The sequence below is a fragment of the Trachypithecus francoisi genome, unplaced genomic scaffold (assembly GCF_009764315.1).
Source record: "Trachypithecus francoisi isolate TF-2019V2 unplaced genomic scaffold, Tfra_2.0 Contig00382, whole genome shotgun sequence".
Taxonomy (NCBI): Eukaryota; Metazoa; Chordata; class Mammalia; order Primates; family Cercopithecidae; genus Trachypithecus; species Trachypithecus francoisi.
Window position 1 is genome coordinate 1 of NW_022680605.1, and position 107831 is coordinate 107831.

Below are 107831 nucleotides of genomic sequence, written 5' to 3' on the forward strand. Positions count from 1 at the left end.
TCAACTAAACAGGATTTGCTTTGTTTTTTTAGAAATGAGCAATTGTTGACTCAGTGAGACAGTATCACAATGCCTCAGTATAAGACTTAGAATCCCAGTTTTTCAATTCCCAGTTCAGTGACATGTCATATCCCATCTCATAGAATTCACATCTCAGTCCAAATGATCAGTGGAGTATCAACATTAAGCCCTCCACAGTCACTGAGTAATACAAACCTCAGCTTGACTAGAATGGTGGGTTAGAGTAGGCTTTAGAAAAATGTATTTCTTAACAGCAGTTTGGGGTTTCCAGCAACACTAAGTGGAAAGTATATAATTACCACATGCCTCTTTCCCTGCACCCATACACAGTCTGTCTCACAATTAAGAACTCTCATAGGTTACAATCAATGAACCAACATTGACACATCATCATCATCCAAAGCTCATAGGTTATGTGGGGTTCATTCTTTGTGTTGTACATTCTATGGCATTTGACTAATGCATAATGACATGTATCCACCATTGTAGTATCATATAAAACAGCTTTACTGACCTTAAAACCCTCTGTACTCTACCTGTTCACCCTCTCTTCCTTGTGAGCCCTAGCAACAAATAATCTTTGCAGTGTCAGCATAGTTTTGCCTTTTCCAGAATGTCATGCGTTTGGAATCATACAGTATGTAGCCTTTTAAGATTTAACTTACTAATATGTATAAAGTTTCTCCACATCTTTTCAAGTCTTGATAGTTCATTTCTTTTTAACACTAAATAACATTCATTGTATAGGTTTACCACGTTGTTTATTCATTTATCTATTGAAGAACATCTTGGCGATTTCTAATTTTTGACAATGATGAATAAAACTGCTATAAATATCCATGTGCAGATTTTTGTGTGGAAATATATTTTCAATTCATTTGGCAAATGCCAAGGAGCACAACTACTAGATAACATAGTAAACATATTTTAGTTTTATTAGACACTGCCCAACTGTCTCCTGAAGTGTCTGTACCATTTTGCATTTCCACCAGCAATGACTAATAGTTCTCATTGCTGCACATCCTTGTCAGCATTTGGTTCTTTCAGTGTTTCGAATTTTAGCCATTGTATAAGTGTGTAATAGTATCTCATTGGGGTTTTAGTTTGCAGGTCCCTAATGACATTTAATGATGAGAACTTTTCATATCTTTATTTGCCACCTGTATGTCTTCTTGGGTGAGGTATCTGTTCAGATCAGTTGCCCATTTTTTTAAACAAGGTGTCTGATTTCTAATCATTGAGTTTTAAAAAATTTTAGATAGCTGTCATTTATCAGATATATCTTTTGAAAATATTTGTTCCAATCTGTGTCTTGTCATCTCATCCCCTTGATAAGTGTCTTTTGTGGAGCAGAAATTTTAAATTTTAATAAAGGTCAGCTTAGTTATTCTTTATTTCATGGATTGTACCTTCATTGTAGTATTTTAAAAACTATTGTCAGATCAAGGTCATCTTTATTTTCTCCTACCTTATGTTATCAGAGTTTCATAGTTTTACATTTTATATTTAGAAGTTAACTTTCATTAAAGATGTAAGGTTTATTTCCAAATTCATTTTTCTGTATGTGACTCTCCAGTTACTCCATTAGTCTTTGTGGAAAAGACTATTTTTTCCCATTGAATTGCCTTTGCTTTTTTTTCAAAGATCACTTGACTGTATTTCTGATTATCTATTTCAGGCTCTTTACTCATTTGCATTAATCTATTTGACTATTTTTTCACCAATGGCACACTCTATTGATTGCTATAGCTTCAAAATAAGTCTTGAATTTGAATTGGGTAAGGTTAATCATTTGACTTTGTTCTCCCTACCATTGGCTGTTCTGGGTTTTTTGGCCTCTCCATATAAACTTTACAATCAGACTGTTGATATCTAAAGATAAAAAATAATAAAAATAGAGGCCCCTCAATTCCAGAATGGCTAAATAGGAGCAGGGTGATCGATGCAGAACATGGGTGATTTCTGTGTTTCCAACTGAGGTACTTGGTTCATCTAATTGGGACTGGTTGGACAGTGGGTGCAGCCCATGTAAGGCAAGCCAAAACAGGGCAGGGCATCACCTCACCTAGGAAGAACAAGGGGTTGGGGGATTTCCCTTTTCTAGCCAAGGGAAGCCATGAGAGACTGTACCCAGAAAATTGGGGAAATACTGCCCAAATACTGCACTTCTCCAATGGTCTTAGCAAATGGCACATCAGGAGATTATATCCTGTGCCTCGTTAAGCAGGTCCCATGCCCATGGAGCCTTGCTCACTGCTAGCACAGCAGTCCAAGATCAAACTGCAAGGTGGAAGCCTGGCTGGGGGAAGGGCATCCCCCATTGTTGAGGCTTGAGTAAGTAAACAAAGCATCCAGGAAGCTCGAACTGGGTGGAACCCACCACAGCTCAACGAGGCCTGCCTGCCTCTGTAGACTCCACCTTTGGGGGCAGGGCAATGCTAAACAAATGGCAACAGAATCTTCTGCAGACTTAAATGTCCCTGTCTGACAGTTTGAAGACAGCAGTGATTTTCCCAGCACAGTGTTTGAGCTCTGAAAACAGACAGATTGCTTCCTCAAGTGGGTCCCTGAATCTAATGTAGCCTAACTGGGAGACACCTCCCAGTAGGGGCCAATTGACACCTCATACAGCCAGGTGCCCCTCTGAGACGAAGCTTCTAGAGGAAGGATCAGGCAGCAATATTTGCTGTTCTGCAAAATTTGCTGTTCTGCAGCCTCCACTGGTGATAACCAGGCAAACGGGTTCTGGAGTGGACCTCCAGCAAACTCCAACAGACCTGCAGCTGAGGGACCTGACTGTTAGAAGGAAAACTAACAAACAGAAAGAAATAGCATCAATATCTACCAAAAGGACATACACATCAAAACCCCACCTGTAGTTCACCATTGTCAAAGACCAAAGGTAGATAAAACCACAAAGATGGGGAGAAACCAGAGCAGAAAAGTTGAAAATTCTAAAAATCAGACCGCCTCTTCTCCAAAGGATCATAGCTCCTCACCAGCAATGGAACAAAGCTGAATGGAGAATGACTTTAATGAGTTGACAGATGCATGCTTCAGAAGGTCGGTAATGACAAACTTCTTCGAGCTAAAGGAGGATGTTTGAACCCATGGTAAGGAAGCTAAAAACCTTGAAAAAAGAACAGTAAAATGGATAACTAGAATAAACAAAGTTGAGAAGACCTTAAATGACCTGATGGAGCTGAAAACCATGGCACATGAACTACATGATGCATGCACAAGCTTCAGAAGCTGATTCAATCAAGTGGAAGAAAGGGTATTAGTGATTGAAGATCAAACTAATGAAATGAAGCAAGAAGAGGAGATTAGAGAAAAAAGAGTAAAAAGAAATAAACAAAGCCTCCAGGAGATATGGGACTATGTGAAAAGACCAAATCTACCTTTCATTAGTGTACCTGAAAGTGACAGGGAGAAAGGAACCAAACTGGAAAACACTCTTCAGGATATTATCTAGGAGAACTTCCCAACCTAGCAAGGCAGGCCAACAGTCACATTCAGGAAATACAGAGAACACCACAAAAATACTCCTCGAGAAGACCAACCCCAAGACAAATAATTGTCAGATTCACCAAGGTTGAAATAAAGGAAAAAATGTTAAGGGCAGTCAGAGAGAAAGGATGGGTTACACACAAAGCAAAGCCCATCAGACTAACAGCAGATCTCTCGGCAGAAACTCCACAAGCCAGAAGAGAGTGGGGGCCAATATTCAACATTCTTAAAGGAAAGAATTTTCAACCCAAAATTTCATATCCAGCCAAAATAAGCTTCATAAGGGAAGGAGAAATAAAATCCTTTACAGACAAGCAAATGTTGAGAGATTTTCTCACCACTAGGCCTGCCTTACAAGAGATCCTGAAGAAAGCACTAAACATGGAAAGGAACAACCAGTACCAGCCACTGCAAAAGCATGCCAAATTGTAAAGACCATCAATGCGAGGAAGAAACTGCATCAACTAACGGGCAAAATAACCAGCTAACATCATAATGGCAGGATCAAATTCACACATAACAATATTAACCTTAAATGTAAATAGGCTAAATGCTCCAATTAAAAGACACAGACTGGCACTTTGGATAAAGAGTCAAGACCCATCAGTGTGCTGTATTCAGGAGCCTCATCTCACATGAAAAGACACACATAGGCTCAAAATAAAGGGATGGAGGAAGATCTACAAAGTAAATGGAAAGCAAAAAAAAGCAGAGGTTGCAATCCTAATCTTGGATAAAACAGACTTTAAACCAACAAAGATTAAAAGAGACAAAGAAGGCCATTACGTAACGGTAAAGGGATCAATTCAACAAGAAGAGCTAACTATCCTAAATATATATGCACCCAATACAGGAGCACCCAGTTTCATAAAGCAAGTCCTTAGAGACCTACAAAGAGACTTAGACTCCCACTCAATAATGGGAGATTTTAACACCCCACTGTCAATGTTAGACAGATCAATGAGACAGAAGGTTAACAAAGATATCCAGGATTTGAACTCAGCTCTGCACCAAGTGAACCTAATAGTCATCTACAGAACTTTCCACCCCAAATCAACAGAATATACATTCTTCTCAGCACCACATCACACTTATTCCAAAACTGACCACATAGTTGGAAGTAAAGCATTCCTCAGCAAATGTACAAGAACAGAAATTACAACAAACTGTCTCTTAGACCACAGTGCAATCAAACTAGAAGTCAGGATCAAACTTACTCAAAACTGCACAACCACATGGAAACAGAGCAACCTGCTCCTGAATCACTACTGCTTAAATAACAAAATGAAGGCAGAAATAAAGATGTTCTTTGAAACCAATGAGAACAAAAACACAACATAGCAGAATCTCTGAGACACATTTAAAGAAGTATGTGGAGGGAAATTTATAGCACTAAATGTCCACAAGAGAAACCAGGAAAGATCTAAAATCGACACCCTAACATCACAATTAAAAGAACTAGAGAAGCAAGAACAAACACATTCAAAAGCTAGCAGAAGGCAAGAAATAAGTAGGATCAGAACAGAACTGAAAGAGATAGACACACACACACACACACACACACACACACAAAAGAAAAAAAAATCAAAAAATCAATGAATCCAGGAGTTGGTTTTTTGAAAAGATCAACAAAATTGATAGACCACTGGCAAGACTAATAAATAAGAAAAAAGAGAAGAATAAAATAGATGCAATAAAAAATTATAAAGGGGATATCACCACCGATCCCACAGAAATACAAACTACCATCACAGAATACTATAGAGGTACACAGAGGAGCTGGTACCATTCCTTCTGAAACTATTCCAATCAACAGAAAAAGAGAGAATCATCCCTAACTCATTTTATGAGGTCAGCATCATCCTGACACCAAAGCCTGGGGGAGACACAACAAAAAAAGAGAATTTCAGGCCAATATCCCTAATGAACATTAATGCAAAAATCCTCAATAAAATACTGGCAAACTGAATCCAGCAGCATATCAAAAAGCTTATCCACCAAGATCAAGTTGGCTTCATCCCTGGGATGCAAGGTTGGTTCAGCATAAGCAAATCAGTAAACGTAATCCATCCCATAAACAGAACCAAAGACAAAAACCACATGATTATCTCAATAAATGCAGGAAAGGCCTTCAACAAAATTCAACAGCCCTTCATGTTCTTTTTGTTGCTGTTGTTTGTTGCTGTTTTTCTCCCTTCCTCTCCTGATTTTCTCTTCATAAAATGTGGGACTTTACCACCTGCTAAAAATAAGTTTTCCTAGTAATATGGGACCTATCCATCTAGGAGTAAATTGTTCTAACCATGAGAGATCAGACAAAACCTGAAACCAGAGACTCGTTTTATTGAGAAATGCTTTTTCCAAAAGATTGAAAAAAAAAATGCTGGAAAATGTGAAAGGAAAATAAATCTCAGGGTCTCAAAATCACTAAGCCAAAGGGAAAAGTCAAGCTGGGAACTGTGTTGGACAAACCTGCCTCTCATTCTATTCCTAAATAAGATAGCTACAAAGAGTTTAAAAAGCTACCAACCTCCCTCACAATTTGCCCACAAGAAAATTACTTGTGGACAAGGGACAGACAGAACTCAAAGTCATCTCTCTGTTTATGTGAGACAAATATCTGATTGCTTCCTCTGCCTTATTGTTTTACTAACTCAGACTAAGGAATAAGTGACTACTGCTGTAAATTGTGTAGTCAGTGAAAGGCTAATCAGAAACCCAAAATAATGCAATCATTTGTCTTTTATCTACCTGTATCCTGAACCCCACTCCCCACTTTGAGTTGTCCCATCTTTCCAGACGAGATGAATTAAAATCTTACGTATATTTACTGATGTCTCGTGTCTCCCTAAAATGTATAAAACTAAGCTGTTTCCTGACCACTTTGACCACATGTTAACAGGATGGTCCTGAGGTTGTTTCATGGGTGTGTCCTTAATCTTGGCAAAATGAGCTTCCTAAATTGACTGAGACTTGTCTCAGGTATTTTGAATTCACAAACTAAGATATGATAAAGGTTAAACAAAAGAGGTATGAACAAAATATAAAAATATAAATATTAATAAGGAGATAAAAATCTAAAATTAAACCAAAAAGAAATTCTGGAGCTTAAGAGTATAATAACTGAGATTAAAAATTCACTAGAGGGATTCGAAAGCAGATTTGAGCCAGCAGAAGAATCAGAGATCATGAAGATAGATAGGTCAGTGGAAAGTATCAAGCCTGATGAACAGACTGAAAAAAAGATTAAAGAAAATTAATAGAGCCTAAGGGATCTGTAGGACCCCATGAAGCAGACCAAGATATGCATTATGGAAATCCAAGGAGGAAAAGAGATAAAGAGACAGAATATTTGAAGAAACAATGGCTTAAAACAACCCAAATTTGATGACAGTCATGAATATAAACATTAAGGAAGCTCAAGAAACTCCAATCAATATATCCTCAGAGACTCACATCAAGACACATTATAACTTAATTTTCAAAAGACAGTGACAGAGATTCTGAAAGCAACTAAAGAGAATTTTCACCACTTTATCATTAAACTTGTTCCAAAGCACTAGAAGGCAAAGAATAATTTTTTTTATTTTTCAAATGGGGAAAGGGAGATATATCTAGTGTCACATATCTCATTGTGTGGCAGAACTTGGATTTGAATGGAGATCTTATGATTTGCATTATGGTACATTATTGCTTATACCATGGCTGCCTCAAGAGCAATTTTAGCAAAACAAAACAAACCCCAAAAGCATTAGTTTCCCTGAATGTATACTCTAGTAACTCTGTTCCTTCATCAAAAAAGTCATGACATCAAATAGAAGGCTGTTATTTCACTCCAAGGAGACAAAGGTCATAGGTTTTCGAGAGAATGGAAAAAATATAGGGTTCTCCTCTCCCCATTACTGTAGAAGTAATACGTGCTCAGAATAACCAATGGAAGAGCTAATGTCAGAGAATTTAGTAGAGAAAACTTGAGAAATTATGCTTCTCCCACCACTTACTCACCTCCAGACATAGCTGTATCTTTAATTTTTTTGCCCTATCATTGTCAGAAATAATAAAATAATGCACACCAAGAAAGGAAGCTGATAGAACAGCAAAAAAAAAATGTGTTTCAGTGATATATGGGAGGTAGATATATTATTAAACAGACACACAGTGAAGAATGACCACAATGTACAAAACTGGATGAAAACCTACATTTCTGGTTATGAGGATGACCAGGCATATCTTGAAGATATTGTGTGTTCAATTCCAGACCACCACAATAATGAAAATATTTCAATAGAGCAGGACACATGAATTTTTTGGCTTCCCAGTATGTATAAAAGTTATGTTTACACTATACGGTAGGTTAAGTGTACAATAGCATTACATCTAAAAAGTGTGCATAACTTAATTTTAAAATACTTTATGGTTATAATCATTAGAGTCTTCAGCAAGTCATAATCTTGTTGCTAGTGGAGAGTGTTAGCTCAGTGTTGATGGCTGCTGACTGATCATGGTAGTGCTTGCTGAATCTTTGAGTGGCTGTAAAAATTTCTTTAAATGAGACAACAATGAAGTCTACCACATTGACTCTTCCCTTCATAAAAGACTTTTCTATAGCATGTGATGCTGTTTGATAACATTTCATCCACAGTAAAACTTCTTCCAAAATTGGAATTAATCCTCTGAAATCCTGCTACTTCTTCCCCAACAAAATTTATATAATATTTTAAATCCTTTCTTTTGTCATGTTAACAATGTTCAACACTAGTAGATTCATTGTCAAGGAAACAATGTCATTGCTCATCTGTAAGAAGGAACTCCTCATCCATTACAGTTTGATCATAATATTGCAGCAATTTAGTCACATTTTCAAGCTCCACTTCTAATTCTCTTGCTATTTCCACCACATCTGCATTTACTTTCTTTACTGAAGTCTTGAACCTCCAAGTCATCTATGAGGGTTGGAATCAATTTCTTCTAACTCATGTTAATATTGATAGTTTGAATCCTCCCATGAATTACCAATGTTCTTAACCATTTTGAAAAGGTTTTTAATTTACTTTGCCCTCATTAATCAGAGGAATGACTATCTCTAGCAGGTATCACCTTCTGAACTGTACATATCAAATCATAAGACTTACAATTTGAAATTACTACTTGATTCATGACTGCAAAATAAAAGTTGTGTTGTCAGTAATGAAAAGAACTCTCCTGATACACCTCCATCAGAGCTCATGGGTGCCATGATTAGGTGCGTGGTCAAGGAGCAGTAGTATTTTCAAAAGAACTTTTTTCTGAGTGGTAGATCTCAAAAGTGGTCTTAAGATATTCAGCAAATTATCATGCACACTGATGTGCTGTCATCTAGACTTTGCTGCTCTTTTTTCTTGAAAATTTTTGAAGTATTCCCTCAAATGCATTTTCCATTTTGTTTACTTTATCTTCTCTCTCAAGAATGCCAATAATTCATAGGTTTGGTTGCTAGACATGATCATGTATTTCTCAAAGGCTTTCTTCATTTTTAAAAACTATTTTTCTTTATTTCTATCTGACTGGTTTAGTTTAAAAGACTGGTCTTCAGACCCTGAAATTCTTTCTTTGGCTTGGTCTAGTCTATTTATAAATCTTTCCATTGTATTCTGAAATTCTTTAAGCGAATTTTTCAATTCCAGAATTCTGATTGATTTTTTAAAGATGTCTATCTTTTTCTTCATTTCCCAGATTGCTTTGGTAGTTTTTTGTGTTAATTTTCAATTTTGTCTTGAATTTCATTGATCTTCTTTGCAATCTATATTTTGAATCCTTTATATGTCATTTCTGAGTTCCCATTTTGCTTAGAGTTCATTTCTGGGGAGCTAGCATGATCCTTTGGTGGTTTACAATGTTCAGATATTTCATGGTGTCAGAATTCTTATGATGGTTCCTTCTCATTTGGAGAGGCTGCCACTTTTAATTTTTGAAACTATTTTTCTGTGGATAGAATTTTTTCTTTTCTTATTTTTTTCTTTTCCTTTATCCTTCTCTCCCTTCCTATGGGGTGTGACTGTAGAGTATATTGGGTAAGGTCTTTTGGCTTTTCTTCTACAGCCCTATGCCCTTTGTCAACAGATTTTATATTAAACTGTCTGATTCAACTTACAAGCAAGTAGATGGCACTTACAGGTAAGAACCAGCTGTGTCGGCCGGGTGCGGTGGCTCAAGCCTGTAATCCCAGCACTTTGGGAGGCCGGGACGGGCGGATCACGAGGTCAGGAGATCGAGACCATCCTGGCTAACACGGTGAAACCCCGTCTCTACTAAAAAATACAAAAAACTAGCCAGGCGAGGTGGCGGGCGCCTGTAGTCCCAGCTACTCAGGAGGCTGAGGCAGGAGAATGGCGTAAACCCGGGAGGCAGAGCTTGCAGTGAGCTGAGATCCGGCCACTGCACTCCAGCCTGGGTGACAGAGCGAGACTCTGTCTCAAAAAAAAAAAAAAAAAAGAACCAGCTGTGTCACAAGCAGATGGGTATGTAGTGGATCTTTGTTTACTGTGAGATGTTCTCTGTTGTTTCAAGTGATAGGCTGGACATTGGAGTACCCAGTTCCCTGAGCTTCCTGTTCTGTGGGGATGCAGAGCCACAGCTGGGCAAAGCTGGCTTGCCCATAAATAACTCAGTGATGAGCATAGGCATGGGGTTTGATGAGTACGGCTGACAGGAGCTCCTGATAAGATTCATTGATGCCTCTGTAAAGGGTGAGTGGGCTGCACCAGCTCCATGTCCTAGATAGGAAGAAACGTAATGTTTCCCTCTCACACGCATACAAAAATATTGAAATAATATCAAGCATCTTCTCTGACTACAATGGAATAAAACTAGAAATCAGCCAGGTGCAGTGTCTCATGCCTGTAACCCCAGCACTTTGGGAGGCCGAGGTGAGCAGATCAATTGAGGTCGGCAGTTTGTGTCCAGTCCGACCAACAGGAAGAAACTCAATAGCTCCTAAAAATACAAAAATTAGGCAGGTGTGGTAGTGCATGCCCATAATCCCAGCTACTTGGGAGGCTGAGGCAGGAGAATCACTTGAACTCAGGAGGCACAGGTTGTGGTAAGCCGAGATCATGCCATTGCACTACAGCCTGGGCACAAAGAGCAAAACTCCATCTCAAAAAGAAAAAAAATTAATAAAAAATAAAAAACCTAGAAATTAATAACAAGAAATTTTGGAAACTATACAAATACATGAAAATTAAACAACACACTCCTGAAAGACCAGCAGGTCAATAAAGAATTAAGAAGGAAATTGAAAAAATTTGTGACAAAAAAATGGAAACATAACATACAAAAACCTATGGAATGCAGCAAAAGGAGGACAAAGAGGGAGTTCACAGCTATAACTGCTTGCATCGCAAACAGGAAAAACTGTAGAAAAGAAATCTAATAATGCATCTTAAAAAATAAGTAGGGGGCACGCCCAAGATGGCCGAATAGGAACAGCTCCAGCCTCCAGCTCTCAGCGTGAGTGACACAGAAGATGGGTGATTTCTGCATTTTCAACTGAGGTACCGGGTTCATCTCACTGGGGCATGTCAGACAGTTGGTGCTGGTCCACGGGGGCAGCCCGACCAGCGAGACCTGAAGCAGGGTGAGGCACCGCCTCACCTAGGAAGTGCAAGGGGGAAGGGATTCCTTTTCCTAGCCAAAGGAAATTGAGACACACTACAGCTGGAAAATCGGGTAACTCTCACCCTAATACTGCACTTTACCAAGGGTCTTAGCAAAGGGCACACCAGGAGATTATATCTCACACCTGGCCCAGAGGGTCCCACACACACAGAGCCTCCCTCATTGCTAGCACAGCAGTCTGAGATCTAACTGGAAGGAGGCAGCGAGGTTAGGAGAGGGGCGCTTGCCATTGCTGAGGCTTAAGTAGGGAAAAAAAGCTGCCAGGAAGCTCAAACTGGGTGGAACCCACCGCAGCTCAAGGAGGCCTGCCTGTCTCTGTAGACTCTACCTCTGGGGACAGGGCATAACTAAACAAAAAGCAGCAGAAACCTTGGCAGAGGTAAATGTTCCTGTCTGACAGCTTTGAAGAGAGCAGTGGATCTCCCAGCACGGAGGTTCAGATCTGAGAATGGACAGACTGCCTGCTCAAGTGGCTCTGTGATCCCTGAGTAGCCTAACTGGGAGACATCCCCCACTAGGTGCAGACTGATACCTCACACCTCACACCTCACATGGCTGGGTACACCCCTGAGACAAAGCTTCCAGAGCAAGAATCAGACAGCAAAACTCGCTGTTCAGCAATATTCTATCTTCTGAAGCCTCCGCTGCTAATACCCAGGCAAACAGGGTCTGAAGTGGACCTCAAGCAAACTCCAACAGACCTGCAGCTGAGAATCCTGACTGTTAGAAGGAAACCTAACAAACAGAAAAGACACCCACACCAAAACCCCATCAGTACATCACCATCGTCAAAGACCAAAGGCAGATAAAATCACAAAGATGGGGAAAAAGCAGTGCAGAAAAGCCGGAAATTCAAAAAATTAGAGCGCATCTCCCCCTCCAAAGGAATGCAACTTATTGCCAGCAATGGAACAAAGCTGGACGGAGAATGACTTTGATGAGTTGAGAGAAGAAGGCTTCAGTCAATCAAACTTCTCAGAGCTAAAGGAGGAACTACATACCCAGCAAAAAGAAACTAAAAACCTTGAAAAAAGATTTGACGAATGGCTAATGAGAATAACCAATGTAGAAAAGTCCTTAAAAGAACAGATAGAGATGAAAACCATAACACAAGAACTACGTGACAAATGCACAAGCTTCAGTAACCGACTCGATCAACTGGAAGGGAGAGTATCAGCGATTGAAGATCAAATGAATAAAAAGAAGTGAGAAGAGAAGTATAGAGAAACAAGAGTAAAAAGAAATGAACAAAGCCTCCAAGAAATATGGGACTATGTGAAAAGACCAAATCTACGTCTGATTGGTGTGCCTGAAAGTGACGGGGAAAATGGAACCCAGTTGGAAAACACTCTGCAGGATATCATCGAGGAGAACTTCCCCAACCTAGTAAGGCAGACCAACATTCAAGTTCAGGAAATACAGATAACACCACAAAGATACTCCTCAAGAAGAGCAACTCTAAGACACATAATTGTCAGATTCACCAAAGTTGAAATGAAGGAAAAAACGTTAAGGGCAGCCAGAGAGAAAGGCGGGTTACCCACAAAGGGAAGCCCATCAGACTAACAGCACATCTCTTGGCAGAAACTCTCCAAGCCAGAAGGGGGGGGGGGGGCAATATTCAACATTTTTAAAGAAAAGAACTTTCAACCCAGAATTTCATATCCAGCCAAACTAAGTTTCATAAGTGAAGGAGAAATAAAATTCTTTACAGACAAGCAAATGCTTAGAGATTTTGTCACCACCAGGCCTGCCCTACAAGAGATCCTGAAGGAAGCACTAAACATGGAAAGGAACAACAGCTACCAGCCATTGCAAAATCATGTCAACATTCAAAGTCCATTGATGCTAGGAAGAGACTACATCAACTAATGAGCAAAATAACCAGCTAATATCATAATGACAGGATCAAGTTCACCCATAACAATATTAACTTTAAATGTAAATGGACTAAATGGCCCAGTTAGAAGACACAGAGTGGCAAATTGGATAAAGAGTCAAGACCCATCAGTTTGCTGTACTGAAGAGACCCATCTCACACACAGAGACACACATAGGCTCAAAATAAAGGGATGGAGGAAGATATACCAAGCAAATGGAAAACAAAAAAAAAGCAGGTGTTGCAATCCTAGTCTCTGATAAAACAGACTTTAAACCATCAAAGATCAAAAGAGACAAAGAAGGCCATTACATAATGGTAAAGGGATCAATTCAACAGGAAGAGCTAACTCTCCTAAATATATATGCACCCAATACAGGAGCACCCAGATTCATAAAGCAAGTCCTTAGAGACTTACAAACAGACTCACATACAATAATAATGGGAGACTTTAACACCCCACTGTCAACATTAGACAGATCAATGAGACAGAAAGTTAACAAGGATATCCAGGAATTTAACTCAACTCTGCACCAAGCAGACCTAATAGACATCTACAGAACTCTCCACCCCAAATCAACAGAATATATGTTCTTCTCAGCACCACATCATACGTATTCCAAAATTGACCACATACTTGGAAGTAAAGCACTCCTCAACAAATGTAAAAGAACAGAAATCACAACAAACTGTCTCTCAGACCGCAGCGCAATCAAACTAGAACTCAGGACTAAGATACTCAATCAAAACCACTCAACTACATGGAAACTGAACAACCTGCTCCTGAATGACTACTGGATACATAATGAAATTAAAGCAGAAATAAAGATATTCTTTGAAACCAATGAGAACAAAGATACAACATACCAGAATCTCTGGGACACATTTAAAGCAGTGTATTGAGGGGAATTTATAGCACTAAATGCTCACAAAAGCAGGGAAGATCTAAAATTGACACTCTAACATCACAATTAAAAGAACTAGAGAAGCAACAGCAAACGCATTCAAAAGCTAGCAGAAGGCAAGAAATAACTAAGATGAGAGCAGACAAAAAACCCTCCAAAAAACATTGAATCCAGGAGCTGGTTTTTTGAAAGGAGCAACAAAATTGATAGACCACTAGCAAGACTAATAAAGAAGGAAAGAGAGAAGAATGAAATAGATGCAATAAAAAATGATAAAGGGGATATCACCACCGACTCCACAGAAATACAAACTACCATCAGAGAATACTATAAACACCTCTATGCAAATAAACTAGAAAACCTAGAAGAAATGGATAATTTCCCGGACACTTACATACTCCCAAGACTAAACTAGGAAGAAGTTGAATCCCTGAATAGACCAATAGCAGGCTCTAAAATTGAGGCAATAATTAATAGCCTACCATCCAAAAAAAGTCCAGGACCAGACGGATTCACAGCCAAATTCTAGCAGAGGTACAAGGAAGAGTTGGTACCATTCCTTCTGAAGGTATTCCAAACAATAGAAAAAGAGGGAATCCTCCCTAACTCATTTTATGATGCCAACATCATCCTGATACCAAAGCCTGACAGAGATACAACAAAAAAAGAGAATTTTAGACCAATATCCCTGATGAACATTGATGCAAAAATCCTCAATAAAACATTGGCAAAATGAATCCAGAAGCACATCAAAAAGCTTATCCACCATCATCAAGTGGGCTTCATCCCTGGGATGCAAGGCTGGTTCAACATACGTATATCAATAAACATAATCCAGCATATAAACAGAGCCAAAGACAAAAACTACATGATTATCTCAATAGACGCAGAAAAGGCCTTTGACAAAATTCAACAGCCCTTCATGCTAATAACTCTCAATAAATTCGGTATTGATGGAACGTATCTCAAAATAATAACAGCTATTTATGACAAACCCACAGCCAATATCATACTGAATGGGCAAAAACTGGAAAAATTCCCTTTGAAAACTGGCACAAGACAGGGATGCCCTCTCTCACCACTCCTATTCAACATAGTGGTGGAAGTTCTGGTTAGGGCAATCAGGCAAGAGAAAGAAATAAAGGGTATTCAGTTAGGAAAAGAAGAAGTCAAATTGTCCCTGTTTGCAGATGACAAGATTGTATATTTAGAAAACCTCATTGTCTCAGCCCAAAATCTCCTTAAGCTGATAAGCAACTTCAGCAAAGTCTCAAGATACAAAATCAATTTGCAAAAATCACAAGCTTTCTTATACATCAGTAACAGACAAACAGAGAGCCAAATCTTGAATGAACTCCCATTCACAATAGCTTCAAAGAGAATAAAGTACCTAGGAATCCAACTTGAAAGGGATGTAAAGGACCTCTTCAAGGAGAACTACAAACCACTGCTCAGTGAAATTAAAGAGGACACAAACAAATGGAAGGACACACCATGATCATGGAGAGGAAGAATCAATATTGTGAAAATGGCCATACTGCCCAAGATACTTTATAGATTGAATGCCATCCCTTTAAGCTACCAATGACTTTCTTCACAGAATTGGAAAAAACTGCTTTAAAGTTCATATGGAACCAAAAAAGAGCCCACATTGCCAAGACAATCCTAAACCAAAAGAACAAAGCGGGAGGCATCAAGCTACCTGATTTCAAACTATACTACAAGGCTACAGTAACCAAAACAGCATGGTACTGATACTAAAGCAGAGATATAGACCAATGGAACCGAACAGAGCTCTCAGAAATAATACCACACATTTACAGCCATCTGACAAGCCTGACAAAAACAAGAAATGGGGAAACGATTTCCTATTTAATAAATGGTGCTGGGAAAATTGGCTAGCCATAAGTAGAAAGCTGAAACTGGATCCTTTCCTTACTCCTTATACGAAAATCAATTCAAGATGGATTAGAGACTTAAATGTTAGACCTAAAACCATAAAAGCCCTAGAAGAAAATCTAGGTAATATCATTCAGGACATAGGCCTGGGCAAGGACTTCATGTCTAAAACACCAAAAGCAATGGCAACAAAAGCCAAAATTGACAAATGGGATCTAATTAAACTAAAGAGCTTCTGCACAGCAAAAGAAACTACCATCAGAGTGAACAGGCAGCCTACAGAATGGGAGAAAATTTTTACAATCTACTCATCTGACAAAGGGCTAATATCCAGAAGCTATAAAGAACTCAATCAAATTTAGAAGAAAAATACAAACCCATCAAAAAGTGAGCAAAGGATATGAACAGGCACTTCTCAAAAGAAGACATTCATACAGCCAACAGACACATGAAAAAATGCTCATCATCACTCACCATCAGAGAAATGCAAATCAAAACCACAATGAGATATCATCTCACACCAGTTAGAATGGCAATCATTAAAAAAATCAGGAAACAACACGTGCTGGAGAGGATGTGGAGAAGTAGGAACACTTTTACACTGTTGGTGGGACTGTAAACTGTTCAACCATTGTGGAAAACAGTGTGGCGATTTCTCAAGGATCTACAACTAGAAATATCATTTGACCCAGCCATCCCATTACTGGGGATATACCCAAAGGATTATAAATCATGCTGCTATAAAGACACATGCACACGTATGTTTATTGTGGCACTATTCACAATAGCAAAGACTTGGAATCAACCCAAATGTTCATCAGTGACAGACTGGATTAAGAAAATGTGGTACATATACACCATGCAATACTCTGCAGCCATAAAAAAGGATGAGTTCGTGTCCTTTGTAGAGACATGGATGCAGTTGGAAACCTTCATTCTCAGCAAACTATCGCAAGAACAGAAAACCGCACACCGCATGTTCTCACTCAAAGATGGGAATTGAACAACGAGATCACTTGGACACAGGAAGGGGAACATCACACACCAAGTCCTATTGTAGGCAGGGGGTAAGGGGGAGGAATAGCATTAGGAGACATACCTAATGTAAATAATGAGTTAATGGGTGCAGCAAACCAACATGGCACATGTATACATATGTAACAAACCTGCACATTGTGCACATGTACTCTAGAGCTTAAAGTATAATAAAAATAAATAAATAAATAAAGCAAGAGCAAACCCACCCAACATTAATAGAAAAAAAGAAATCATAAAGATCAGAGCAGAAATAAATAAAATTGAAATTTAAAAGCAATACAAAAGACGAATGCAACAAGACATTTGTTTTTTGAAAAGTTAAACAAAATTGATAAACCTTTTGCCAGATTCAGAAAAAAGGAGAGAAAATACAAATAAATAAAATTAGAGATGAAAAAGGAGACATTACAACGGATACTGCAGAAATTCAAAGGATCATTAGTGGCTACTATGAGCAACGACATGCCAATAAATTGGAAAATATAGAAGAAACTGACAATTTTCTAGACACATACAAGCTACCAAGATTGAACCATGAAGAAAACCAAAACCTGAGCAGAATAGTAACAAAGAACAAGACCAAAGCCTTAAGAAAAAATCTCTCAGTTAAGATAAACCCAGAACCTAATGGCTTCACTGCTGAATTCTACCAAACATTTAAAGAAGAATAATACCAATCCTACTTAAACTAATCTGAAAAACAGAGGAGGAGGAGGAGGAGGAGGAGGAAATACTTCCAAACTCATTCTACAAGGGCAGTATTACCCTGACACCAAAACCAGACAAAAAAAGAAAACTACAGGCTAACATCTCTGATAAATATTGATGCAAATATCCTCAACAAAATACTAGCAAACCAAAATCAACGATACATTAGAAGGATGATGCATAATGACTAAGTGGGATTTATCACTGGGATGCAAGGATGGTTTAATATACACAAATTAGTCAATGTGACATACCAATAGAATGAAGGATAAGAGTGATATGATTATTTCAATTTATGCTGAAAAAACATTTGATACATTTCAACATCACTTCATGACAAAAGCCCTAAAAAACCTGGGGATAGAGGGAACATACCTCAACATAATAAAAGCCATATATGATAGACCCACTGTTAGTATAATACTGAATGAGAAAAACTGAAAGCCTTTCCTCTATGACCTGGAACATGACAAAGATGCCCACTGTCACCACCGTTATTCAACATGGTACTGGAAGTCCTAGCTGGAGCAGTCAGACAACAGAAAGATATAAAGGGCATCCAAAATGGAAAGGAAGAAGTCAAATTACTCTTGTTTGCAGAAGATATAATCTCATAATTGGAAAAGTCTAAAAACTTCCCAAGAAAACTATTAGAACTGACAAATTCAGTAAAGTTGCAGCATACAAAATCAACATCCAAAAATCAGTAGCATTTCTATGTGCCAACAGTGAACAATCAAAAATAAATAAAAGAAGTAATCCCATTACAATAGTTACACACAAAATAAAATATCTAGGAATAATTTGACCAAAGATCTCTACAATAAAAACTATAAAACGTTGATAAAAGAAATGGAAAAGTACACAAAAAATGGAAAGATACTCCATGTTGATGGACTGGAATAATTAATACTTTTAAAATGTCCATACTATCCTAAGCACTCCACATATTCAATACAATCCCTATCAAAACAGTAATGACATTCTTCACAGAAATAGAAAAAAAATTCTATAATGTATAGGGAACCACAAAAGACCCAGAATAGCCAAAGCTATCCAAAGAAAAAAAAAAAAAAACTGAAGAAATCACATTACCTGACTTCAAATTATACTACAGAGCTATAGCAATCAGAACAGCATGGTACTGGCATTAAAACAGATACACAGACCAATGAAACAGAATGGAGAACCCAGAAATAAATCCACACACCTACCATGAACTCATTTTTCACAAAAGTGCCAAGAACATAAACTGGAGGAAGGATATTTTCTTCAATAAATGGTACTGGGGAAACTGGACATCTATATGCAGAAAAAAATGAAACTAGACCCCTATCTCTCACCATATACAAAAATCAAATTAAAATAAATTGAAGACTTAAATCTAAGACCTCAAACTATGAAATTACTAAAAGAAAGTATCCGGGAAACTCTCCAGGACATTGGTCTTGGCGCAGATTTCTTGAGTAATATCTCAAAAGCACAGACAACCAAAGCAAAAATGGACAAATGGGATATATCAAGTTTAAAAAGATTCTGCGAAGCAAACATTCAACAAAGTGAAGCAACAACACACAGAATTAGAGAAAATATTTACACACTATCCATCTAACAAAGGATTAATAACAAGAATATGTAAGGAACTCAGACAACTCAATATGAAAAAAATCAAATAATTCTGTTTTTTAAATGGGTCAAAGATTTGAATAGAAATTTCTCAAAAGAAGACATACAAATGGCAAAGAGATATATGAAAAATACTCAACATCATTAATCATCACAGAAATGCAAATCAAAACTACAATGAGACATCACCTAGCAAGGATGTGGATAAAGGAGAACACTTGGCCGGGCGCGGTGGCTCAAGCCTGTAATCCCAGCACTTTGGGAGGCCGAGACGGGCGGATCACGAGGTCAGGAGATCGAGACCATCCTGGCTAACACGGTGAAACCCCGTCTCTACTAAAAAATACAAAAAACTAGCCGGGTGAGGTGGCGGGCGCCTGTAGTCCCAGCTACTCGGGAGGCTGAGGCAGGAGAATGGCGGGAACCCGGGAGGCGGAGCTTGCAGTGAGCTGAGATCCGGCCACTGCACTCCAGCCTGGGCGACAGAGCGAGACTCTGTCTCAAAAAAATAAAAATAAAAAAAAAAAAGGAGAACACTTGTATATTGTTAGTGGGCATGGAAATTAGTACAATCTCTATGGAAAACATTTCAGCAACCTAGTATGGAGGTTCCTCAAAAACTAAAAATAGAACTACTGTATTATCCAGCAATCCGACTGCTAGATATATACTCAAAAGAAAAAAAATCAGTACAGCAAAGTGATACCTGCATTCCCACGTTTATTGCAACACTATACATAATGTCCAAGATTGGGAGTGTGTTCAACAGATAAATAGATAAAAAGAATGTGGTACATTTACACAAAAGAATATTATTCAGTCATAAAAAAGAATGACATCCTGTCATTTGCAACAACATGGACATAATTGGAAGATACTATGTTAAATGAAATAAGCCAGGCACAGAAAGACAAATACATGTTCACTCATACGTGGGGGCTAAAAATCAAAAGAATTAAATTCATGGAGATAGAGAGTAGAATGATGATGACCAGAGGCTGAGAAGGGTAGCAGAAATTGGGGGATAAAGTGGGGATACTTAATGAGTGTAAAAATATAGTTATATATAATGAATAAGATCTAGTATTTGATAGCACAGTAGGGTGACTACAATCAATGATAATTTATTGTATATTTGAAAATAACTAAAAGAGTAGAATTGGAATGTACCTACAACAAAAAAATGATAAATGCTTGGCTTGACCCCAATTACCCTGATGTGATTATTACACACTGCATACCTGTATCAAAACATTAAATGCACCCCATAAATATAAGTACCTACAACATACCCACAAAAATTAAAATTAAAAAAATCAATATGCAGTTACACAATGTTTTATGAGTCATGTTTACAGGGATTCTGACAATTAATATAGATTTTCACACCCATCATACTCCTCTTTATTCTCTCAATTACTTTTGCCTAAGGTAAAAGTACTCTTATTTTAGGGATGAGGAAGCTGGGCCTCAGAAATTCAATACCTTAACCAAGGACATGGTGTCTGCAGGTGCTATGGAACCCATAACCTCTGAGTCTTGCACCCTTTCTCCCAAATAAAACATTCAGTTCAACTGGGTTTGCTAACATTGACTGATTGTGTGCTGTGTTTTGATATTTCATGGATGAGCCTAGTGAGTGACTTGCAAAGTAAATATTAATTTAGTTAATAATTACAGTGCAAATCGATTAAAATGGGGGTCAGAGAGTGTAGTTTTATACGCCTTTAGTAACTTGAGTGAGTCTAGATCTTAGTTAATTCCGTACCGATGGTAAAGAGTTACTGCCTAACTCCCATACCTACAAATTCTAGAAGAACCACAACTACACCACCTTATTTTGGATAAAATAAGCTCAACTGCTCCCTTTACAGCAATTATTTTATTCCTTAGGAGGTGAGTATCCCTGATTTGATGAACTGAGTCTCCTGCCTGGGCCTTTTATAGAATGAAAGAATCATAGATAAGTTAAAGATAGAAGGGGCCTTTAATTTTGATTCATTTTTAAGGAATGAGCATTTGGTGACTCAATGAGATAAAGTGCCACCAATGCAAAAGTGTGTGAGAATTTCAGTTTTTTAACTCCCAATTTAATGATATTGCACATCCCATCCTTTAAAACACACATCTCAGTTAAATGATCAGGAGAGTATCAGTATTAAGCCCTTCACAGTCACAGAATAATGCAAACCTCAGCTTGGCTAGAATTGTGGATTACAGTGGGGATTTTTTAATTAGAATTTATTTTTTAGGATTGGTTTGGGTTCCCAGCAAAACTAACTGGAAAATACACAGCTCCCACATACTCCCTCTTCTCACCCACAGGTAACCTCCCCAACAATTAGTTACTCTCACCAGTGAGGTTTCATAGCTACAATCAATAGACCAATATTGACACATCACCATCAACAAAGTCCAGCTTATATAGGGTTCACTCTTTGTGTTGTACATTCGATGGGCTTTGGATAATGTGTGACAGTATCCAGCATGTTAATATAATACAGAATAGTTTCAATCCCATAAAAGTCCTCTGTGCTCTGCCTATTCACTACGCTCCTTCCTCAAGCCCTTGGTTAAAAATATGATATTTTAGTGTCACCAGAGTTTTGCCTTTTCCAGAATGTCATGTAGATGGAATCATACAGTATAGAGCCTTTTCAGGTTAGTTTACTTCAGTTACTGGTATACATATGTTTCCCCCATGTCTTTTCATGGCTTGACAGCTCATTTTTTTAACAATAAGCAATATTCCATTGTATGGATTTACTACTTTTGTATTCACCTATTGAAAGACATGTTGGTTGCTTCCAGTATTGGCAATGGCAAATAAAAAGTTATTAAAATCATTCATGTGCAGGTTTGTGTGTAGAAATAAGTTTTCAACTCATTTAGATAAATACTGAGGTCTCGTGGTGCTGAGAAGAAGCATTCTCTATTTGATTTGGACTGGTCCCTTCCAATGTGGTCCCTTCCACATTGGAAGGAAGTGATCGGTGACTAGCAGTCACTGCCAAAACCCTTTTAGCCACATCTGAGCAACAAGGAAGATTCAGAAAAGTGGTCCCCAGGCTGTTAAGTTAATTTTGTCTGTTCTGTAGGTAATGGCTATAATCTCAAAGTGCTGGACCAGCATTCTTCTGTTCAGAATTGCACTTCTGCAGAAATTTAACAAGTTACAGGTAAAACCACAAGAAAAAACAAGCTACAGTGTGTAGAAACCTGGCTTCTAGGGCTCCCCCATTTTACAGTGATTGCATAAAAACTCTCTTCTTGGAAGGCTCAAGCAAATTAATAGTAGCATGATAATCTCAGTTTGCAAAATAGTTTTAAGCCAGGAACCTAGGTTTAAAGGCAACCAATTGAAAAATCAAATGACCATAGGGAATTAACAGACTAGTTGTAAGATGAAAGATGAAATGATCATTTTAAGAAACAAACTAGCACCATGATGGAGCTGAAAAACCACTGCAAGAATATTATAATGCAATAATAAGTATTAACAGCAGAATAGGCCAAGCTGAGGAATGAATCTCAGAGCTTGAAGACCAGTTCTCCAAAATAACTCATTCAGACAAAAATAAAGAAGAAAGATAAAAGAAGAATGAACAAAACCACCAAAAAAAGAGATTATGTAAAGACACTGTATTAGTCCATTTTCATACTGCTATGAAGAAATACCTGAGACTGGATAATTTGTAAAGAAGAAAAGGTTTAATGGACTCACAGTTCCACATGCCTAGAGAGGCCTCACAATCATGACAGAAGGTGAGCAAAGGCATGTCTTACATGGTGGCAGGCAAGAGAGCATATGCAGGGGAACAGCCCTTTATAAAACCATCAGATCTCATAAGACTTATTCACTGTCACAAGAACAGCACAGGAAAAACCTGCCCTGCAATTCGATTACCTCCCACGTGGGTCCTTCCCACAACATGTGGGTATTATGAAACCTACAATTCAAGATGAGATTTGTGTGAGGACAGAACCAAACCATATTATTCCACCCCTGGCCCCTCCCAAATCTCATGTCCTTACATTTCAAAACAATTATGCCTTCCCAATAGTCCCCCAGAGCCTTAACTCATTCCAACATTAACCCAAAAGTCCACAGTTCAAAATCTCATCTGAGACAAGGCAAGTCCCTTCTGCCTATGAGCCTGTAAAATCAAAAGCAAATTAGTTACTTCCTTGATACAATGGGGGTATAGGCATTGGGTAAATACACCCATTGCAAATGGGAGAAATTGGTCAAAACAAACGAGGTGCTGGCTCCATGCAAGTCTGAAATCCAGCAGGAAAGTCAAATTTTAAAGCTCAAAAAAGATCTTCTTTGACTCTGTGACTCACATCCAGGTCACACTGATGCAAGAGATAGGTGTCCATGGTCTTGGGCAGCTCCACCCCTGTGGCTTTGCAGGGTACAGCCCCACTCCTGACTACTTTCACAGGCTAGTGTTGAGTATCTGTGACTTTTCCAGGCACACAGTACAAGCCAAACTGTCGGCGGATCTACCATTCTGGGGTCCAGAAGATGGTGGCCCTCTTCTCACAGCTTCACTAGGCAATGCCCCGGTGGGGACTTTGAGTGGGGGTTCCCACCCCACATTTCCCTTCTCTACTCCCCTGGCAGAGGTTCTCCATTAGGGCTCTACCCCTGCAGCAAACTTTGCCTAGACATCCAGGCCGTTCCATACATCCTCTGAAATCTAGATAGAGGTTCCCAAATCTCAATTTTTTTTTTAGATGGCGTCTTGCTCTGTCACCCAGGCTGGAGTGCAGTGGCACAATCTCGGCTCACTGCAAACTCCACCTCCTGCCTCAGCTTCCTGAGTAGCTGGGATTACAGGTGTCCACCACCACACCCGGTTAATTTTTGGTGTGTTTTAGTACAGATAGGGCTTTTCCATGTTGGCCAGGCTGGTCTCAAACTCCCAACTTCAGGTGATCTGCCTGTCTTGGCCTCCCAAACCACTGGGATTACAGTAATGAGCCACCACACCTAGCCTCCAAACTTCAATTCTTGACTTCTGTGCACTCACAGTCTCAACACCACACGGAAGCTACCAAGGATTGGGGCTTGCACCATCTGAAGCCACAGCCTAAGCTGTACCTTGGCCCCTTTTAGACACAGCTGGAGCAGCTGGGATACAGGGCATCAAGTTCCTAAAGTGAACACAACAGGGAGACCCTGGACCCAGCCCAGGAAACCATTTTTTTTTCTCTTAGGCCTCTGGGCCTGTTATGGGAGGGGCTGCCACAAAGGTCTTTGACATGCCCTGGAGATCCTTTCCCCATTGTCTTAGTAATTAACATTTGGCTCTTGTTACTTATGCAAATCTCTACAGCAGGCTTGAATGCCTCCCCGGAAAATGGGATTTTCTTTTCTATTGCATCATCAGGCTGCAAATTTTCCAAACATTTATATTTTGCTTCCTCTTGAACACTTTACCACTTATGAATTTCTTCTGCCAGATACACTAAATCATCTCTCTCAAGTTCAAAGTTCCACAGACCTCTAGGGAAGGGGCAAAATGCCACCAGTCTCTTTGCATGCAAGAGTGGCCTTTACTCCAGTTCCCTAAAAGTTCCTCATCTGTATCTGAGACCACCTCAGCCTGGACCTTATTGTCCATATCTCTATCAGCATTTTGATTAAAGCCATTCAATGAGTCTCTAGGAAGTTTCAGATATTCCCACATTTTTCTATCTTCTTCTGAGCCCTCCAAACTGTTCCAACCTCTGCCTGTTATCCAGTTTCAAAGATACATTCTTGAGTATCTCAATAGCAGTGCTTCACTTCCAGGACCAATTTACTGCATTAGGCAACTTTCATACTGCTGTGAAAAAATACCAAGACTGGGTAATTTATAAAGAAAAAGAGGTTTAATGGACTCACAGTTCCTCGTGGCTGAGGAGGCCACACAATCTTGGCAGAAGGTGAAGGAGGAGCAAAGGCACATCTTATATGACCACAGGCAAGAGAACATATTCAGGGGAACTGTGCTTTATAAAATCATCAGATATCATGAGATTTATGTACTATCATAAGAACAGCATGGGAAAAACCAACCCCCATGATTCAATTACCTCCCACCAGGCCCCTCCCACAATACATGGGGATTATGGGGCTCACAATTCAAGATGAGATTTGGGGTGGGGACATAGCCCAACCATAACAGACATGAAATCGAAGTCTCATTGGTGTCTCTGAAAGAGAGGAAGACAAAGGTAGCAACTTGGAAAACATATTTCAGGATATTGTCCTTGAAAATTCCCCAGTCTCACCTACGGAGGCTGACATTCAAATTCAGCAAATGCAGAGAACCTCTATGAGATACTATACAAGATGACAATCCCCTAGACACACAGATTCTCCAAGGTTGAAATGCAAGAAAAAATATTAAAGGCAGGTCACCTAGAAAGGGAACCCCATCAGGCTAACAGTTGACTTTTTAGCAGAAACCTTACAAGCCAGATTGGGGGCTCATATTCAACATTCTCAAAGAAAAGAAATTCCAACCAAGAATTTCATATCCAGCCAAACTAAGCTTCATAAGTGAAGGAAAAATAAGATCCTGTTATGCCCAGACTGTTTATTCCCCAAAGAAGACCACCAGAGTCCAGAGTCAAAGCCAAGCGGCAAGGATCTTTACTGCAAGTTCGAACTTGGTCCCTCTGCTCCACAGCATACAAGAGGGCCCCGAACGATGCATGTGCTCGCTTTTTATAGCCCGATGTAAACAGGATATGTAAGGTTACAGAGAAACAAGGGAATTCTTTTGGTTACAGCATTACAATTGGTTAACATTTTAAGTTATACATTTAGCAGTTTTTTTTATTGGTTCCTGAGCTTTCAGTAAAACCACTCCACAAACGGTTGTGACCTTATTGGGGACTCTCCAGGTGGTGTTTGTACTGGGCCCAGGAAGTTGAGACAAATGGAGAAATGTTTGTACTGGGCCCAGGAAGTTGAGACAAATGGAGGAATGTTCGTACTGGGCCCAGGAAGTTGAGACAAATGGAGGAATGTTTGTACTGGGCCCAGGAAGTTGAGAAAAATGGAGGAATGTTTGTACTGGGCCCAGGACTGAGATATATGGAGGAATGTGTTTGTACTGGGCCCAGGACTGAGATATATGTTTGATTTCTTACAATCCTTTTCAGACAAGCAAATGCTAGGAGAATTTGTTACAACAAGACCCATCTTACAAGAGGTGCTGAAAGGAGTGCTAAATATGGAAAGAAAAGTGCCATGAAAACACAGATCAGTGACACTATAAAGCAATCACACACACACACACACACACACAAAGGCTGTATAACAAGCAGCTAACAATATGATGAAAGGATCAAACCTGTACATGTGAATATTAACCTTGACTGTAAATGGGCTAAATGCCACAACTGAAAGGCACAGAGTGGCAAGTTGGATAAAAAAGTAAGACTCAACAGTATGCTGTCTTCAAGAGCTCCACCTCACATGCAATGACACCCATAGGCAAAAAGTAAATTTGCAGAGAAAAATCCACCAAGCAAATGGAAAACACACAAAAAAAGCAGAAGATGCTATTCTAATTATAGAAAAAACAACCTTCAACCCAACAAAGATCAAAAAAAGACAAAAAAGACATTACATAATAGTAAAGGGTTCAATTCAACAAGAAGACCTGACTATCTTAAATATTTATTTACCAAATATGGAAGCACCTAGTTCATAAAGCAAGTTCTTAAAGACCTGCAAAGAGACTCAGATAACTACACAATAATAGTGGGAAACTTCAACACCCCACGGACAATGTTAGACAGATCATCAAAGCAGAAACTAGAACCAGAACTCAACACATGACCAAATGGGCCTAGTAGACATCTACAGAATGCTCCACCCCAAAACAACAGAATATATATTCTTATTGCCACATGGCACATACAGTAAGATAGACCACACAACTAACGATGAAACAATTCTCAGCAAATTCAAAAAAATCAAAATCATACCAACCACACTCCTGAACCACAGTGCAATAAAAATATAAATCAATACTAAGAATATCACACAAAACCATACAATTACATGGAAATTAAACAACATGCTCCTGAATGAATTTTGGATAAACAATGAAATTAAGGCAGAAATCAAGAAGCTCTTTGAAACTAATGAGAACAAAGATAAAACATACCAGAATCTCTGGGACACAGTTAAAGCAGTGTTAAGAGGGAAATATTTAGTGCTAAATGTCCACATCAAAAAGTTAAAAGGATCTCCTAGTCAGCAGGGTTATAATTAAAAAGTCAACAGCCAACAGATGCTAACAACATTGTGGAGGAAAAGGAACACTTTTACACCACTGGTGGGAGTGTAAAGTAGTTCAACCATTGTGGAAAACAGTGTGGTGATTGCTCAAAGACCTAGAAGCAGAAATGCCGTTTGACCCAGCAATCTCATTACTGAGCATATACCCAAAAATATATAAATTATTATATTATAGAGATACATCCAGCCAGGTGTGGTGGCTCATGCCTGTAATCCCAACACTTTGGGAGGTGGGTGGATCACTTAAAGTCAGAAATTTGAGACCAGCTTTGCCAACATGGTGAAACTCTGTCTCTACGAAAAAAATGGAAAAATTAGCCAGGCATGGTCATGCAGGCTTGTAATCCCAGCTACTCGGGAGATTGGAGCAGAAGAATCACTGGAACCTGGGAGGTGGAGGTTGCAGTGAGCTGAGATCATGCAACTGTACTCCAGCTGGGCAACAGAGTGAGAGTCTGCCTCAAAAATAAATAAATAAATAAAAGATACATGCACATGTGTGTTTATTGCAGCACTATTCACAGTAGCAAATACATGGAATCAACCTAAATGTTCATCAATGATAGCCTGGATAAAGAAAATATGGTACATATACACCATAGACTACTATGCAGCCATAAAAAGACACAAGATTATGTCCTTTGCAGGGACAGGGATGGAGCTGGAAGCTATTATCTTCAGCAAATTAACACAGGAACATAAAATCAAATACTTTATGTTCTCACTTATAAGTGGGAGGTGAATGATGAGAATACCTGGACACATTAAGGGAAAGACACACACTGGGACCTGTCAGAGGGTTGGGAGTTGGAGGAGGGAAAGCATCAGGAAGAACGGCTAATGGATGTTGGGCTTAAACCTAGTTAATGGGATGATCTGTGCAGCTACTTCACCATGGCAGACGTTTAAGTATGTGACAAGGCTGCATATCCTGCACAAGTACCCCTGAACTTAAGAGTTGGAAATCAAAACAAAATTAGAAAGATCTCAAATTAAGAACCTAACATCACACCTAGAGAAACCAATAAAACAATAAGCAAAACAACCCCAAAGTTAACAGAAGACAAGAAATAACCAAAATCAGAGCTGAACTGAAGGAAGTCAAGACATGAAAAGCCATATAAAAGACCAATGAATCCAGTTTGTTTTCTGAAAGAATAAATAAGATCAATAGATTGCTAGCTACACTAATAAAAGGAGAACATCCAAATAAACACAACAAGAAGTGATAAAGGGGACATTACTATTGGGAAAAGGCACCCCAAAATCTGGCCATAAACTGACCCCAAAACTGGTCATAAACAAAATCTCTGCAGCAGTGTGACATGTTCATGAACTTTTGCTGTACTTCTTATCATTTCTACCATCTGACCATTTTGTTCAGACCATCTGAACATAGTGTAGCCTTGGCACATAGACTGAGAGGTGCAATTCAAGTTAACATCTCCTTAGGGGACCAATTAATAATGATTCCATAGGAATCGCTGTGCAGCACCTCTGCCTGTTCTGCAATGCCATCTTCCTAAACAAGTATGTTCATTATTTCTGACCAGGTTCTATTTTTTTTTTTTTTTTTTTTTTTTTTGAGACGGAGTCTCGCTCTGTCGCCCAGGCTGGGGTACAGTGGCCGGATCTCAGCTCACTGCAAGCTCCGCCTCCCGGGCTTACGCCATTCTCCTGCCTCAGCCTCCCAAGTAGCTGGGACTACAGGCGCCTGCCACCTCGCCCGGCTAGTTTTTTGTATTTTTTAGTAGAGACGGGGTTTCACCATGTTAGCCAGGATGGTCTCGATCTCCTGACGTCGTGATCCGCCCGTCTCGGCCTCCCAAAGTGCTGGGATTACAGGCTTGAGCCACCGCGCCCGGCCTCTATTTTGTTTACAAATAGGTTTTTGATGGCAGTATGCTAGTATGCCTCAATTATAGGAGCAGATGGTCTGAACAAAATGGTCAGATGGTAGAAATGATAAGAAGTATAGCAAAAGTTCCTATTATCTGGAACCATGGCAGTATAGTGGCACCTCAACCTCAAATGATATGGCCCATTGTAGGAGCTAAACATAAGGATTTGTGGCTTAACAAGATCAAAATTTAGGTAAGAATAAAAAAGGATCTAGAAGGACACTCTACAAACTTGTTTTTAGATATTGCAAAATGAAAAGTACAAATACTTAAAGCACCCCAGGCACACCTGACCTTAATGCCAGGCACTGGGGTGCTTGAAGGAGCTGCAGACAAATTAGCAGCATAAAAACACTTGGAAGCTCTGTGGTTTCAATGACGATTGTGCTTTTAATCTGTGTTGTCTGCCTTTGTAGTCTGCAGATGTGGATCCTGAATCCTGAGAGAAGTAGCTCACCGTGACAAAGCTGCCCTTGCTTTTATTGCTTTGCAAATAAAATAAGGGGGACATGTTGGGAACAGGCCCCCCCAGTATCTGGCCATAAACTGACCCCAAAACTGGCCATAAACAAAATCTCTGCAGCACTGTGACATGTTCATGATGGCCATAATGCCCACACTGGAAGGTTGTGGGTTTACCGGAATGACGGCAAGGAACACCTGGCCCACCCCTGGCCCACCCGGGATGGAAAACCACTTAAAGGCATTCTTAAACCATAAACAATAGCATGAGTGATCTGTGCCTTAAGGGCATGTTCCTGCTGCAGATAACTAGCCAGACTCATCCCTTTATTTCGGCCCATTCCTTCACTTCCCATAAGGGATATTTTTAGTTAATCAAATATCTATGGAAACAATGCTAATGACTGGCTTGCTGTTAATAAATACGTGGGTAAATCTCTGTTCAGGACTCTCAGCTCTGAAGGCTGTGAGACCCTTGATTTCCCACTTCACACCTCTATATTTCTGTGCATGTGTCTTTAATTCCTCTACTGCTGCTGGGTTAGGATCTCCCTGACTGAGCTGGTCTTGGCACATTACCACCAAACCCACAAGAATACAAAAGCCATCAGAGACTACCATAAACACTCTATGCACACAAGCTAGAAAACCTAGAAGAAACAGGCAAATTTCTGGAGACATACAACCTCCCAAGATTGAACCAGGAAGAAATCAAATCCTTGAACAAACCAATAATGAGTTCCAAAATTGAATTAGCAATATAAAGCCTACCAACTAGGAAAAAAGCCCAGGACCAGATGGATCAATAGCTGAATTCAACCAGATGTATAAAGAACAGGAACTATTACTATGGAAATGATTCCCAAAAAATGGGTAGCAGGGATACCTCAGTAACCCATTCTTTAAGGCCAACCATCATCCCAATATCAAAACTTGGCACGCACACACACACACACAAATGCACACAAATTCAGGTCAATATCCTTGATAAATATTGATGCAAAAGTCCTCAACAAAATTCCAGCAAACTGAATCCAGCAGCATATTAAACAGTTAATCCACTACAGTCAATTAGGCCTTATCTTTGATATGTAAGATTGGTTTAATGTACACAAATCAGCAAACGTGATTCATCGCATAAACAGAATTAAAAACAAAAACTATGTGATTATCTCAATATATGCAGAAAAGGCCTTTGATAAAATCCTACATCCCTTCATGTCAAAAAACCCTCAACAAAGCAGGCTTTTAAGAAACACGCATCAAAATAGTAAGAGCCATCTTATCTAGTAAACAATAATAATTTTAAAAGAAAGAGAGAAAGACAAAGGAGGAATAAAGAAAGAAAAGAATAAGAGTGATCAAAGACACACCCACAGCCACATATACTGAATGAGCAAAAGCTAGAAGCATTTCCCTTAAAAACGGGACCAAGGCAAGGTTGCCATCTCTTACCACTCCTATTATATATGGTATTGGAAGTCCTAGCCAGAGCAATCAGGCAAGAGAAAGAAATAAAACTCACCCAAATTGGAAGACAGGAAGTCAATCTATCATTGCAAATGATATGATTCTATGCCTAGAAAACCCAAAGTCTGTTCCCAAAAGCTCCTTGATCTGATAAACAATTTCAGCAAAGTTTTGGGATATAAGATTTATCTACAAAAATTCACAGCATTTCTATATACCAACAACATCCAAGCTGACAGCCAAATCAAGAACACAATCCCATTCACAATAGGCACAAAAAGAGTACAATACCTAGGAATACAGCTAAACAGGGAAGTGAAAGAGCTCTATAAAGAAAACTACAAAACATTGATGAAAGAAATCAGAGATGACAGAAGCAAATGGAAAAACATTCCATGCTAATAGATTGGAAGAATCAATGTTATTAAAACGGTCATATCACTCAACACAATTTACAGATTCAATGCTATTTCTATCAAACTATCAATGACATTATTCTCAGAATTAGAAAAAACTATGCTAAATTTATATGAAACCAAAAAAGAATCTGAATAGCCAAGGCAATCCTAAGCAAAAAGAACAAAGATGAAGGCATCACATTACCTCACTTCAAACTATGCTATAAGGCTACAATAACCAAAACAGCATGGTACTGGTACAAAAACAGACACATAGACCAATGGAACAACATACAGAGCCCATAAATAATGCTACACACCTATATCCATCTGATCCTCAACAAAGTCAACAAAAACAAGCAATGGGAAAAGGACTCCCTCTTCAATAAATGGTGCTGAAATAATTGGCAAGCCATATGCAGATGACTGAAAGTAGATCCCTTCCTTACACCATATATAAAAGTCAAGATTAATTAAAGACTTATATGTAAAACCTAAAACTATAAACACCTCGGAGGATAATCTAGGAAATACCATTCTAGACATAAGGCCTGGCAAGGTTTCATGATAAAGATGCCAAAAGTGATTGCAACAAAAGCAAAAATTGACAAACGAGACCTAATTAAACTAAAGAGCTTCTCCACAGCAAAAGAAACTACCAACAAAGTAAAGAGACAACCTGCAGAATGGGAGAAAATATTTGCAAACTATGCATCCAACAAAGGTCTTACATGCAGAACCCATAAGGAACTTAAACAAATTAAAAAGCAAAAAACAATCCAATTAAACAGTGGGCCAAGAACATGAACAGACACTTTTCAAAAGAAGTCGTACATACATACAGCCAACGAACATTTAAAAATGTCCAACATCACTAACCATTAGAGAAGTGCCAATCAAAACCACAATGACATACCATCTCACACCAGTCAGAATGGCTATCATAATAAAAAGTCAAAAAATAACACATGCTAGCAAGGCTGCAGAGCAAAAGGAATGCTTATAGACTCCTGGTGGGAATGTAAATTAGTTCAGCCACTTTGGAAAGCACTTTGGTGATTTATCAAAGAACTTAAAACACAATTACCACTCAACTCAGCAATCCCATTACTGGGTATATACTACCCAAAGGAATATAAATTGTTCTGCCATAAAGACATATGCATACATATGTTCATTGCAGCACTATTCACAATAGCAAGAACATGGAATCAACTTAAATGCACATCAATGGTATACTGAGTAAAGAAAATGTGTACATATACACTGAAGAATACTACACAGCCACGTAAAAGAACAAGATCAGGTCCTTTGCAGGAACATGGATGGAGCTGGAGACCATTATTCTAAGACAACTAACACAGGAACAGAAAACCAAGCAGTGCATGTTCTCACTTATTGAGAACACTCATTGAGAACACATGGGTACAAAGACGGGAACAACAGACATTGGGGCCTACTTGAGAGTGGAGGGTGAAAATTGAAAAACTGCCTATCAAGTACTATGCTTATTATCTGGGTGATGAAATAATAATCTGTATACCAAACTCCTGTGACATGAAATTAAGCTTCACAACAAACCTGCACATGTAACTTGAACCTAAAAGTTAAAAAATAGAAATAAACAATAAATCTGAGATTCCTCTGTGATCAATGTAGAGAAAAAGTATGTTTGTAGAGAAAAGTTAGACCTATTATTGGATTGTAGCCTTGTACATTGTTTTCTAGTTCTTGTTATCTACCTACAGGCTAGACTAGATCCTGAATTCTTCTAGATTTCTCTAATCCCATTTTCTTCTACGAAATTACTAAAACTGGGACCTGATACTGTTCCTGAAGCCCTATAATCTGAAACTAGATTAATTTTAAAGGACGAGTCTCATTCCTGATGTGTGGGGCACACAGAAAATTTACCAAACCTCCCAATGCCCATAACCAGAGACATTCATATTGCAAACCAGGATGAGAAGTCAATGGTTTCATGGTTTCATACTATTGACAGCATTTCCCACAACACTAGAAAAAGACTCCGTATTGTAAGACTCTTATCACTATTAATGCCTATGATTTTCACTTAACTTAGAGAAACTTTAGTCCACCTGGAGGGCAACTTTGGGCAACATTGCTAACACAACCATTGCTCACTCTGTGCTTTAAGCTCAACACAGTCATGGGATAGTAGTGTTGGTGAAAAAGTTGCTCTATATTATCTATCGGTTAAATAAGGAAATGTCTGCTTTATTGCTAATACTACAAGTAATATAGCTTTAATGTATCCTTTTTATTTTTAAGCTATTTTAATACTTTTAATAGCCATTTCCATTTTCTCTTCTGTAATCTGCCCAATGAAATGACTTGCCTATGTTTCTACCACCTTGGAAGTTTTCCTGGCATATTGTTTAGTACAAAACATGTCTTTTGCAGGAAAATTCATGGATCTGGGGCCAGTATCATTAGCAAACTAACAGAAACAGAAAACCAAATACCACATGCTTTCACTTATAAGTGGGCATTAAACGATGAGAACTCATGAACACAAAGAAAGGAACAACAGACACTAGGGACAGTATGAGGGTGGTGGGTGGGAGGAAGGGAGAGGAGCAGAAAAAAAATAACTATTGAGTACTAGGCTTAGTACCCGAGTGATGAAATAAGATGTACAAAAACACCCTGTGACATGAGTTTACCAATATTAACAAACCTGCGTGTGGACCTCCAAACCTAAAATAAAAGAAGTTAAAAAATCCCCAGCAAGTTATATAATATAATGTGTGCAATATAAACCCAGTATATTAAAGAGCTACTATTAATCTCATATATACATGCATGTATATATTATGTGTAAATATACACCTATACAGACATACATGTGTATGTTTATAAAACTATACACATGTGTAATCTTACAAATGCACAATAAGTATAAATGGCTTTCTCTTGGAGATGAGCTGAGAAAAAGTTAATGTGTCACTTCTCATTTCATACACTTCAAGACGGAAGGAAAAAAAGATGACTAGAATTTGATGTCTATCAGTTGTTCACTTGTTTAAGCTTTAGAGTTGACATAAGGCCAATAATTTCAGGATCGTAGCATCTAATTACCATTGCATTTATATTCAGTAAAAAAAAAAAAAAAGGATGCGGTGCAAAATAGAAAAAAATAAAACCTGCTGAGGATTTCTGGAGATTTTGCTCTTGTTTGGAAGAGAAGAATAACAGCCATTAACACATGATTAGCAATACGAAAGCATATATTTAGACATGATCTAAGTTGGAAACACAAAGAAAAAGATTATCCAAATCTTGATCTTGTGTTTACAGTAACACAAAATCAGAGCATGAATTCAAACACTTAATGTTCATTCCTCTTATGGCTGATTGTTCCAGTATCTCCCTATAGGTTACAGCTGCTTCTGGACATAGTTTTTCTGTTCCAAATCCAGACCTCCAGTAATTCTAGGTGACACTCAGCCAAAACAGCTTTCCTACCCTCTTACCTTTCTCCCTTTTTGTGCTTAACATTATGAGGTCCAGCATAGCCTCTTCACATTCTATTTTCTTTCATTTCTCACTTTCATTTTACTCAAAAGCCAGAAATCTAAGAACTGACCCAGCAAATAACAATCCTTTTTATCTAGAACATGCAGAGAATAAATGGCTCTGAATTGTCATTTATTAATCATTTTTCTTTGTTTTATAGTGATAACATATTAACAACTCAGCAGTAGATAAGTATTAGCGTATGTGGTGGTCAATACAAGTGTTACAGAGTGTGGAGAATAGTAGATATACGTATGCAGTGACCCAAGAAACTCTCTTTAATGGGGGTTTGTTCACTGGATCTTGAGGGAATGGGAAGATGTGGGTTGACAAGTCAGAGAAGATATCCCTCATAGTGGGAAGGAAGAGGGTGATGGCCCTGATAAGGGAGAATTCCAGGTGACAGCACAGCAGCAGCCAGACCATCTGCCCTTCTTCAGACAGGAATGAAGCAGAGCTGGTACAAGGGTGGCACACGACCAAATGCATTGGCAATGGGGGTGATGTCAATATCCTTCATGTCAACCTGAGATTTCAGGTTAAAGTTCTGCAAAATGGTGGTCAGGAATAAAAACAGCTCCATGCGGGCCAGGCCCTCTCCCACACACATCCGTTTTCCTGAAAATAACAGACATAGAGGATTTGTTCCCTGAACATTAGGTCATGAACAGTCACAAAAAGTGTGCAGTACCTATTTGATAAATGATTAAATAGATGGATGGATTGAAGGCAGAATGGCTGGAAGGAAGGTTGGATACACAGAAAGAAAAATGGATACATTTCCTATCTACTTAATATCTTATGTTACTAAGTACCCTTCACTCAACAAATATTTATGGAGTATCAGCTCTATGCCATGCACTTCACTAAGTATTCCCACATTATAACTGCTCTTTTGACACTACTAGTTTCCATCAGTCTTTTTCTAGAAATGAACTCACAAGGAAGAAGGGCTGAAAGGAGAAGGCTCATATATTGTGCTCCCCTTTGTACCTCTGGCACAATATTTAGCCAAATATTTTTTCTTCGTGTACTTTCAAAAGTACATGTCTAAACAGGTCACTCTCTCACTTTACAACTTTAAACGACACCCATCTGTCCTATGGGATACGGGCCAAATGGCTTGACCTGACTCTTCACATTCTGTTTCCAGGCTGACATTCTATATCACTCCTTCCATTCTTCATCTCCTCCACTCTCAGCTCTAGGCATATCCATTCTTCAACACACCACAAAGTTTCAAGCGTTATCTCTTGCTGTCCCATCTGTCTAAAAAGCTCTACTCTTACACTTCCTTCAGAATTTATGTCTCATGTCATTTCCTCTTTTTGATTTCTGTGATCCCTAGTCAATAGAACCTCACTCTCTCCAGGTTTCCTCATCATATTCATGCTTCCACTGGAGCGTGAATCACCTGGAATTCTATTATCTGTGTATTTGTTTTTCTATCCTGCTAAAACATGAGATCCTTAAAAGATCTCAGTTCTGGACATTATTAGTGTATACAGTGCCAGATCCAAAGCAGAGATCAAAAGCCAGAGAAAAAAATGAAGGGAACTCTATGTCCACAGACTCACCACACACTTTAGCTGTAGAGACTGAATATCCAAGATGTATGATCGTAAGTGGAGGGAGATCAAGGTACTCTGGAATAATCGCAGACTATCCTTCTATATTCTCAGGGTTTCCTGACCCTGAAATTTGTTGGCAGGTTCTAATCACCTAGATCTACAGAAAATGTCCTGCTACTGGGGTCCATTACCTCTGTAAAAGTTCCCTACCTTCTCTTCTTGTCCGGCTTCCTGCTCCAATGAGGTAGCTTAAGCTTCCTTCCTCTTGGAAGTGGTATGGCCTGTGAATGAGCAGGAAGCAGGCAGCTTCCTCTGCTAAGCTCCCCAACACCCTGTGCTTTCCCCTCTGGCAACTTTCTTCCTATGAGATTACAATGCTCTGTTTACTTGTCTACTTCTCTAAATCAGAAGTGAGCCTCTTAAGAGCCCATTCTCTGCTCTCAGATACTTGTCTCAGATCCAGAGCTCAGTCTAGGGAGCAAAGGACACCACAGGGCAGATTTTCAAAGTCATGGAATTAGATACCTTTCTCATAGCAGATAAGAAATGTCTAAATAAGTTTCACCCAGTAAGAGGAGCTCTTGGGCAGCTCAGTGATGTATCTAGAGGCAGAATTAAATTCACCTACACTCTAGCTTTTTCAGTTTGAAAAACTGGATGAACGCCCCAAAGCCCCACTAATCTGGCTGAATAACGGGGATGTTCATCAGCAGGGAAATTGCGTAGGCATAGGGAACGGTGCTAATGATCTGCAAAGCAATTCAGCCAGACCCCAGAAGAGGCATCAGGTAAGAGTCAACTGATCCCAAAAAGGTGTCATATCACCTGAAGGACAGATGAAAATGAGTATCTATTACCTGCTGAGAAAGGCATGAAGTAGTCACTTTTCTTAAAGTTACCACTCTTATCCAGAAAGTGGCCAGGGCCAAACATCTCTGGGTTGGGGAATTCTTTGTCATCGTGCAGCACAGAAGTCAGTGATGTTATTATGGTCGTACCCTGGAAACAGCAAAACATACAAACTAAGTTATAAAGAAGTCAAAGCGTGGGAAGAAGCGATGGAAATCACCTAGTCCAATTTCTTTGATCAATAGATAAGAAAATTGAGGTCCAAAGAAGTTATATTCCCACCCAGACAGACCTAGTAAGAAGCAGGATGAATTTAAAGCAAGTGGCAGTGACTTTGCTAAAGTCCCCTCCAATTAATTGCATTTGAAGTCCTGAGCATTTGAGTACTTGGGGGCAGCCTTCTGAATGCCCTGTTTATCATCGTGCTTGGACCCTAGTGTACATCCCCACTTGCTGCTGTATTTCATCACTTCAGTTTTCACACATCTCACACATGGATTACCTTTTCGTTGTTGTTTGTTTGCAGGATTGTTACACGTGTATACTGTGTGATGGTGAAGTTTGGGGTACAAATAATTCCATCACCCAAGTAGAGAGCACAGTACCCCATAGGTAGTTTTTCAACCTTCCTTCCCTCCAGCCCCCATCTAGTATCCCCAGTGTCTACTGTTGCCATCTTTATGTCCATGGGTACTGATGTTTAACTCCCCCTTGTAAGTGAGAATGTACAATATTTGGTTTTCTGTTCCTGCGTTAATTCACTCCAACTGCATCTATGTTGCTACAAAAGACAATATTTCATTCATTTTTATGGCTGCATACTGTTTCCTGGTGTATTTGCACCATCTTTCCTTTATCTAGTCCACTGTTGATGGGCATTTAAGTTGATTCCAATCCTTTGCCATTGTGAATAGTATTTTTTGACTTTTTAATCATAGCCATTCTGACTGATGTGAGATGGTATCCCATTTTGGTTTTGATTTGCATTTCTCTGGTTAGTGATGTGAAGCATTTTTTCATATGTTTATTGGCCAATTGTATGTCTTTTGAGAAGTGTCTGCTCATGTTTTTTGCCCACTTTCTAATGGCATTGTTTTTTGTTTGTTCAATTGTTTAATTACCTTACAGGACATTAGACCTTTGTCAGATGCATACTGTGTAAATATTTCTGTATTTACAAAGTATGTAGGTTGTCTGTTTACCTTGTTAATAGTTACTTTTGTTATGCAGAAGCTCTTTAGTTTGTAACTAAATTAATGTATCGATTTTAATTAACATATCTTTTTTTTCATTGTGATTGCTTTTGAGGACTTAGTCATGAATTCTTTCCCAAGGCCAATGTCCAGAATGGTGTTTCCTAGGTATTTCTTTTGCAATTCTTATAGTTTGATGTCTTACATTTAAAACTTTAATCCATCTTGAGTTCATATTTGTATATGGTGAAAGAATGGGGTCCAGTTTCATTCTGCATATGGCCACCCTGCCATCCCAGCATCATTTATTGAATAGGGAGTCCTTTCCCACTGCCTATTTCTTGTCAGCGTTCCTGAAGATCAGATGGCTGTAGGTATGCATCTTTATTTCTGGGTTCTCTATTATGTTTTATTGGTCTGTGTGTCTGTTTTTGTACTAGTACCATACTTTTTTGGTTACTGTGGCCTTATAGCATAGTTTGAAGTCTGGTAGCGTGATGACTCCAGCTTTGCTCTCTTTGCTTAGGTTTGTTTTGGCTATTCAGGCTCTTTTTTGTTTCCATATGAATTTTACAAGAGACACTGGTAGTCTGATAGAAATAGCATTGAATCAGTAGATTGCTTTGGGCAGTATGGCAATTTTAACGGTATTGATTCTTCCAACCCATGAGAATGGAATGATTTTCCATTTGCTTGTGTCATCTACGATTTCTTTCAGTAGTGTTTTGTAGTTTTCCTTAGAGAGATCTTTCACCTCCTTGGTTAGATATATTCCTAGGGATTTAATGTTTTGTGGCTATTGTAAATGGCATTGCATTCTTGATTTGGCTATCAGCTTGAATGTTACTGATATGTAAAAATGCTATTGATTTTTGTACATTTATTTTGTATCCTGAAACTTTACTGAAGTCATTTATCACTTCCAGGGGCCCTTTTGGCACAGTCTTCAGGGTTTTCTAGGTGTACAATCATATCGTCAGTGAAGAGAGATAGTTTGATTTCTTCTTTTCCTATTTGAACACGTTTTCTTTCTTTCTCTTGCCTGATTGCCCTGGCTAGGACTTCCAGATGAAGATTTTTAAATAGAAGCCTCTGCTGGCTCTTAAAGAGTCAGGAGAATTTGGAATCTGTTCATAGAGTTTTTTTAAATCAAGGTCTGATCTATTAAAAATGACTTCTGAGATAATATCAACAAGTACACTAAAATCAATTGAAGGGTTGATCACAGAAATGTTATATGTTTCCTTTCATTAAAATATGTGGGGGAACTCTTCATTATAGAGTAATCCAACCTAAAAAACACAGAAGGAATGATAAAAGTGGAGAAATCATCATTTTTGCGGCCATTCAGGTAGGACCATAGATTCAGGCAAGGATCATCCATTAACTTTAAAACTACTGGGTAAATTAATTGGGAAAGTAATATTCACAAGATCTTAAAGTACCATGCCATCTTTTTATTAACTGCATATGAAAAACAGAACCCCAACAATGGAGAGACTAGCAGACACACCATTACAAAATGTAGACTGCACATGTGATGCAATAGCACATATATAACATCACCTACGTAACTTTCTTGCCAAAAACACATAACTGGAATCTAATTGTCAAAAGAGCATTCAAACAAAACCAGACTGAGCAACATTTTACATAACAAGGGGACAGGATTTTTAAAAACTGTCAGTATATTAAAGTGAAACAAACTAAAAAAACCCGTTAGTGATGAAAGAGGACTAACAAAACAAGATAACCAAATTAAAGGCTTGTTCCTTGACTGGACTACAGGAAGTCCACCAAAAAAAAGCTATAAGAGATATTTTAGTATAACTGGGAAAACATAATTGTAAGATATTAGATAATATTAACCTATTGATAATAATTCATTGAGTGTGAATCTTATTATTATTATTATGTAGGAGAAAGTCCTTGTTTTGGGGAATTATATACCGAAGTACTTAGGTGTTAAATGTGACAGATTAGATTACATAGGTAGATAGATGATAGATAAATGCAGATAAATGTACAGAGTAAAATGTAGATATATACACATTTCCATATATTATACTATATGCCTACACACAAATATATTCATTCTAATAGAAAGATATTATGATACATAATAGTTGCTATAGATTTTCTAATATTCCCAATAATGTGGGAGTGGGGAGATACCAAATAATTGAATACATGATATTTCTTTTCTTTTTTCCTTTTTTTTTTTTTTTTTTGAGACAGGGCCTTGCTCTGTCACCCAGGCTGGAGTGTGGTGTTACGACCATAGCTCACAGCAGCCTCAATCTCTCGGGCTCTAGCAATCCTCCCACTTCAGCCTCCCAAGTAGCTGGGACTACAGGCACATGCCACTACGCCCAGCTAATTTTTTTATTTTCTGTAGAGAATGGGTTTCACTATGTTGCCTGGGCTGGCCTCCAGCTCCTGGGTGCAAATGATCCTTCCACTTTGGCCTCCCAAAGTGCTGGGATTACAAGTGTGAGCCTCCACACCTGGCCTTTTCTTTAGCAAAACATAAATATTTATACAAAGTATGATAAATAAGGAATAAAAATACATTCAATCCATGCAAGTAAAGGTTTAGCCAAATGAAATTGCACCCACCTTAAATTGTTTTTAGCTATTCAGGCTTTTAGTACTGCATAATTGAAAATGAGATATTTCCAACTCTGTATTACAGAAAATTAAAAACTTAGATATGTGTTGTGTAGCATGGTAGCCATGAATAATCCATGGTTATTTGTATTTAAATTTAAAGTAATGAAAACTAAATGAAATGTTAATTCCAGTTCCTCAGTTGCATTCATTACATTTCCGGTGCTCAATAGGTACCTGTGTCTAGTGGATTCCACACGGCACAATACAGACATTCAGAATGCCCTCTTCCCTATAAGATGGCAATAGTGACTTCATCCTTAACAAACTCCAATCCTTTTTCCTCTCAAAGTTAAATTTTTGTGATTTTATTTCTTTATAATGGCAATATGTACTTGCTTCAAGTGGAATGGAGCAACTTGCAGCATAGCAACTAAAAAGTCTCAGTAAACACAGAAGCCATGTGTTAGAAGGCACTGGAAAAGCTGCTGAGACAAAAATTACTCAGGGTTGCAGACATGGGGGAATCTCAGAGAGGTCAGCTGATGGCTACAGTCAATTTCTGACTGTGTTTCATATGTTTATTGTGGCACTATTCACAATAGCAAAGACTTGGAACCAATCCAAATGTCCATCAGTGATAGACTGGATTAAGAAAAGGTGACACATGTACACCATGGAATACTATGCAACCATTAAAAAGATGATTTCATGTCCTTTGCAGGAACATGGATGAAGCTGGAAACGATCATTCTCAGCAAACTATCACAAGATCAGAAAACCAAACACCGCATTTTCTTACTCTTAAGTGGGAGTTGAACAATAAGGACACAGGATGGGAACATCACACACCGGGGCCTGTGGGGGGTGGGGGGGGTAAGGGAGGGATAACATTAGGAGAAATACCTAATGTAGGTGACAGGTTGATGACTGCAGCAAACCACCATGGCACGTGTATACCTAAGTAACAAAACTGCACATTCTGCACATGTATCCCAGAACTTAAAGTATAATAAAAAAATTGAAAAAAAAAATTTTTGACTATGTTCATATCTAATTCTGAATGGAGGTAGAAGGTGTTGCATAATTCTGTCTGCCTAGCACAGGAGGAATGAACCCTTTCTGGAAGAAGATGAACTTCATCTGACGTTCTGCATTTTTTCATATGTCATAACTGGCACTTAACCAAAACTTATGATTCACTCCAAAGACAGAACTAAGTGAGCACGAAAAAAATACAGAAGTGAGAAAAGGTTATAAAAACAATCACAATAGGGAACATGATCTTCCTTATTTTATAAAGCCAACATTTCCTCAATATCAGAAATCTGACAAGAAAATTTTGAGGAAGAAAAATTGCAAACTGATGTCTCTTATAAATATAAGTTCAAACAACCTGAAAAAACGTAGCAAATAAAATCCAGCTGTATATGTCTTTGTGTGTGCATTTGTGTGTATTTTAACTAATATATATATATTATACGTATATGCAGGACAAAATATATGGCCATATCAATTGATGCAGAGACTCCATTTGATCAAATTGTATAAACATTCATGATCAGAAAAAAATCATCAAAAGTAGGAGAAGGCAACCTTCTCTAATCGATTTTTTAATTACAAAAATATACATAAAACATTATTCTCACTGGTGAGATGCTAAACCTCCACTCATCCTGAACATCATATATGAAACAAGGATGCCCACCATCATGAATTATTCAACACTGTCCTGGAAATCCTAACCGTGAAATAAAGCAATAAAGAGAAAATTGAGTTATAAGAATTGAAAAATAAGAAATAAATATTAAAACAGATCACAGGATACATAGAAATTACAAATAAATTTACAAACAAAACATTAGCAAAGCTAAGTAAATTTGCTTGATGTAAGATCATCAAAATAATAAAATCAATTATATTTCCATGTGCTAGAAACAAAGAAATGGAAAAGACATTTTTTTGAGTATATTATTTAAAAGCCAGGTGCAAGGGCATACAACTTTAATCCCAGCTACTCAAGAGGATGAAGTGGAGGATTTCTTGAGCCAGAAGATCAATTGGTGCAACATAGCAAGACTCTGTTTTGAAAATATTTTTTAATATTATATATATTTATTTTATATTATATATATTACATATTTATTATATATTATATACACAACTTATAATTACATCAAAATATCATTTATTTCAGAAAAAAATATAATACATGTGAAAGCCACTGAACTGAAGACAAAACATTACTGACAAAATAGAAGAAAGTCCAAATAAATTAAGAGCATAATCATATCCATGAATTGAAAGATTCAACCTATCAGGATATCAATTCTTTCTAAATTGATCTAAAGATTTAATGTCACCATGATAAAAATCCCAGCACAGTGTTTTGGGAAACTGACAAATTGATACTTTAAACATTCATTTGGAAATGTAAACACCTGAGAATAGCCACAGAAAATTATTACAGAAGCAGAACAAATTTGGAAGACATAAACTGCTAGATACTGAGAACTGTTATAAACCTTCATAGGACCAAACTGGAATGGAAACAGCAGAGTCCAGAAAGCTGCCCCAAGTATGAATTTTCCACTTCTCTCATCATGTATTGTTAGAGGACTGGGATCATACTATGAATCTGGGGACTTCAAGAGCATGGAGTTGTAGTGTAGGAGAAACAAACTTACCTTGGGAATGAGGTAGTTTCTGAATTTAACATCACAGGTCACTGCATGGGGCAGGTTGGTGGGGATAAGGTCAATGTATCTCTGGATCTCGTGCACCACAGCATCTGTGTAGGGCATATGACTCCTGTCCTGCATGCAGGGGCTCCGGTTTCTGCCAACCACACATTCAATCTCTTCCTGGACTTTAGCTGGTAAGACACAAGTAAGAAATGATGGAAAAGGAGAAAAATGGCACATTTGCTGTAGCAATTCAGGTTACAAGAAGCATAATGAAGGGGTCCCAACATCATTATAAACTTAAATTATAGGACTGAAAGTACACCTAGACTTAGAGAAGAAATTACTACATTATAGATACATCTAACTCTCCTACAAGCTAAGTATTAAGATAAATCTGTAATCACCTACATATTAGCATACAGGATAATCAGTACAAATAAAAATGATAAAATGCTTAAAAATATAAATATTTAGTACATTATAAACTCAAGAAATTACTGTTCTTGAAGAAAGAAAAAAATCAAATTAATGTATCAGAATAATATGTAATGTTTTAAAACTTTAATTCTACTAACAGATCTATATGTATGGACGGATTTGTGTATTGTGTGCATATGTTTTTTTGAAACTTGAAATGATATTCTCTCTCATCCTCACACTCCACAAAGGTGGCCATGTTGAAACGTTCTAGAAGTTTCTTCTGAAATTTATATTCATATTTCTAAATAATGACTCTTGATTTTTTAATTTATTTTTAGAAAATTTCTAAAATTTCATGGTAAGAAAGATGAGGACTTTCTCCAGCACCAACCCATAACAAATAGACACACACCCACAAACAGAAACACGCACACACACTCACACTTCCCCCCACTCTAGTTTCCCCAGTGTATTTATATCACATTTGTATTATATTAATACTCATGCTCACATCATTATTATTTCATAAATATTGATCACAAGTGGGGCTGCTGTAATTATATCTCCTTTTTTGTATATTCTTGGACTTAAGTGTGTCTATTTCAATTCTAATTTTATGTCAATTTAGAATTATTGTGAACGCTCAGAAATGTTTCAAACTCTCACTAATAATTCTCTAAATACTAAAAATAATCAAATAATCAATCAACTTCTCTTTGCCCTTAATGTCTTCCCTCACACCTCCATTATCCACCTGGTCCATTCTAAAGCATTTGTTTTCTAGGCTGGGTGTCCAGCAGCCTCCCTGACACTTCCATCCTCCTACATGAAGTCTCCTGAGACCTGCAGTCCATGACTTCCTCTGACTTGGTTTCAGATATTTGGATGGAAAATATTCTCTAGTATCTAAGAAAATAAACACAAAGGATAAAATTTTTTTGCCAACTTGCAGGTCTGAAAATATTCTTTATCTATAAATACACAAGATGACAGCTGCTCTTGAGAATTCTAATGTCATTCTGATTCCTGATCTTTTATAGGTGAACTAATTGATCTCTGAATATTTTTATCACTTTCCCTTTAACTCTGATGTTCTAAAATTTCATGGCTTGGTGTCTTGGATGAATATTTTCCATTTCATTCACTTTGCTGGACATTTGGTAAGAATTTTCTATCTAAATGGTGAAAAATGGAGGTCTTTCCACTGGTGCTACTTATTCTCAGGAGTTTACACCTGGCTGCTGAATTTTAGGAACAAGATGGAGAAAGGCGCTAAAGGCCTCAGAATTCAAGTGGACTCTTACTTAACCCCTCACACTCTTTCCCTGTCTCTGTCTGTTGTTCATGAGTGAGCCTCTTAGGTTCAGTTTCTCTAGAGAGTGAATCTCCCTTTTCTGTGCGGAAAAAACAATTAGTTGACAAGTGGAGTTGTAGAGGGAATCTAGGCAGGGAGAATTTTCTGTTTTCTGCCTCATTCTCCCTCTATGTTATTTGGGTCTTGGTTCTTTTGAATACTCAGCCTTACAGGGACTATAGCAACACAAATTCTTATGACCCTTAGGTTGCAACTTCAATCTCTCTGCCAGGTTGGTTACTATCCTCCTATCTGCTCTCTGTATCTCAGAAGTTTGTTAAAGACTTGATGGTTGTACTCCAACTTTAACAGGAGTAATTCTCATATGTAATAAATTTATCATTATTTCAGTGTGATTCTGACCCCAGAAAAACAAGTGTGTGGCTAATAGGCTATGCAGAGCCAGAATCTGCTCATAGATAAATACAAAATTTGAAGAAAAAAAAAAAAAGTTGCTTGTAAAAGATAAAACTATTGACCCTAAGAAAAAATATTGACAAGTACCATTTTTCTAGGTGCAAATTTTGATAATCATAAAACTCCTCAGGTAGATTTTCTACTAAATAGCATACACCTTTATTATACAGCTATGTGCTTAAAATACTTCCCAGACTACACAGATTTTCTCAGGCTATCTCATCAAATTTCTAGAATATCCACTATACACTTAAATAAATAGTATTTCCCAAAGAATCAAAAATAGAACTATCCTTTGATCCAGCAATCCCACTACTGGGTATCTATCCAAAATAAAAGAAATCATTTTATCAAAAAGACATCTGCATTCATATGTTTACTGCAGCACTATTCACCAAGGCAAATTCATAAAATCAACCTAAGCATCCATCAACAGATGATTGGATTTAAAAAGTTATGTGTGGGGTTTAAAAATCTGCATCTAGTATTCTGTGGTGTGTCACACACACACACACACAAAATCACAGCATGCACTACTACTCAGCCACGCAAAAGAATGCAATCATGTCTTTTGTAGCAACATGGATGGAACTGGAGGCCATTATCCTAAGTGCAAAGACTCAATATAGAAAGTCAAAAACCACATGTTCTCGCTTACAAGTGGAAGCTAAACAATGGGTACACAGAGACATACAGAGTGGAATAATAGACACTGGGGATTCCAAAAGGTGGAAAGGTGGGAGGGAGGTGAGGGATGAAATGCTACCTATTGGAACAATGTACACTATTCAGGTGATGGGTACACTAAAAGGCCATACTTCACCACTAGGGAGTATATTCATGAACACAATTGCACTTGTACCCCTAAGTCTATAAAAATAGAAATTTACCAAAACATTAAAAAATGATATCAAACCAACCATAAAAGAATTGCCAATAATAAAAATCAAAAATAAAAAGAGTCTCTGTCTTTACTGTCCCAGCATTAGAACACTACATTTTCAGAATAAGGGAAGATCTATAAGAGCATACCTGGCTGGGCACAGTGGCACACGCCTGTAATCCCAGCACTTTTGGAGGCTGAGGTGGGCGGATCATTTGAGGTCAGGAGTTCGAGACCAGCCTGACTAACATGGTAAAACCCCGTCTCTACTAAAAATACAAAATAATTAGCCAAGTGTGGTGGGTACACCTGTAATCCCAGCTACTCGGGAGGCTGAGGCAGGAGAATCACTTGAACCCAGGAGGCGGAGGTTGCAGTGAGCCAAGATTGCACCACTGCACTTCAGCCTGGGCGACAGAGCGAGACTCTGTCTCAAAAAAAGAAAGAAAGAGTATATCTATTACTCAAAATGGTCTGTTCTGCTGGAAAATGGAATTTTGTAGACATGGTTTTTAGTGAAATAAAATTTCTACTCATTTCAAAAAAGAAACTGCAACAAAGTAGTCTGTTCTTAAGAAAACCAACATACAATCCTAGGCCAATTCATCATGTCTGTGCCTGCTACAAATCCTCTCCCATGAAATCTAGACACTTTATTCAGAGTATTTAGTCACTTAAATCCAGGGTTTTATTACTTTTGCTACTGATCACACTGTCTTCACCTCTCTCAGTCCCTCTTCCCTGTTGTGCAAATTCATCTCATTCTTACCCCTTCATCGTATTTAGACAACTTAGAGCCAATGGCACAGAAATTTCAATAATGAAGCTTCTCTAAGAGAAACAAGATGGAGGACAATAGCAGCGTCTTCCCAACATCTTTTTGAAAATCACCCTGCTCACCTATGGTATCATCATACCTGTGACCTCTGGGTACTTCAGCAGGAGCAGGAGTCCAAATCTTAGGGTGGTGCTTGTTGTCTCTGTTCCAGCTCCAAACATATCAGTTACAGTGGCTATCAAGCTTTCAATAGTAAATTCAGACTGTAGATTGTGCTTTTCCTAAAAATTATTTCATTTAATTATTTAATAATGTGCCAGCATATGAAATTACAAAAAATCCAAAATGTATCAGGTTGTTCTAAAGATAAGGAAATTTGGAAACTATAGAGTGCAGTATTAAAACTACAACAATTGCACAGTGTGGCAGAGAATGTAAAATAGTTCATTTCCCATTCCTGCTTATCAATTGCTTGCCTAAAAATTCTATTTCCAAGTATAGAATGTTCTCACTTATAAGAGGAAGCTGTGTTGGCCATGAAACATATTTCTTGTCTATGACATATAAGCAGGTACCTGCTGATGGTACTTTCTCTCCTTTTTACTCAAAACACATATATGAAGGTAGAGGTGGTATAGATATCACCTTGGAACATGAGTATTTAAGAATCATAACAAAGCCATCTGTGGTGGCTCATGCCTGTAATCCCAACACTTTGGGATGCCGAGGCAGGAGGATCACTTGAGTCCTGGAGTTGGACACCAGCCTGGGCAACAAGTGAGATTTCCTGGCTCTAAAAAAAAAAAATCAAAAAATTGGCCAGGCATGGTGGCTCATGCCTGTAATCCCAGCACTTTGGGAGGCCAAGACAGGCAGGTTACCTGAGGTCAGGAGTTTGAGACCAGCCTGGGCAACATGGTAAAATATCGTCTCTACTAAAAACACAAAACTTAGCCAGGCATGATGGCATGCGCCTGTAATCTCAGCTACTTGGGAGGCTGAGCCACAAGAATCTCTTGAACCCAGGAGATGGAGGTTGCAGTGAGCCAAGGTTGTAGCACTGCACTCTATCCTGGGTGACAGAGCAAAACTCCTTCTCAAAAAAAAAAAAAAAAAATCAAAAAATTAACCAGGTGAATGGCACATATCTGTGGTCCCAGCTACATGGGAGGCTGATGCAGAGAATCACACGAGCCCAGGAGGTCAAGGCTGCAGTGAAGCATGTTCATGCCACTGCTCTTCAGCTTGGATGGCAAAGAGAGATCCTGTCTCAAAAAAGAAAATAATCAAGATGAAGGTTCATGTTGGAAGTGTGGGGATCAAAAATGGCAGGCACCTGGTTCTAGGATGCTTCAGGGCTACAGTACCAGTTCTGCATTGTCCAACATGACACTCTTTATGTGAAATAAATAAACACATTATTCGTTTAAGCCATGTTAATTGGTTTTTTCTTATTTGTATACACACAATCTTAATTGCTAGAAATAGAAATAAGTAAATTAGAGACATAAATACATTATAAACCAGAATCAAGGGTTTTGCAATTCTCAGTGTCACAACAGTGACATTGCAGAATAGGAGGCTCCAGTCTCTCCTTCCACCCAAGGATACACAAAATAAACATCCATTCACAGATCAATTCCCTCTGAGAAAGTTGGAAACAAGTTGAGAGACTTCTATATACGGGGCAACAAAAAAAATATCCACATAGACTGGGAAGAAAAAGCTACAGCACCAACCTCACCCAGGCACTACACCATACAATTGAGAAGGAATCCCCAACATCCAGCTTCTCCCTGGGGAAAGGAGGGTTTAGCCCACACATTAACACCCTGACTGTAAGCTTCCCCACAGCTATCCACTTACCTTACCAACTCTGGGAGCAGAGAGGACTAAGTATGCAGGAGTCTCTGTCTAGACCACCAGAAAAAGTACCAGTATTATATTGGCAAACAAAGCACTTCCAGAGTTTTAATTCTCTAGGATCAGGGCAGAGAAAGGAATGAAGCTCAAAAGTCCAAGTTCTGCCTAGATGAGACTTGTTAGCATGTTCTGTAAATTGCTGCTCCTGACAGTGGAGCTTCTAACTAGCCTCAACACAAGTCCATACATGACAAGTGCACAGCTAACCTCATATTCAATAGTGGAAAGTTGAAGGATTTTCCTGTAAGATCAGGAAAAAGATATGGATGCCCACTCTCACTACTTCAATTCAACATAGTATGGGAAGTACTAGCCAGAGCAATGAGACAAGAAAAGTAAATGAAAGACATCCAAATAAGAAAAGAAGTAAAATTTTCTCTGCTGATGGTATGATCTTACATACAGAAAATCTTAAACACATCATCAAAAAATCTCTTAAAACTGATAATTAAATTCAGTAAAGTTGCAGTATACAAAATCAACACACAAAAATTGATAGTGTTTCTACACGCTAACAACAAATGATATGAAAAAGAAATTTTAAAAGCAATCCCATTTACAATCACATCAAAGAAATAAAGTATTTAGGAGTAAATTTAACTGAAAAAGTGAAAGTCACTGAAAATATAAAATATTAATTAAAAAATGAAGAAGACACAAATTAAAAAGAGATACCATATACATGGATTGGAAGAGTTGATATTGTTAAAATGTCCATACTATCTAAAGCAATTTACAGTTTCATTGAAATCTCTATCAAAATTCCAATGTTATCTCTCATAGATAAAGGAAAAGGCATTCCAAAAAAATTCATATAGAACCACAAAAATACCCAAATAGCCGAGGCAATCATTAGTAGAAAGAACAAAGCTGGAGGCATCACTTTACCTGATTTCAAGCTACACTACAAATTAATAGTAATTAAAACAGCATGGTGCTGGCATAAAAATTGATACATCAACCAACAGAATACAATAGAGGGCCAGAAAAGAACTCATGCAACTCCAATCGATTTTAGACAAAGGTACCAAGAATATGCAATGGAAAGGGAACAGTCTCTTAAATAAATGGTGAGAAAACTGGATATCCATATGCTAAAGAATAAAATTGAACGCTTATCTCACACCATATACTCAAGCAACTCAACATAGATTAAAGACTTAAATATAACACCAGAAACTGTGAACTACTAGAAGAAAAGATTGAAGAAAAACTACAGGACATTGATCTGGGCGATAATTGCTTAGATTTTACCCCTAAAGCAGAGGCAACAAAAGCAAAGATAGACAAATGGGATTAAGGCAAACTAAAAAGCCTCAGAACAGCAAATGAAAAAACAGAGTGAAGAGACAACTTATGGATTAGGAGAAGTATTTGTAAGCCCTATATCTGATAAGGGATTAATATCCAAAATATATAAGAGGGCTGGGAGCGGTGCCTCACACCTGTAATCCCATCACTTTGGGAGACCAAGGCAGGTGGATCACCCAAGGTCAGGAGTTCGAGACCAGCCTGGCCAACATGGTGAAACCCACATCTTTACTAAAAATTTAAAAATTAGCCAGGTGTAGTGGTGCATGCCTCTAATCCCAGCTACTTGGGAGGCTGAGGCAGGAGAATCTCTTGAACCAAGGAGGCAGAGGCTGCAGTGAGCTGAGATTACACCACTGCACTCCACTCCACCCTGGGCAACAGAGTAAGACTCTGTCTCAAAAAAAAACTATATATATATATACACACACACACGATCATATATATGGAACTTAACTCTATAGAAAGAAAATAAATAATCCAATTAAGAAATGGGCAAATCACCTGAATATTTCTAAAAAGAAGACATATGAATGATTAAGAGATACATGAAAAAGATGCTCAACATCACTAATCATTAGAAAGTTACAAATTAAAAACACAATGAGCTATCACCTCACATCTGTTAGAATGGCGATTACCAAAGAGAAAAAAAACAAGTGTTGGTGAAGATTTGGAAAAAGGGGAACACTTGTGCACTGTTGATGGGAATGTAAGTTAGTGCAACCATTATGGAAAACAGTAAAAGGTTCCTCAAAAAACTAAAAATAGAATTACGCGATCCAGCAATTTGATTTATGGACATTTACTCAAAAGATTTGAAATCAGTATGTCAAAGAGATGTCTGCACTCCCATGTAAACTGCAGCACAATTCCCAATAGCTAATATATAGAATCAGCCTAAGTGTCCATCAATAGATAAATAAAGAAAATGTGGTATATATATATACAATAGAATACTATTCAGTCTTAAAAATGAAGAAATTCTGTTATTTGTGATAACAGAGATGGAACTGGAGAACATTATGCTATGTTAAATAAGTCAGGTCAGGAACAGGAAAACAAATACCATATATTCTCACTCATATGTGGAATCTAAAACAACTGAACTCATAGAAGAGAGTAGAATACTGATTGCCAGATGGCTTGGGGGTTAGGGAAAAGGGGAGATGATAGTCAAAGGCTATAAAGCCTCAGTTAGAATGGAGGAGAAAATCCGATCTCTCTTTTAAAAAATAATAAATTGCACAGCCAGTTGAATATAGGCAATAATAGAGCACAATCCACCTTCCTATTCATGGATCCCACATCCATTGATTCAACCAACCTTAAATCCAAAAAAAAAAAAAAAAAAAAATTGGAAAAAGAGGCCAGGTGAGGTGGCTCATGTCTGTAATCCCAGCACTTTGGGAGGCCAAGATGGGAGGATTGCTTGAGGCCAGAAGTGCAAGACTAGCCTAGGCAACACGGAAAGACCCTGTCTCTACAAAAAAACAAAATTAGCTGGGCATGGTGGCATATACCTGTGGTCCCACATACTCAGGCGGCTGAGGTGGAAGAATTGCTTGAGCCCAGGAGTTCCAGGCTGCAGTGAGCTATGGTCATACCACTGCACAACAGCTTGGGCAACAGGGTAAGATTCCACCTCTAAAACAAAAAAGAATAAAATTCGGAAAATAAAAGTGTTTATATTGTACATGTACAGACTTTTTTCTTGTCATTGTTCCCTAAAAAATATAGTATAACAACCATTTACATGGCATTTACATTGTATTAGGAATTATAAGTAATTTAGACTGGGCACAGTGGCTCATGCCTTAAATCCCAGCACTGTGGGAGGCTGAGGCAGGAGGATTGCTTGAGTTCAGGAGGTCCACTCCAGCCTGGGCAAACACAGTGAGACCCTATCTCTATAAAAACAAATTTTTAATTATCTGGGCATGGTTGTGTGCACCTGCAGTCCCAACTACTGGGGAGGCTGAGGTGGGAGGATGACTTGAGTCCAAGAGGTCAAACTACAGTGAGCTGCAATCATGCCACTGCATTCCAGCCTGGGTGACAGAGCAAAACTCTGTCTGAGGAAAAAAAAAAGAATTTAGTTAGACTCAATATTGCCTACAGACTCATTATGAACTTGGAAATGTGCGAAAGATAACATGGTAGCATATCCAAGATTATGGAGAAAGAGAACAGATTGACAAGACAAGGTGGGGCCAGCCATTATTATATTCCAGATGTGAGGTAATAGTCAACTTGATCCAGTAAACAAGCACAGCAATGAATAAGAAATTGAAGAGACACTACAGACATGAAGACAGAGAGTTTGGACATTAACCACCTATACAGGATGAAGGAGAGAGTAAGGGCAATGGAGATGCTTAGGACAAGGGACTGAATGAATTGAGTTCTTGTATTTGGTTGGTGAAAAAGTAATCGCAGTTTATGCCATTAATAATAAAATGGAGAGCGGAAGAACAAAGCACTTCACAAGGCAACTAAGGCTGGTTTAAGATGAGAGAAATATGTAACACAAAATTGACCATAACAATGGGACAGTTTAAAATATTGATTACAGGGAGTAATTAACATACAAAAAATGATTTCTTCCTATTCAATCCTCTAGAACAGCATTAATTTAATAAGGTTGTTATAATCTCCATGTTCACCTGTGGCATGCCTAATATTATGTAATCAACCACAGCAAGACAAACCGAATCCTCTCAACAGATGTACTTGCTAGACAAAGGTCATCATGCCCATTGGTAACACCAACTTAACACAGTTTTCTAAGCTTATCAACTCAAAATTACACCAAGGCCAGGAAGGAGAGTAGAGCACTTGTAAACCAATAGTAATATTTCCGTCTGCTTAAGTGAATTTGAAAAATCAGTGGTTATGTACAAATAGCTTATCAAAATTAAGCTAGTTGATAAAAAACATTGTTGAAAGAAATTAAAGAAGACCTAGGCCGGGCGCGGTGCTCAAGCCTGTAATCCCAGCACTTTGGGAGGCCGAGATGGGCGGATCACGAGGTCAGGAGATCGAGACCATCTGGTAACACGGTGAAACCCGTCTCTACTAAAAATACAAAAACTAGCCGGGCGAGGTGGCGGGCGCCTGTAGTCTCAGCTACTCGGGAGGCTGAGGCAGGAGAATGGCATGAACCTGGAAGGCGGAGCTTGCAGTGAGCTGAGATCTGGCCACTGCACTCCAGTCCCGGCGACAGAGCGAGACTCCGCCTCAAAAAAAAAAAAAAAAAAAAAAAAAAGAAGACCTAAATAAAAGGAAAGACATCCCGTCTTCATCCATTGGAAGACTTAATATTGTTAAAATGGCATTACTTCTCAAATTGATCTACAGATTCAAAGTGATCCATATCAAAATATTTGCTATCTTTTTAATAGAAATTGACAAGATTACCATAAAATTCACGTGGAACTTTACATAACCAAAATAGCTAAGAACCAAAACAATCTTAGGAAAGAACAAAACTGGAGAACTGACACTTTCCAATTTCAAAACTTACATAAAAGCTACCATCATCTAGGTGCATGGTTCACTTCTGTAATCCCAGCAATCTGGGAGGCCAAGACGGGCAGACTGCTTGAGGCTAGTAGTTGGAGACCAGCCTGGACAAAACAGCAAAACCCTGTCTCTGCTAAAAATACAATAAATTAGCTGGCTGTAGTGGCACATGCCTGTAATCCCAGCTACTCAGGAGGCTGAGGTAGGAGAATCACCTGAGCCCAGGAGGTAGAGGCCAAGATCATACCACTGCACTACAGCCTGAGCAACCAGAGTGAGACCTTGTCTCAAAAAAAAAAAAAAAGTACTGTCATACTGGCATAAAGAAAGCCATATAGATCAATTAAATAGAATTGAGAGTCTAAAAATAAATCCCTGTGTTTGTAGTCAACTGATTTCAACAAATGTACCATGATCACTCAATGGGGAATAAATGTCTTTTCAACAAATGGTACTAGGACAACTGAATATGCACATGCAAAGAATGAAGTTGTACCCGTACCTCACACTATAACCAAAAATTGACTCAGAATGGATCTTAGACCCAAATGTAAAAGTTAAACTTATAAAACCATTAGAAGAAAACTTGGGGTGAATCTTTGTGATATTGGACTAAGTAATCATTTCTTAAACATGACAAGAAAATTGCAAGAAACCAAGCAAATAAATTGGATTTCACAAAAATTAAAAGCTTGTATTTTGAAAGACACTACTAAGAAAGTGAAAGATACTTGACAAAATGGGAGAAAATATCTTTAAATAACATCTGATAAGGGACTTTTATTTAGAATATATAAAAACATTTCCATCTCAATAATTTCAAAAATATAATAACCTAATTTTAAAATGGACAAAAGATCTGAATATATTTTTCTCCAAAGACATGTACAAATGAACAATAACCAAGAGAAAAGATTATTTGGTGTAAGGAAAATGCAAACCAAACCACATGGAACCAACTCACCCCACTGGGATGGCTGGAATCAAAAAGATAAGAAGCATTAGCAAGGTTGTGGAGAAAGTGGAACCCTCAAAACATTGTAGTGAGAATACGAAATGGTGCAGCAAATTTCATGCCTAGGTTTTCTTCTGAGAGTTTTATATTTTTAGCTCTTACATTTAGGTCTTTGATCCAGCCACAGTTTCTCCAAAGATTAAGCATACAGTTGCTGTATGATCCAGCAATTCCACAGCCAAGTATATACCCAAGAGAAATAAAAACTTATCTATACACAAAAACTTGTACACAAATGTCCATACCAACATTATTCATAACAGCCAAAACAGAAACAATCAAAACCATCAACTAATGAATGGAAATATAAAATATGATATAGCCACACCCAAATATTATTTGACCATATAAAGGAATGAGGTACTGATACATGCTACGTCAATGAATCTTGAAAACATTGTGCTAAGTGACAGAAGTCAGACAAAAAAGACCACATACTGTGTAATTTCATGTATATGAAATGTCTAGAATAGCAAATCTATAGAGAAAGAAAGTATATTAGATTGCCTAGAGCCACCCCAATATGGGGTGACTGTTCAGCATATGGTTTTCTTTTCAGGGTGATGGAAATGTTCTGTAATTGATTGTGGTGGTGGCTGCACAGCTCTGTGACAAATACTAAAACTGTTGAATTGTATTTAAAATGTATGAGGGTACAATATGTGAATTAAACTCAATAAAAATGTTATGAAAAATAAAATAAGCTAGATTCTAAATATTATAGTGAGGTCAAAGGAACAACACACTTTTTAAATATAGTAACGAGGACACAGCCACTGGTCACTGAAACACCATAGACCTTACAATTCTCCTTAACTTGGAATTAACGGAGAGGATTCATAGCATTAAGGAAAGCCCTCTAAATGTGTACAAAAATGGAGAACTCATATAGTTTCATTTTTCTGGCAAAGTGTCCATATTTTAATGAGATTCTCAAATTAATTAGACCCCAGAACCATTGAACTAGCAGCAGAGAAGGTGGAGAGTAAGAATAATTTGCTTCTTCCCTTCTCCAGCTTCCTCAAAGTATCTCATCTTCTTCACTTCGCTCTCTCTAGAACACATTATTCGAGCAGTCCTGCTAACATTCCATGGGCAATTTCATGAAAGTCACCTTCATTAGCATCTTTGACTCCATGCCATTTTCACCTACTGGCTGATTCTTCATTTCCACCCAGTGCTGTAAAGTGGTTGAATAAAATAATGGTGACCTCACAGGAAGAATTTTCTTCCCTAGAGTTAACTCTTTTCAGTTTGTTCTGGATTGGGCCGCTTCTCAGTTCAAAGAGTACTTTGCACCTTAGTGTCCTGATGGTATCTATATTACCCTTCTCAGTTTCCATATTGACCCTACCCCTATTATTCATCATTTGGCTCCTATCTGATCCTCTAACTGAAACTAATATCTATAGATTTTTGGCAATATGACAAAATGGACAACTTGATTTTATATCAGAATCTGTGTTTCTGTAGCCCACACTTTCAGCAAGCTGAAATTCAAAGATATGAAAAGTCTTGTAGCAAGTTTTTTACCTCCATTCTCATTGTACATATCCTTCTACACAACTCCTAGGATTATTTTCTCTAATAATTATATGCATTCCACTCTTGTTAGGGCTCACACATACACCTGATCAAATCAAAACTCTCCATCCCAGCATTCAGGTTTGTAGGTTAGATACCTCCAGTTCCATATGTGTCCAGATTTACTTTTGGTTCCATTCAGTTAAGGCCTACCTTCTCCATCTCTTTGCCACCACACACCTCTGAACCTCTCATCACACTGTTCTGCACACCAAAAAATTGACTGCCTCGTTATTCATTGTAAATATTTTAAGATTTACACCAAACATCAGGACATGCAGGAGGCCCATTTAGGTTAAAGCCTTTCACCTAACTCTCCCATATGCTGTGTGATATGATCATGCCCACTTTCAATTTATGACTATATATTTTGCATTTTCTAACTTATTTGTATTTCCCTTTCATCTGAGGCATGTATTCCGTCTTTCATCAGATAAATTATTAGTACCTAAAAATATTGCTCACATATTCTAATTGTTTAACAATTCAAATATAAATTCTCCATGATGCTTCACCCAGATCCATACTCATAATAAGTACTTAAAGTGCTCATGAAGAGTTTCTTGCCTCACCATTTAAGCAATCATTATAGAACTAATCAATGAACCACAAGATGTAGGCAAACAAATAACATTTTACCTGTTCCATTTTGATCAGGAAACAATCAATAAAGTCCCGAGGATTGTCCATGTCCAGGGATTCTTGATGTTCTTTTATTCTCTCCAAAACATAACTTTTAACATAAGCAAAATTTTTAACTACTTTGTTATGACTTCCTGGGAGATAATCGATGAGAGCAGGGAAATTATTGCAGACCTTAAAGATTTTTTAAAATTAATTAAATTAAACACATGTATTGAAGACATATACAATAAGTTAACTGCTGGTTTAAAACTGAAGTAAATTTTTAAAAATTATCTCCCTCTTTAAGAGGAGCATTTGAGTGTATGTACAAAGTAGTCCTCTATACTGATAGAAAGATTGAAGTTAGAAAATTCTCAACAAGCGATCAAAGATGATAATTTCCTACACTCATATATTGTTTTCAGAATATTAAAATATCTTCATGTCAATTATCTCCTTTTTTACATTAATTTTTCTCTATAGCCTTGAAATATAGAATGACATGAATTGCTTTAATTCCCATTTTGCAGATAAGAACAGAGGTTAAGGAAATTTGAATAACATGAAATAGACCACAAAGCTGTTCCCTGCTATTTCTACTCCTAACAGGAAGCCTCAGAAATAGAATCACTCTTTCGTAACTGGGAGGGGTACAAAGATACCATAAAATGTAATTCAGCATTTTACGGATAAGTACCTATACACCAGAGTAGTTAAGATACTTCCGTGAGTAGTTAAGATAATCACACAATTATCTTTTAGACAGAGTTCAGGACATGCTAGCTCAGCACAGGGCAAAACTGTAATTTTTTAATGATTCATACACCCCAAAACCCAATCATTTTGTCATCTTAACCTTAATTGCCTTGCTGAAGCAGCAAACACTCCTATCCTATTCAGAACTTCCTGGTAGCATCTGTGCTCCCAAACATTCTCCCCTTTTGCCAAATAATGTGATGAAGAGGTCTCTAGGTGTAAATTAGAGGAAAAGCCTGTGAGTAATGCCAGCTTTTCAACAAGGGACTTGGATTTCCATTGAGTGTGTGCTTTTGGACAGTCACCAAAGTACTGCCAGAAACTGGATTTGGGGGTTTGGTGGAAAAAAAAAAAAAACACTAGCTAATGGGCTTGAATTCCAGCTCTATATTCAGGCATTTATTTTCTTGTCTGTAAAATAAAGAAATCATCTATCTTTCCCAGATATTAATGCCACAACGCTAAGATATGGACAAGCTGTAGTGTTCAACCACTCACTTCACAGAGTAATAATGCCTACAAAATTGGCACAAAAGACAGTTCCACGGGCCCATCTCTCCAAGAAAACACCCAAAAATTCAAACAAAAAGTCAGAATCAACTTTAACAGAACTCTGGAAATCAGTCAAAGGTTTACAGCAAGCAAGAGAAAGCTGAATAAAGAAAACGGCAACTTAAAAATAGTAGAAAAGCTTTGTGGGTTTATTTTTATTTTTGTTTTAAGTTCCAAGGTACATGTGTTGGATGTGAAGGTTTGTTACATAGATAAATGTGTGCCACGGTAGTTTGCTGCACCTATAAACTCATCACCTAGGTATTAAGCCCTGCACACATTAGCTATTTTTCCTAATGCTCTCCCAACCCCCCAACAGGCCCTAGTGTGTGTTGTTCCCCTCCCTGTGTCCATGTGATCTCATTGTTCAGCTCCCACTTATAAGTGAGAATATGTGGTGTTTGGTTTGCTGCTCCTGCATTAGTTTGCTGATGATAATGGCTTCCAGCTCCACCCATGTCCCTGGAAAGGACATAATCTCATTCCTTTTTATGGCTACATAGTATTCCATGATGTATATGTAAGCTTTGTGGTATGTTTATTTGCTCTTGTCCCACCTCCCTCATCAGCTTGGCAGTGATCTTGTCAAAGGCAGCCCTGTTCCCAGTGGAGGACCCTGGTTCCTGGTTCCAGAGAGACCACAGAAGACCTTACTTGCAAAAAATTATGTTTCTCTTTCTCACCTGTCTGAGGACTACCATGGGCTAACATGAGGCACTCACCTTTGTTTCACCTGATTCAAAATTCACTCAGGATGGAAAAGCAATGGCCATTTCTCAAAAACCTTCTAAGACAAATGAACAACCCAAAGCTACCTGGGGCAAATGATAACAGTTGAGGCACACAGTACAGCACTAAAATCCTGAAAATAAAAGCTGGGAGACAGTTTCTTTCGAAAACTGGGATGCTCAAAAGTGCCTATGTATACTAAGAAATTTAGAAAGTTAACAACATGCCCAGAGCAGGCCAGGCTAATTAGAAAAATGTGAGAAGATCCTGAACTTTCACCTCTGGCTGATATTCAGGCTCAACTTAAGCAGTAAGTGAAGGCTATGACAAGGAGTGCTCCAACCAATCTGAAAGACCGGCCTGCCTCCCTCCCTCCTTCCCTTCCTCCCTCCCTCCCTCCTTTCCTTCCTTCCTTCCTTCGTTTCTTCCCTTACTTCCTTCCATCTTTCTTCTGCTATTTATATATATAAATACATATGATTTTTCCATGTCTCTTTTTTGCCTGTCCACATTTAAGAAAATTTCTGTCAAAACTATCTGAACATAAGCTAAAGAAAAGACTTCAGAAACCACACATGATTTGCAAAAATAGTTTTGAAAAGTCACTAAAGAAAGATATAGCCTTCAGAAGAAGAAGAAGAAGGAAAAAAAAAAAACTATAGCAGGCAACAAAACACCCTAAAGAGAGGAAAGACTCTGATTTCCAGCATTACCACATAAGAGTATCCAAAATTTCCAGTTTTCAAACATTCACTTCACAGCTTGGTACATACAAAGTTTTTGACTGGGATTGGGGCAAGATGGCCAAATAGGAACAGCTCCAGTCTGGAGCTCCCAGCGAGACCAATGCAGGCCAGTGCCTTCTTCTGCATTTCCAGCTGAGGTGCCCGGTTCATCTCATTGGGACTGGTTAGACCGTGGGTGCAGCCCACAGAGGGCAAGCAGAAGCAGGGTAGGGAATTGGCTCACCTAGGAAGCACAACAGGTCAGGGAACTCCCTCCCCTAGCCAAGGGAAGCCGTGAGGGACAGTGCTATCTGGCCCAGATACTACACTTTTCCCATGGTCTTTGCAACACGCAAACTAGGAGATTCCTTCAGGTGCCTACACCACAAGGGCCCTGGATTTCAAGCACAAAACTGAGTGGCTGTTTGGGCAGACACCAAGCTAGATGCAGAAGTCTTTTTTTCATACCCCAATGGTGCCTGAATTCCAGTGAGACAGAACCATTCACACCCCTGGAAATGGGGCTGAAGCCAGGAAACCAAGTTGTCTAGCTCAGAGGATCCCACTCTCATGGGGCCGAACAAGCTAAGATCCAGTGGCTTGAAATTCTCGCTGCCAGCACAGCAGTCTGAAGTCCACCTGGGATGCTCGAGCTTAATGGGAGGGAGGGGTGTCCACCATTACTGAGGTTTGAGTAGGCGGTTTTCCCCTCACAGTGTAAACAAAGCCTCTGGGAAGTTGAGTCTGGGCAGAGCCCACCACAGCACCACAAAGCCCCTGTAGCCAGACTGCCTCTATAGACTTATTTCTGGGCAGGGCGTCTCTGAAAGAAAGGCAGCAGTCCCAGTCAGGGGCCTATAGATAAAACTACCTCTCCCTGGGACAGAGCACCTGGGGGAAGGGGCAGCTGTGGGCACAGCTTCAGCAGACTTAAACGTTTCTGCCTGATGGCTCTGAAGAGAGCAGCAGATCTCCCAGCACAGCACTCAAGCTCTGCCAAGGTACAGACTGCCTCAAGTGGGTCCCTGGCCCCTGAGCCTCCTGACAGGGAGATACCTCTCAGCAGGGGTCAACAGACATGTCATACAGGAGAGTTCTGGGTGGCATCTGGCTGGTGCCCCACTGGGATGAAGCTTCCAGAGGAAGGAGCAGGCAGCAATCTTTGCTATTCTGCAGCCTCCGCTGGTGATACCCAGGCAAACAGTGTCTGGAGTGGACCTCCAGCAAACTCCAGCAGACCTGTAGAAGAGGGCCTGACAGAAGGAAAACTAACAAACAGAAAGCAATACCAACAACATCAACAAAAAGGACGACCACACAAAAACTCCATTCGAAGGTCACCAACAGCAAAGACCAAAAGTAGATAAATCCATGAAGATGAGGAAAAACCAGCACAAAAAGGCTGAAAATTCCAAAAACCAGAATGCCTCTTCTCCTCCAAAGGATCACAACTCCTCGCCAGCAAGGGAACAAAACTGGATGGAGAATGAGTTTGACAAATTGACAGAAGTAGGTTTCAGAAGATGTGTAATAACAAACTCCTCCAAGCTAAAGGATTATGTTCTAACCCAATGCAAGGAAACTAAGGACCTTGATAAAAAGAGGAATTGCTAACTAGAATAACCAGTTTCGAGAAGAACATAAATGACCTGATGGAGCTGAAAAACAAAGCACAAGAACTTCATGAAGCATACACAAGTATCAATAGCCAAATCTATCAAGCAGAAGAAAGGATATCAGAGATTGAAGATCAACTTAATGAAATAAAGTGAGAAGACAAGATTAGAGAAAAAAGAACAAAAAGGAATGAACAAAGTCTCCAAGAAATATGGGACTATGTGAAAAGATCAAACCTATGTTTGATTGGTGTATCTGAAAGTGACAGAAGAATGGAACCAAGTTGGAAAACACACTTCAGGATATTATCCAGGAGAACTTCCCCAACCCAGCAAGACAAGCCAACATTCAAATTCGGGAAATACAGAGAACATCACAAAGATACTCCTGGAGAAGAGCAACCCCAAGACACATAATCATCAGATGCACCAAGGTGAAGTGAAGGAAAAAATGTCAAGGCAGCCAGAGAGAAAGGTCGGGTTACCCACAAAGGGAGCCCATTAGACTAACAGCAGATCTCTGTGCAGAAACCCTACAAGCCAGAAGAGAGTGGGGGCCATATTCAACATTTTTAAAGAAAAGAATTTTCCCGGGCGCGGTGGCTCAAGCCTGTAATCCCAGCACTTTGGGGGCCGAGACGGGCGGATCACGGGTCAGGAGATCGAGACCATAAGGCTAACACAGTGAAACCCCGTCTCTACTAAAAATACAAAACTAGCCGGGCGAGGTGGCGGGCGCCTGTAGTCCCAGCTACTCGGGAGGCTGAGGCAGGAGAATGGCGTAAACCCAGGAGGCGGAGCTTGCAGTGAGCTGAGATCCGGCCACTGCACTCCAGTCCGGGCGACAGAGCGAGACTCCGCTTCAAAAAAAAAAAAAAAAAAAAAAAAGAAAAGAATTTTCAACCCAGAATTTCATATCCAGCCAAACTAAGCTTCATAAGTGAAGGGGAAATAAAATCCTTTACAGACAAGCAGATGCTGAGAGAGTTCACGTCCTTTGCAGGGACATGGATGAAGCTGGAAACCATCATTCTCAGCAAACTAACACAGAAACAGAAAACAAAACACCACATGTTCTCACTCATAAGTGGGAGTTGAACAATGAGAACACTTGGGCACAGGGAGGGGAACATCACACACCAGGGCTTGTTGGGTGGTAGGGGGTAAGGGGAGGGATACCATTAGGAGAAATACCTAATGTAGATGACAGGTTGATGGGTGCAGCAAACCAGCATGGCACATGTATACCTATGTAACAAATCTGCCCATTCTGCACATGTATCCCAGAACTTAAAGTATAATTTTAAAAATTTAAAAAATTTTCGACTGTCTGATATAATAACAAAAATAATATCATAGGAGGAGAAGCTCTTGATCTCACCTGGATCCATGGGGAGCTCAGAATCCTGAGGTTTTCATTGAATTTTTCCATCAAGTTAAGAAATCTCTGATCTTTATAATCAAATCGATTATGGAAAATAACAGAGCAGATCACATTGCAGGGAGCACAGCCCAGGATGAAAGTGGGATCACAGGGTGAGGCTAAAGGATTGGAAATATTTTAAATTACCATTAAAAAATATATATAGATATAGATATAGATATATAAAATACTTTGTCTTGGATAACAGGGAAAAGTAATTTTAGAAACTCTAAACTAATACCTACCTAGAAATTCTCTTATCAACACAAACTACAGTATATTGAAATTTAATACCTCACTTTTTCCTTAAAATTGAATTAATCATTCCATCCTAGCTGTTTAATAATGGTTTTCCAAATACTGCATTTACTTCACTGCCTTTCTTTATACAATTCTGACCCAAGATGCCTGTTATTTTGAAGAGAAAACAAACAAATTTAAAGAGGCCACATGTAAAACCACCTGATAATTCAAGTTATCAGTGCAGAATAACATTTATCTGGAAAGCTAGTAGACAATTGATTGATAGAGGAAGGGAGAAAATAGGAACCTGAAAACCTCTTCTATATAATGAATAGTTGAAGTAACTGTGTGTAGAACCAGCAGAGGGGGAGACTAAAGAGAGAAACAGTATGGGAAAATTCAGATTGATGGAACAAATGTAAAAAAGCAAAAGTCATCTATGTTATACAAGAAAAAAGTTAACACAAATGAACACAAATAAGAAGATAGACTGGTTTGCCTAAAATAAAAGTAAATAAGAAACTTTCATTTCAAACCTAAATTACAAATAGGGCAGACAGAAAAACTTAAATTGATAAATGGAATCCTTTTGTTTCCTTATTTCGATATTGAAAGAAAAAAAAAGAATTTCCAGCTCTAAGAAATTGTGTCTATTATCACTGGGCACTATCTTCAATTTATTTGAACAAAGCCTGACCTCTTATAGAATCCTCGGTTATTGTTACATCTAGCCATCCAAAAAAATACCTTATGTTATTATAAATTTTTTAATTTGATCATCATTTAGGTAATTTCATCATTTCACAAATCAATAAATTATTACAGAGGAAAGTGATTATTTGTGAGAAATTTTTAAATAAAATTGTTATAATCAAATCATCAATGAACTTTACACGTGAGAGTATCATAAATTTAATTAAGAGTGACTTGTACAAAAATGCTGTGTGGTAATGATGTGGAATTAAATAATAGGACTCTGTTTAGTTTACTGCTCCTATGCCAGGCTTTTTTTCAGCTGAAACATGCCAGGGCACTAAGTTTTCAGAAAATATTTTATTCTAGTCTGGAAGGCAGGGGATAATTTGGGATTATTAGTTTGAGATTTCTGTGTGTGTGTGCATGCACGCGCACGTGTGTTTTTACATGCCCGTGCACGTGATATTCACAGTGAAAATCTGGTTTCTGATCTTTCCTTTCACTTCAATTGGGGGAGTATATTAGGCTGTTCTTGAATTGCTATAAAGAAATACCTAAGACTAGGTAATTTATAAGAAAAGAGGTTTAATTGGCTCGCAGTTCTGCAGGCTGTGCAGGAAGCATGATGCAATCATGACAGAAGCAAAGTAGGAGCTTGCACTCACATGGCAAAAGCCAAAGCAAGAGAGGGAGGCGGGAGGTGCTACACACTTTAAAATGACTAGATTTCATGAAAACTCACTTGCTATCATGAGGAAAATACCAAAAGGGATGGTGCTAAACTATTCATGAAAAATCCAACCCCATAATCCAATCACCTCTCACCAGGCCCCACCTCCAGTATGGGGATTACATTTCAATATAAGATTTGAATGGGAACACACATCCATACTATATCAGGCAGATAATAAAAATTAGGATAATTTGTAATCCAAGCTGAAAATCAGACTTATTATGACAAGAACATTATAGGTGAGTCCAACTGGGATGGGGAGAGGATAAATAACTTTTAATCCCAAATCCAATTGTCTTAATATTCACTGAGGATTTTGTTTCTATTTAGATTTGGTGAGGTCAACAGATCAGGTAGCCCCAGAACAGACTGCCCTTGAAAAGACAGTTCATTGCTCGCAGTTCCTAGAGGAGGGGCACTCCACACCATATTGAGGGTGCAGGGAGCCACATGGGGAAGTACCAGGGTTGGTCAGGAGGCAGCAAGAGCAAAAAGAAACCATGGGGCTGAGCCTTCATTGGTGTTTTCACAGGAAGAAATGAGTGAGATAGGGTGGATAGACTGAGTAAGCCTGGGAATAGATAGTTTGAACAATTTCTGTGGGCTCTGGAATTATAGGAGTGGTCCATAGTTGTCCCATAACTGGCTCTGTAATGATTTAAGACAAGGAGAATACAGGCAGCACTCTGTATCCATGGTGTGTCATGAATTCAACTAACCCCAAATCAAAAATATTCAGAGCAAAAACAAGTATCTGTACAGAACATGTACAGACCTTTTTTCTTGTCAATATTCTCTAATATTGGGAAATATTATAAATAATATTGTCAATATTCTCCAAATATATGGCAAATATTATGCCATATTTAAGGGACTTGAGCATATGTGGATTTTGGTATCCAAGAGGAGTTCTAGAACAATGTCTTACTGATAAGGAGGGACAACTATATTGGATTCATGTGTGAGAGTTTGATAAAGAAGGTGGATGGGGCTCTGGCTCTGGAGAGTTTGCTTTGTAAATCAGAGACATGCTGTGGACAAGATATTTGCTATCTCTAGGAACTGTCTGACTTTGGGAGGGGCAGTCCCTTCTAGGACCACAAAATCCCCAAGATGTCAAAGCATCATAAAAAAATAGAAAATAGGCCGGGCGCGGTGGCTCAAACCTGTAATCCCAGCACTTTGGGAGGCCGAGACGGGCGGATCACGAGGTCAGGAGATCGAGACCATCCTGGCTAACATGGTGAAACCCCATCTCCACTAAAAAATACAAAAAAAAAAAAACTAGCTGGGCGAGGTGGCGGGCGCCTATAGTCCCAGCTACTCGGGAGGCTGAGGCAGGAGAATGGCATAAACCTGGGAGGCGGAGCTTGCAGCGAGCTGAGATCCGGCCACTGCACTCCAGCCTGGGCGGCAGAGCCAGACTCTGTCTCAAAAAAAAAAAAAAATATAGAAAATAAAAAACATGATTAATACACAAACAAAGATGAAGGAAAATACAAACAAAGCTGAATACAGAGCTAATGTACAACTAGGGAAGGTAGGATAAAGAGTTATTAATAATACTTAAAATTTATTTAAATAAACATTTTATAATTTGGCATTTTTTTAATTGAAAGACTGTTATAGCATATATTTTCTTAAAATATATAAAACATTACAGTAAATAGTAACATTAAATACTCCAGCTGATCATTTTAATTAGTTCTTAATTAACAGGGAAATTAAAATTGATAAAAGCTACACTAAAGATGCCTAGTCTCTTAAAACCATAGATAAGCATCATTATGGTAGAAATTGTAGATATAGACCTCAGAAGAAACCCCCAGATATGTTAGTGAGGCTGACTGTACAAATATAGACCAACAAAATGAAAGTACACGTCAGTTGTTCCATGCCTAAAAGATGTAAAGAAGTCATTCCCACTATGTCTGTGCCACAAGTATTCCCTGGTGAAATGTTCTAGAATAGATAATCCAGAATTACACTATGGGAAAAACATTGCTCTTTAATAATTTGAAAAAAATGAGACAAAATCTTCTAAATTAATTCTGTAATGATTTGAAAACAAACCAAGCCTGGGACAGAATAGGATTAAATAAGACTTTTATACTCACACTGTATGCACAGTCATTGTGTACAAACATAACAAGCATAGGTGCACAAAAGCTCCCTTGGCTCTCTGCTTCAAACCTCCCCCCTCCATATGAGGACTGACAATCACTGCCTATCATGAGAGATCTAGCCACCCCTAGGAGATTTCCAGGGATGTCATTAGAGAAGATAGCAGTCTGTTAATGTCAGAGTATTGCATATTTCAAGATAGCTAGAACACAGGTCTTGAAATGTTCTCAACATATAGAAATGATAAATGTTCAATGTGAGGCATATCCTAAACACCCTAACTTGATCATTACACATTCTGTACATGTAACAAAATATTACATGTACCCCCATAAATATGTATAAAGGTTATGTATCAATTTTAAAATAAATCAAAATAAATTTTAGAAAACATTTTTCAGGGAAAAAAAAAAGTCACTCACCATTGGTTTTTCTCAATTCCTCCACAAGGCAGAGGGCTTCCTCTTGAACACGGTCCTCGATGCTCCTTTTCCCCATCCCAAAATTCCGCAGAATCATGAGGGAAAAACGCCGGATCTCCTTCCATCTTTTTCCATTGCTGAAAAGGATTCCTAACAGAACAGAAAACAGAAACTAGGAGGGAGATTCCAAACAAGGACAAGAGAGCTGACACTTGGCAGCCACGTGGATGGGTCAAGTTCTGCCTCAGGAGCTCTTCAAGCCTCTGTTTTCCATCCTTCCCATCCCTATAACCACTGCCCAATACATACACATGTACACATACACACAATACATGCACATTTACCGAGTCCTTTATTAACTTTTTCAGCCACTGGAAAACTTCCTCTTCCAGAAAACTTCTCTCCATGATCAATCAGGGCCTCCTTCACTGCTTCATATCCATGCAACACCACAATGGGCTTCAGGCCAAAATACACAGTGAACACAGGGCCATAGACTTTTGAGAACTGAACATAGAAAAGGAGGTTCAAATAGTAGCAAAACTCAGTATTTGGTCTATATATTGTCCATGATTCAGACTGATACTAGCATCATAATGTTGATATGATTATTCTGTCAAATACAGCTTCAAATATTTGTGGATTTTACATAAAGATAATGATTATTGTTTTAGTTGCACATATACAGTGCCTTCAATGTGCCAGGCAGTGGCCCAAGAAATTAGTATGCAGGTTATTACACTTAATCATCACATCAACACTTTGAGCTAGATTTATTTATTTTACAGATAAGACAGATTAATTTTAAAGAATTTCAAATTCATTGTCAGTGTCCCACAACTGATAAACAGAAGGTCCAAATTTGAAGCCTGCTTAGTCAACCTGTGATGCCTGAGCAATTTTTCAGCTCCCAATGTGCATATTTTGATGAATAATCAGGCTCTGGGATGCTGCTTCAGGATCCCCTGCAAAGTTCCTCCCATAGGGATCCTGATGCAGGTGTCCTGTCATCTATACTAAAAAATCTGGGAGTCCTAGTCAGAGCAATTAGACTAAAGATAGAAAATATTCATATAGGAATATTCATATAGGAAAGGGTGAAGTGAAATTGTCTGTTTCCTGATGACATAATCTCATATGTAGAAAATCCTAAAAACTTCAGAACAAAAGTGCTAGAATTGATAAATTCAGTAAACTTTCAGGATACAAAATCAACATGCAAAAATCAGTGGCATTTCTATATACTAACAACAAACTACCTGAAAAAGAAATTAAGAGAACAATCCATTTACAGTAGGATCAAAAAATAAAATACTTAGGAAAAAATTTAACCAAGGAAGAGAAACATCTATATACTGAAAACTACAAATCACTGATGAAAGAAATTGAAGATGACACAGATAAATGCAAAAATATCCCATGTTCATGGATTGGAAAAACTAACAGTGGTAAAATGTCCATACTACCCAAAGCAATATACAGATTCAGTGCAATCCTTATCAAAAGTTTTATCTCATTTTTCACAGAAACAGAAAAAAAATCTCAAAATTTGTATGGAACCACAAAAGACCCCAAATAGCCGAAGCAATATTAACCAAAAAGAATAAAGCTGGAGGCATCACACTATTGAATTGCAAAATATGTTACAAAGCTATAGTAAGCAAAACAGCATACCATTGGCATAAAAACAGACACATTGATTAGAGGAAAAGGATAGAAAACCATGAAATAAGCCCACACATCTATAGTCAATTGATTTTTGACAAAGGTGCCAAGAACATACAATGGGGAAAGCACTCTTCAGCAAAGGGTGTTGGGAAAACTGGATATTCATATGCAAAAGAATAAAACAGAATCCTAATCTCACCCCTTATATAATAATTAACTCAAAATGAATTAAAATCTTAAGTATAAGACCTGAAACTAAAAACTACTAAAAGAAACCATAGAGAAAAACTCCATGTCATTGGTCTAGGCAAAGATTTATTGGATATGATCCTAAAAGCACAGGCAATGAAAGCAAAAGCAGACAAATGAGATTCTGACCACCTAAAAACCTTCTGCACGGCAAAGGAAACAAGTCATAGAGTCAAGAGACAATCCACGGATTGGGAGAAAATATTTGCAACTCAGACATAAGATAAGGGGCTAATATTCAAAATATATAGACACTCAAATTACTCAATAACAAATAATTCTATTTAAAATGAGCAAAAGGGTCAAGTGCAATGGCTCATGCCTGTAATTCCTGCACTTTGAGAGACCAAAGTGGGTGGATTGCTTGAGCCCAAGAGTTCAAGACCAGTCTGAACAACAGAGAGACCACATCTCTACAAAATATTAAAAAATTATCCAGGCATGGTGGCATACACCTGTAGTCCCTGCTACTTGGGGGACTAAGGTGGAAGGATGGCTTGAGCCCAGGAGCTCAAGGCTGCAGCAAACTGTGATCCCATCACTACACTGCAGCCTACAACAGAGCAAAACCCTGTCTCAATTAATTAATTAATTAATTAAATGGGCAAAGGATTTTAGTAGACATTTTCCAAAAGAAGACATACAAATGGCGAACAGATATATTTTTTTAAATACTCAACAAATTTAATCATCAGAGAAATGCAAATTAAAACCACAATGAGATATCTCATCACAACTTATAGATATTATTATTATCAAAAAGATAAAAAGATAACAAGTGTTGACAAAGATGTGGAATAAAGTGAACCTTGGGTATGTAAATTAGCATAGTGATTTGAGAAAACAGTATGGATGTTCCTCAAAAAACTAAAAATAGAACTATCAGATGATCCAGCAATCCCACTACCAGTGTATACCCAAAGGAATTGAAGTCAGTATGTGGAAGAGATGTCTGTACTTCCATGTTTATTGCAGTGCCATTGATAATAGCCAAAATATGGAAACAACCTAAGTGTTCATCAATAAATTAATCGATTTTGTATGTGGCATATATGTACAATGAAATGTTATTTAGCCCTTTAAAAAGGAAAAAATATTCTTATTTATGACAGCATGGATGAATCTAGAGAACATCATATTAATAAAATAAGCCAGGCATAGAGAGACAAATATCATATATGATCTCACTTCTATGTGGAATCTTAAAAAGTTGAATTCATAGAAGTAGAGATTAGAATGGTGGCTACCAGAGGCTGGCAGGTGGAAATGGGCCATATAAGGGAATGCTTTGGTCAACAGGTACAGAGTTACAGTTAGATAGGAGGAATAAGCTTGGGTGTTCTACTGGACAGCAAGGTGACTATTATTAATGTTAATGTACTGTATATTTCAAAACAGCTAAAAAAGAGGATTCTAAATGTCCTCATTACAAAGAAATGACAAATATTTGAGATGACAGATATGCTAATTACCCTGATCAATTCACAATGTATACATGTGTCAAAATGTAATACTGCACCCCATTAATATATTCAATTACCATTTATCACTTTAAAATGAAATAAAACTTTAGGAATCGTGAGGTTAAATACACCTTGTACATTACTAGAGGAGCATAAAGCCTACTTACATTGGTTAAGGATTTGCTCATGTCCTTAACATCTAACTGCAGGATATTTCCAATAATTGGGAGAGGAGTGGGGCCAGACGGGAGCCTCCCTCTTCCAGAGCTCTGTCTCCAGAGTGAAAGGAGAAACAAACAGGAGAGACAGAGCACCAGAGCCACAGCTGGATCCATTGAAGGCTTCTCTTCTTAGTAAGAAAACTGTGGGCTTTCACTTCAAGGCTTTTATAACACTCCCTGTTAATCCACCTGTGATTCTAACTCTGACTGTGACTAGTCAGTAAAAAGCACTTTAATCTCTCTTCTGAATGAACATTGGCTCACTGAAAAAGATAAAAATAAGGTGTTCTTTTTTTCTTGTTCTCATTTCCAATGCCCCACCCTGGAGATTCTGGTTTAACTAGTCTGAAGCAGAGCCCAGGTTTTTGTTTTGTTTTGTTTTGTTTTTCTTTTTTTCTTGAGCTGGAGTTTCGCTCTCGTTGCCCAGGCTGGAGTGTAAGGGCAAGATCTCAGCTCACTGTAGCCTCCACCTCCTGGGTTCGAGCGATTCTGCCTCAGCTTCCGGCGTATCTGGGATTATAGGCATGCACCACTATGCCTGGTTGATTTTGTATTTTTAGCAGAGACAGGGTTTCACCATGTTGGCCAGGTCGGTCTCGAACTCCTGCCCTCAGGTGATCCGCCCGCCTTGGCCTCCCAAAGTGCTGGGATTACAGGCATGAGCCACTGTGCCTGGCCAGGCCTAGGTTTTTTTCAAAACCCCAGGTGGATCCACTGTGCAGCCAAAATTGAGAACCAATGAAATAAATTATTTCATCAAAAAAATATTCAAAATTTTGGATTCTTAGATTGATGAACAGTTGGAAATATGACTTTGAGGGGAATCTGTGTATTATATCCCTCGTATATAAAATAATATTTATCCTATTGAGAGGAGGTAGCCAGCTTGCTTTAGGCAGGCAGTAAGGGAAGGGTCCCCAGAGAACCTCCAACCCTTCCAGGTCATTGCCCAATCCACACAAACCCCAAGCACTTACACTAGATGTTTTGTGCAGATAAGGGAACTTGCACAGAGAGCTTGCCTAAATATGCCCGCAGTGAAAAATTCCTACCTTTAACACATGTGCAGTAAGAGAATTAAATCAATATGGAGTGGCTTACACTAACAGTCCACATGCGCAATGGAAGGAAGGGGTGGAAACACCAGGAATTCACGCCTTATGCAAATAAGGATCCCAGCCTCATCAGCTTTTCTGTAAAAATCCTGGTATTCAACTGTGAAGTAGCAATCCGCAACCTGCTTTCAGGGCCTCTCTCTTTGCTGAGAGTTTTCCTTTCACTTAATAAATTCTACTCCACTCACTCTCCTGTGTCTGTGTGCGTAATTCTTCCTGCATGAGACAACAACTCGGACCTAGCTGAGCTAAGGATCAACAAGACTGCAACACTATAATGCTGTCTCAAACACTAGATCATTTTCCTTGAAAATGGATCCTTTTGAAATATTTCAGTGTAGTACTAACATTACAGCTGCCTAAACATAAAATAGCTGACAATCTCACTCATCTTAAATGGCTAAACAGATTATCAATTAACTAGCTAAGTAAACATACACACCTTTTTCCATTAAACCCCCTGGAAAACACTGGACAGCTGAGAAGATTATTTCATATTTTTCAAATGGGAAAAGGGAGACTCTAGGAGAAGAGATGACCTATTCAGTGTTCCACAGCTCATAAATGCAGGCTGGGATTTGAACTGAGATCTGATGCCCGCTGCAGTATATTATCACTTACACCTGAGCTGACTTGTGAACAGTTTTAGCAAAATAAAATAAATCCTAAAAACATTCATCAGTCTGAATCTACACCACACTGTTCACAAAATAACAGGGCTGTACATTCTCAACAGAAGAAATAAAAGCTAGGGTTTCTCCCCTCTCTGTTACTGAAGAGCTGAAACTTACTCAGTGTAACTGAGGAAAGAGCCAATCTCAGAGAATTAAGTGGGTAAGAGCTCAGAAACTATGGCTTCTCCACCTCCCGCTCGCCTCCAGACACAACTGTTTCTATTGTTTTTTTGGTCTATGTCAGAAATAATGGAATGAAATATTCCACAGCAAGGAAGGGGAACTATAGGCAGAACAACAGGCATGTGCTTCAGTGGTGAATGGGAGGTAGGGAAATCATTAAACAGACCCACAGCACAGAACAAACACAGTTGTGCAGACCTGAACAGAAGATGACATTTAGTGGTCATGAGGCTCTATATATCACTAAAATGATACACACATTTCTGGATCATTAATGGCAATGCTTGTACAAAGGCATATTCTGTAAAGATATCATTGTGGCATTCTAAATGACTAGCACAGTTATTTATTTCTATTGTATGTATTTAAGGTATACAACATTGGTAGACATAAACAGTGGAATGATTACTACAGTTAAACAAGTTTACATATTCGTCAGTTCTACAATTACCTTCTTTTTTGTGGTATAAGCACCTAAAATCTACTCTTTTAGCAGATTTTCAGGATAGTGTATTAACTATAGTGCTCTTGCTGTCTATTAGATCTTTAGAGTTATTCATCCTATCTAACCACAAATTTGGGCTCTTTGATGCACTTTTTTCCATTTTCTCCCCCTCCCACTTTTGGTAACCACCATTCTACTCTCTGTTTCTATGTATTTGACTTTTTAAAGATTTTTCATATAAGTGAAATCATGCAGTCTTTTTTCCTCTGTATCTAGCTCATATCACTTAGCATAATATCCTCCAGGTTCATTCCATGTTGATGCAAAAGGCAATATCTCCTTTTTAAGTTTAAAAAATATTCCACTGAGTATATAAATATGCACTACAATTTCTTCATCCATTTATTTGTCCATGAACACTTAGGTCATTTCCATATCTTGGCTATTGGAAATAATACTGGATTCGTGCAGTTATTTCTAACTGCAATAAGGAAAATTCAAGCTTTGTCAAGATCCCATATCAACAATGATTTATCAAACATGTTTACAGGGATTCTGACAATTCACAGAGAGTTTTTATACCCATCATAACTCTTTTGATTCTCTCAATTACCCTTGCCTATGGTAAAATTATTCCCACTTTAGAGATAAGGAAGCTGGGCCTTAGAGATTCAGTATTTTGTTCAAGGACACAGAGACTGAAGATGACAGGGCCGAGGCTGGAACCCTATCTCCTAACTCTTACATCATTCCCTCCAAACAAGAAATTCAGTCCACCAGAGACACCAACATTTACTTACCATGTACTCTGAGGCAGTATTTCATTACTCAGGATAATCAGTGACTTTCCGATACATATTAACCAACTCAACAGTTGCAACACACGTTGATTACAATTAGGGTGTGGTTTTGTAACCTTTAGAATTTGAGTCAGTCGAGGTTTTGATGAATAATTTATCTGAGACAAAGAGAAACAGTTATTTTACCTCTTGGCTCACGTAGCTCTGAACTCTAAAAGAAGTGCACTACCTTGTTTTAGATAAAATGATCTCAATGGCTTTCTTTAAAACAATCATTTTATTTCTTGAAAAATGGGTCTCTGTTCCTCCTTTCTGCTGAGACTTCTGCCTGGTCCTTTCAAAGAATGAAAGAAATGTAGATAATTAGAGACAGAAGGGGTCTCAGAGATCCACTAGCCTAATCCCTACTGTATTACTAGAAATGAGGAATTGGTGAGTAAGTGGGGTGAAGTGTCTCCAGTGCATCAGTACATAATCTTCGTTTTTGAATCCAGGTTTTAATTCCCAGTTCAGTGCTTCTCACATTGCAGAGATTTCCTATCATTGCCCAAATGGATGGTCAGGAGGGCATCTGGCTGAAGCCCTCCACAGTGACAGAGTAATGCAAACCTCAGCTTGAGTGGAATTGTGAATACAAACAACTTCTTTCTAAATAAACCTTTGCAATGGAGTGTAATATACAAATAGAATGTTAGAAACATCCTAAATGTATATAGCTCAATGAACTATCATGAACTGAATATATCTGTGTAATCAACACACAGGTCAAGAAAAATAATTCTGCCAGGACCCCAGAAGCCCTTTTATGTCTCCTCCTACCTTCCTCTCTCACTATATAACTCCAGTATTATGCCATAGGTTAGTGTTGCCTGTTTGTGAACTTAATATTAATGAAATCATATCATGTAGTTTTTAGTATCTAGTATTTTATTTTTCTGGGTTTTTTGTTGTTGTTGTTGTTGTTGTTGTTGCTGTTTTGAGATGGAGTCTCACTCTTGTTGCCCAGGCTGGAGTGCAATGGTGCAATCTCAGCTCACTGCAACCTCCACCTCTCGGGTTCAAGCGATTCTCCTACCTCAACCTCCCAAGTAGCTGGGATTACAGGCATGCGCCACCATGCCCGGCTAATTTTATATTTTTTGTACAGATGGGGTTTCTCCATGTTGGTCAGGCCGGTCTCGAACTCCCGATGTCAGGTGATCCACCCTCCTCGGCCTCCCAAAGTGCTGGGATTACAGGTGTGAGCCACTCTGCCCGGCCAAGTATCTAGTATTTTCACTTTATTTTGCTTGTGAGATTCATTCATGTTATCACAAATAGCAGTATGTAAGTTAGGGTTACTTTAGAGTGTTTCATTTCATAACAATTTCAAAATTTATCTTTTCATTGTGTTGTTACGGACTTTTGAGTTGATTCTAGTTTGTGGTTATTGTGAATAGTGCTGTTATTACTCTAATATATTGTTATCCCAGTATAAGGATTTCTGTTGATATAATTATGAGCATACTTGCTGGATGTGCATGTGTTCAGTTTTATTAATGACTGCCAAAGAATTATCCAAATGGTTTAATAAATTTACAATTTTATTGAGAGTGCCAACTGCTTCTCTTTCTTGCCAACCCTTAGTATATGTTTTTTTCATTTTAACTGTTTTGATGTGTGTGTAATAATATCTTACTATAGTTTTAATTTGCATTTCTGTGAAGCTTCATGATGCCAAGTGATTTGGCAATATCAAATCTTTTGTGAAGGGCTTGCATAGTTTAGATATGAGTCCATTGTTGACTTTATATATATCATTTATCTATGTATATGCATATCTCTATATATGCATATCTATATATACACATATATATACAAATGCATATATATTTATGTAATTTTAATAACTATAAATGGAACAAAAAGTTGAAAGTACAGAATACTTTCTCTATTTTGAACATTTGAGAGCAATTTCTGACCTAAAGTTCCAAACCTGAAGTATTTTAGTATATAGCTCTTATAAGCAAGGCAATTTGACCATATAACCAAAATAAAACCTTCAAATTCAGGAAATTAATATTGATGCGCTAGGGCCATCTAATCCTCATTTCCATTACTGTTTTCTCAATAAATCCCAATGATATTCATTATATTCATTTCAGAATCCCGTTTAGTATCCCGAATCACATTTTGCAACTAGTTGTCATGTCTCCTTAGTCAACCACAGCCTCACACAGTTCCTCAGTCTTTCCTTAACCTCCTTGACCTTGTCACTTTTGAAAAGCATAGGTTGGCAGGTTTTAAAATGTCTCCCAATGTGGGATTATCTGAGGTTTTCTCATAATCAGATTCTGGTTATGCAGCTTTGGCAGGAATATCACAGAAGATGCTTTGACTTCTTATTGCATCGTATCTGGTGACAAATAATTTCAATCTGTCCATTATGGGTGATGTTTACTTTGATTTTTGATGACAGTGTCTGGTTGTGTCCTCCACCATAATGTCATTCTTCCTGCATTTGTAATTAAGAAACACTTTGTGGGTAGATTCATTGATGCTATATCTACTTGTGGGTCGATTCTTTGCTACTGTGTAAATATACTATATAACTAGATATTCCCTATCAAGTTTGTAATGTATTCATGTATTTATTTATAGCGTTATGGATATTATGGAATAATGATATAAATAAACTAATCATGAATTCAGTTGTGTTCAATGGGTTATAATCCATTATAACATTACTTACTTTGGTGCTCAAATTACCTTCTAATGACTGGATTCTGAGTCCTTTTGTCATGTTCCCCTCAGTTCTTAAGCAATTCCTCACCATATTCCAGGCTCATCTTTTCTTCTTCTTCTTTTTTTTTTTGAGACAGAATCTTGCTCTGTCTCCCAGGCTGGAATGCAGTGGCGAGATCTTGGCTCACTGCAACTTCTGCCTCCTGGGTTCAAGCAACCCTCCTGCCTCAGCTGGGATTACAAGCATCTACTGTAGAGTCTCACTAAAGAGGAAGACTTACACTTGTGACTCCTTGCCTCTGTTCCAACTCACCAGGAAACCTGATGGCCACGGGGGCCCTCAAATGCTTCATAAGAAAAATGACTCTACCCCAATATCGCCTCCTTGCCAGAATGCTGTCTTTGGGCTTCACCTGCTAATGTCATCATTGGCATCTTCCCCAAAAGCTTGAGTGTGGGACTTTGCTGCTTGAGGACAAAGTACAGAAGTAGCTCTGCTCACTGGTCACAGGGGGCTGAAACAGAGTCAAGCATATCCCCAGGGTTGGCATGTGGGAAGGTGTGGGAGAAGAAAGCACAGCTGAGGTCTCAAGAATTTAGGCAACAAGTCCTGGGGCTGAGGCTCAGACCCGTCTTACACTACAAATGACAGATGAGGTTGTGCTGATTCTGAGCCTGGTCCAGAGCCACAAACATTTTCAGCAAAGTAGCTGTCAGAGTCCTCAGCAGAACTGTGTCACAGATCTTGGTGTTAGCCAGATCAAGGTTTGTAATGACACTGTAGAAACTGCAGACTGTTTGACCACCACAGAGTCTCAGGTTTCCTATCTGTATGTGGATCCAACATTAGGAACCACCTGTAGTAGGCATTGCTTGCATTGCTATAAAGAAATAGCTGAATATATCCCTAGTAGGGGGATTGCTGGATAATAGGGTAGTTTTGTTTTTAATATTTTGAGGAAATTTCCTACTCTGTTTCATAATTGCTGTACTAATTTACAATCCTAAAAACCACATGTAAGTGTTCCCTTTTCTCCACATCCTTGCCAATAGTTTTCTTTTTTTTTTTTTTTCATTATTATACTTTAAGTTCTAGGGTACATGTGCACAATGTGCAGGTTTGTTACATATGTATACTTGTGCCATGTTAGTGTGCTGCACCCATCAACTCGTCAGCACCCATCAACTCATCATTTACACCAGGTATAACTCCCAATGCAATCCCTCCCCCCTCTCCCCGCCCCCATAACAGGCCCAGGTGTGTGATGTTCCCCTTCCAGAGTCCAAGTGATCTCATTGCTCAGTTCCCACCTATGAGTGAGAACATGCAGTGTTTGGTTTTCTGTTCTTGCGATAGTTTGCTGAGAATGATGGTTTCCAGCTGCATCCATGTCCCTACAAAGGACACGAACTCATCCTTTTTTATGGCTGCATAGTATTCCATGGTGTATATGTGCCGTGTTGAAAACGTATCTGCACTCCCATGTTTATTGCAGCACTATTTACAATAACTAAGATACGGAATCAAATTAGTGTCCAACAATGGATAAACATATAAAGAAAATGTGGTAAATATACACAATGAAATACTTTTCAGCCATAAAAGAAAATGAAACCCTGTCATTTGGACAACATGGATGAACCTGGAGGATATAATTTTATGTGAAAAAGTCAAACACAGAAAAACAAATAGGAAAGTTGATATTGTAGAAGCAGGAAGTGGAACAGTAATTACCAGAGACTGAGTGGGGAGGGGAGGGAGAAAAGAAAGATGGGGAGAGGTAGGTCAACAGGTACAAAGTTGCAATTAGATAGAAGGAATAAGTTCTAGTGTTCTGTTGCACAACAGGGTGACTATGCTTAACAATAATGTATTGTATAATACAAAATATTTAGAAGAGAGGCTTGTGAATGTTCTCACCACACAAAAAAAAACATAAATACATGAGATGATGGAAATGCTAGCTGCCCTAATTTGATCATTGTATAACATATATGTGTATTGAAACATCAAATTGTATCCCATAAATATGTACAATTATGTGTCAATTAAAACTTTTTTTTTAATATTGGAAAAATAAAGAAATAGCTGAGGTCATGTGAGGTGCCTCACATTTGTAATCTCAGCACTTTGGGAGGCCAAGGCAGGTGGATTGCTTGAGTCCAAGAGTTCAAGACCAGCCTGGGCAAAATTGCAAGACCCCATGTATACTAAAATACAAAAAATTAGCCAGGCATGGTGGCACATGCCTGTGATTCCAGCTCCTTGGGAGCCTGAGGCATGAGAATCACTGGGACCCTGGCAGCAGCGGTTGCAGTGAGCCAAGATCGCACCACTACACTCCAGCCTGAGTGACGAAGTAAGACCTTGTTAAAAAAAAAAAAGAAAAGAAAAAGAAAGAAAGAAAGAAAGAAAGAAAGAAAGAAGAAAGAAAGAAAGAAAGAAAGAAGAAAGAAAGAGAAAGAAAGAAAGAAAGAAAGAAAAAGAGAAAGGAAGGAAGGAAGGAGGGAGGGAGGGAGGGAGGGAGGGAGGGAGGGAGGGAGGGAGGGAGGGAGGGAGGAAGGGACTGGGAATTTATAAAGAAAAGAGGTTTGCTTGGCTCACAGTTCTGCAGGCTGTCCAGGAAGCATGGCACCAGCATCTGCTTGGCTTCTGGGGAGGCCTCAAGAAGCTTTCAATCATGGCAGAGGGCAAAAGGAGGAGCTGGCATCTCACAGGGTGAGAATGAGAACATTCTCCTAATGTAGATGATGGGTTGATGGATACAGCAAACCACCAGGGCATGTGTATATCTATGTAACACAACTGCACGTTCTGCACATGTAACTTAGAACATAAAGCACAATTTTTAAAAAATCAAAATACAACAAATGTTAGTGTGGATGTGGAGAAAAGGGAACACTTACACATTGTTGGTGGGAATATAAATTATTTCAACCTCAGTGGAAAATAATATAGAAATTTCTCAAAGAACTAAAAATAGAACTACTATTCAATCCAGCAATCTCACTACTGGGTATATACCCAAAAGAAAATAAATACTTATATAAAAACACACCTTCATTCATGTTCTTGCAACACTATTCACAATAGCAAAGTCAGGGACCCACTCTAAATGTCCATCAATGGTTGTTCAGATAAAGAAAATGTGGTATATTTACACCATGGAGTACCACATAGTCATAAATGAAATTACGTTTTTTGCAGCAACCTGGAAGTAGTTGGAGGCCATTATGTTATGTGAACTAACTCAGAAACAGAAAATCAAATATCACATGGTCTCACTTATAAGTGGGAGCTAAACAATGGGTACATGTGGACATAAAGATGAAAATCATAGACACTGGGGACTCCAAAAGTGTGGAGGATGGATTGCGGGGCAAGGGTTGGTGAATTACCTATTGGATGTCATGTTCCTCATTTGGGTAATGGGTATACTAGAAGCCCAGTCCCCACCAGTACACAACATACCCATGTAAGAAATATGAGCATGTATACTCTATATAATACAACAAAATTTTTAAAAACTAACCTGTGGGATGATACTGGATACTTTATGAGAGGGTGTGGCAGTAGAAAGAATGAGAATGCCTTAGTAACAAAATTCTTTTTTATGCCTTGTTTGTAGGTTATATAAATATGTTCACTTTATGTTAACGCATTGAGCTGTGCATTTAGAATATGTGCATCTTTTTCTATGTATATTATATTTCAATGAAAAAGCTTATGTAAAAACAAAATGTTCTGGAGAAGTAATATTTGAAGCAGTAATGACTGAGAATTTCCCAAAATTAAGAACAGACAGCAAACCACAGATTCAAGGACCTCAAAGAACACCAAGTAGGTTAGGTACCCAAAAGTCTACACCTAGGCACATCATATTTAAATGAAGAAAATAAAGACTAAGCAAAAGTCTTGAAAGAAGCTGAGGGAAGAAAACATCCTAGCTATCTAGGAATGAGAATAAAAATTACATCAAACATCTCTTAAAAGTTCATCCAAATAAGAAGAGAGTGAAGCAAAATATTTAAAATGTTGGAAAACATTCTCACTCATTTTCTTTTTTTTTTTTTTTGAGACGGAGTCTCGCTCTGTCGCCTGGACTGGAGTGCAGTGGCCAGATCTCAGCTCACTGCAAGCTCTGCCTCCCGGGTTCACGCCATTCTCCTGCCTCAGCCTCCCGAGTAGCTGGGACTACAGGCGCCTGCCACCTCGCCCGGCTAGTTTTTTGTATTTTTTAGTAGAGACGGCGTTTCACAGTGTTAGCCAGGATGGTCTGGATCTCCTGACCTCGTGATCCGCCCGTCTCGGCCTCCCAAAGTGCTGGGATTACAGGCTTGAGCCACCGCGCCCGGCCCTCACTCATTTTCTTTCTGTATCCAGAAAACATCCTTTTTAACTGAAGGAGAAATGAAGACTGTCACTCACAGAACGTTGAGAAAATTTGTCTTTAGTTCCTGCCTTGCAAGAAATGTTAAAAGAATTTCCTCAGAAATGTATATCTCCTAATGCTAAATGACGAGTTAATGGGTGCAGCACACCTACATGGCACATGTATACATATGTAACAAACCTGCATGTTGTGCACATGTACCCTAGAACTTAAAGTATAATAATAATAAAAAAAAGAATTTCCTCAGAAAGAAGAAAATGATAAAAGTCAAATACTGACCCACATAAGGAAAAGAACAACATTAGAGAAGGAGTAATTGATGGCAACATAAAACTTTTATTTTTCTTTTTTTAATTATTCTGACAGTAGTTTGTTCAAAATAATAATGACAACAATATATTTGGTAATTGTACCTTATGGATAGGTGAAATGAATGGTAGTAATGATATAAGTAACTGGAGGGAGGAATTAGGAACACTTTGTTACAGGTAGATGCAGTACTCATGAAGCAGTGTAGTCTTATTAGAAAGTGAACTTGAATTAATTACAAATACAAACTGCAAACTATAGGGAAATTCCTAAAGTAAGTATTGAAATATAATGTGTTAAGAAGAGGAAATTAAATTATATAAAATGCTCATTTAAAACCACAGGAGGCATAACAAGAATTGATGACAGAAACAGAAAAAAGAACAAGGGCAATGAGTAGAAAACAGCAACAAATATGCGGTAGATATAATCCCACTATATCAAAATCACTTTAAACATAACTAAATACACCAACTAAAAGACACAAACTATCAGAGTGGATAAAAAACAAGGTCCAACTGTATGTATGATACCAAAATCTTGTTCTATGAAGATAAATTTAACAAAACTCTAACCAGTTTCACTAAGAGAAAAAAGAGAGAAGACACATTTTAATAATGTCAAAATTAAAACAGGGACCATCACTACTGATACCTTAGACATTAAAAGGATAATAAAGATATATTACAGGCAACTCTCTGCCCACAAACATGGTAATTTCGATGAAATAAATTAATTTCTTAAAGACACAATCTTCCAAAACTCAGGAAAGAGGAAATAGTAATCTGATTAAGTCTTTTCTTTTTTTTTTTTTTTTAACATGCATTTTCTTTTTTTTTTTTAATTCTAAAAATATTTTATTGAGAGTATAAATGATTATATTAAACATCCAGAGTATCTGACTTTTCCCTCCTACCTGTCTTCTTTCAACAGTTAGGATCTACATAGTGAAACTTTTGTTTTTCTTTTTTTTTTTTTTTTTTATCCCTCCCTCCTCCCCCCTCCCCATGATAGGCCCCAGTGTGTGATGTTCCCCTTCCCGAGTCCAAGTGATCTCATTGTTCAGTTCCCACCTATGAGTGAGAACATGTGGTGTTTGGTTTTCTCTTCTTGTGATAGTTTGCTAAGAATGATGGTTTCCAGCTGCATCCATGTCCCTACAAAGGATGCAAACTCATGCTTTTTGATGGCTGCATAGTATTCCATGGTGTATATATGCCACATTTTCTTAATCCAGTCTGTCACAGATGGACATTTGGGTTGATTCCAAGTCTTTGCTATTGTGAATAGTGCCGCAATAAACATACGTGTGCATGTGTCTTTGTAGTAGAGTAATTTATAATCCTTTGGGTATATACCCAGTAGTGGGATGGCTGGGTCGTACGGTACATCTAGTTCTAGATCCTTGAGGAATCGCCATACTGTTTTCCATAACGGTTGAACTAGTTTACAATCCCACCAACAGTGTAAAAGTGTTCCTATTTCTCCACATCCTCTCCAACATCTATTGTTTCCTGACTTCTTAATGATTGCCATTCTAACTGGTGTGAGATGGTATCTCATTGTGGTTTGGATTTGCATTTCTCTGATGGCGAGTGATGACGAGCATTTTTTCATGTGTCTGTTGGCTGTATGGATGTCTTCTTTTGAGAAATGTCTGTTCATATCCTTTCCCCACTTTTTGATGGGGTTGTTTGTTTTTTTCTTGTATATCTGTTTGAGTTCTTTGTAGATTCTGGATATTAGCCCTTTGTCAGATGAGTAGGTTGCAAAAATTTTCTCCCATTCTGTAGGTTCACTGTTCACTCTGATGGTAGTTTCTTTTGCTGTGCAAAAGCTCTTTAGTTTAATTAGATCCCATGTGTCAATTTTTGCTTTTGCTGCCGTTGCTTTTGTTGTTTTAGACATGAAGTCCTTGCCCACGCCTATGTCCTGAATGGTACTACCTAGATTTTTTTCTAGGGTTTTTATGGTATTAGGTCTAACATTTAAGTCTCTAATCCATCTTGAATTAATTTTCGTATAAGGTGTAAGGAAAGGATCCAGTTTCAGCTTTCTACTTATGGCTAGCCAATTTTCCCAGCACCATTTATTAAATAGGGAATCCTTTCCCCATTTCTGTTTTTGTCAGGTTTGTCAAAGATCAGATGGCTGTAGATGTGTGGTATTATTTCTGAGGACTCTGTTCTGTTCCATTGGTCTATTTCTCTGTTGTGGTACCAGTACCATGCTGTTTTGGTTACTGTAGCCTTGTAGTATAGTTTGAAGTCAGGTAGCGTGACGCCTCCAGCTTTGTCCTTTTGACTTAGGATTGTCTTGGCAATGCGGGCTCTTTTTGGTTCCATATGAACTTTAAAGCAGTTTTTTCCAATTCTGTGAAGAAAGTCATTGGTAGCTTGATGGGGATGGCATTGAATCTATAAATAACCTTGGGCAGTATGGCCATTTTCACGATATTGATTCTTCCTATCCATGAGCATGGTATGTTCTTCCATTTGTTTGTGTCCTCTTTGATTTCACTGAGCAGTGGTTTGTAGTTCTCCTTGAAGAGGTCCTTTACATCTCTTCTAAGCTGGATTCCTAGGTATTTTATTCTCTTTGAAGCAATTGTGAATGGAAGTTGATTCCTGATTTGGCTGTCTGCTTGTCTGTTACTGGTGTATAAGAATGCTTGTGATTTTTGCACATTAATTTTGTATCCTGAGACTTTGCTGAAGTTGCTTATCAGCTTAAGGAGATTTTGGGCTGAGACGATGGGGTTTTCTAAATATACAATCATGTCATCTGCAAACAGGGACAATTTGACTTCTTCTTTTCCTAACTGGATACCCTTGATTTCTTTCTCTTGCCTGATTGCCCTCGCCAGAACTTCCAACACTATGTTGAATAGCAGTGGTGAGAGAGGGCATCCCTGTCTTGTGCCAGTTTTCAAAGGGAATTTTTCCAGTTTTTGCCCATTCAGTATGATATTAGCTGTGGGTTTGTCGTAAATAGCTCTTATTATTTTGAGGTACGTTCCATCAATACCGAATTTATTGAGCGTTTTTAGCATGAAGGGCTGTTGAATTTTGTCAAAAGCCTTTTCTGCATCTATTGAGATAATCATGTGGTTCTTGTCTTTGGTTCTGTTTATATGCTGGATTACGTTTATTGATTTGCGAATGTTGAACCAGCCTTGCATCCCAGGGATGAAGCCCACTTGATCATGGTGGATAAGCTTTTTGATGTGCTGCTGAATCCGGTTTGCCAGCATTTTATTGAGAATATTTGCATCGATGTTCATCAGGATATTGGTCTAAAATTCTCTTTTTTTGTTGTGTCTCTGCCAGGCTTTGGTATCAGGATGATGTTGGCCTCATAAAATGAGTTAGGGAGGATTCCCTCTTTTTCTATTGATTGGAATAGTTTCAGAAGGAATGGTACCAGCTCCTCCTTGTACCTCTTGTAGAATTCACCTGTGAATCCATCTGGTCCTGGACTTTTTTTCGTGGGTAGGCTATTAATTGTTGCCTCAATTTCAGAGCCTGTTATTGGTCTATTCAGGGATTCAACTTCTTCCTGGTTCAGTCTTGGGAGAGTGTAAGTGTCCAGGAAATTATCCATTTCTTCTAGATTTTCTAGTCGATTTGCGTAGAGGCATTTATAGTATTCTCTGATGGTTGTTTGTATTTCTGTGGGGTCGGTGGTGATATCCCCTTTATCATTTTTTATTGCGTCTATTTGATTCCTCTCTCTTTTCTTCTTTATTAGTCTTGCTAGCGGTCTGTCAATTTTGTTGATCTTTTCAAAAAACCAACTCCTGGATTCATTGATTTTTTGGAGGGTTTTTTGTGACTCTATCTCCTTCAGTTCTGCTCTGATCTTAGTTATTTCTTGCCTTCTGCTAGCTTTTGAATGTGTTTGCTCTTGCCTCTCTAGTTCTTTTAATTGTGATGTTAGAGTGTCAATTTTAGATCTCTCCTGCTTTCTCTTGTGGGCATTTAGTGCTATAAATTCCCTCTACACACTGCTTTAAATGTGTCCCAGAGATTCTGGTATGTTGTATCTTTGTTCTCATTGGTTTCAAAGAACATCTTTATTTCTGCTTTCATTTCGTTATGTACCCAGTAGGCATTCAGGAGCAGGTTGTTCAGTTTCCATGTAGTTGAGTGGTTTTGATTGAGTTTCTTAGTCCTGAGTTCTAGTTTGATTGCACTGTGGTCTGAGAGACAGTTTGTTATAATTTCTGTTCTTGTACATTTGCTGAGGAGTGCTTTACTTCCAATTATGTGGTCAATTTTGGAATAAGTGCGATGTGGTGCTGAGAAGAATGTATATTCTGTTGATTTGGGGTGGAGAGTTCTATAGATGTCTATTAGGTCCACTTGGTGCAGAGATGAGTTCAATTCCTGGATATCCTTGTTAACTTTCTGTCTCGTTGATCTGTCTAATGTTGACAGTGGAGTGTTGAAATCTCCCATTATTATTGTATGGGAGTCTAAGTCTCTTTGTAGGTCTCTAAGGACTTGCTTTATGAATCTGGGTGCTCCTGTATTGGGTGCATAGATATTTAGGAGAGTTAGCTCTTCCTGTTGAATTGATCCCTTTAGCATTATGTAATGGCCTTCTTTGTCTCTTTTGATCTTTGATGGTTTAAAGTCTGTTTTATCAGAGACTAGGATTGCAACCCCTGCTTTTTTTTGTTCTCCATTTGCTTGGTAGATCTTCCTCCATCCTTTATTTTGAGCCTATGTATGTCTCTGCATGTGAGATGGGTCTCCTGAATACAGCAGACTGATGGGTCTTGACTCTTGATCCAGTTTGCCAGTCTGTGTCTTTTAATTGGAGCATTTAGTCCATTGACATTTAAGGTTAATATTGTTATGTGTGAACTTGATCCTGTCATTATGATATTAACTGGTTATTTTGCTCGTTAGTTGATGCAGTTTCTTCCTAGCCTCGATGGTCTTTACATTTTGGCATGTTTTTGCAATGGCTGGTACCGCTTGTTCCTTTCCATGTTTAGGGCTTCCTTCAGGGTCTCTTGTAAGGCAGGCCTGGTGGTGACAAAATCTCTAAGCATTTGCTTATCTGTAAAGGATTTTATTTCTCCTTCACTGATGAAGCTTAGTTTGGCTGGATATGAAATTCTGGGTTGAAAATTCTTTTCTTTAAGAACGTTGAATATTGGCCCCCACTCTCTTCTGGCTTGTAGAGTTTCTGCCGAGAGACCTGCTGTTAGTCTGATGGGCTTCCCTTTGTGGGTAACCCGACCTTTCTCTCTGGCTGCCCTTAAGATTTTTTCCTTCATTTCCACTTTGGTGAATCTGGCAATTATGTGTCTTGGAGTTGCTCTTCTGGAGGAGTATCTTTGTGGCGTTCTCTGTATTTCCTGAATTTGAATGTTGGCCTGCCCTACTAGGTTGGGGAAGTTCTCCTGGATGATATCCTGAAGAGTGTTTTCCAACTTGGTTCCATTTTCCCCCTCACTTTCAGGCACCCCAATCAGACGTAGACTTGGTCTTTTTACATAATCCCATACTTCTTGCAGGCTTTGTTCATTTCTTTTTCTTCTTTTTTCTTTTGGTTTCTCTTCTCGCTTCATTTCATTCATTTGATCCTCAATCGCTGATACTCTTTCTTCCAGTTGATCGAGTCGGTTACTGAAGCTTGTGCATTTGTCACGTATTTCTCGTGTCATGGTTTTCATCTCTGTCATTTCGTTTATGATCTTCTCTGCATTAATTAGTCTAGCTGTCAATTCTTCCACTCTTTTTTCAAGATTTTTAGTTTCTTTGCGCTGGGTACGTAATTCCTCCTTTAGCTCTGAGAAGTTTGATGGGCTGAAGCCTACTTCTCTCATCTCGTCAAAGTCATTCTCTGACCAGCTTTGATCCGTTGCTGTCGATGGGCTGCGCTCCTTTGCAGGGGGAGATGCGCTCTTATTTTTTGAATTTCCAGCTTTTCTGCCCTGCTTCTTCCCCATCTTTGTGGTTTTATCTGTCTCTGGTCTTTGATGATGGTGACGTACTGATGGGGTTTTGGTAGAGGTGTCCTTCCTGTTTGATAGTTTTCTGTCTGACAGTCAGAAGGACTGTCTGCTGGTCTGTTGGAGATTGCTTGAGGTCCACTCCAGACCCTGTTTGCCTGGGTATCAGCAGCAGAGGTTGCCGAAGATAGAATATTGCTGAGCAGCGAGTGTACCTGTCTGATTCTTCCTTTGGAAGTTTCCTCTCAGGGATGACTCCACCCTGTGAGGTGTGGGGTATCAGACTGCCCCTAGTGGGGGATGTCTCCCAGCTAGGCTACTCAGGGGTCAGGGACCCACCTGAGCAGGCAGTCTGTCCGTTCTCGGATCTCAACCTCCGCGTTGGGAGATCCACGGCTCTCCCCAAAGCTGTCAGACAGAGTCGTTTGCCTCTGCACTGGCCCCCGCTGCTTTCCCTATTGGACCTCAGCTGTGGGCTGTCCCCAGAGGTGGAGTCTACAGAGACAGGCAGGTTTCCTTGAGCTGCTGTGAGCTCCACCCAGTTCGAGCTTCCCAGCTGCTTTGTTTACCTACTTAAGCCTGGGCAATGGCGGGCGCCCCTCCCCCAGCCTCGCTGCTGCCTTGCGGATCGATCCCCGCAGACTGCTGTGTTAGCAGTGAGGGAGTCTCCGTGGGCATGGGACCCTCCCGGTCAGGTGTGGGATATATTCTCCTGGTGTGCCTGTGTCCTTAAAGCGCAGTATTGGGGTGGGAGTTACCCGATTTTCCAGGTGTTGTGTGTCTCAGTTCCCCTGGCTAGGAAAACGGATTTCCTTCCCCCTTGCGCTTCCAGGTGAGGCGATGCCTCGCCCTGCTTCAGCTCACGCTGGTCAGGCTGCAGCAGCTGACCAGCACCGATTGTCCGGCACTCCCTAGTGAGATGACCCCAGTACCTCAGTTGAAAATGCAGAAATCACCGGTCTTCTGTGTCACTCGCGCTGGGAGTTGGAGACTGGAGCTGTTCCTATTCATCCATCTTGCTCCGCCCCCCCGATTAAGTCTTTATTTACTAACTTAATTGAATCAATAATTAATAACTTCCAAAAAAGAAAGTACAAGGCTTAATTATGTTCACTCCTGAATTCATCCAAACATTAAAGGAAAAAATTATACCAATTCTCTTTAATCTCTTCCAGAAAATAGTAGCAGAAAGAAATATTTCTAACTCATTCTATGAGAGCAGCATTAACCTAACAGCAAAACTAGGCAAGGATATTAATAAAAAGGAACACTACTGACAAATATACCTAATGAAAATAGATGCCAAAAATTTCAACGAAATATTAACAAACTGTATTCTGCAATACATAAAATAATTATATTTCTAATCAAGTAGGATTTATTCCAGGTATGCAAGGCTGGTTCAACATTTTAAAATCAACTAATGTGCTCCATCACATGATCTTGCTAAAGAAGATAAATCAACATGATCAAATAACAGTTGTAGAAAAGTCTTTGACAAAATCCAACACTAATACATCATAAATTCTCTCTCGCAAAGTAAAGATAGAAGAGAAACCTTCTCAATTTGATAAAGAGCATCTACAAAAATCTTATAACTAATATTATTATTAATGGTAAGAGACGAAACTTTCTCGCTATGAACAAGAACAAGGTAAAATGTTTCCTCTCACTACTCCTATTCAGCATCATACTAGAAATCCTAACTAATGCAATAAGAAAAAGAAAAAGAAACAAGATACACCAATAGGGAAGGAAGAACTAAAACTGTCGTTGTTTGCAGATCACATGATTATCTATGTAGAAAATACCCCCAAATTAAAAAATCTCAAAAAAATCAAAAGGAAATAAGAAAAACAAAAACTCTTGAGACTAACAGGCAATTATAGTAAGGTTACAGGATGCAAGGTTACTATGCAGCAGTCAATTACTTTCTCATATACTAGCAATGAACAATTGTAAGTTGAAACTAAAAACAAAGTATCATTTATATCAGTGGCAAAATATATGACATAACTAGGCATAAGTCTGTCACAATATGAAGAAGATTACAGAGGAAAGCAACAAAACTCGATGAAAGAAACCAAAATATCTAAATAAATGCAGATATTCTAGGTTCATGAAGTCTCATTATTGTCAGTTGCTGTCTAATCTATAGACACAATGCCATTACAATCAATATCATGCAACTTCTTTTCTAGATATTGACAACCTGATTACAAAGCTTATGTGGTGAGAACACGAATCCAGAATAGCCACTATTGAAGAGCAAAGCCAGAAGATTGACCCTACTTGACCCAACTTAAAAACATTTTTTAATTATGCAAAGCATATTTTATTATTGTTATTATTTTATTTGTATACATTTACAGAATTTATGTGCAGGTTTTTTTTTTTACATATGTAGATTGTTTAGTGGCAAAGTCAGGACTATAGGGTATTCATCATCCAAATAATGTACATTGTACCCATTAATTGATAACTCATTATCCTTCCCCCGTCACTCTTCATCTTTCTGAGTCTCCATTATCTATCATTCTGCTCTCTAAAGTCCATGTGAACACATTTTTAAGCTCCTACATATGAGTGAAAATGCAATATTTGTCTTTCTGTGCCTGGTTTTATTCCACTTACAACTTCCAGTTATATTAAGATCACTGCAAATGACATGATTTCAGGTTTTTTTATGGCTGAATAGTATTTCATTTTGCATATATACCATTTTTTTAATCTGTTCGTGTTGAACACCTGAGTTGATTCCACATATTTGATGTTGTAAATAGTGCTGTTGAAAACATACAAGTGCAGATATCTTATTGAAATACTGATTTTTTTTTTTTCTATTTGTTTAGATACCCAGTAGTGGGATTGCTGGATTGAATTGTAGTCCTATTTTTAATTCTTTGAGAAATTTCTGTACTGTTTTGCTTAGAGGCTGTATACTAATTTACATTCCATCCAACAATATATAAGAGTTTCCTTTGTTGTGCATACCCACCAACACCTGTTATTATTTTCTTTTTAGTAATAGCCATTCTTAGTGGGGTAAGACAATATCTCATTGTGGTTTTGATTTGCATTTCACTGATGATTAGTAATATTAAGCATTTTTTCCTTTTGTTCACTGATCATTATTCTGGATATTCGTCCTCTGTCAGATGAATTTTTCTTCCACTTAACAGGTTGCGTGTTCATTCTATTTATCTTTTTTTTTTTTTTCTGTGTAGAAACTTTTGAGTTTAACTAATTCTTACTTGTCTTTGTTTTTGTTGTCTGTACTTTCAATGTCTTCATCATAAATTCTTTGTCCATACCGATATCTAGAAGACTTTTTCTAGGATTTTTTTCCAGTAGTTTTGTATGTTGCACCTTAGCTTTAAATCTGTAATCCATCTTGAGTTTATTTTAGTATATGGTGAGAGACAGGGGTCCAGCTTCACTTAACTGCATATGGAGTCCAATTTTCTCAGCAATAATTATTGAAGATGGTGTCCTCTCTCCAAATGTATGTTTGTGTTGGCTTTGTCAAAGCTTACTTGGCTGAACCTAAGTGACTTTACTTCTAGGTTCTTCATTATTTTCCATCAGTCTATGCGTCTACTTTTACATCAGTACCATGCTGTTTTTCTTACTATGGCCTTGTACTCTATAATTTGAAGTCAGGTAATACAATGCCTCCAGCTTTGTTATTTTGTTCAGGATTTTATTTTGCTGTTTAGGACCTTTTGTTGTTCCATATGAATTTTAGCATTATTTTTACTAATTCTGTGAAAAAATATGTATTTTTATAAGAATTTCATTGAATCTCTAGATTTCTTTGAGCAATATGGTTATTTTAACAGTCTTGATTCTTCCTATTCATGAGCATAAGATGTTTTTTCATTTGTTTGGGTCATCTACAAGTTTTCTGTCAGTGTTTTGCTGTCTTCCTGTAGAGATATTTTATTTCCTTTGTTAAATAGTTTTCTAGATATTTTACTTTTGTATATACTGCAAATTAGATCGCCTTCTTGATTTCTTTTTCAACTAGATCATTGTTTGTGTATAGAAATGCTACTGATGAGGGGGCGGAGCAAGATGGCCGAATAGGAACAGCTTCAGTCTCCAACTCCCAGCGTGAGTTACACAGAAGACCGGTGATTTCTGCATTTTCAACTGAGGTACTGGGGTCATCTCTCAAGGGAGTGCCGGACAATCGGTGCTGGTCAGCTGCTGCAGCCTGACCAGCATGAGCTGAAGCAGGGCGAGGCATCATCTCACCTGGAAACGCAAGGGGGAAGGGAATCCCTTTTCCTAGCCAGGGGAACTGAGACACACAACACCTGGAAAATCGTGTAACTCCCACCCCAATACTGCGCTTTAAGGACACAGGCACACCAGGAGAATATATCCCACAGCTGGCCGGGAGGGTCCCATGCCCACGGAGCCTCCCTCACTGCTAACACAGCCGTCTGCGGCAATCTATCCGCAAGGCAGCAGCGAGGCTGGGGGAGGGGCGCCCGCCATTGCTGAGGCTTAAGTAGGTAAACAAAGCCGCTGGGAAGCTCGAACTGGGTGGAGCTCACAGCAGCTCAAGGACACCTGCCTGTCTCTGTAGACTCTACCTCTGCGGACAGTGCACAGCTGCAGTCCAATAGGGGAAAGAGCGGTGGCCGGTGCAGACGTGAACGACTCTGTCTGACAGCTTTGAAGAGAGCAGTGGATCTCCCAACACGGAGGTTGAGATCTGAGAACAGACAGACTGCCTGCTCAGGTGGGTCCCTGACCCCTGAGTAGCCTAGCTGGGAGACATCCCCCACTAGGGGCAGTCTGATACCCCACACCTCACAGGGTGGAGTCACCCCTGAGAGGAAACTTCCAAAGGAAGAATCAGACAGGTACACTCGCTGTTCAGCAATATTCTATCTTCGGCAACCTCTGCTGCTGATACCCAGGCAAACAGGGTCTGGAGTGGACCTCAAGCAATCTCCAACAGACCTACAGCTGAGGATCCTGACTGTCAGAAGGAAAACTATCAAACAGGAAGGACACCTATACCAAAACCCCATCAGTACGTCACCATCATCAAAGACCAGAGACAGATAAAACCACAAAGATGGGGAAAAAGCAGGGCAGAAAAGCTGGAAATTCAAAAAATAAGAGCGCATCTCCCCCTACAAAGGAGCGCAGCCCATTGCCAGCAACGGATCAAAGCTGGTCAGAGAATGACTTTGACGAGATGAGAGAAGAAGGCTTCAGTCCATCAAACCTCTCAGAGCTAAAGGAGGAATTACGTACCCAGCGCAAAGAAACTAAAAATCTTGAAAAAAAGTGGAAGAATTGACAGCTAGACTAATTAATGCAGAGAAGATCATAAACGAAATGACAGAGATGAAAACCATGACACGAGAAACACGTGACAAATGCACAAGCTTCAGTAACCGACTCCATCAACTGGAAGAAAGAGTATCAGCGATTGAGGATCAAATGAATGAAATGAAGCGAGAAGAGAAACCAAAAGAAAAAAGAAGAAAAAGAAATGAACAAAGCCTGCAAGAAGTAGGGGATTATGTAAAAAGACCAAATCTACGTCTGATTGGGGTGCCTGAAAGTGAGGGGGAAAATGGAACCAAGTTGGAAAACACTCTTCAGGATATCATCCAGGAGAACTTCCCCAACCTAGTAGGGCAGGCCAACATTCATATTCAGGAAATACAGAGAATGCCACAAAGATACTCCTCCAGAAGAGCAACTCCAAGACACATAATTGCCAGATTCACCAAAGTGGAAATGAAGGAAAAAATCTTAAGGGCAGCCAGAGAGAAAGGTCGGGTTACCCACAAAGGGAAGCCCATCAGAATAACAGCAGACCTCTCGGCAGAAACTCTACAAGCCAGAAGAGAGTGGGGGCCAATATTCAACGTTCTTAAAGAAAAGAATTTTCAACCCAGAATTTCATATCCAGCCAAACTAAGTTTCATCAGTGAAGAAGAAATAAAATCCTTTACAGATAAGCAAATGCTTAAAGATTTTGTCACCACCAGGCCTGCCTTACAAGAGACCCTGAAGGAAGCCCTAAACATGGAAAGGAGCAACCAGTACCAGCCATTGCAAAAACATGCCAAAATGTAAAGACCATCGAGGCTAGGAAGAAACTGCATCAACTAACGAGCAAAATAACCAGTTAATATCATAATGACAGGATCAAGTTCACACATAACAATATTAACCTTAAATGTTAATGGACTAAATGCTCCAATTAAAAGACACAGACTGGCAAACTGGATAAAGAGTCAAGACCCATCAGTCTGCTGTATTCAGGAGACCCATCTCACATGCAGAGATATACATAGGCTCAAAATAAAAGGATGGAGGAAAATCAACCAAGCAAGTGGAGAACAAAAAAAAAGCTGGGGTTGCAATCCTAGTCTCTGATAAAACAGACTTTAAACCATCAAAGATCAAAAGAGACAAAGAAGGCCATTACATAATGGTAAAGGGATCAATTCAACAGGAAGAGCTAACTCTCCTAAATATATATGCACCCAATACAGGAGCACCCAGATTCATAAAGCAAGTCCTTAGAGACCTACAAAGAGACTTAGACTCCCATACAATAATAATGGGAGACTTCAACACTCCACTGTCAACATTAGACAGATCAACGAGACAGAAAGTTAACAAGGATATCCAGGAATTGAACTCATCTCTGCACCAAGCGGACCTAATAGACATCTATAGAACTCTCCACCCCAAATCAACAGAATATACATTCTTCTCAGCACCACATCGCACTTATTCCAAAATTGACCACATAATTGGAAGTAAAGCACTCCTCAGCAAATGTACAAGAACAGAAATTATAACAAACTGTCTCTCAGACCACAGTGCAATCAAACTAGAACTCAGGACTAAGAAACTCAATCAAAACCGCTCAACTACATGGAAACTGAACAACCTGCTCCTGAATGACTACTGGGTACATAACGAAATGAAAGCAGAAATAAAGATGTTCTTTGAAACCAATGAGAACAAAGATACAACATACCAGAATCTCTGGGACACATTTAAAGCAGTGTGTAGAGGGAAATTTATAGCACTAAATGCCCACAAGAGAAAGCAGGAGAGATCTAAAATTGACACTCTAACATCACAATTAAAAGAACTAGAGAGGCAAGAGCAAACACATTCAAAAGCTAGCAGAAGGCAAGAAATAACTAAGATCAGAGCAGAACTGAAGGAGATAGAGACACAAAAAACCCTCCAAAAAATCAATGAATCCAGGAGTTGGTTTTTTGAAAAGATCAACAAAATTGACAGACCGCTAGCTAGACTAATAAAGAAGAAAAGAGAGAGGAATCAAATAGACGCAATAAAAAATGATAAAGGGGATATCACCACCGACCCCACAGAAATACAAACTACCATCAGAGAATACTATAAATGCCTCTACGCAAATCAACTAGAAAATCTAGAAGAAATGGATAATTTCCTGGACACTTACACTCTCCCAAGACTAAACCAGGAAGAAGTTGAATCCCTGAATAGACCAATAGCAGGCTCTGAAATTGAGGCAACAATTAATAGCCTACCCACCAAAAAAAGTCCAGGACCAGATGGATTCACAGCTGAATTCTACCAGAGGTACAAGGAGGAGCTGGTACCATTCCTTCTGAAACTATTCCAATCAATAGAAAAAGAGGGAATCCTCCCTAACTCTTTTTATGAGGCCAACATCATCCTGATACCAAAGCCTGGCAGAGACACAACAAAAAAAGAGAATTTTAGACCAATATCCCTGATGAACATCGATGCAAAAATCCTCAATAAAATACTGGCAAACCGGATTCAGCAGCACATCAAAAAGCTTATCCACCATGATCAAGTGGGCTTCATCCCTGGGATGCAAGCCTGGTTCAACATTCGCAAATCAATAAACGTAATCCAGCATATAAACAGAACCAAAGACAAGAACCACATGATTATCTCAATAGATGCAGAAAAGGCTTTTGACAAAATTCAACAGCCCTTTATGCTAAAAACGCTCAATAAATTCGGTATTGATGGAACGTACCTCAAAATAATAAGAGCTATTTATGACAAACCCACAGCTAATATCATACTGAATGGGCAAAAACTGGAAAAATTCCCTTTGAAAACTGGCACAAGACAGGGATGCCCTCTCTCACCACTCCTATTCAACATAGTGTTGGAAGTTCTGGCTAGGGCAATCAGGCAAGAGAAAGAAATCAAGGGTATCCAGTTAGGAAAAGAAGAAGTCAAATTGTCCCTGTTTGCAGATGACATGATGGTATATTTAGAAAACCCCATTGTCTCAGCCCAAAATCTCCTTAAGCTGATAAGCAACTTCAGCAAAGTCTCAGGATACAAAATTAATGTGCAAAAATCCCAAGCATTCTTATACACCAGTAACAGACAAGCAGACAGCCAAATCAGGAATCAACTTCCATTCACAATTGCTTCAAAGAGAATAAAATACCTAGGAATCCAGCTTACAAGGGATGTAAAGGACCTCTTCAAGGAGAACTACAAACCACTGCTCAGTGAAATCAAAGAGGACACAAACAAATGGAAGAACATACCATGCTCATGGATAGGAAGAATCAATATCGTGAAAATGGCCATACTGCCCAAGGTGATTTATAGATTCAATGCCATCCCCATCAAGCTACCAATGACTTTCTTCACAGAATTGGAAAAAACTGCTTTAAAGTTCATATGGAACCAAAAAAGAGCCCGCATTGCCAAGACAATCCTAAGTCAAAAGGACAAAGCTGGAGGCGTCACGCTACCTGACTTCAAACTATACTACAAGGCTACAGTAACCAAAACAGCATGGTACTGGTACCACAACAGAGATATAGACCAATGGAACAGAACAGAGTCCTCAGAAATAATACCACACATCTACAGCCATCTGATCTTTGACAAACCTGAGAGAAACAAGAAATGGGGAAAGGATTCCCTATTTAATAAATGGTGCTGGGAAAATTGGCTAGCCATAAGTAGAAAGCTGAAACTGGATCCTTTCCTTACCCCTTATACGAAAATTAATTCAAGATGGATTAGAGACTTAAATGTTAGACCTAATACCATAAAAACCCTAGAAGAAAATCTAGGTAGTACCATTCAGGACATAGGCATGGGCAAGGACTTCATGTCTAAAACACCAAAAGCAACGGCAGCAAAAGCAAAAATTGACACATGGGATCTAATTAAACTAAAGAGCTTTTGCACAGCAAAAGAAACTACCATCAGAGTGAACAGGCAACCTACAGAATGGGAGAAAATTTTTGCAACCTACTCATCTGACAAAGGGCTAATATCCAGAATCTACAAAGAACTCAAACAAATATACAAGAAAAAAACAAACAACCCCATCAAAAAGTGGGGAAAGGATATGAACAGACATTTCTCAAAAGAAGACATCCATACAGCCAACAGACACATGAAAAAATGCTCATCATCACTCGCCATCAGAGAAATGCAAATCAAAACCACAATGAGATACCATCTCACACCAGTTAGAATGGCAATCATTAAGAAGTCAGGAAACAACAGGTGTTGGAGAGGATGTGGAGAAATAGGAGCACTTTTACACTGTTGGTGGGATTGTAAACTAGTTCAACCATTATGGAAAACAGTATGGCGATTCCTCAAGGATCTAGAACTAGATGTACCATATGACCCAGCCATCCCACTACTGGGTATATACCCAAAGGATTATAAATTACTCTACTACAAAGACACATGCACACGTATGTTTATTGCGGCACTATTCACAATAGCAAAGACTTGGAATCAACCCAAATGTCCATCTGTGACAGACTGGATTCAGAAAATGTGGCACATATACACCATGGAATACTATGCAGCCATAAAAAGGATGAGTTTGCATCCTTTGTAGGGACATGGATGCAGCTGGAAACCATCATTCTTAGCAAACTATCACAAGAAGAGAAAACCAAACACCGCATGTTCTCACTCATAGGTGGGAACTGAACAATGAGATCACTTGGACTCGGGAAGGGGAACATCACACACTGGGGCCTATCATGGGGAGGAGGGAGGAGGGAGGGATTGCACTGGGGAGTTATACATGATATAAACGTCATGCACATGTACCCTAGAACTTAAAGTATAATAAAAAAAAAAAAAAAAGAAGAAGCAAAAAAAAAAAAAAAAGAAATGCTACTGATTTTTGTAGTTTGATTTTGTATCCTATAACTTTTTAAAAGTCATTTATCAAATCTAAGAGGTTTTGGGTGGAGTCTTTAAGTTATTTTAGACATAAGATCATATATTTAGCAAACAGGGATAATTTGACTTCCTCAATTCCAATTTGAATGTCTTCCATTTCTTTCTCTTCTCACTAGCTTAGGATTTTCAGTACTATATGGAGTAGGAGAGGCAAAAGTGGGCATCTTTTTCTTGCTTCAGGGTTAGTGGAAAGGCTTTCAGCTTTTCCTCACTCAATAAGATGTGGGCTGTTTGTTTGTCATATATGGTTTTTATTATGTTGATGTATGTTCCTTCTATGCTTAGGTGGTCAAGTGTTTTGTTGTGAAGAGATGTTGAATTTTATTAAAGACCTTCTCTATCTCTTTTGAGATGATATTATTTTTTTCCTTTATTATGTTGATTTGATAGATAACATATATTGATTTGTGTATGTTGAACCATCTTTGAATTTTTAGCATAAAACTGGATTGTTCATGGTGTATTACCATTTTGATGTGCTGATGGATTCAGTTTGCTAGTATTTTGCTGAAATTTTTGCATCTACATTGATCAACGATATTGATCTCTACTTTTATTTTTTTTGTTATGTCTATTTCTGGGTTTAGTATTAGGGTGATGCAAACCTTCTAAAATTAGTTAGGAATAATTTCCTCCTCCATTTTTTAATAATAGTTGCAGAAGGATTGGCATTGTTTCTTCTTTGTACATTGGTTGGATTCAGCTGTAAATCCATTTGGTCCTGGAGTTTCTGTTGTTGTTGGGAAGTTATTTTAATACTGACTCAATCTCACAGCTCATTATTGGGGTGCAGATGACATGATTGTATATTTAGAAAGCTCCATCGTCTCAGCCCAAAATCTCCTTAAGCTGATAAGCAACTTCAGCAAAGTCTCAGGATACAAAATCAGGGTGCAAAAATCACAAGCATTCTTATACACCAGTAACAGACAAACAGAGAGCCAAACCATGAATGAACTCCCATTCACAATAGCTTCAAAGAGAATAAAATACCTAGGAATACAACTTACAAGGGATGCGAAGGACCTCTTCAATGAGAACTACAAACCACTGCTCAGTGAAATAAAAGAAGACACAAACAAATGGAATAACATACCATGCTCATGGATAGGAAGAATCAATATTGTGAAAATGGCCATACTACCCAAGGTAATTTAGAGATTCAGTGCCATCCCCATTAAGCTACAAAAGACTTTCTTCACAGAATTGGAGAAAACTGCTTTAAAGTTCATATGGAAGCACAAAAGACCCCGCATTGCCAAGACAATCCTAAGTCAAAAGAACAAAGCTGGATGCATCATGCTGCCTGACTTCAAACTATTCTACAAGGCTACAGTAACGAAAACAGCATGGTACTGGTACCAAAACAGAGATATAGACCAATGGAACAGAACAGAGTCCTCAGAAATAATACCACACATCTACAGCCATCTGATCTTTGACGAACCTGACAAAAACTAGAAATGGGGAGAAGATTTCCTATCTAATAAATGGTGCTGGGAAAATTGGCTAGCCATAAGTAGAAAGTTGAAACTGGATCCTTTCCTTACTCCTTATACGAAAATTAAATCAAGATGGATTAGAGACTTAAATGTTAGACCTAAAACCATAAAAACCCTAGAAGAAAACCTAGGTAATACCATTGAGGACATAGGCATGGGCAAGGACTTCATGTCTAAAACAACAAAAGCAACGGCAACAAAAGCCAAAATTGACAAATGGGATCTAATTAAACTAAAGAGCTTCTGCACAGCAAAAGAAACTACCATCAGAGTGAACAGGCAACCTACAGAATGGGAGAAAATTTTTGCAATCTACTCATCTGACAAAGGGCTGATATCCAGAACCTGTAAAGAACTCAAACAAATTTACAAGAAAAAACTAACAACCCTATCAAAAAGTGGGCAAAGGATATGAACAGACATTTCTCAAAAGAAGACATTCATACAGCCAACAGACACATGTAAAAATGCTCATTATCACCTGCCATCAGAGAAATGCAAATCAAAACCACAATGAGACACCATCTCACACCAATTTAGAATGGCAATCATTAAAAAATCAGGAAATAACAGGTGCTGGAGAGGATGTGGAGAAATAGGAACACTTTTACACTGTTGGTGGGATTGTAAACTAGTTCAACCATTGTGGAAAACAATGTGGCGATTCCTCAAGGATCTAGAACTAGAAATACTATTTGACCCAATCATCCCATTACTGGGTATATACCCAAAGGATTATAAACCTATTGGTTCAGCACATTATACTTCAGCTATTCATTATATATAAGACATTTCTAGGTACCCAACTTATCTCTTCCTATCTCTGTGTTTACTGTCCAGAGGCTTTGCAGACAGATATGATTCTGCTCTAAAACCTAAATTACTAGCATTTCAAAAAAGTCTTCTTTTTCCTTCCAAAATAAAAGATACCTTGGGTTAAAAGAGTTTAAATAAAGGCAGTGGATGTGAATTACCACATGTGAAATGACATTGTTTAGCTAGACTGTAATGTTCAACTCATATTTAAGGTAAAAGTAATGTGTTTATTTCATGCATGCTGATTTTTTTTTTTAGACACATGAGAAATTTCTAAGATATTGTTTAAAATTTCTAAATTTTCTTTACGTCTTAACAAATGCAGATCTTTTAAAAATTTATTTTTTAATAATATTTTAAAACTATTTTTAAATCTTTAGCCTCACCCTGTGATCCCACTTTCATCCTGGGCTGTGCTCCCTGCAATGTGATCTGCTCCATTGTTTTTCAGAAACGATTTGATTATAAAGATGAGAATTTTCTCACCCTGATGAAAAGATTCAATGAAAACTTCAGGATTCTGACCTCCCCATGGATCCAGGTAAGGCCAAGATTTTATCTTCCTGGGAAACCATTTTTGCTCTTTTTTCTGGTAAGTCCAAAATTCTACATGGACCAAGCCATGAAGTGCATGTTTGAACACCACAGTCCTGCTCAAAAATTTATGAAGTGAACATCTGGGAAAGATGACCAAGTCTTTTATTTTACACACAGAAAATGAATGCCCATATACAGGGGTGGCTTTCAAGCCCAATGGCTTCCTGACCAGTGGTTTATCCACTAAATCCCAAAGACTGTTTCAATAAAGTACTTTGGTGACCACCCAAAAGCATGTCCATATCACTCCATGGACATCTGGGCCTTTTCTGAAGGCTTTCATTACTCAGCAGGCTTATCCTCCAATCAACGCTTACTGACCTCTTCATCACATTACTTGGCAGAAATATTCTAATTTAGGGAAAGACTATCTCCATCAAGGAGGGAGAATATTTGTGACCATAGAAGGTGCCAGGAAACACTGAGTAGGGCAGGTGTGTTTGATGCTTCAGTTGAGATCCTGGCTGATGAGGCAGCTAGGTTAGGAATGACAAAAATGGTTGGTTTCATGGTGTATGAACCATAAACAAACATCCAAATTTTACCCTGTGCTGAGTTGGCATGCCTTACATTTTGCCTAAATAATGATTGTGTGATCTTAGAGAAATCACTTAACTGCTCAGGTGCACAGCTGGGTTTTAAGGTATCTCTGGGTTGCTCGCACTTCTAAAATACTAATTCCATTTTTGAAGCTACTTGACAGAAATAAAAACAGTGAGTTCTAGCTTTGTGCTTTCTATCAGGTTGCCCAAATCCCCTTAACCTCTAGCGTCATCAACTAAATATAAATCATAGTAATTCATACCATCTTATATTTCAAGGTGGTAGGGAAGACTTGGTTTAAACATGAGAAAATTGATATTAAAATGCTTTTATACAATAAAAATGATGTATGAGTGAAGAAAATAATTATCATCTTTGATTTCCTGTTCAAAATTTTATCCATCCAATCTTTAGGCACAGAAAATTGCTACACGTGCACAATAAAAATTTCCCCATCAAAATGGACATGATATTTTAATCATATTTATAGCTATAATTTCAATCAGGACTTGGTGTAAGATACATATGTCTTATGACATGTTTATATTTAATATTCTTTTCTTTTAGGTCTGCAATAATTTCCCTCTACTCATTGATTGTTTCCCAGGAACTCACAACAAATTGCTTAAAAATGTTGCTCTTACAAAAAGTTACATTAGTGAGAAAGTAAAAGAACACCAAGCAACACTGGATGTTAACAATCCTCGGGACTTTATTGATTGCTTCCTGATCAAAATGGAGCAGGTAAGATATTAGCAACAGATCAGTAATTTGATTTCTTGTCCATTTTGTGATTCATCAAATCCTTCTGTAATTTACTAAGGATGTTTAAATGATCAGGCCAGTAATGCTTGACAAACATCTTAATTACTTATTGTATTTATGGGCCTACACTAAACGTCATGGAAAATATAAAATTGTTCAATGGCTAGAATGCATAGACCCTCTTTTTGAAATAAAAATAATCTACGTGAGTAGAATAATATAGACATGCAGTCAAATGGAAACAATTACAAATAAGTAGAAAATATAAAATATCCTACCGTAAACTGAAGATGGATATAAATATTGCACACAGATTATGTGACAATGGAAAAGAATGGCTTATCATAAATGGGCTTCCTGCATGCCCTGCATATTGAAATAGCCCTTAAAATATTTGCAGTGTGGAACAGAAGAAAGGTTTCAGATGGACTGAGTAGATTGTGGAGAGGTGTGTGGTGGGAAAGAGTTGGTGGATGGAAGAGAGAAGGTTTAATTTAGTGTAACCTGAAATGAATTTGCACAAAGGAGTTGGAAGTTGATGTTTATCAGGTAACCTGTGAGCGTGAATCCTGTTTTCATCACACTATTTATTTAAAAAGCATTTTTTTCCCTATTGAATTGTCTTGACAATCTCATCATAAATGAATTGAGTATAAATATGAGGATTTGTTTGTGGGCTCTCAATTCTACTCCATTGATCTATCTGTCCTTATGCCAGTAGTACCTCACTTTGAAGTCTAAATTACCGTAGCTTTGTATCAAGTTTTCAATTCAAAAAGTGTGAGTCCTCAAAGCTTTTTTCAAGACTATTTGGGCTTTTGGGGGTTCATTCAGTCTCAACATAAATTTAAGAATAAACTTGTCAATTTCTGCAAACAAGCCCATAGGGGTTTTAACAGATTGCATTAAATCTAGAGATTAATTCAGAAAATTATGACATTTCAAATATTGAGATGAAATTCATATAACATATATCACCCAATTTAAAGTGTACAATTTAATGGTATTTAGTTAAATTACAATATTGTGAACTGATAATTACAATATTGTGCAACTGAGGTATGAGGCGGGAATCAACTCCAGAGGTGGGACTTGGACACGGGATGAGATTGATGGCTAGCTAAAACAGGGCCAGCACAAAAGCAGCTTTCAATCAGTCCCACTCACCAGTGTACCGTGTCAATTTACTATTCCCATGGCAACACCCAGGAGTTACCTCCCCTTTCCGTGGCACCCAATGATCCAAAAGATAGGACCCATTCCCTGCATAAACTGTCCCTTAATATGCGTGCAATTAAAAGTGGGTATAAAAATGACTGCAAAACTGCCCTGAACTGCTACTCTCTGCCTATACCACAGCCCCGCTCTGCAGAAGCCCTCACAGAGTTGTACCACTGTCTGTTCAACAAAGCTGTTTTCTTCTACCTCTGAGTTGCCCTTAAATTCTTTTCTGGGAAAAGCCAAGAACCCTTCCAGACTAAGCTCCACATTGGGACTTGCCTGCCCTGCCTCACAACTACCATCTCTCTCTACTTTCAAAACTTTTTTATCACTCCACAGAAACATACTATATCATAAACTAGTTACACCTCATCCCCCACTCCATCATGTAGTAAACATTAATCAACTATCTTTAAGGATTTGCCTATAATGAATATAGCATATAAAAGGACCCATGGCTACGTGAACTTTTTACCTGACTTCTTTCACATAGCATAATGATGTGGAGGATCAAATAACTTTTAGCATGTGATAGTACTTTGTTGCTTTTTGTGGTTGAATAATATTCCATTTTCATGTACACATCCAACAATTTGCTTATCATTCATCTGCTGATGATCATTTGTGTTATTCTCACCTTTTGGCTCTTACAATGTTGCTATGAACATTTGTATACAAGTTTCTTCATGAATATATTTTCAGTTTTCCAGGGTATAGTCCTAGGAGTGTTATTTCTGGGTCATATGGTGATTTTATGTTTAACTTTTTGAGAAACAACTAAACATTTCTACAGTAAATGCACCATTTTAAAATCCCACTAGCAATGTTTGCAGGTTCCCTTTTTCCATATTATAGCTAATATTTTTAATTTTCTGTTTTTTGTGTCAGTGTAAAGTGGTATTTCATTGTGGTTTTGACTTGACCAATGATATTAATCAGCTTTTTACCATTTCTACACGTTCTTTGGAGAAATGTTATTCAAGGCCCTTGCTTTATTTTTTATTTTATTTTATTTGATATTATTTTATTTTATTTTATTTTTGAGACAGGGCCTCTCTGTGTTGCTCAGGTTGGAGTACAGTGATGTTATCTTGGCTCACGGCAACCTCTGACCCTTGGGCTCAAGTGATACTCCTACCTCAGCCTGCCAAGTAGCTAGGAGCACAGGCATGAGTCCCCACACCCAGCTAATTTTTGTATTTTTTTGTACAAACATAGCTTCATCATGTTTCCCAGGCTGGTCTCAAACTCCTGAGCTCACGCAGTCCACCCACCTCAGCCCTCCCAAAGCACTGGGATTGCAGGTGTGAGTCACCACACCTGGCCCTTTGCTCATTTCTATATTGGGTTGCTCGTCATTTGTTGTTCAACTGTAGGTAATTGATTAGGGATTCTGGGCATTAAACCCTTACTAAATATGTATCAAATACAAATATTTTCTCCCATTCTGTAGGTTGTCATTTCGCATTCTTAATTTTGTCCTTTGATGAACAAACATTTTAAATTTGGTGAAGCCCAGTTTATCTCTCTTATTTTAGTTGCTTTGGTGTCAAATCTATGCATCCACTTCCAATTCTGAAGGCATTAAGATTTAACCCGATGTTTTATTCTAAGAATTTTATAGTTTTAGTTCACATTTGAGTTTTTTGTTCACTTTCAGTTATATTTTGCATAAGAGTGAGATAGGGGTTCAACTTCATTCTTTTGTATGGTTACCCAGTTGTCCCAGCACTGTTTGTTGAAGAAATTCTTCCTTTATTTATTTTTTAAATGCTTCCTTTAGATTGAATGATCTTGGCACATTTGTTGAAAATGAACTGGGCATAGATGATTAGGTTTACATTTGGATTTCAATTTTATTCCATTGGTCTTTATTTCTTTCCTTTTGCCAGTACCATGCTGTTTTGACTACTATAGTTTTGTTTTGAAGTTTGGAAATTTGGAAATTGAGTCCTCTCCCTGTAGTTGCATATAAATTCAGGATTGGCTTTTCCATTTTTACACAAATAAAAAATTTTAAAAAGGACATTGGAATTGTGACAGTGATTACATTCAATCTTTAGATTACTTTTGGAAGCATTGCCATCTTAACAATTTTAAGTCTTTCAATCCTTTAACATGACGTGGTTTGCCATTTATTTAGGTACTCCTTATTTTTCTAAGCAACATTTGATAGTTTTCAGTCTTTTTTCTTCTTGACTATAGATTCTCTGGGCTTTTGGCCCTTTTGATGCTATTGCTAATGTAATTATTTCATTGATTTTATTTTCATATTGTTCATTGCTGATATAAACACACACAACTGATATCTGGACCGATCTTACATCCTAAAATTAAGCTGAAAATATTTATCAGCTCTAGTTGTTTTTGTGGGTTGCATGGACTTTTCTTTATATAGAATTGTGTTATTTTAAAATAGAAACAGTTTTACATCTTGCTTTCTTACCTAAATGCCTTTTATTTCTCTTTCTTATCTAATTGTTTTGGCTAGGACCTTAAGTGCTATGCTGAATAGCAGTAGAAAAATTGGATATACTTGGATCTTTTCCACCTGATTTGGGGGCATAAGCTTTTAGATTTTCATAATTTGATATAAAATATCTTTGGAATTTTTATAAATACATTTTATTATAAGGAATTTCCCTTCTCTTCATATTTTGGAGTGATTTTATCAGGAAGAGTATTGAATTTTGTCTTATGCTTTCTCCGCTTCTATTGAGATGGTCATTTTGTTAGATTTTTCCTTTCTTTCTAATAAGGTGTTATATTACATTGATTGATTTTCTTATTGAAGCACTCTTGTACTCCCCATATAGATCCCATTTAGTTATGACATATAATCCTTAATTTTTTGAAAAAAACCCATAATGTACAAGTTGCTGTATTATTTCTCTTTCTTGTCTAATTGTTTTTGCTAGGACCTTAAGAAAGATGCTGAATAGCAGTAGTAAAAGTGCATATACTTGGGGTTTTTTTCCCCCTGGTTTTAGGGCATAACCTATTAGATTTTCACAATTTGATATAAAATGTCTTTGGAATTTTTATAAATACATTTTATTATGATAAGAAATGTCCCTTCTATTCATATTTTTTAGTGATTTTTAAAATTATACTTTAGGTTCTGGGATACATGTGCAGAATGTGCAGGTTTGTTACGTAGGTATACACGTGCCAAGGTGACTTGTTGCATCCATCAACCCATCATCTAGGTTTCAAGCCCCACATGAATCAAGTATTTGTCCCAATGCTCTCCCTCCCCTTGCTCTCCACCCCTTGACATGCCCTGGTGTGTGATGTTTCCCTCCCTGTGTCCATGTGTTCTCATTGTTCAACTCCCACTTTTGAGTGAGAACATGCAGGGCTTGGTTTTCTGTTCCTGTGTTAGTTTGCTGAGAATGATGGTTTCCAGCTTTATCCATGTCCCTGAAAAGGACATGAATTCATTCTTTTTTATGGCTGTATAGTATTCCATGGTGTATATGTGCCATATTTTCTTTATCTAGTCTATCATTGATGTGCATTTGGCTTGGTTCCAAGTCTTTGCTATTGTAAACAGTGCTGTAATAAACACACATGTACATCTGTCTTTATAGTAGAATGATTTATAATCCTTTGAGTATATACCCAGTATTGGGATTGCTGGGTCAAATGGTATTTCTGGTTTTAGATTCTTGAGGAATCACCACACTGTCTTCCACAATGATTGAACTAATTTACACTCCCACTAACAGTGTAAAAGCGTTCCTATTTCTCTGCATCCTCGACAGCATCTGTTGTTTTCTGACTTTTTAATGATCGCCATTCTAACTGGGTTGAGATGGCATCTC

General features: G+C 38.3%; 1 protein-coding gene across 2 annotated transcripts; it reads right to left on the reverse strand.

Moving 5' to 3' along the window:
• Nucleotides 1-35017: 35017 nt before the first annotated feature.
• Nucleotides 35018-72005, reverse strand: LOC117083693 (cytochrome P450 2C18). Of its 2 annotated transcripts, XM_033211640.1 has the most exons (9): nucleotides 71635-72005; nucleotides 68432-68594; nucleotides 68088-68237; nucleotides 63828-63988; nucleotides 58084-58260; nucleotides 48226-48367; nucleotides 44235-44422; nucleotides 37753-37894; nucleotides 35018-35942 (listed from the first exon to the last, which is right to left on the reverse strand). In XM_033211640.1, the coding sequence occupies exons 1-9, from the start codon at nucleotides 71800-71802 to the stop codon at nucleotides 35761-35763; spliced, it is 1473 nt and encodes a 490-aa protein (XP_033067531.1). In that variant the 5' UTR covers nucleotides 71803-72005; the 3' UTR covers nucleotides 35018-35760. The 2 variants fall into 2 exon arrangements, with proteins under 2 accessions (XP_033067531.1, XP_033067541.1); XM_033211650.1 differs by lacking the exon at nucleotides 58084-58260 and having other exon boundaries at nucleotides 71635-71893.
• Between the last annotated feature and the right edge of the window lie 35826 nt (nucleotides 72006-107831).

Excerpts from the sequence above, each read along its gene's own strand:
- LOC117083693 (XM_033211640.1), bottom strand. The coding sequence starts at position 71,802 with ATGGATCCAGCTGTGGCTCTGGTGCTCTGTCTCTCCTGTTTGTTTCTC. Across the intron at positions 68,238-68,431 it reads AAAAGTTAATAAAGGACTCG|GAATCCTTTTCAGCAATGGA; the intron begins GTAAATGTGCAT and ends CTGTTCTGTTAG. Across the intron at positions 48,368-58,083 it reads TCCTGATCAAAATGGAACAG|GAAAAGCACAATCTACAGTC; the intron begins GTAAAATGTTAT and ends AATAATTTTTAG.